Genomic DNA, 144,179 nt, shown 5'->3' on the forward strand with positions numbered 1-144,179 from the left:
TGAAACTCATTATGAAACTATAAAGTTCTAATTCCTCTTTAGTTTCATTTTTAACGTCATTAGGAACACATGCATCTTTCTTAGACTCTTTAACAAAAAACATGTAACAAGAAAGAGAGATTTTCATTACCTTGTCTAAAGTTTGTGTGTTGCTCACACTATTAACATCCAATGAAACGTCCTTGCCTAGATAGGAATAAGGACTTTTCTATCAGGAAAATTTATAGTGGAAGCCATGCAATCAGACTGTGGTGCCCCTAGGATAACATTTTCATGCTTGAGTGGAGAGATAAAGAAATTCTTTTTGTCGATATAAATTTGCACGTGGAGCCTTAAGCTTTCCAATCAACGGAGTGACTGAGACCTCTTGCCCTTTGAAAGCTCCATGTACTTGTACACATCTCCCATCTCAAAGTCGTGAATTCCTAGCTTGGTAGCTAGCTCAACAAAAATAAAATTGTGGATAGAGCCAGGGTCAAACAATATGAAAGCATCATGCTCTCTTACTTTTTACCAAGCATAAGAGAGTTATACTCCTTTGTAATGGTCTTCCTCTTTTAGAGCTTCCACCATAGAGGCTCTAGGAGGGTCATTACGTTCACTTCTCTTGGGACATGCACGGGAAGTATGACCTTGCTCTCCACATTTGAAAGACTTATTATCTTTACAATAACGTTCACCATCTTCAGGAGAAAGTTTATATTTACTTTTGTAGCCCTTTTCTTATGCCTTTCCCTTGTTGTTGTTGTTGTTGTTGTTACCCTTGGGAGAATTTTGTGTTTCATTGTTCTTCCCCTTTGGCTCAATTGATTCATTGGCTTTCGTCGGCTGGAGCCCTTCTTAGTCCCTTGTTGGAAATGAATCCTTGAAGCGACCATAGGACACGGTGTATGACCTCTATAATAGTTTTAGGTCTTTGTGAGTTGACGTACTCACTCATCTCCTCACATAGGCCAACACAGAATTGTTGCTTTTGTTATGCAAAGTCTATCTTTTAGTAGACAATGGATTTGAGATGTAACTCCCAAAACTTATCCACATACTTTTGGATAGACTCATATGGGGCCATCTTCAAGCTTTGCTATTCCGTGAGGAATATGTCTTTGGCATCACTTGGAAGGAATTCCTTTGTAATAGCAATCCTCAAAGCTTTCCAAGTCTTTGGAGCTTCACCTTGGCTATGTAGACTTGCCCACAACTGATGGACTGACTTTTGGAAATGCATAGAAACATTTTTGGAGCTTTGAAGATTTTGAGAAATCTTCATCTCCAAAAGCTGCGTCAACTTGTTGGATAAAGGCCCCAATACTTTGTCGGTTGCTCCAAAAGTTCCATTATAGGTAAGAAAGTTGATGTTCTTTCCTCCTTCTTTGAATTTCTTCAACTTACGTGACCTCTTCCATGCCGCATAGCTCCTTCATTTAACCCTTCTCTTCTCTCTCTTGGATGGCAAGCCACTGTCTTCCGAGTCAGAAGATGGTAATGATGAAGAGGAGGAAGAAGGCAAAGATAGTGACCGCTTCCTTCGCTTCCTCTTGCTTAGATTTATTTCTCCCTTCTTTGAATTAGCATGGGAGGGAGTGCTTGATGAATTCCTCTTGTTTTTGGGAGGAGTAGGTGACTTACGTGCCCGCCATCTTCTCGGGGCAGCATCACTTTCATACCTCTCCCTTGAAAGTACGCTTGAAAGTTCAAGGCGCACTTCTTCTTCTCGAACAATTTGCATTGGAGGTCCTTGCGATATCTCCTCTTCATTACCCAAAGAGATTTCTGTTTGGAGTTCTCACTTGGAGGCCTTGTAGGAATTCTCTCTTCTTGGGCACTTGGGGGAACTTGGGCTTGAAGAGCTTGAATTTGGCTTAGAACCTCCGCTTGCAAAATAGGGTTTTCCATTGCTTTTTGTAACTTGTCAACAAGGTAGTTGACAAGTCGGCAACCATTATCAAAGGTAATATTGTGAGCAAAATCTAAGTTGTCAATAGTAATTACATTCTCTCGATTATATTAGGTCACGGTTAAATTTTCTTTTATGTGATTGCAACTAGTCTTGCTTGGTGGGCCCTTGTCGTACATAATCTGACAGATTTGGAGCGCAGCTGGTTACTTGGTTAGTTGGTCGTGACTGTTGTTGCTTTGGGTTTTATTGTGGTGACACGAGAAAATGAGTAGAACCTATTGATAGGCACCAATAATAGCTCAACTTGGGACTTGATGAGCATTGGGAAGAAGCAAGTTGTGTCCCATCGTGCTCCATATACGACAAAGAGCTACTAAAGAGGGTAATTGAATTGAGCAAAAGGGTTGCAACTTAACCTACCTTGGTAGTTATTTGCAGATTGCACCATTCAACCTAGTAATATCGACCATTTAGTTTCTAAATCATGGAACCATCGTTGAGACACCCATCTTATTCTCAATCAAGCATAGTCAATCAATAGACTATAAAACATGAACTACACTACCGACCTGATAATCGTGTACGAATGTCATCCGATTGTGCAAGCCAGCGAACAATGTTTGAGTCAAGCTACAAAAAAGCAATGTGAATAGTTAAACATATCGTCTTGCAATGAAACATCACAGATTGAAATTGCAAAGTATATAGTGCATGTCATGCAGAGGTGCCATACAAAATTATGGTGGAGAGCTGGCACTGTGGTCTCTCCAAAAATTATAAGAAACGGAAGACGTGCCCTGCCCCATAGAGTTTATGTGTTGCGCCAAGCAAACGCATAGTCATGGGGTGCTGGATACAGATAACGAACCTTGTAGTGTTGTCGAGTTAAAGTCGCGCTTGTGCAATTGAAACGTCCACTGTTGTGAATATATGTCCTCTCTGTCAGACACAAAACACACGTAAAGACAAATAAAAAAGATGCAGGATATAGATTAAACTTAAAGAGAAGCAGAGCTAACTTTATGTTCTACATCATAGATGTATTGGACTCCTACGTAGTGCGAGAAGTGCTCTCGCTTTGCATGCTAAAACCAATGAGCCAGAGCTTCGTGGCCTAGTCCCTTGTTGGGCATATCCCGCAATCAATGCATTTCAAGAGAGTACATTTCAAACATACATGTCAACCAAGGTAGTGCCATATGCCTTCTAGGGGATTTGACATACGGCCAAAGCATTGCGAAGATTAACGAGGCCTTTCCCTTGAGCCCCCAACTAGAAATCTCCTCGTGCTTAATTTTCCATGTATGTGTATTATTGTGGTAGAAGGTGACCTCCTCGTACTATGGGACTAGCAATGTGCTTGGCTGGCTTTTGGCTGGAGAAAAAATACAACCTTCAAGAGAAGGGCAGCGTTTCCTTCAACAGATCTCCTATGGAAAATTCGTAGTGGTGATGGATCAAGGGGACATCATCATGTATGCCTCCACACCGGTTCCTTGTCTTACAAGGTGGTGGGCTTCTCCTCCATAGACGAGAACGACATGACAGTCGCCTTTCCACTTCCCTTCTCGCTGCATGGGCATCACCGTGACATACAACAGTGAAGGGGGAGTTGTGATCTTTCAATAGAAGCACAACAGAAGAACCCCTGAATGCTACAACTCCTTCAACATTTCTGTAGGATCCAACGACAACAACATTGACATTGTATTCAGGCTCAATTAGGATAGGAACTTCTACCGTGTGCATTACCAACAGTCTCATAGCATCAACAAAAAAATGTTGTGAACGGGCTTGCGAAGGCAATGAGTTTTGGTGATTCGACTTCAGATTAGGCCAACTGATCATCGATTTGAATATGATATCTTTTGTTTCAGTAGCACTAGAACATACCTCTGCCATGGGTTGCCCGCACAAAATATCTAATCTTTGAGAGTGCTTATCACGTCGGCAAGAATCCGAAGTACCTTCTAGCTTGATGGTCTGCAAAATATAAGCAGGGTTGGAAATTAGGTCTCTGGTACTCTTTTCTGGTTCTGCCCATCTTGGTGCTGCACGGGCAAATTGCCTGAAAAAGAATCGGTGTGAATCTTGATCAGAGCTAGGCATGGGGACCTACTGCATATCATTTCCAAATATTATAAGAGACAGAAGCCATGCCCTACCCCGTAGCATTTATGTGTTGCACCAAGCAAACACATTGGCATGGGGAATTGGATGCAAATAATGTACCTTGCAATGTTGTCAAGCTAAAGGCGTAAAGCTTGTACAATCGAAACGTCCACTGATGTGAATATATATCCTCTATGTCAGACACAAAACACACGTTGATACAAATATGAATGATATGGGAGCTAGATTAAACTTAAAGAGGCATGGATAACTTTACGTTGTATGCTATAGACGGTCTAGAGTTTACTCTAGATCACAGTAGTGCCGATGAGCATTGTGGCGGTGCCGAGGAGACAATGACCTATATCTCCACAATATATTCTGAGCAATCATTCAATAAGGGCTTTGAGGTCATCCTTTGTATGTTTATTCAGAAGCGCTTTTACCTAAAGTTGCACATGCGTGATTGTCTTGCTACTTTTCTTACTAGAGAAGTATAAAGTTGCTGCAATCGAGCTGCTTCAATAGCTCGATTTATCAAAGTTATTGATGAAGCTTGCTAAGCTCACGTAATTAGAGCTTACTATGTGTAATTAGTATTCTGCTGGTAGATTTTGATGAAGCCGACGATGCTGATCGGTTGCAAGTGAGCCGCTTCATGAGCTGTCCTCGGTAAAGAGAGAGCCTCTCTCACTCTAGGCGCTCATGACGGCATGGTTGACTTATTTCTAATGGGAACTTTTGAGATAATATACAAACATGAGTCTGCAGCTACTACAACATCAAATAAGTAGTGATTCCAGTTCATTTTTGCACGAGAGAGAGAGAGAGAGGAGAGAGAGAGAAGCTCATTTGCACTGGTCAGCAAGCCACATTGCTGCTTCTCTGAGTGTAAAGAGTGTTTACATCCCAGTCGTCGTGATGCAATGAGCTATTGAAAACTTGCCCACAAACCAAACTGTGAGCTTATCTGCACTAGTTAACAAACCACAAAGTTGCTCCTCTAAGTGGAAACACAAAGCCTAGGGCACATATTTAGTCCAGGATCCGAAATCCGCATAACAGGCTCAAAACTTTTTGACACGCACATCCAAGTCTCTGCAGTCCACACCAGTACTGATGCAAATTAGATTATCAGGGACAACATGACAGCACAATTGAACCAAGCTTCGGTCTAGACTGAAGCTTGGATATGGCTCCCATTCAACATAAACATGTCGTTATCAATACACAGTGATGATGTGAAGTTGCTGTGGTTTTGAAACGTTGCCTTGTCACAAGGGAATGTGAGTTGCAAGCCTTCCAGTTGTGCAGGTCCTGTAATCAAATACTTCCAGGTAAGCTTTGATAAAGCGAGTCGTGACAACGAGGTGGTAGATGCCAGATGAGGAATCCACCAGCATTGTCGTCTCTCGCTCATGCCAATAGTCTCTGGAAGCGAGATCGCTGATCGAAGATGGGCAGCAGACATACTTGGTGGCCTTGGTGAGAGGGTGAACACCACAAAAGAGCGTGTGTCTCTAGAGTAGTGGACCATAAGGCCTCTGGTGCTGCCCAAGCATTGCTACCTGCGCTACAGAAGCACCACGAGGAAGGCCGCTCCACTTCCATTGAATACTACTCCTCCTATTGACATTGTTGACCCACCATTTTGGTTCATGGCACAGGAGCATCAGGACCCAGGTCTCATGACTTGCACACGGTATGAAGCGTTAGAACCCTCAGCAGCATGTCCTCCAGCAAGCGCCTCCACTGCACCCGCTGATCGTCCACTGCCAGCTGCTCATCATGATGAGCCCCCCCGCCTCCTGATCTGACTACGACAGAAGGATCATACCTGCTCTCGTCTCCTCGTACGGCATAGATGGAGGAGCCAAAGCCAGACCTTTCGTAGTTCTTGGCTGCTTTTTGTAGGCGATGCGCTGCTGCTTTTCAACATAGCCGATCAAAAACGCTAGCCGCAATCGAGGGTTGAGATTGAGCCAAGTGACTTAACAGCTTGGCTTCCTGTAGGAAAAGCACCTTAGGCTCACCAAGTAAAGAGTAGCTGGTTTAAAAGTGCAAGGTTGGCACCGGTTTCTATCGAGTTTGCTAATAGCTCAATAATGGTTAAGCCGTAGGGAAGTCTAGAAAGACTCAACTATTAGGACCATAGTTCTCGATGATGTCCCCCGTACCCTAGAAACAAGCATACCATCCAAGTTAATAAATTCCAATCCCACTTAACCTATTTCAATGAACAACTCCAACCTTTCTTAGATTACTCAAGGACCTCTCTTCTTAGGCAAGAAAAGAGAAACTTCAGGTTTGATACCAATGCTAGAGAATTTAATACTTACTTTTAGATTCAATGGAAATTTAGTATGAAAAGATAGAGTTTTCCTTTAAGAGAGAGATAGCAAGGATAACATAGGTTGTCTCGGGCTGATTTCTTTACACAGACACATATTTAAAACACTTTAATCATGCACATAATTCAAAGACAATAACTAAGTAAGATTGACAAATCGATGAAGACCTAATTTGCTTGGATCCTTTCCCCCCTCTAAAAGGACTTATATTTTAATCCTCTCAAAAGAGAGCTTTGCTACAATACATGTTTGTGCTCTTTGTGGAGCCTTGCGTGAATCAAGAAGATGGTGTCTTCAAGATTCCATGTTATGACCTTGCTTCGCAAACCCTACACACCCCAACGGGGAGAAAGGAACTACAAAGAAAGATGAAAATGAAGGTAAAAAGAAGTATTTTTCAAGCCAAAGAATGGATTCTTCAAGGTTTGCCAATCTTGGGCATTTGAGAGTGTGTGTGAGAGGAGCAAGAGCCCCAAAAATGCAACAAGCCCCCTCTTATATAGCTTATGCAAGCGTGCACTAGAATTGAACTAGAATGCTAAGTCAGTCTTGACCGATGAGGTGGGAACATCTCCTAGTGCAACTCAAGCATGCCCAACACTTGTCCCCTCTTGCCTTGCATGCTAGAACTCTTGGACTCTTCTTGGCAAGTGCACATACCACACACACTCATGTACACTTGTTAAGTTCACACAAGCAAGTGTGTGCTACTCTAGACACGTGGCCTAGCCAAGCTTAGAAAACAAAGACAAGAGTCAACCTACTAAATGAGGAAGGCCTGATCTAACCTTAGTCTTTAGCTTTTTCCTTTCATTTAATAAAACCGTAAACTTACCTTTTCATTAATTAGCTCATGTGCAAGACTTTTGCACAAACCTTGGAGGCTTATGAAGCTGACCCGGGGCTACAACCTACCTACTAATTTAGAACGTGTTAAATTAGAATAAACTTTGGCAAAAATAAAACTTGCCCTTTGGGCTTTAAAACTCTCACCTCCTGTGCAAAACCTTAGTACAGTGCTTTGGAGGTGCCACCAAGTTGCTCCCAAAACCTGCTAATTTTAGACATTTTGTGGTAAGTTAGAATTTCACCCTAAGGCTTCCCAGACTTCATACTTAGGCTTTTGTTTGGTCTCTAAGCCATTTTATATTCTCTTTGAGCGATGTTGGAACACCATTGAACCTCTCAAAACCTTTTTCTAGTATCTTGTAGATTGATGCCTCTCTTTTGAGTGATTTTTCCTACTTCCTCAATGGTCAATTCACACGTTTTGACTCACCTATGAGACAAACGAGGAAGATAATAGAATAAGTAATTCCTAAAGCCACTTCTAATTGAATGGTACTACTAGATAAGATAGACATATATCTGCTGGTCAAATATCTATCCATATCTAGATAAATGGCTATCATTAAAGGCTCTATACCTCTACTCTTTGATATATTAAACCTAGCGATACATAGCTCACATATGTAGACATCCAATCATGAGTTAGCGATTTATTCTTATTCTCTATTGTCTTTTGTTTATCTATCTTTCCAACTTGGGACAAGTGTCCCCCTTTCCCCTTTGAGAGAGAGGAATTGATAAATGCAAAAATAATTAACTAAATCTAGTCAATTATCATTGGACCCCTTGGGAGGCCAACCAAGAGGCTTTGGACACTCCTTGAGGGTAACCTTGCTAGGGGCTTGACATGTATCCTACTTGCCTCTTGAGCAAGGGGTGCCCTTTAGGAGAGAGAGTGGTCAAGCAACCACCCCCCCTACCTGCATGGCTGGCCCCCTCTTTGTAGAGATATGCATTGACTTTTGTGACACCTCAAGTCCCTCAACCTTGGGCCCAATTCTCACCACAAGTTCGATTCTTAAGGCCCTCAAGCTTGGGATGGTTTCCCACCTCAAGTACAACCCTAGCATGACAAGCACCTCAAGCATCTTAATCATCAAGCATCTCCTTTTAGTCTTGTTTAAGTAAGGTGAGATAAGGTAATAAGCTTGGATAGATTGAACACATAAACGGATAACAATTTATATTCTTTACATACGACCTTAACAACGAGTGGATAAAGTGTTGGATTGCATTTAAAGCAAGTAACATCCTTATGTTAGCTCTACACAAAATGATATGGAATATGACCAAAATACACAATTGCAGTATAGTGACAAGTTTGTGTCCTTGCCGTGAAATAAATAGAGAGAAAAGCTCTACTCGAACACTCCGGGGGCCTCAACTTCTAAACCCTTTCTCTCTCTCTAAACGGAATAATTACTTGGCCTTGAGTTCAAAACTTGTTGGATAGATCATTGATGATGTCTCGTGGAACCCTTCTTAAGAAGTAAAAAATGATCTTTTTCTTCTCTCTTTTTGTCCCTACTCCCAAGTCACTCATTGAGCCTAACGCTACCTCCCTGCTATCGTAGCAAATTGAGGATTCAACTCTTTTTCAAGGACTTCGCCCACGAAAATAGCCCTTGAAAGACCAACTTTGGTGTTTAAGCATTTTGATAAGAACAATCTTAAACGTAGGTTTATCTTCTCTTTATGGCCTATTGTTGACGAATGTTGCCAATGCCAACTCTTCCACCTCGTCCTCTCTCTCTCTCTCTACGTAATAGGAGTCGAAGACTTGTTGGACACATCTATGAGGTCTCTTGCGATTGTTCCTATGCTATTAAAAATTATTTTCTTCTTCTTTCTCTCCCCTTCCCTCTCCCGAGTTTTATGGCCATGGTGTGGCAAGTGGGTAGTTAGGTTGATCTCAAGACTAAGTAACACGGTTTTTGTTTGTTTTAAATTAACACGGGGTTTTGAAATTGAAATTTTTGATCGTGCATTCAAGGCTGATTTTTGGGTTGCCGTCCATCGCCCTCGAGATTCCCCCCTTCAACCCACTCGGTTGTTCCCACTGCTTGGGCCTCTATGCATGACCACAGGTGGAGGAATTAGACCTGTCACCTGTGAACTATCAACGATCCTCCTTAAATAGCACACTATTCAAGGACTGTCATCTCGAAAACATATTTTTGAAACAACGTGGCTTCCATCGCCAGCAGCTCCGGGAAAGGCATTTATTTCTTCATGCCAGTTTTGATAGCCATAGCCCGCGAAGCTGTCGACCTGTGAGCTTGATTCGCCACAGCCTCGGCAAGTAATCGCTCTTTCTATTCTTCTTGTTCCTTTCACTCTTGCGGGTTGTGTTAGAGTTTTAATGGCCTTCAGGTTTAGCACCAAGCTTCCATGGCTACTCCTCCGCAGCCTTTCAAAGCAGAGTATGCGAAGTCCAATCGCTCCACCTGCAAGAGCTGTCAGAGTATCATTGTTAAAGACTCGTTCCGCATTGCCAGAGTAGTGCCTGCCACCCAGTTTGAGGGTTATATGACTGTGAGTCATTTTTTTCCCATGATCACCCATTTTCACTGTATTTTATTGTATGCATGTGATTGCATGCTCACATGCTACATAAAGGTTGTCAGCTTTCCACTAGGCTGTTTATGCTTCCATTATGTATGTGCCCAATGACTCTGGCCTTTTTTTTTTGGATATCCCGTTGTTTGGAGACTACTTATGCAGAATACTTATCTGCGCTGATCAATAGGGTGCATCTATGACCCTATGGGACTCTTTGTGTTGCGCTATTACAGGTTTGGAACCATGCTTCTTGCATATTCAAGAAGAAGGGACAAATAAAGTCGTAAGTATAGCGTCTTACAATGCATCGAGCCTATGAACAACATTTTTCCAATGGTAGTTTTCTTTCTATCTAGGCTGGAAGACATTGAAGGTCTTGATAATCTTCGATGGGACGATCAGCAAAAAATTCGTGCTTATGTTGAAAATTCAGCCCCAAGTGATGGTGGAGATTCTGCAAAGGGAGTTGCAGATGGTGATTATGCTATTGAGGCTGCGAAGAGCTCACGAGCAGCATGCAAGAGTTGCAACGAGAAGATTGAGAAAGGGCAGGTAAAATGGGAGCTGATAAGCATATATGGACCACGACATTAGCTGAATGAATCTTCCATTATTATTTGGGATTTTAATTTACAATGGCTATTGTTGTGTCTTTTTAGCCATGTGGGGAATAGTAAGTAGCTATAATATAAAAAAAGGCATACCATTGTTAGCATTAACTTTTTGTCTAGCCATATTGCATAATCATGCCATTTTCACTTGCAATAAATTTGTCCACTAAATGTATGATGAACTGGTCGGCCTAATCTGTCCTAGATTTTTTTGCCTTCACTCATGTTGTCTCCATCTAGCTGGTCTTGGGAAGATCAAGGCACTTGGAAAAACTTGTTACTTATTTCTTTGTTAGTTCAGTGGCTAGCTGATCTTGTTTATTTGTATGGAATACTATCATGCAAGCAAACCATGCCAGCTTATAAGTTGGTCGAGCTTGCTCAAGAAAATATACTACTTTCAAAGTACTGTATTTTGCACTCCTTTGATGGATTTTTTAAGGTCTAAAAAATCAAATTTGTTTGTGCTGTTTTGACTTTTATTGAGTGCTTATTGGGAACAGGTACGCGTGTCTACTATGGTAACTTCTGAGAGTAGCAAGTTTCGAGGTAAAGTACCTGCATGGCGACATGCAAAATGCTTCTTTGAGCTTAATTGGTGGAAAGAGCCTCTTGAGGAATTCCCTGGATGGGAGGAGCTCAGCATTGAAGATCAAAAAACTGTACAAGAGCTTGTAAATCCAGGTAGGAAAGTTATGCTGGGGTTATGAGGCATTCATATCAGTCTTTGCTCACTTAGGCTGTATGACTCTATAGGTTCTTTGAAGGGGAAGAATGCTGTCAATACGAAGGAAATCCCGAAGCAGAAGGGCACAAAAAGAAAGGGTAAGGAACAAGACGAATCAGCAGCTACCAGTGGGCAGCAGAAGAGAGGCCGAAAAAGTGAGGTGCAGCAGGAGATAGAGAAAGCTAAATCAGCTACAGGTAAACAGAAAGGGATAGAGAGAGCTAAATCGACTACAGATAAACAGAAAGGGACTAACTATGATAAGCAACTTGAGACACAAAGTAAGGCACTTTGGAGTATCAAAGACGAGTTGAAGAAAAATGTTGACACTAATGAGCTGCGCATGATGCTTGAAGAGAATGGGCAAGAGACAAGTGGTTCTGAGTATGATTTGAGGGAGCGTTGGTAGGTGAAAGCTGTAAAGAAGAATAAAAGCTTAAAAAAAATTCCTTCTTCGGTGCTCTCTTTTCTTTATGTTCTCTACTGTGGTCAAAATGTGAGTTAGTCTTTTTGTCATGTTGCCTCAGTTATTTATTCATTGCTGGGTCTTGGCAGTGCGGATGGCATGCTTTTTGGTGCTCTTGGACCATGCCCTACATGTAATGGTCCCATTGAAATCCATGGGGGCCAGTATAGATGTCGGGGGAATCTTTCAGAATGGAGCAAGTGTACCTATACTACAAGGTCTCCCGAGCGGCTACAGGGCAAGTGGAAGATACCTGAAGATTCAGATAATAGTTATTTGAAAAAGGTGATTTATCTCATGAAAATTAGGGCAAACATTCTATAGAAAGGACATCATCAAGGTCTTGGGCATTCTTGGTAGACATTTCTTATTTTTGTCAAGGTATACTGAACGCTTAATTGATGCTCTTCAAGCATTGACAAGAGGCAGGGCAAATGGATGTATAGATTGACCACCTACATTTGTGAAATCTTGATTGCTCCTCTTTCTTTGAACCGAACGTTGTAGCACGTAAATATTCTTTAAGAAAGTAAGGTTCGAATGAATTTAGAGATTGACCTTTTATGTTTGTGACATCCTGATTGCTCCTCTTTCAATAAAGTATACTTAGTCTATGATGGTGAAGGCACTCTACTATTGACTTTTGACTGCAGTGGTTCAAGAGTCAGAAAGCAAAAAAGGAGAAGAGACTCTTTTCCACCAAGCTTCCCAGTGCAGAGAACAGGTCAGAAAATTCAGAAAAGGAGAAACTTGAAGGCAAAGTACAAGGAAGTGCTTTGGAGGGGTTGAAGGTTGCAATTATTGGCAAGGAAATCCAGGTTCGATTTCAGCTTTTAGTCCAACAAGGTTTGATTTCAGTTTTGTTGAACAACTATGTTTCAGGACCGTACATATAATCAACGAGCTTCTTTACACATGTAGGCAAAATGGAAACGGTTGATTCAAGATGTAGGTGGCCAGCTTCTGAAAGAAATGACTCCTGGTAGGGCAGAAGTCATACTTTCATGAAAACAAATGATGGGTGTGATACTTACAATTGGCAAATTTGTGGTCACTGGTGATGTGCAGAAGTTGATTGTGTGGTAACATCTGAGTTGGAACTTGTGCTTGAGGACAACAAAGCTAATTTTCAGAGTGCATTGTGAGTATGCTTTCAACTTGAACGGTGCATGATTTTGCGAGTTTTAAGTGATTATGCGATGCCACCAAGCATAAGTCCTTTCTTAAAAGATTTTGGCAACACGCATATTGCATGTTTGAAAGTACAAGCCTCCAGTGCAAAGACAAAACCTTTTTAAAGAGTTATTTGAGGAGCTAATTTTATCTATATGGGTGCTCCCTATCATGATTGCAGGGGCCTGCGAATACCAATTGTGAAAGAGGACTTTCTGGTAGACTGCTTTGACAGAGGTGGTTTGGTTCCAGTTAACCAGTATGTGCTGGAGACTGTTGGAAAATTCTCATCCACAAAAAAGGTGAAAGTCAAAGGGAGGAGTGCAGTACATGAGGATAGTGAGCTGCAAGATGTTGGTCATATTTTGGAGGATGGCAACACTATTTACAATACGACACTGAGCCTTTCGGATCTCTCTACTGGAGTGAACAGGTTACGTGTAAAAATTTTGGATTATTAGAAAAAATTTGCCTCCACCCTGTAACATTATTTTTATTTTATTTTTCAGCTATTATGTTCTCCAAATTATTGAGCACGACAACAAAGACATCCACCATCTTTTTCGAAGGTGGGGCAGGGTTGGCAATTCCAAGATAGGTGGTTCCAAATGTGACAAAATGTCGAAGTCTGGATCCATTCGAGAGTTCAAGAAACTTTTTCGAGAAAAAACAGGCAATGAATGGGAGGCATGGCAAAGCAAAGTGAATTTCCATAAACAGCCGAACAGGTTCTATCCTATAGAAATTGTAAGGCATCTCTTCTGGCATTTTCCGAAAAATATTAGAAGTTCAACCCATGGCTCAGTTTGTGAATGCAGGCCACATTTAGTACAAATGTTTGTGACAATTCTGGTTCCTTAAATCGTGTACTTTCATAAGCCATTAGATGGACTTCTTGGTGAAGCACTGGTTCAATGCAATCGCACTGCCAGACTCTAGAAATGTGTGTTAGGCGTATAGGCTAGAACTCCGCTTGTACACCATGCTATGTGGGCATGTCTTCAATAGCTATAGGTTAAAGGAAAAGAAATTGGAGATCGGCCATGCCTCGTCCAGGAATTAGTTGAGTTAGACTGCTCCAATGTTCGACTCACAATGCTAGAACACGTGTCTCGTGTCTGGGTATTACAAAGATGTACAATTTGACTCGTCTGCCACACTGTCCTTCAAAGGATAGATAGATTGTCGAGGCTCTGTTAAGGAAGTTGGAGCCACCGTCAAAGCCTTGTGCTAAGAAAGGAATTTGACAAGAGTGCTATCCATCTGCAAGTCTATGTGAGTGCTTGATGAAGGTAGGTGAACCAAGTGTGTAAAGACCGGAATAGGTGCAATAGTAGCCGCCTTGCCGGATTATGAATCTGAATTTGGCTTCTTCGGAAAATTCCTTCGAATATGCCCGTGTTCGCTGCACTTACGGCAGATAATCTCCTCCTTGGTTCTCTCACCAATACAAGAGATATCATCCTTTTGCGCCTTTTGCTTGTGCTTTTTTTACTTGGACAATCGTAGAGCTGGGGCTGCTAAGACCCCTTTAAATCTGTTCATAATCTGTCCTATTGACTCAAAACCCTGGGAAAAAGCCCTTCCATGTTAAATAGTTTGTGTTCCCCGAAGTAATAAAGGCTGAATAGAAAGCATTGTGACGGGTTTTAGGTTAGAGTTTTTGCATTGAGGTCATAGACGCCCTTAATCCATGCGCTCGTGTGGCGAGTCACAGACTCATTTTCCTTAGAAAGGTGGTCTATACAAATCTCTTGGCCAGAGCTAGAATCCTCTGTGCTGTGAACAGTTCTTTGTGTGTGGAAACTACATCTGCGAGTATATGCATGGCACTAGACATTTAAGTGACCCGCGGGTCTTGCTCTAACTTGATTGAATTTTCAGAGGGACCTAAAACCTAGCAGAAGAAGAATGAACAATCAAATACCAGCTTACAAAGTTCTGCCGAGGGGGCCTAAACATAATCATAGTCTCCCCTAGAGATTTTAGAATAAAGCATGGCTTTAAAATTGCTGACATGGCTGTTGTACGAACGCCAGAGAATAGCGTTGGCAGTGACACGTGGCAGCCCTGTACGAATTTTCAGCGTTTTTTGTTGATAGATGCCATGTGGCAGTTGTATGGAATTCCGCGATTTCCGATGTTGATTTAGGCTAGCTTTGGCTCTAGCTTCTAGGGGCAGATGCTTTTGGAACCTGATGCTTTTAGAACTTGTGCTTTTGGGGCTCTGTTTTTAGCAATCCTAATACTCTTTGTAAGTGCCCCATGGGCCAATCTTTGAGGCATTTGGACGCAGAACTTGAAGAGCTGGTGCCACAAAATGATGATGTAGCAGTACAGAAACTCTGATTTTATGTTGTTATGTTCACGTGGCAGAGCAATACGGAAATCCCGCAAATTGCGTTGATATGCTGATGTGGCAACAGTAGGGATTTTTGCATTTTGCGTTGATAGGTGCTGACGTGGAAAGTTGTACGGATTTTCGCTGGTAGCTTTTGAGCCAAAAGCTTTTGAGTTTTAATGTAGCAGATTTGGACACTCCAAGTCGAGAATCTACGGCGACACCACAAATAATCACTTCAGAGCAATTCACCGTTCACAATTGATTCAATAGTGGCCCAACAGAGTTCCGTGCCTAGAGATATTGGCCCCGAAGATTGGCGTCCCTTTCGGTATTTCTTTTTGCTTTATTTTTATGAGGGCTTTTAACTAGAAGCTTTTGGGCTCTGCTTTTGGCATCCCTTGTAAGGTCTATAAATTAGTGGCTCACTAGCTTGGCCACTCACTTCTCAGAGCATCTGGACGCAGAGTCTGAGAGTGAGCGCCTGGTCACTCGCTTGTACTTTGAGCTGCAGATTAATACAAAAAGAAAAACCGAAAGGGGCGCCAGTCTTTGGGATCAATATCTCTAGGCATAGAACTCCGTCAGGCCAGTGTCGAATCAATTGTGAACTGTGAACTGTTTTGAAGTGATTATTTGTGGTGTCGCGGTAGATTCTCGACTTGGAGTGTCCAAGTCTGTTACATTTAAGCTTTTCATGTACTTGCTTTTGAGTTGAAGACCATGGGCCTATAAATATGTACTCAAGGGTACTTTCTCTCTCAAATTTTGCCAGAGAGCACTGAGTAGAGAGTACCCTCGGATCTGTAACTTTGCTCTAATATAAAAATAAATACCGAAAGGAGAGCCAGACTTTGGGGCCAATATCTCTGGGTACGAAACTATGCCAGGTCGTGTCGACTTTGGTTGAACTGTGATAAAGTTTTGTGAAGTGTTTTAAGTGATTCTCTCGAGTGTTGTGCCAAATTTTTGACTTGGGGTGCCCAAGTATGTAAGAGTGGTATCAGAGCTCAACTGATTTTCCTTCCACCAGGAAATTTGATCCTTTTACCGCGACACACATGGATTTAGGCGAAGAATCTCGCAAGAATCAGACGAACCCACTCGACAACTTTGGATCGAGACAAAGTCCGGAAAATTCTAATGGAGGACGATTGGATCTTGACGATTCAGAACAAGAGTACAAGCCACCACGGCCTACGAAGTATGAATGAATGGAAATGCAGCGTTGATGCTTGTTCTAAGTAGATGCTTTAGTATTCGAAGGATCCCCAATATACAATTTTTTTGAATAAGCATCCGATTGATGAAGTGCATACTTGGTGTTGTATAACGATCAACTCACCTTTAAAGTCGGCATTGAAGAAACCACCTGCCCCGCGGATGTACACTGAAGATGAACTTGAATGTTAGTCCCTCGTCGGATCCAGTCCTGCAAACATGACATGGCACAAGCCAAACTCACACCCAGACACACGTAGTGAGCGGACACCAAGCTCACCTCCCAGCCATAGAGCCAATACGCGCTTACCTTCGAGCCTGGGAGCGTGTAGCCAAGCGGCGGTGTCCCATACCATCGAACCCACACCAGTACAGGTGTGCGGGCAGAGCTGCCAAGGGCCAAGAGTCCAAGTGTGGTGATCACACAAGATGTCTCACAAATGAGGCTCAAATCCTATTTATAGGACTTCATAACCAAAGGGCCATGTTCACACTGACCGGACATAACTGAATGTAACAAACTTGGACACTCCAAGTCAAGATTCTACCGTGACATAGCAGAGATTCACTTCAAAACAATTCATAGTTCACAATTGTTCAACACGGCCAGACGGAGTTCCGTGCCTAGAGATGTTGGCCCCAGAGTTTGGCACCCCTTTTGGTATTTCTTTTTTATTAATCTGTGTTCAAAGTACAAGAGAGTGGGAGGGTTCTCACTCTCAGACTTACGTCCAAGATGCTCTGAGTTGTGAGGGCCCTGCCCACTAATTTATAGATTACAAGGGATGCCCAAAAGCGGAGTCCCAAAAGCTGTCAATTGTAAAAGCCTCTTAAAATAAAGCAATGAGTCCAAAGCTGTTCCAAAAACTCAGCCAGCGCAAAAACAGGTTTCCGTACAACTTTGCCACGTCATCAGCTGCGCCAAAAGTTGCTTTTCCGTACGGATGTCATGTCAGCACTTTCTCTGCGTTTTTCGCCAGAAAATCAAAGACTGCCACATCAACATGGTCTCTGCATATCAGTCTGTTGCCAGCCAGTGTGGGAATATCTGTGCATGGCACGTCACCGGTTTGTGACATATCCCCCCCCTTGAAAGCATGGTAATTGCCCTCGATTACGTCTGCAAAACAGACAGAGGTCATAAACTGTCTTAGTAGACATTGACTGTTAGTATCGACGCACTAGGAACAACACATATAGCACATGTACCAATCGACAGTCACATCACAGGACATCACTTGATATCACATGACAAATCACATTCAACAATCATTCCAATCTCAGACCATGATTAATCGGCAACGTATTTCGCAATCGCATCTAGATCTAGTCAGGACCTCTCAGATGTCCGATTAACTAATTTTTATTGTAATCATGTCTATAGAGATTTATTAGACCGAAATGCTGCTGTAACTAAGTCAAACTTTGTAAATAATTAATTTATTTACGAGAAATGAATTATCTAATTAGTTGTGTGCACACCATAATAGACCTAGCAGTTCTAAGGCCTCAAGTGAGCCTAAATGCGGGCTAGAACACCTCAGAGGGACCTTAGCAGAAATTACCTTGAAGCCCTAGTGATTGGGAAATCGGGTCTTCAGAAAGGGATAAGCAGTAGCCTCAGATTTTAGGCTCAGGAAAAATACGCGCGTCAGTACAAGCACATGAATGAGATGGGGTCCTTAGAACAGTGACCCTAAGGCTAATAAAGCTAATAAAGCTTTAGGGTAAGTTTCGTGAAATTAAATTTAATGGTCCGTGCCCGGGCGGGCGGCTGGACAAGTGTGAACAGGTAAAGGCGGTGCAGTGCCCGTGCGGCATTGCGCCGGCAGACCTTTGGTGTTCTCATAAAAGAATCATTAGTAGCAGTTGTTAGTTAGTTGCACATTTTTAATTAATGAGCTAGAAGTTTTTAAAGTCAAAAGTTGAATGGTTTTTAAGTTTTTAAAGTAAGTGTGCCAAGTGGCACACTTATTAATGCAAACTAACTCTCTCTCACTCTCTCACCCTCTCTCTCTTCCTAGCGCCCCCTCTCCCTGATGGCTATTTAGGAGCCCCCTCTCCCCCATTTTCGAGGCTGGCCGTGCACCTACCCCCCCTAATGTGAGCGTGCTCTACACGGTGGAGCCCTCCATTGAAGCTTGAGAGCAGCCCCTTGCGACATATGTGGTAGCCTTGTGCTCCCATTGTCAAGAACAAGGGATCTCACAATCATAGACACCTTCTGATGAAGTTTCATCGCGAGAAGCTGTCGTAGACGCTCTCTTAGCAGAGTGCGGCTGCTGTAATTCTCTGTTTTCAGCCCCTAATCACCTCGATTAGGGCTGTTTTCAGCAGATCAGCCATAGAAATTCTCTTCTCTCTCCTTATCCTAAGTCTACATCAAGTTTGGCGCGATTCCATCGCGAAGAAGACCTCTGTTTCGGCGTAGGGGTGTGCACAGGTAAGAATTTCAGGTTATGTGCAGAAAATTACAGCAAGCATGTGCGTGTGCATTTTGCTTGTTTCTCTTTTGTGTTCGATGCATGAATGAATGAGCATGAAGGCAACACATAACGGAAGATGGACTCTCCTCTGTGAGAGCTTCCGATGAGCTGTTTCGGAAGATAGACTCTCTTTTCGAGAGCTTCCAACCAGTCTCGCAGAAGAGGGGAAATCCCCTAAGCAGTAAGAAAGTGGAAACACTTTCTCAGTCAGTAGTCAGAATAGAACAGAAGAAAGAATAGAGGACGGGCGTATGCCCCGCTCCTGTGCTTGTAAAGATTCTCCCTTAGTAATAAAGATATTCTCTTTATGGGGGGGGACCAGCCCATCTTTTGGTCCCCAATGAAGTGTCAAGTTTTCTTGCTCCCTCTAATTCTCTTGAGTATTTGAAGTGCAATTAAACGTCAGTTTACGCTTCCGTATTTTTGTGACAGCTGCAGTCATTTCGTCTATCAATTCTTGCACTCAAACAAGTCAAGTACAAATCAGTATCATGCTATCAAGAATTCCAAATATTAAAGTCATTACAATAGAATATTGTCAGTCCACAGTATCCCTGAAACCCAATAGGGACATTAGTGACTCTATTATAAAAAATCGGGGCAATCTGTTGACTAAGGAGCGGAGTGACTCCCCTCTTGTGCAAGCCCGTTGCACCAAATTCCGTCCAAGCCGAAGTCGGGGTTCTATCGGAGTAGACTATGCTAAACCGAATGCTTCAAGGTAAAGATTCACAATTTGAGGAGTATTTGCCAGGTACTCCTCCTCTATCCACTTTGCATCCAATGCGGGATAGTTCTTGAATTTAACCAAGAACCACCTTATCGCTTTACCTATGATCTTTCTATCTTTATGTGCCAATATCTGTTCTGGAATGAGTATCTCCTCGTTTTCCTCCACTTCGGGTTGCTCATTTGGCTCCCCATCATTGGAAACATCGCCTTTAAAAGGCTTCAGGAGACTCACATGAAAAGCATCGTGAATCCTCCAAGTATCGGACAGCTTCAATCTAAAGGAGACATCATTTATCTTTTCTTTTATCTGGAAGGGTCCATAGTATCTCATGCTAAGCTTTGGAAAAAGCCGCTTCTTTCCCTTTTCCTTTCTCAGGCGTGCCTTCTCAAAACGTAAGAGCACCCAATCGTTCTCCTTTAATTTCAAATCGCGATGATGTCGATCTGTTGTCTTTTTGTGTCTTTCCTGAGATTTTTGTAAAGCCTCCCGGACCTTGGCAAAAGCTGCGTCCAAGTCCCTCTTGTACTGGTCGGCTTTAAAATCTAATCTTTCGTGCTTAAGAAGGGTGGAATCTTCGGAGCACCTTTAATAATCTTAAATGGTGCCTTCCCCGTCGAAGAGTAAATCGTGTTATTTGTAGGTAAATTCCACCAATGGCAAACACTTTTGCCATTGAGTCTTCTGATCCGAGATGCAAAACTTCAATAAATCCAATACAACTGAATTTGCAATTTCAGATTGCCCATCTCTTTGCAAGTGGAAAGATGACGAGGATTGCAACCGCGTGTCAATGTTCTTCCAAATAGCCTTTCAAAACAAACTCATGGATGGGGAATCTTTGTCAGAGACAATTTTCTCAGGTATGCCATGTAATCTGAATATCTGGGCAATGAACAGTCTCGCTAAGTGACCCGGCTTGACTGTTTTCTTCACTAGAATGAAATGAGCTTGCTTGCTAAATCTGTCAATAACAGTCCAGATACCATCGTGCCCACTCTGAGTCTTCGGGAGAGCAAAAATGAAATCCATTGCAATACTTTCCTAGGGTGGGTAAAGGTTGTAATAATCCCCCGTGGTTTATGCCTGTCAAACTCGACTTTCTGGCATACCAAGCAATTGCGTACAAAATCGTCCACATCCTTCTTGAGTCTTTGCCAAAAGAAGTATTTTTCCACACCTTTCAAGGTGATATCAATGCCGTGGTGGCCCGTAAATGGTGGACAATGGCATTCAGTTAGAACCTTTTCACTCAACGGTTGTGTAACGCACAACATCGTTTTCTTTATCAAGTAGCTATCGCGAATGGAATATCTCGCTACTACCTCCCCATTCTGTATTCGATTAAATTCTGCAAAATCTGTTTCTGTGGCATATTGATCGACCATATCCTCGAAGCTTCTTTATAGTGTATCGCGGAAATAGCCAAAACAAATGCCTTCCGGGACAAAGCATTTGCCACCAAATTCTTCTGTCCCTGTACATGGACAATCTGGAAGTGAAACTGTGACAAGATGTTCGCCTAGCGCATCTGCTTTTCTGATAGCTTTTTTTGTTACAAGAAGTAGCATAAACTCTGGTGATCTGTGAAGATCGTATAATCGGCTCCGAGTAGGTAATGTCGCCACTGAGTAAGAGCATGGATAACCGCCAAAAGCTCTTTCTCATATATTTGTGCTGTCAATTCCGGCCTTGAAAACAATCGACTCTCATAGACAATGACATGGCCTTCTTGCATTAAGACCGCACCCAGACTACGACCACAAGCATCACAATATACCTCAAATGACTTCTGCAAATCCTGCAAAGTCAAAACTGGTCCTGTAGTTAATTTCTCTTTCAATGTTTGAAAGGCAGTCCCCTTTGTGGGTCCCCATGAGAAAGGGACTCCTTTTTGTGTCAAGATATGCAAAGGGGAAGCAACCTCTGCAAACTTTCTAATGAACCGCCGGTAGTAAGAACATAAGCCCAAGAAGCTTCTAATTTCATGGACATCCTTCAAATTGGGCCAAATCACGTATAGTCTCAATCTTGGCCGGGTCCATCTGCACTCGTGCTGCTGCTGAGACGTGTCCCAAAAAGTGTACCTCTGGCAGTCTTTGCATTAATCACCTGTAAGGTGCAGTGGAATGAATGTTGTATTTTCTCAAGATTAGTGATCTTTATTGCTCAAGGTTCCTTTTAGTTCTTAGGGAAAGAGAGAGCTTTCCGTCTTATGGAGAGTGCTGTGATCACGAACAAAGTGAGTGGATATTGTGCGTGCAAGTGAATGAGACTGAGAGAAGTAGAGAAAAGAGATACGACACCCGAGAGGTTGTAAAACCCTCCTCCGAAGGCCCCACTCTCGTCGGCGAGAGTGGTCTAACTTTGATTGCACAAAGGTGTACAATGATGATGCATGGACTGACGCAAATGGGTGCTATGCTGATGACGACTACGGTGGTGACGACGACGACTTGATGGCTGAAATCTGTGGTCTTCTAACTGCTGAATTTCGGGACTGTTTCGGTGGCTGAAAATGACTGTTTTGGCTGCGTTTTTATGGCTGAAAATGGGGGGAACATCTGCAACCAACTTGGGGCTGATCTGCTACTGCGCATAAGGCTGAAAACGCTGTGGTCTGATGCAGATTAGGGCTGAAAACAAAAACGCTGGCTGGATCTGCCTCTTGCCAAAAACGCTAGGCTTGTGGAGCCAAAAACGCTGAAATGGCAGCAAGGGAAAAACGCTAGCAAAGCTGAGATTTCCGGCGATGATGGGGATCTGCAGTTGCTAGGATGCTGAGGGTAATGGTGGCGACTCTGTAATGGAAGGAAATGCCAAGTGCTGGGAGCTGCCCGCGAGGATGGAAGTCCAAAAACGTTGGGGGTGTTGGGGGGTACTGCTGAGAAGTTGCCTGTTGAGCGGGAAGCTCCTGCTGCCTCTTCTGCCAGAAAGTGCTAACTTGGGTTTGCTTATATATTAACTTAGCAAAATTGCCCTACCTACTTTTGTTGGGAAGTCACTTAAAAATAATAAGTGAAAATAACCAAAAACAGGAAAATAGGCTAAATGCATTGGAAAATTCCCCTAACTGATGCTTATGGATTCTGATGGGAATTCTGATGATCATGATGTTTGCAATCGGAGGATATGCATCTATGCTAAGTGACTGGGCATGCACGGTCTACGAATAGACTCACAAAAGTGCCAGATCACTGCTAATCTAAACTGACCGGACTGATTGAACCTTGCTGTGGTGTAGCTTGTCCACGGACACATAGGGTTGGGATGTGTCACGTGACATCACCAACTTGTGATCTCGCAATGCCTGAAAGACCTTTAGCAGATGTACTCTATGTTCTGCCTCATCCTTGGAGAAGACAATATTATCATCAAAGAAAGTGCCCATAAAAGATTTGTATTCTCTTGAAAAATCCTGTCCATCATCTGGTTAAATGTCGTAGGAGCATTGGTGAGGCCAAAAGGCATCACCAAAAACTCAAATAACCCAAAAGTCGTCCGAAAAGCTGTCTTCTAGACATCTCCCGATACGATTTGGATCTGATGATACCCGCTCTTCAAATCGATCTTGCTGAAATATGAGGATCCGTGTAGTCGGTTAAGAGTATCATCGATCCTAGGGATTGAAAATCTGTTCTTGATGGTGATTTTGTTGAGAGCTCTATAGTCAATGCTCATTCTCCAAGATCTGTCTTTCTTTAAAACCAACAACACCGGAGAGCAGTAAGGTGAAGTCTCAACTGGATAAGACCCTTTTCCAAGAGGTCTTTTACTTGGTTCATAATCTCTTCGTTCTGGGCTCGGCTCACACGGTAAGGTGGCCGGTTCGGTGGTGTGCTTCCAGGTATCGGATCAATGGTACGATCCTCAGGACGAGCTGATGGCAACTCGGCTGGTAGGCCCTCAGAAAAGCAATCGGCATGTGGAGAAAATCGGTTCTTTATCAAGTTCAGACATATTTGTCCTGTGTTCATCATTTCAAAAAGATCGAGTAAACAAAGAGATTGGATTTCATTAATTTTGAAACGGTCGAAGCCGATACAATAGGGACAGACTCGCCCTTAAGTTTCACATCAAGTACAATGGTTCGGCCCTTTTCAGTAGCCAATGTCGCTTTCTTTGCCCGATAATCGACCACGGCGTTGTTCTTATGGTACCAAGGGACTCCCAGGAGAACATCACAACCTTCCAAGGGCATTATGTAGAAGTCCTCGTGCCCCAAATACAGCGGACAATGGAACCGAAGTTTGCCAATGACAGGTGTAATGGCCACGTCCCTGTCGGGTGCCGCTAGAATTGCCAATGCTTGTGGTTCCATCCGATCGGGTGTAATCTCGAGCCGCGCCACCAATTCAGGTGAAATGAAGTTGGCCTTGGCTCCTCCATCAAAGAAAATCAGGGCTTCTTGATCTTTCACTTTGTCCCAAGCTCGGTAAAGTTTTGTACTTTCATCAATCGTGCTTCGGTCAATACCCATGCAATCTGGAACCAATCCAGCTTTCATCTTGCATTTTCGTCTACGTTCCTCAGTTGCTTTTGAACTCTCTGGCTTTTCTTGTAACAAATTGCTGATGTGTCAAAGCCTCAAGAATGGAGTCAACTTGTAGATGCTGGCCGAGGGGCCTAAAGCTTAAGAAGAACAAGCAACAGAAGAAGAAGTCCTACCAACATGGGGACCCCGTCCGATGGGGCTCCAAGTGACAAAGGATTAAAAATAAAGCATGACCTGCACGCGCGCGCACACACACACACAAACGGATGATGTGGCAGATTTTTGAAAATTGCGGTGGCATGATGATGGGGCAGGTTGTATGCATTTTCGCGTTTTGCGTTGGCTGATGACGTAACAGGTTGTGCGGATTTTCGTAAATTGCGTTGGCAGTCCTTGGCATTGCTTTTTGGACCAGAAGCTTTTGAGTTTGAAAGCTTTTCATGTAAACTGCTTTTTAGGCCAAGGGCCTTTAAATATGAGGTTAGGGCTCATTCTTTGGCATGCTTCTTGTAGAAGGTGCAGAGTCTGGAGTACTGGCTTGTACTGTGTTGATGCAATATAAAGAAATACCGAAAGGGGTGCCAATGTTTGGGGCCAATACTCTTTGCGGTGGAATTCCGCCACTCCGTGTCGCGTGTCGTCTCTCTTTCAGTTCTGCTGTTATTGAAGTGTTAAAAATCTATTCAATCTGTTCTTTTCTATTGGCACGTGGTGTCCGTCTTCTGACAGTGGTATCAGAGCACCAAGCGTGTGCTTTTCTGAAAGCATACCGATCCCACAAAAGAGCAGACAGAGCAAACCAGAGACTTTATTCGAGGTATTTTTGCCCGCCAACCTGGACTTATTAGCCACTCCCACCCTGACTTCATCGCGCATCGGGCGCGCTCCCCTCTTCACCGCTCATGTCTTATAGGGCATAAGCCATTAATATCACTTGCAAGAGAAGGATCCAAGATTTGTTTCAAGTCACTGTTTTTCTCAAAAGCAGTGCCATGCAGATGTTGATGTCTACAACTACCAAGCAGCCCACTCCAAGGACTTGGCAAGCTTTCAAGAAAATTTTTGTGCGAAGCTATATGGTTTTTGACATCTTCCTTCGGAGTGCAACTTCTGGCATAATGGGGTATCTTGAAATGCTTGCCATGGAAATCCTAGCAAATTATATCTTGAAATTTCTCGACATCTCTCAATAGATGTCTCTTCTTGAATTGATAACCTTGGAAGTTCGGTGCGATTGTTATGTCTTGAGACTACCTTCGCCGCCAGACGAACACTGTCTGTCCAAGAGCTGATGGACCATGCTGTGGCTGTCTACGACCTACGAGATTGCTTTTTAAGTTTGAAATCTGTTTGAGAACTTGTTTGGTGGGCCTGTTTGGAATTTGTTTGAAATGGATGGTATTTGTTTTGAACCTGTTTTAGTGCCGATCTCTGGTTTTAATACTGGTTTCATTGATTGGTGATTTTACTCCCGGGTGGAGAAGTGAGAAATACTGTTTTGGTATTGTTTGAACCTCAGAACGACGCAGGCCGATGCTTGGGAGCGTTCTGTTGTATGCTAGAAAACCTCCGAACGACGTAGGCCGATGCTTGGGGAGCGTTTGGTTGTATGCTTGAACCTCCAAGCGACGCAGACTGCGGTCTGGGGAGCGTTTGGTTGTACAGTCCTTTGAGCTTATGACCCGGACCTTTTTAGGTTATTTGCGGGGGGAGTGATGAGGTAGTCGTTGAGTAGCTTCATATCGTAGACCGTTTGTCTCGGGGGAGTGCTCAATGGCGCTGTTTGTAAGCATTTGTGTTGCATTGTGACGTGTTCATTACTGAATATTCCTAATTGGATGAGATTGCCTGGGCATGTAATTTTTTAGTGCATCAAGACACCCCTGGAAGATCAGTATGGTCTGGGTGTGATGGCTAATTTTACTACGTCGGATTATCAAGAGTTCCGATTTGGACGAAAGGAGAAGCTAACTCCTTGATCAAAAGAGTAGAAAGGAAAAGCTAACTCTTTGATCAAAAGAGCATAAAGGAGAAGCTAACTCCTTAATAAAAAGAGCAAATTGATTGTCGCTCGGAATGTTCCTCGGAAATTTTTGAGCTAACTTGAGTTGTTTTGCAGATATGCTATAATTGGGACGATTGCTCTCTTTCAAGAAGGGGAGATGTAATAAAGTGCTCACGTGTCAAAGCCTTAAGAATGGAGCCAACTTGCAGATGTTGGCCGAGGGGCCTAAACCCTAAGAAGAACAAGCAAATGAAGAAGAAGTCCTACCAACTTATGGGGACCCCGTTCGATGGGGTCCCAAGTGACAAAGGATTAAAAATAAAGCAGGACCTGCACACACACACACACACAAATTGATGACGTGGCAGATTTTTGAAAATTGCGTTGACACGATGACGTGGCAGTCTGTACGGATTTTCACGTTTTGCGTTGGTTGATGATGTGGCAGGTTGTACGGATTTTCGTAAATTGCGTTGGTTGATGATGTGGCAGGTTGTACGGATTTTCATAAATTGCGCTGACAGCTTTTGGCATTGCTTTTTGGACCAGAAGTTTTTGAGTTTGAAAGCTTTTCATGTAAATTGCTTTTTAGGCCAAGGGCCTTTAAATATGAGGTTAGGGCTCATTCTCTTGCATGCTTCTTGGAGAAGGTGCAGAGTCTGGAGTACCGGCTTGTACTGTGTTGATGCAATATAAAGAAATATCGTAAGGGGCGCCAAGGTTTGGGGCCAATACTCTTTGGGGTGGAATTCCGAGAGAGACGACACTCCGTGCCGCGTGTCGTCTCTCTCTTTCGGTTTAGTTGCTATTGAAGTGTTAAAAGTCTGTTCAGTCTGTTCTTTTCTATTGGCACGTGGTGCCCGTCTTGTGACATTTCTTCATCTTGTTCTTTCTGTGCCTTTTTAGGGCTTTTCGCGGAGATGTGCCCATGTTCCCCGCATCCAAAACACTTTCCCTCTTTGATGTAGTTGGCCCTCTTCCGAAAAGTGAGCCGGGGTCGTGCATCCTTATCTTTCTTGTCTAGGGGGCTTTTCTTCTTTCTAATTTCATTATTAGAAGTCTGATCGGTTTTCTGAGTCATTATCTCATCTGTGGGGTAAGTCAGACTGCTTGAATGTATGGCAAAACCCCGTTTCGCATGATCCATCAATTCTTGAATAGAATCTTACTTTTGTTCTAAGCAGTGATCTCGGATCTCCGTAGGAAGTCCGCTAGGAAAACCGCTCAAATCTCTTTTTTAAACGAGATCTTCTTGAATGAAGAAGCGGGTAGAAAAGAGCTCCAAAATTTCTTGCAATATGTGTCCAAAGAATCTCTCTTTGTCATCCGAAGATGTTTCCAAGTAGTTCGTATATCTCGTTCGTACTCTCGAGTCAGCCAAGAAGAAATAAAAAGCCTTTTAAATTTCAGGCATTGAACTGTTGCTTTCTTGTTCAAAAGAAGAGTGGACCACCATGTTCAAGCATTTCCCTTGAAGAAAGAGGTAGCCCTCCGAATCTTGGAGTGCTTTGAGTAATGCCCTCTAGAGAAAGCTATATTAAATTGTTGTATGAAGGCCAAAGTCCTCGAAGCATCTCGGAATCCAGAAAAAGTATCAAACTTAATTGGCTGTCCACCTTCTTTAAATTCTCAAACTTTCTTGCTTTTATCTTCGAGGAAATCATATTGGTTGGGTTTATAGAAATGCTTCTTCTTTGCGTAAAATCTGTGGTCGTCGTAGTCCGAACTATCTGAAGATGAGCCCTTTGTAGAACTGTGAGAAACTAGGCAGAACTTAGGCTTCTTTGCCCCTTTCTTGTCCTTTCTGAAGCTTTGCTTTTTGCTTCGCTTTTTCCCTTTCATGTCTTTTTCGCTCAAGTTAGAAGAGCTAGAAGAACTGTCAGAAGAAGAAGAACTGGATACTCCTTCAAATGGCACATGCTTCTTCTGCTTTCTTGCCGAGGCAAGAGTAGATTGACGACCCAGATAACCCGGGAAATTAATTCCTTTCTTCTGTTTTTTGTCGTGCATTTGGCTTTGTTGTTCACTGAGTAATTTGTGTATCAACCGCCTCTTCCAATTCTTGCTTTGTAAACATCCTCGGAGTAGGAGGTTTCTTGAGTGCGGGTTTGAGAGGTGGCTCTGTGGCTTTTTGCCATTGGTTGTGCACTTCGTCGAAGGATGTTTGAGTCAAAAATTTAACAAATTTCGAATCTTTTGCAAGGTTGATCATCATCTTTGTTGCGTCGTCAACCAATTGTCAACGTTCCATCTCTTCAATCTCCGCGTGAGTAGGTCGAGGCGGGTTGTACTCTTGGTGAGAATCTTCTTCGTGATCTCTTCCCGCATCCCTAGATGCAGTGGAAGTTGACTGTTCGTTGTTGGAATCCATAAATGTTGCGAGAAAAGGATTGGATCTCCCGATAGAAGAGAAATTGGCCGCGCTCTGATACCACTGTAACAAACTTGGACACTCCAAGTCAAGATTCTACCGCGACACAGCAGAGATTCACTTCAAAAGAATTCACAGTTCACAATTGATTCGACACGCCCCGGCGGAGTTCCGTGCCTAGAAATGTTGGCCCCAATTCGTCCAGATGCTTTGAGTTGTGAGGGCCCTATCCACTCACTAATTTACAGATTACTACGAGGGATGCCTAAAAGCAGAGCCCCAAAAGCCGTCAATAAGCCTCTTAAAATAAAGCAATGAGTCCAAAAGCTGTCCCAAAAACTCAGCCAGCGCAAAAACAGGTTTCCCGTACAACTTTGCAACGTCATCAGCTACGCTAGAAGCTGCTTTTTCGTACGGATGCCACGTCAGCACTTTCTCCGCGTTTTCCGTCGGAAAATCCACGTCAAAATGGTCTCCACATTCGAGCCTGCTGCTAGTCCGTGTGGGAATATGTGGGCATGCCACGTCATCGGGGACGTAACACTTCGCCCCTTATTTTTAATTGCTGGCCTTAGCAATATCCTCGGTTATAAAACCAGAGAAGCGATTCCTTAGCGATCTAACTGATTCCCAAGTAGCTTGGGACTCGGGACGATGCTTCCACTTGATGAAATATTCGGGGTACAAAGACCTGTGAGATTTGCAGACCCTTGATCAAGAACCGATTCGGGTTTAAGTGGAATATAACGAGTGGTGTCTTCTAATTCCTTGTGTAGCTTTTTCATTTGGGGTTAGCTTAGGTTTAGCAGGTGCTTTAGCTTTACCCTTAGATTCATTTTGAGAGTTCTTTTCCGAAGGATTAGATGAAGATTGGCTAGAAGAGTTATCGTTCTTACCATTGTTACAGTTCTTACCGTTCCGTGGGTTCTGAGGAGTTTGAGAGGTACTAGGAGAAGACTTGTTCTCCTCAAGGTTTCCTTTGTTGTGCTTCATCTCTTGGGAGAGAGCAATTGCTACCGCCTTGTTGAGATCCTTGGGGTCAAATACTTCTACATCAAACTTGATATACTCGTCCAACTTGAAAAGGAATGCCTCTTTGCGCTCATCATCCGATTTGCGTAATTGGGTGTTGAGCTGCAAAACACTGTTAGAGAAAGACATGATTGGCATGCAATTTTGCTTGAGATTGCGTCAATCTTCTTTCAACCGCACTAAGTATTGAGGTGGTATAAACCGCACATTGAGCTTGTCTTGGAAGTCGATCGAATTGAAGGAAAGGGGCACGCCTTCTTCGGCTTCCTCTAGGTGCGCGGTCAACTGTGCCTCTTGCCATGCGTGATACCAATTAATGGCATCATCGGCAAGATACATGGCTGCCGTCAAAACTTTGCTATTTCTTGTTTTCTTAGTTGTCGCAAAGTAAGCATTAAATTGATGCAATCAAGAATGAATAACATTAGCATCCATCTTACCGTCATACTTACTAAACGCCAACTTCTTCGTGACTGGGTTGTTGGAGTCTGCATCTCAACTTGAGCTACCTGATGAACTGGCCATATCTTTGATCGGCTTGGACTTCGAGGTGAGTATCTGTAGGACCAACTCTTGCATGCATTGCTCTCTCTGTGCCTCACGTTCTAATTCCAAGGCCGCTCTTCTGTCTTCGGTTGCTATGCGTTGGGCTTTGCGTGCTTGCTCACTCTCAAGCTCAGTATCTGCCTTTCTTTCTTTGGTCGCCAAGCGCGCTTGCTCACGCTCACGCTCCAAGGTTGCCGTTCTTTCTTCGGCCGCCAAGCGCGCTTCCTCACGCTCATGCTCCAAGGTTGCCTTTCTTTCTTCGTGCTTGCGATCCAAGGTGGCGGGTTGCGCCTCTTGTTGTAGCATCATGTCCATCATTGACTTGACCAAAGCCTCCATAGGATTTGGTACAACCCGTGGCGTAGATGAGGAAGGGGGAGGGTCGGAAAAAAATCTTCCTAGTGGGGAAAATTCTTCTTCCCCACCTCCATGCTCATCACTGTAACAGGCTTGGACACGCCAAGTCAAGATTCTACCGCGAGACGAAAGGAATTCACTTCAAAACAGTTCACATTCCACAATTGATTCGACATGGCCTGGGGGAGTTCCATGCCTAGAGTTATTGGTCCCAAAGACTGGCGCCCCTTTCGGTATTTCTTTTTGAATTAAACCTGTTGTCAAAGTACAATAGAGTGGTTGGGTCTCACTCTCAGACTCTGCGTCCAAATGCTTAGAGAAGTGGGAGCCCAATTGCACTTATAAAGAGATTACTAGGGATCCCAAAAGCAGAGCCCCAAAAGTTGTCCCAAAAGCTTTTCAAAAATAAAGCAATTTTAATTTCCTCTCGCAAGCTCTCTTGGGGAATTAAAGCAATTCCCAAAAGCTTCAGCATAGAGAGTTTCCAGCCCTGCGTAAAGAAAAGTAGATTTCTGTTCGCTGCCTGCCTCGTCATTAGCCCCGCGATTCGCGTCGCATTTTTTGGGTCAGTCCGTACGTTGCCTGCCACGTCAGTAGTGCAAAATTTTCGTGCTTTCTCGGATGTGTGTGTGTACAGGGCAGCCACGTCTCTGGTTTGTGACATACCTCCCTCTTGAAAGCATTGTAATCGCCCATTACGCCTGCAAAACAGACAGAAGCCATAAACTGTCTTAGCAGACACTGATTGTTAGTACCGACGCACTAGGAACACACATCTAGCACATGTACCAATCGACAGTCATAGCACTCGACATCACTTGACATCATAGGACATCACATGACAAATCACATTCAAAATTCATTTAGGTCTCAGACCATGATTTATCGGCAACGCAATTAGAAATTGCATCTAGATCCACTCAGGACCTCATAGATGCCCGATTGACTAATCCCTATTGCAACCGAGATCATTCAGACCAAAATGCTGCAGTCATTTCGTCTATCAGTTCCTGCACTTAAACAAGTCAAGAACAAATAAGTATCATATTATCGGGGATTCCAATTGATAAAGTCATACAATAGAATACTGTCAGCTCACAGTATCCCTGAAACTCAAAGAGACATCAGTGACTTTAATATCAAAAATCGAGGCAATCTGTTGACAAAAGAGCGGAGCAACTCCTCTCTTGTGCATACTCGCTGCATCAGATTCCGCCGAAGTTGAGTTCGAGGCTCCATCTAGAATAGACTATGCTAATATAAATTCCTGGGGTAAAGATTCACAATCTAAGGAGTATGTGCTAGGTCCTCCTCCTCCGTCCACTTTGAACCAAAGCAGGATAGTTCTTGAATTTAACCAAGAACCGCCTTATCACTTTACCCTTAATCTTTCTATCTTTATGTGCCAATATCTGTTCGGGAACAACGATCTCCTCGTTTTCTTCCACTTCGGGTTGCTCATCAAGCTCCCCATTTTCGGGCACATCACCTTTAAAAGGCTTCAGGAGACTTATATGAAAAGCATTGTGAATCCTCCAAGTGTCGGGCAGCTTCAGTCTAAAGGAGACATCATTTATTCTTTCGGAGATCTAGAAAGGTCCGTAGTATGGCATCCTAAGCTTTGGAAAAAGCCTCTCCTTTCCCTTTTTGGTTCTCAGGCGTGCCTTCTCAAAATGTAAGAGCACCAAATCGTCCTCCTTCAATTTCAAATCGGGACGATGGCGATCTGCTTCCTTTTTTAGTCTTTCTTGAGATTTTTGCAAAGCCTTGCAGACCTTGGCAAAAGCCGTGTCCAAGTCATGCGTGTACTTATCGGCTCCAAAATTCTTATCTTTTGTGCTTAGGAAGGGTGGAACCTTCGTAGCACATTCAATAATCTCAAATGGCTCCTTCCCCATTGAAGAGTGTATCGTGTTATTGTAGGCAAATTTCACCAAAGGTAAATACTTTTTCCATTAAGTCTTCTAATCCGAGATGTAAAACTTCTTAATCTAGTACCAATGAATTAGCAATCTCAGATTGCTCATCAGCCTCCAGGTGGAAAGATGTCGAGAACTGCAACCGCGTGCCAATGTTCTCCCAAATAGCCTGCCAAAACAAACTCGTGAATCTGGGGTCCCTGTCAGAGACAATCGTCTCGGGCATGCCATGCGATCTGAAGATCTGGGCCACAAACAGTCTCGCTAAGTGATCCGGCTTGACTGTTTTCTTCATTGGAATGAAATGAGCTTGCTTGATAAATCTGTCAATAACAGTCCAGATACCATGGTGACCACTCTGTGTTCTCTGTAGATCAAAAATGAAATCCATTGCAATACTTTCCTAAGGGCGGGCATAGTTTTTCCACACGTCAATCATAGTCGGACGCACACGGGTACAGAAGTACGGAATAAGTACGGATCAGACTACCCGAAATTCCACACGTCAGTCTTTCAGATAGCCTACTAAATAGGATGCTTAGTGCTACATACTACACCACCTGGCACTGGGCAATGGGCACCATCTGCCACCATGTTTAAAACTTTATACACAAAGACAAAACCATAGAAACTTAAAACTTTAAAGTTTATACACAAACTTCAAAGACAAAACCAAAACCAAAGAGAATAAAAAGTGGAGAGATGGTGCCTCTTAAGTAGTGAGGATTGGTCACTGTAGATACTAGAAGCACGCCAAAAAACATTCAAGAGTGTAGTCTCTTGAAGGTTGAATCCAAAACATAAGTAGAGAGTCCAGACTCGAGACTATCTGCTAGAATCTAACTCTAGATACTAGAGTCAACAGTGAACACTGAACACCATATGGCATAAGTAAATGTCCAAAACCATGGTCCAAAAGCAGGTTGCCATGCGCAGTGAGCTCTAACTCTCACCATAGCTCGCATCCTCATCGTCATAAGCAGCATCATCCTCGTCCTCATCCTCATCCTCATCCTCATCACCACCAACTGAGCATGATGCTCCAATATGACTGGTACTAGCAATGGGAATAGGCTCTATCGCATTTGTAGTACTCTCTGCAATGGCCTCCTGAATGTCTTGCAAGGCAAGCAAGCGGTCCTCATCTTTTTCCTTATTGAGCATTTCCAATGTGACCTCCATTCTCTCATAGCCGCGCTCTTTGATTTTGGATATGAGCCTCAAGTTCGTGTGTATGTACACAAGCTGCTCTGTATGAGATGGGAGTAACCTATTTCTTCTCTTGGTATGAATGAGAGAGAAGGTGCTCCAATTTCTCTCACACGGAGAGGCACACGTCCCTTGAGAAAGCACCCTCAAAGCAAGAGCTTGCAAAGCGGGTGTGCAAGCCCCAAAAGTTTCCCACCATTTCATCCCCTCTTGAGTCCTATTTGAATCTTTTGCAATTGGATGAGCAAATGACTTGCTTTCAGCTTTATAAATGTCAAACTCATCAATTAGGGTGCCTTGCAAGGTCAAATCACCCTTGGTGTACGTGTCCAAGAATGTCATCCATCCTTCATGCACCTCGCCATCACTGTCTTGCCCTCTGCCTCTCCATATAGGATGCAACATGTATCCAACAGCATGTAATGGTGTGTGCAACATATTCCAACTTTCAATGCATACATCCCTCATCTCTCTCATCCTTGCAGCATCAATGCCTTGCATGTTTTCAATTTGCTCTACCATGCGATCCGTAAGCTCGTACATAAGCCCCATGGTGGCTCCTTCCCTGTCAGCCAAACGGAGAATTTTCAAAATTGGAGCAGTTATTTTCAAAATCAGCCTGGCCTCTTGCCAAAAGGATGCATTAAACACAATGTTAGAGACCTCAGTAGCCTTTTCAGTCTTGGATCTCTTCATCTTCACAAATTTATCATCAATCATAAGCTTGCGCATACCTTGCATGCATCTCTCATCCACAAGATTGGCCAACATAATAAAGTAGTACGCAAATCGAGTGGCCGACGGCTTCACCAAGTCCTTCTTGCTAAGTTGTGGAAACAATGCCAACACAGTAGACTTTCTTGTCACCAATGTGACAATCTTTGTTGCATCCTCAAGTACTATTGAAACCCAACCAATCTGCCTAATGTCCTCAAACAAAAGGTCCAAGCAATGGCAAGCACATCTAGTTAAAAAAATGTGTTTCCACTCCCTTTCAATGATCTCCCCAGCGTTGACACAATTGGTTGCATTGTCCATGCATACTTGCACAACATTTGTTGGGCCAACCTCTCTGATAACCTGTTTGAGATGCTTAGCAATGAATTCCGATGTCTTTGTTTCCCCAGATGTGTCTACAGCTTTCAAAAACACTGACCCACGAATAGAGCATGCAAGAAAGTTAATGATAGGCCTGCGCCTAGTGTCAGACCATCCATCACACACAATAGAGCATCCATATCTTTTCCATTTCTCGCGCACACCCATTATCTCAGTCTTTACGCATTTGACCTCTTCATTCAATTCTGTGGTGCGCAAAGCATGATAAGAAGGGGGAACATACGAAGGACGTGCTTGTCCAATTGCTTTCACCATCTGCAAAAAGTAAGGGCTCCTAACTTTCCATGAAGGAACATCTTCAGCATAGAAAAACTTGCACAAGGCTTTGTCTGCTTGCTTCCGTGTTTGCAAGCGAAATGCACTTGCCAAACCCCCTTGAGCAGCCTTCCTCTTCTTGCTTGAGGACCCCACATTGGACTTGGAAGAGCCACTTACATTAGTCGTTCCCTTAGCATGCGTACTCATTGAAGCACCTCCTTGAGCTTGAGAGGCATCTCCTTCCAAATCATTGACCAATGCATCCACAAACGCAGCTTTGTCTTCTCCCTCTGACCTTGCATCTACATGCAATCTTCTAACAATCTCTACAACATCAACTAGGGCCTCATCACATGGGCCTCCAACACCATGGCCAGCAATGCCTAAAATATGTGCACGGATACGCAAAGGACCACTGTCCCATGAATGCCCACAATAATTACATTTGCAGGTCCATTTTCCTTTTCGGAGGGACTTCACTTGTTGCACATATTGCCACTCGGGACGCTTGGTTCGGCCCATTTGGATTCTGCGATGGATCTTGGCTCTCGCGAGAGAACTTCACGCCACGCGATGGTTTAGGGCCCTTCAGGGTTCGTGGGCGCGGGAGAAGATGAAGGCCCCGGTCACCAAGGTGAGCAAGAGAGCAAGACAGGGCTTCGCGTCAAATCTCACCCACATCAAGTCTCTGCAGACACTGCTTACTTTACAGAGCTCTGCAAACGTAATACAGAGAAGCGAAAACTCTTCGTGCGGCCAAATTAGTGAGTCGGCATTTTTTGGGTCAATTTTTTTCATGTGCTGCCTGGCCGTACGATTCTTCATTCCGTACTTCATCTGTACGCGTACCTGTACGGCAGTACGGCTGCTCATCCGTATGCATCCGAAAAAAACTATGGGGGCGGGTGGGTATGGGCAAAGGCTGTAACAATCCCTGTGCTTTATGCCTGTCAAACTTGACCTTCTGGCATACCAAGCAATTGCGTAGAAAATCGTCCACATCCTTCTTGAGTCTCGGCCAAAAGAACTATCTCTCTACCCCTTTCAAGGTGGTGCGGTGACCCGTAAAGGTGGACAATGGCATTCGGTCATAACCTTTTCCCTCAACGGCTGTGTAACGCGCAACATGGTTTTTCTCATCAAGTAGCCATTTTGAATGGAATACTCGCTACTATCTCCCCGTTCCATATCCGAGTGAAAATATCTGCAAAATCTGTATATGTGGCATACTGATTGACCATATTCTCGAAGCTCTATGATGTATCGCGGAAATAGCCAGAACCAACGGCTTCTTGGACAAAGCATCTGCCACCAAGTTCTGTCCCTGCACATGGACAATCTGAAAGTGAAAGTGTCACAAGACGAGCACCACATGCCAATAGAAAAGAACAGACTGAACAGACTTTTAGCACTTCAATAACAATTGAATTGAAAGAGAGAGACGGCACGCGACACAAAGTGGCGGAATTCCATCCTAGAGAGTATTGGACGCAAAACTTGGCGCCCCTTTCAATATTTCTTTATATTGCATCAACACAGTACAAGTCGGTACTCCAAACTCCGCACCTTCTCCAGGAAGCATGCTAGAGACGGGCACCACGTGCCAATATAAAGAATAGACTGAACAGACTTTTAGCACTTCAATAAATACTGAACTGAAAGAGAGAGACGACACGTGACACGGAGTGGTAGAATTTCACCCCAGAGAGTATTGGCCCCAAACCTTGGCGCCCTTTCGGTATTTCTTTATATTGCATCAACACAATACAAGCCGATACTCCAAACTGTGCACCTTCTCCAGGAAGCATGCTAGAGAATGAGCCCTAGCCTCATATTTAAAGGCCCTAGGTCCCAAAAGCAGTTTTTCACGAAAAGCCTTTTAACTCAAAAGCTCTTGGTGCAAAAGCAATGCCAAAAAGCTGCCAGCATAAATTTACGGAAATCGGTATAGCTTGCCACGTCATCGGCCAGCGCAAAACGCAGAAATCCGTACAGCCTGCCACGTCATCAGCCATCGCAATTTTCGAAAATCTAGCACGTCATCAGCTTTGCGTGTGTGTGTGTGTGAGTCTTGCTTTATTTTAATCCCTTTATGTCACTGGGGCCCCATCGGACAAAGTCCCCATAAGCTGGTAGGACTTCTTCTACTATTACTTGTTCTTCTTAGGGTTTAGGTCCCTTGGCCGGTAGCTCCGTTCTTTAGTGGTTAGACACGTCAGTAGCTTGTTACATTTCCCCTTCTTGAAAGAGAGTGATCGTCCGCGATTACAACATATCTGCAAAACAACTCAAGTTAGCTCAAAAAATTTCCAAGGGTCATTCCGAGGGTGTCACAAACTGGTGACGTGGTTGCTGGCTGCCTTGTACACTCATAAACACACACCTTCCCCGATGGAAAACTCTCGGAAGTGTTGGCAGTGACGTGGCGGGCCTGTACGGACTTGTTCGAAAATTGCAGTGCCATTCATGGAATGCTGACGTGGCAGCAGAATACGGTCAAAAGCACAAAGCATGGGCTGTTTTGGCTACGCAATTGGGTTGCTTTTTTCCTACGCAAATGTTGGCCCAGCTTTTTGGCTAATGTCACAAACTGGTGTCGTGGCTGCCTAGTTGGTGATTGGTGGTGCTCGCTTGAGCCTACTTAGGCAGAGCTCGAAGAGATGGAGCGTCAACGATTCATCGACGAAGAAACAAAGATGATACTCAATTTTGCGAAGGATCGAAAATTTGCAAAATATATGAGTGAGATCTCTTTCGAGGAGGTGCACACGCAGTGACGGCAGACCACAGAACCACCCAAGAAACCTCCTACTCCTAGGATGTACACAGAGCAAGAATTACAAAAGGTGGTTGATGCAAGAATTGCTCTGCTTTTTGACGCGCAACACAAAGCTGAAAAGCACGGCAAAAAGCAAAAGAAAGGCATTGACTTCCTTGGTGATTTGGGTCGTCAGTCTACTTTTGAAAAGGCAAAGAAATATAGCATTGGCCAACTTCGTTTGCAATGACAGAGGTGTTTAGGGCATGCGGAGTTTTACGTAATTGCCTTGGAAGGTTGTGACGTTCTACTCGAAATCCCTTGGTACCACAAGAACAACTCCGTGGTTGACTACCGAGCCGAGAATGCGACAAATGAAGGGCTCAGAGATTATACTTGATGAACTCAGTTTCTTTACTAACTTTTTTTTTTTTGGAGAGAACTGAACGATGGATGAAGGTCGAATATGTTTTGACCTGAACAAAAGAACGCAAAGATTTTCTCCACCCTCATGCTGATTGCTTTTCAAAATGCCTGTCAAGCGAGTTACCACTCGCTCGTCTTGAGGATCATACTATTGATATGATACCAGGAAGCACACCATCGAACCGGCCACCTTATTGTGTGAGCCGAGCCCAGAACGGAGAGATTATGAACGAAGTGAAAGACCTCTTGAAAAAGGGTCTTGTCCAACCTAGTACTTCACCGTATTGCTCTCTAATGTTGTTGGTTTTGAAGAAAGACGGATCTTGGAGAATGTGTATCGATTATAGAGCTCTCAATAAAATCACCATCAAAAACAAATTTCCGATTCCTAGAATCGATGACATACTCGACAGATTACAAGGATCCTTGTGTTTTTAGCAAGATTGATTTGAAGAGTGGATATCATCAGATCCGAATCGCGTCGGAAGACGTCTACAAGACGGCCTTTCGGACAGTTTTTGGGTTATTTGAGTTTTTGGTAATGCCGTTTGGCCTAACCAATGCTCGTGTGACATTTAACCGGATGATGGACAAGATTTTTTGAGAGTATCTACTATTTATTGACACTTTCTTTGACGACATCATTGTTTTCTCCAAGGATGAGGCAGATTGTAGAGTATATCTGCTTTAAGTCTTTCAGGCATTATGAGATCACAAGTTAGTGATTAATGCGAAGAAAAGTGAAATTTGTCCTCTTAGAGATGCACTTTTTGGGACACATTGTGTCAGCAGCAGCAGCAGCAGGAGTACAAATGGATCGAGCCAAGATGGAGACTATCCGTGATTGGCCCTATTTGAAGAATGTCCATGAAGTTACAAGCTTCTTGAGATTGTGTTCGTACTACAGGTGGTTCATTCGAAAGTTTGCAGAGGTTGCTTCTTCTTTGCATATCTTGACATAGAAAGGAGTCCCTTTCTCGTGGGGATCCACCGAGGTGATTGCCTTTTAGACTTTGAAAGAGGAACTGACTACGAGACTAGTTTTGACTTTGCCGGACTTGCAGAAGTGATTTGAAGTATATTGTGATGCTTGTGGTCGTAGTCCGGGAGCGGTCTTAATGCAAGAAGGCCATGTCATTGCTTACGAGAGTCGATTGTTCTCAAGGCCGGAATTGACAGCACAGATTTATGAGAAAGAGCTTTTGGCAGTTATCCATGCTCTTACTCAGTGGCGGCACTACCTATCGGAGCGGATTTTACTGTCTTTACAGACCATCAGAGTTTACGCTACTTCTTGTCACAAAAGTAGCTATCGGAAAAGCAAATACGATGGGCGAACATCTTGTCACAGTTCACTTCCAAATTGTCCATGTTCAGGGACATAAGAATTTGGTGGCAGATCCTTTGTCTAGGAAGCCGTTGGTTCTGGCTATTTCCGCGATACATCATAGGAGCTTCGAGGATATGATCGACCAGTATGCCACAGATCCAAAGTTTGTAGACGTTTTCACATGGATACGGGATGGGGAGACATTAGCGGGATATTCCATTCGGGATGGCTACTTGATGAGGAAAACCATGTTGTGCATTACACGCGTTACACAGCCTTTGAGGGAAAAGGTTATGACCGAATGCCACTGTCCGTCTTTTATGGGTCATCGCGGCATTGCTACCTCCTTGAAAGGGGTAGAGAGATGCTTCTTTTGGTCGAGACTCAAGAAGGATGTGGACGAGTTTGTGCGCAGTTGCTTGGTTTGCCCGAAGGTCAAGTTTGACAAGCATAAAGCACAGGGATTGTTACAGACTTTTACCCATGCCCACCCGCCCTCGGGAAAGTATTGCAATGGATTTCATCTCCCGAGAACACAGCGTGGACTCGATTGTTTATTGCCTAGGTTTGCTGATTACATGGCATGCCTGAGACGATTGTCTCCGACAAGACCCCAGGTTCACGAGTTTGTTTTGAACGGCTATTTTGGGAGAACATAGGCACGCGGTTGCAGTTCTAGTCATTGATCCACCCGTTGACTGACGGGCAATTAGAGATTGCTAATTCAGTGGTACTAGATTTGTTGAAGTCTTCTTTGTTGGATTATAAGACGACTTGGGAAAGGTTTTTACCTTTGGTGGAATATGCCTACAGAAACACGTTTAACTCTTTGATGAGGAAGGTGCCATTTGAGATTCTTGAATTTGCTGCGAAGGTTCCATTCTTAGCGCGAAAGATAAGATTTTTCTTTGAAGCCGACAAGTTCACAAGGGACTTGGTTCGGAAGGCTTTGCAGAAATTTCAGGAAAGATAGAAAAAGGCAGCAGATTGCCATCGTCGTGATTTGAAATTGAAGGAGAATGATTGGGTGCTCTTACATTATCGAAAGGCACGCCTGAGAAAGAAAAAAAAAAGGGAAAGGAGCGGCTTCTTTGAAAGCTTAGCATGAGATAGTGTGGACCTTTCCAGATTTTTCGAAAAGATAAATGATATCTCCTTTGGACTGAAGCTGCCAGACTACTTGGAGGATTCACAATGTTTTTCATGTGAGTCTCTTAAATCCTTTTGAAGGCGATGTGTCTGATGATGGAAAGCCAGAGGTGCAACCCGAATTGGACAAAAACAAGCAGATACTCGTCCCAGGACAGAAATTGGCACAAAAAGATAGAAAGAAGGTAAAGTGAACTGATGGTTCTTGGTTAAATTCAAGACCTACTTCGTAATGGATGCGAAGCGAATGGAGGAGAAAGACGTAGCAGATATTCCTCGGAATGTGAATCTTTATCTTGAAGCTTTTGGTTTAGCATAGTCTATTCCAAATGGAACCCAGAATTCAGCTTGACTGGAGATCTGGTACAATGGATTTGCACAAGATGGGAGTTACTCCGTTCCTTTGTCAACACATGCCTCGATTTTTGAATAACTAGTCACTGATGTCTCTTTGACCTTCAGGGATACTGAGAGTTGATATTATTCTGCTGGATGACTTCATGAAATGGAATTCTAGAATTTGAAACTGATTTTTTCTTGACTTGTTTTCAAATGCAGGAAGTGATAGATGAAATGACTGCAGCATTTTGGTCTAAATGATCTCGGATAGACATGGTTGCAATAGGGGTTAGTCAATCGGGCATCGATGAGGTCCTGAGTGGATCTAGATGCGATTGCTAGCTACATTGCCGATAAATCATGGTCTAAGATCCGATTGAATGATGAATGTGATTTGTCATGTGATGTCCTGCGATGTCCTGTAATGTCGTGTGATGTGACTGTCGATTGGTACATGTGCTAGATGTGTGTTTCTAGTGCGTAAGTACTAACAGTCAGTGTCTGCTAAGGCAGTTTATGGCTTCTACCTGTTTTGCAGGCGTAATCGAGGGCGATTACAATGCTTTCAAGAGGGGGATATGTCACAAACAGGTGACGTGGCTGCTAGCTGCCTGGTACACTCATAAACACACACTCCCCAATGGAAAACTCTTGGAAGTGTTGGCAGTGATGTGGCGGGCTTGTATGAACCTGTCCGGAAATTGCGGCGCCATTCATGGAATGCTGACGTGGAAACAGAGTACAGTAAAAAGTAGAAAGCATGGGCTCTTTTGGCTACGCAATTGGGCTGCTTTTTCCTACGCAAATGCTGGTCCAACTTTTTGGCTAATGTCACAAACTAGTGACGTGGTTGCCCAATTGGTGACTGGTGGCTGCCTGGTACACACACATTCTCTGGCAAATGATGTAGGAATGATGAAGTGGCATAACTCTAATACACACACTCGCATAGACAAGCCGGGGAATGTAGTCTAGCTGAGAGAAGATATCGGAATCTGCGCAGCATGTTGACGTGGCACTGTCGTACGGAATCCCGTGATTTATGACGGACTTTCCGGGTTGGTTGACGTAGCAGATTACGGCAGCTTTTGATCTTGCTTCATGCTATTCGAAGAAAGAGAGAGCTTTTGTTTGCTTTATTTTAGAGAGAGAGAGAGAGAGAGAGAGAGAGAGAGAGAGAGAGAGAGAGAGATGGTGAAAAGCAGAAGGCTTTTGCTTTATTTTAAAAGCTTTTGATTTTCAGCTCTTGGGGCTTTGTTTTTGGCATCCCTTGTACTCTTTACATAAGCAGGCAAGGCCTCATAGCTCAGAGTATCTGGACGCAAAGTCCGAGTGTGAGCGCTTGCCCGCACTCTTGTACTTTGAACACAGATTACTACAAAAAGAAATACCGAAAGGGGCGCCAGTCTCTGGGGCCAATATCTCTAGGCACAAAACTTCGTCGGGCCAATGTCGAATCAATTGTAAACTGTGAACTGTTTTAAGTGGTTATTTGTGCTGTCGCGGTAGATTCTTGACTTGGGAGTATCCAAGTCTGTTACATAGGGACATTCCGAGGGACAATCAGTTTGCTCTTTTTGTTAAGGAGTTAGCTTCTCCTTTTGTCCAGATCGGAACTCTTGATATTCCGACGTAATAAAATTAGCCATCACACCCAAACCATACTGATCTTCCACGGGTGTCTTGATGCACTAAAATTACATACCCAGGCAATCTCATCTAATTAGGAATATTCAATAGTAGACACATCACAATGCAACACAAATGCTTACATATGCATGTTTCAAGACACAACAAACAACGTTATTGAGCACTACCCCGGGACAAACGGTCTGCGGTATGAAGCTACTCAACGACTACCTTGTCACTCCTCCCGTAAATAACCTAAAATGTTCCGGGCCATGAGCTCAGAGGATTGTACAACCAAACGCTCCCCAGACCATAGCCTGCGTCGCTCGGAGGTTCAAGCTTACAACCAAACGCTCCCCAGGCATCGGCCTGCGTCGTTCGGTAGTAGAAGTCCTACCAACTTATGGGGACCCCGTCGGTGGGGCCCGAGTGACATAAAGAGATTAAAATAAAGCAGGATTCACACGCACACTCAAGCAAAGCTGATGACGTGGCAGATTTTAAAAAATTGCAGACGTGGCTGGCTGCACTGATTTTCGTAAATTACGTTGGCAGCTTTTTGGCATTGCTTTTCGACCAGGAGCTTTTGAGTTAAAAGGATTTTCATGAACAACTGCTTTTGGGGCCTAGGTCCTAGGGCCTTTAAATATGAGGCTAGGACTCATTCTCTAGCATGCTTCCTGGAGAAGGTGTAGAGTCTGGAGTACCGGCTTGTACTGTGTTGATGCAATATAAAGAAATACCGAAAGGGTTTGGGACCAATACTCTCTGGGATGGAATTCCGCCACTCCGTGTCGTGTGTCGTCTCTCTCTTTCAGTTTAGTTGTTATTGAAGTGCTAAAAGTCTGTTCAGTCTGTTCTTTTCTATTGGCACGTGGTGCCTGTCTCTCGCATGCTTCGCAAGCTTGTTTGGAGTACCGGCTTGTATTGTGTTGATGCAATATAAAGAAATATCGAAAGGGGCGCCAAGGTTTGGGCTCAATACTCTCTGGGGTGGAATTCCGCCACTCCGTGTCGTGTCGTCTCTCTCTTTCAGTTTAGTTGTTATTGAAGTGCTAAAAGTCTCTTCAGTCTGTTCTATTCCGTTGGTACGTGGTGCTCGTCTTGTGACAGTGGTATCAGAGAATCAGGCGTGTGCGAAAGCATACCGGTCCTACAAAGAGTAGACAACGCAAACCGGTGCTTCCAAAGTCTATTGAAATCTTATTTGAATTATCTTTGGGTCCCGACCTCGGAGTTACTAGCCACTGTCACCCTTACTTCATCGCGCATCGGCCACGCTCTCGTCTTCATCGCTCATGTCTTACAAGGCATAAGCCATTAAGATCACGTGCAATAGAAGGATCAATATTTGTTTCAAGCTGCTGTTTTTCTCAAATGCAATGGTGGATGTCTATAGCTACCAAGCCGCTCAATCCAAGGACCTGGCAAGCTTTCAAAAAAAAAAAAAAAACCAGAAGTTATATGGTTGCTAGCAGAGTGGGGTATCCCGAAATGCTTGCCATGGAAACCCTAGCAGATTATAACTTGAAATTTCTTTACATCTCCAAGCAAGTGCCTCTTGTTGATAGCCTCGGAGGTCCTGTGCGATTGCTACCTTGGGACTACCATCGCCGCCAAAGGAACATTGTTTGTCCAAGAGCTAATGGACGATGCTGTGCTCGGCTCGACCCTATGGAATGAACATAACCCTAAATTTTTTATGCAGGTTTCAGGATGGAAAGTCAGTCGACTTTTTGAGCACGGCTAATGTCAAGATTGCTTTTTAAGTTTGAGTTTTGTTTGAACTTGTTTGATGATCCTGTTTGGAATGTGTTTGAAATGGATGCATCTGTTTTGAACTTGTCTTGGTGCCGATTTGAAATGTTTGACTCTGGTTTTAATACTGGTTTCATTACTATTACTTGTTTTGCTTAGGGTTTAGGCCCCTTGGCCGGTAGCTCCGTTCTTCAGTGGATCGACACGTCAGCAGTTTGTTACAGAAACTGTGACAAGATGTTCGCCCACGGCATCTGCTTTTCCGATAGTTGCTTCTGTGACAAAAAGTAGCGTAAACTCTGATGGTCTGTGAAGACAGTAAAATCCGATCCGAGTAAGTAACGTCTCCACTGAGTCAGAGCCTGGATAACCGCCAAAAGCTCTTTCTCATAAATTTGTGCTGTAAATTCCAGCCTTGAGAACAATCAGCTCTCGTAGGCAATGACATGGCCTTTTTGCATTAAGACCGTACCTTGACTACGGCCACAAGCATCGCAATATGCTGAATGACTTCTGCAAGTTCGTCAAAGTCAAAACTGGTCCTGTAGTCAATTTCTCTTTCAATGTCTGAAGGGAAGTAACCTTTGTGGGTCCCTACGAGAAAGGGACTCCTTTTTGCATCATCATATGCAAAGGAGGAGCAACCTTTGCAAACTTTCTAGTGAACCGCCTTTAGTACTAACACAAGCCCAAGAAGCTTCTAACTTCATGGACATTCTTCAAATTGGGCCAATCACGGATAGTCTCTATCTCGGCCGGGTCCATTTGCACTCCTGTTGCTGAGACAATGTGTCCCAAAAGTGTATCTTGGGTAGGAAAAATTCACTTTTCTTCGCATTAATCACCAACTTGTGATCTCGTAATGCCTGAAAGACCTGTAGTAGATGTTCTGTATGCTCTGCCTCATCCTTGGAGAAAACAATGATGTCGTGAAAGAAAGTGCCAACAAATAGTCTGTACTCTCGAAAAATCGTGTCCATCATCCGATTAAATGTCGCAGGAGCATTGGTTAGGCCAAAAGATTTGTACTCTCTCGAAGAATCTTGTCCATCATCTGGTTAAATGTCGCAGGAGCATTGGTTAGGCCAAAAGGCATCACCAAAAACTCAAATAACCCAAAAGTCGTCCGAAAAGTTGTCTTGTAGACATCTCCCGGCGCGATTCGGATCTGATGATATCCACTCTTCAAATCGATCTTGCTAAAACACGAGGATCCCTGTAGTCGGTCAAGAATATCATCGATCTTGGAAATCGAAAATCTGTTCTTGATGGTGATTTTGTTGAGAGGTCTATAATCGATGCACATTCTCCAAGATCCGTCTTTCTTCAAAACCAACAACACTGGAGAGCACTACGATGAAGTACTAGGTTGGACAAGACCCTTTTCCAAGAGATCTTTCACTTGGTTCATAATTTCTTCGTTCTGGGCTCGGCTCACCTACAAGGTGGCCGGTTCGGTAGTATGCTTCCAGGTATCTGATCAATGGTATGATCTTTAGGACGAGCGGGTGGTAATTCGCTTGGCAGGCCCTCTGAAAAGAAATCGGCATTAGTGTGGAGAAAATCTTGGCGTGCTTTATCAAGTTCAAACATATTTGTCCGATTTGCATAATTCAAATCTCTCAAAAAGATCGAGTAAACAAACAGATTGGATTTCATTAATTTTGAAATGGCCGAAATCGTACAATAGGGACAGACTCGCCCTTAAGTTTTACATCAAGTACAATGGTTCGGCCCTTCTCTTTAGTCAAAGTCGCTTTTCTCTTCTGAGAAGTTTTGATAGCGGACCACGACGTTGTTCTTATGGTACCAAGGCATTCCCAAGAGGACATCACAACCTTCCAAGGGCATTATGTAGAAGTCTTCATGCCTCAAATACCCCTGACAATGCAACCCAAATTTGCCAATGACAGGTGTAATGGTTATGTCCCTGCCGGGTGCCGCTAGAATTGCCTTTGCTAGTGGTCCCATTTGATCGGGTGTGATCTCGAGCCGCGTCGCTAATTCAGGTGAAATGAAGTTGGCCTTGGCTCCTCCATCAAAGAAAATTAGGGCTTCTTGGTCTTTCACTTTGCCCCAAGCTCGATAAAGTTCTGTACGTTAATTAATCGTGCTTGGGTCAGTACCCATGCAATCTGGAACCAGTCTTGCTTTCATCTTGCCTTTTCGTTCACATTCCTCAATTGCTTCCGAACTCTTAGGCTTTTCTTCATCTTTGTCATTCTGTTCTTTCGGTGCCTTTTTAGGGCACTTCGCGGAGATATGCCCAGTTTCCCCGCATCAAAAGAACTTTCCCTCTTTTATGTAGAGAGCTCTCTCTCGAAGAGTGAGCTTCGATTTGACATCCTTTTCTTTCTTTTCTGGGTTGCTCTTCCTCTTTCTAGTTTCATTGTTCAAAGTCTGTTCGGTCCTTTGCGTCATGATTTTATTTGCGGGGTAGGTCAAACTGTCTGAATGAATGGCAAAACGCCGTCTTGCATTACTCATCACTTCCTGAATGGAATCTGACCTTTGCTCTAAGCAGTGATCTTGGATCTCTGTGGGAAGTCCCAAGGTAAACTGCTCAATCTGTTCTTTGAATGAGATCTTCTTAAACGAAGAGGTTGGTAGAAAAGAGCTCCAGAATCTCTATCAATATGCGTCCAATTTACCCTTCTTGGTCATCTGAAGATGGTTCCAAGCAGTTCGCATGTCGCGTTCGTACTCCCGAGTCAACCAAGAAGAAATAAAAAGCCTTTTAAATTTCAGCCATTTAATCGGCGTTGTCTTGCTCAATAGAAGCGTGGACCACCAAGTTCGAGCATTTCCTTTGAAGTAAGAGGTAGCCCTCCAGATCTTGGAGTGCTCTGAATAACGTCCTCTAGAGAAAGCTATGTCAAACTGTTGTATGAAGGCCATAGCCTTCGAAGCATCTCGATATCCAAAAAATGTGTCAAATTTAATTGACTGTCCACCTTCTTTGAACTCATGGACTTTCTTGCGTTTATCCTCCAGAAAGTCATACTGGTTGGCTTTATAAAAATTCTTCTTCTTTGCATAAAAGAAGTTGTCGTCAGAGTCCGAACTACCCCCCCCCCCCCCCCCCCCCCCCCCCCCCGCACACACACACACACACAGACACTTGTCTTTAGCAAGTTTCGCTCGCCATGGATTAGTATTACAAGAATTGTCATTAATTGGGCGAGATTTAGACTTCTTTGCCTTTTTGTTGCCCTTTCCGAAGCTTCTTTTTGTTTCGCTTTCTCCCTTTTCTGTCTTCTTCGCTCGAGTTAAGAGGAGCTAGAAGAACTGTCAGAAGAAGAAGAAAAAGAAGAAGAACCGGGTACGCTTTTAAATCGCACATGCTTCTTCTGCTTTGTTGCTGAGGCAAATGTAGACTGACGAGTCAAATAACCCGGGAAGTCAGTGCCCTTCTTCTGCTTTTTGCCGTGCTTTTGGGCTTTGTTCTACGCGTCAAAAAGCGGAGAAATCCGTGCATCAACCACCTCTTCTGATTCTTGCTCTGTAAACATCCTTGGAGAAGGAGGTTTCTTGAGTGCCGGTTTGAGGGGTGGTTCTGTGGTTTGCCGCCACTGTGAGTGCACCTCGTCGAAGGAGGTCTGGCTCATAGATTTTGCAACTTGGAGGTCCTTCGCAAAATTTAGCATCATCTTTGTTGCATCGTCGATCAATCATCGACGCTCCGACTCTTAAACCTCCGCCTGAGTAGGCCGAGGGGGGCCATACTCCTTGCGTGAATCTTCTTTGTGATCTCTTCCCGCATCTCCGGATGCAGAGGAAGTCGATTGATCTCTGTCTAAATCTATAAGTTCCTCGGTAGGAGAGAAATCACCTGTGCTCTGATACCACTGTAACAAACTTGGACACTCCAAGTCAAGAAGATTCTACGGCGACACGACAAGAATTCACTTCAAAACAGTTCACATTTCACAATTGATTCGGCACGGCCCGGTGGAGTTCCGTGCCTAGAGTTATTGGCCCCAAAGATTGCCGCCCCTTTCGATATTTCTTTTTGAATTAAATGTGTTGCCAAAGTACAATAGAGTGGTTGGGTCTCACTCTCAGACTTTGCGTCCAGATGCTCTGAGAAGTGGGAGCTCAACTGCACTTATAAGGAAATTACAAGGGATGCCAAAGGCAAAGCCCCAAAAGCTGTCTCAAAAGCTTTCCTAAAATAAAGCAATTTCAATTTCCTCTCACAAGCCCTTTTGGGGAATTAAAGCAATTCTCAAAACCTCCAACGTAGAGAGTTTCCATACGCGGTTGTCACGTCATCAGCCCCGCGATTCGCGTCGTATTTTCCGGGCCAATCTGTACATTGCTTGCCACGTCAGTAGTGCATAATTTTCCTGCTTTCCCAAGTGTGTGTGTGTGTGTATAGGGCACCCACGTCATTGGTTTGTGACAATCACCTCTACGCAAGTATCCATTCCGCTTCAGGTGATGACCATACAATGAGATCTTGGGTACTTAATTTCTCGAGTTCTTGGGTTCTTGAGGTTCTTGAGTTCTTTAGCTTGCAATTGGTATTTGAGAAGGCTTTTCTCTTACCCGAGCTTGACTCTTCCGTGCGGGCGCATCCCTTGGTGGCCTTGCGCTCACACCAAAGTTGCCTTTTCTCACCTCACGTCAATTGGCCGGCTGCTAAGTGCACGGTCCGCTCTCAATGAGTGAAAAGAGGAACAAGGGGAGGTTGGACAACCCCTTCTTTCTTGGGTTACTTGTCACTCTTCCAAAACACGATTAGGAATCGACACGCCCAAGTGGAATTGGGTTACGTGCGACTGCAACAAGCCATTTCTTTTTTGTGGTTCTCTCCTTGAGTGATACAGAACACTACCAAAGCTCTGATACCAATGTAAGGTGCAGCGGAAGTGAATGTTGACTTTGCTCAAGATGAGTGCTCCGAACTGTGCTCAAGGGTTTCTTTTACTCACGTGAGGGATAGCCTTCCGTTCCTTTAGTAAGAGAGTGCAATGATCACAAACAAAGTGAAGGCTACTGTGAATGAAGGTGCTCAGAGAGAGAGAGAGAGAGAGAGAGAGAGAGAGAAGAATACGACACTAGACGGTTCTCAAACCCTCCTCTAAGGGCCCCCTTCTCTATGTCGAGAGAGATCTATGCTTTTGATTGCACAAATCTGGTACAATGGTCTAGATGCAATGGACTTGCCGACGATGTCGACGAAAATGATGACGATGACGAGGACGGGCTGAAATTTGAAAACGCTAAGGCTGAACTGTTGAAATCTGCAAACCGTTGACTTCCGGTTGATCTCTGACACTGTGTCAGCGAGGATGGTAATGGTGATGACGCGACGACGATCCTTTAAAACGCAGATGCTGAAATCTCCGGACAGCAGGCTGGATCTGAAAACGTTGGCTGATCTAACGGTACGGCGAGGATCTGTTGCGGGTAGGTGAGATCTGCGAGGCTAAGGGCTGAATCTGCGGTGTCAAATGCTGAAAACTGAAAACGCTGATGTGCTGGGCTGATCCGATGTCAGAATTCGCAAACGTAAGGCTGAATCTGCAAATTGAAAACGCCAGACTGATCCGTAGCAAAAACGCTAGGCATGATCTATAGCAAAATCGCTATCTGCTCCGTTGGCCGGAAACGCTAGGCCTCCTGCCGGTCTTGCTGAGATGGTGCACTGCAAGTTGTCGGAACTTCTTCTGCCAGAAGTGCTAGCGCTAGGTTTCTTTTATAGAGACTTAGCAAATTTGCCTTACTCAGTTTTCCAACAAAAGTCACTTATTAAATAATAAGTGAAAAATGAGTAAATTGGGAAAATGGGTTCTATGCATTGTAAAATGCTCATAATGGGGACTGAACGTCACGCTGATAACCACGCTGTGTGCAACCAGAGGATATGCAACTACTCTTAAGTGTCAGGACATGCACGGCCTGCGCACACGCTCACAAAGGTATCGGAACACTTCCTAAGCTGACTTGAACCCTAGAGGTGAGATAGCTTATCCACATGCACATATGGTTAGATGTGCATGTGACAAGACCATTTTTAAAAGGTGATCGGCCGCCCACTTAATAAGTGGGCAGCCTCCGATAAATAAGGCTGCTTTCTCTCTCCCTCTCTTTCTAGTTGGAGAAAAGGCGATCTCTTCTCTCTATATCTAGCGCCCCTCTCCCTTCCCTATTTTTGTCGACAAAGTGGCTTCTATTCTTGCCGGTTGCCAGGAACTTTAAAAAGCAGAATCTCTCTCTCTCTCTCTCTCTCTCTCTCTCTCTCTCTCTCTCTCTCTCTCTCTCTCTCTCTCTCTCTTAGGGCCCCCCAAAATCGCAGCGTTGGTTGTAAGGGGTGGAGGAAAAAGCGAGCGCTAGCTACAAGGAGATGCTGCTGCAGATTCTCTCTCTCTCTCTCTCTCTCTCTCTCTCTCTCTCTGTGGCCCCCCCAAAATCGCAGCGTTGGTTGTAAGGGGTGGAGGAAAAAGCCAGTGCTAGCTACAAGGAGATGCTGCTGCAGATTCTTAGCCCCAAAGACGATGCCACCGGTGATGCCCATGTCTGCCCCGCGTGTACCAGATGTCGCTAAGACCCAGTGCGCGAGTTTCATCGCGAAGAAGTCTCTACAGAGAGAATTTCCATCGTGACAAGTTGCTATTTTTCTCTGTTTTTGTCATGGATGCTTGAGAGTCGGTCGCTGTCTGCATTATCGTCTACATCATCGCTAGAAGGCTCTAGAAGGATCTAGAAGATTCTAGAAGTTCTAAAAATATAAGGAGATTCTAGAAGTTTCTAGAAGCATGGAGAAGATTCCGGAAGAATCTAGAAGTTTCTGGAAAGCTTTAGAAAGTTGAAGAAGGATCTAGAAGGTTTTAGAAGAACTAGAAGGATCAAGAAGTTTCTAGAAGCTTGGAGAAGATTCCGGAAGAATCTAGAAGTTTCTTGAAAGCTCTAGAAAGTTGAAGAAGGATCCAGAAGGTTCTAGAAGAACTAGAAGGATCAAGAAGGTTCTAGAAGATTCTAACCTCCTCAAGAAGAACCTAGAAAGTCCTAACCTCCTCAAGTAACCTCCTCAAGGACTAGTATAAAAAGGGGTCTTGGACCACAAGCCCCTTAGTCTTGCCAACACCAGTTGTGAGCCTTTTATGAGGAAATCCCTCTTCTAGTTCTTATGTTCAAGTCTTGTCCTTGCAATCAAGCCTTGTCTTGTACTCAAGTCATGTAATCCAAGTCTTGTATCTAGCTGTCTTAATAAAGTATTAAGTCTTATAATCAATATTAAGCTTATCATCAAATCCAAGTTCTTGTACATTGTGAGCGCCTCCTCTTGCTCTCTTCTAGCTCTATACGCGCTCATAACGGTTTTCAACCCATAAATGTCGTAGGTCGGCCTGATTTACGAGAAGGATTGTGTGTGGGATTGGACGAGAGGATCCTCTGTGTAGAGATCTCTTCCGGGAAGATGCTTTTCGAGAACCGAGTTGCGTTTCGAGCCTCGGGTTTTTGAAGGTAACGATTTCCATGTTATGATCTCGGAGTGTTTGTTTGTAGGCGAACTTTCTCTTCATGAGGGAGTAGAAGCAGAGGAAGGCATGAGTCTCTGTAGGAAAAAAGCGCTCTGAGGAATTAGGGCCACATCAGCCCAAGGGTTTCGTACCTGAGTTTGGGAAGTAGATCCATGGAGAGGTAGTCTCTCAAGTTGTAATCCGGAAGTTGAGATTTTGAGAAAGCTGAATTGTTCTACGGGAAGAGGACTTTAGAAACAAAGTCGGAAAAGAGTTGCAGGGATGCCATGCCTCGAGTCTGGAAGGTATCTAGAGGCGAGAATCTTGGTTCTCGAGGATTTAGTATAAGGAACGAAAGTTCGTTGGAATAGGGTTTTGCCCTAGTAATAGGAAGCCGAGGCTTCCAGGAACCATAAAGTCTTATTCTAGATCTAATGTTGTAATACGTTCAGTTCAAGTGCTTGTATAGACTTCTCGTCAGTAATAAAGATACTATTACGGGGGGGGGGGACCAAGCCATCTTCTGTTTCCAAGTACTATGTTGATCTTCTCACTCTCTTTCTCTTTCTATTTCTCTCTAAATCCTCTGGCTTCAGTATTAAGTGATAAATTCTATTTATCTCAGTATATTTAATATTGTTATGCGCTCCCATTTCTGACAGTGGTATGAGAGCATGGTCTCCTCTCTTTCTTTGTAAAGGAGGACGACTATGGGAAGACACGGGAAGACTCCATGTCAAGCCAAGAGAGAAGTAAGCAGGTGGAACCTTAAGCCCTGCAGGTGAAGCTTGCAGAGTTGGGAAAATTTTTATCTCTTCAAGAAGTCGACAAAAGACTTGGGATTCTCTGAGAAGGCGACAAGAGCATGATGCTCAAGAATCTAGAGAGTCCAAGGAGTGGAATGCTCAATTTCCTTTAGAACCCAGAAGATATGTGCGAACATCAAACCAGAATCATTGCCAAGACTCGTCATTTCGGGAAGGATATGAAGAAGGTCTCTAGACCTCATAACACTCAGTCAAGTTTGATAGAAGAAAGATGTCCCGATAGTTTGAAGTTGCCTTTGCAAACGGCAAATTCTCAGAAGCATCGAAGGCGAGGCTTGTGACCAAACACCTCAAGGGGATTGCAAGTACTTGGTGGTTTACCAAAGCTCTACAAGGAACTTACAACAAGACTTGGATTCAATTCAAGGCTGAATTTTCCGACAATTTTTTTTCCTCTACGCTTTGAGGAAAGCATCAAAGAAGATTGGGATCTGTTTGTTCGATATGAGCACGAGCAAGTCACGGATTACGTGAAGAGATTCTCGGATAAGGAAACTTCCGATCTATTGGAAAGACGAGAATGCTGATTTCTTACTCAACTTGTAAATTTGATAATTGGTGAAGGATATCCTCGAGGTACTGGAGGAGGGACTTGAACCGGTAAGGTAAGTATTGAATTATTGAGTTTCTGTTTAATTTAATATTTAAGCTCTCTTTTGAGAGAGGACCAGCTCAACTCGCCGTTGAGCAACATTTAAAATTTTTGCGGTGTCTCCTCGGGCAAGTCAGGTGGACCTCTACAATTTTGGACAACTCTTTATAAGTGAGATGGATGTTGCTAAATTGGCTTTCTCTGACAGAATAATAATTCTAAATGAATTATTGGATTTATAAGTGAGAGGGTTTTCTCGCTTTTGACACCAGGAAAAATAATTCTAAATGAATTATTGGAATTCTAAGTGAGAGGGTTTTTTACACTGGAGACATCCGAGTACAAATATTTCTAGTGCGTCATTCAGAGTAACGACGGGAGCACTGTGAACGAGGATATCTATAAGGCCACCAGGAACGAGTACTTCTAATGCGTCACATCGGATGGGTGACAGGGAGCATCGGGAAGAAGTATTTGACCATCTGGGAACGGACATCTTTGATGCGTCATAGGATGGGTGACATCGAGCATCGCGAAGGAGATTGTACCATAAGTTCGGTAGGAAAGGACTAGGTGATGGGCATTCTTGATGCGTCACAAGGTAGGTGCCGAGTGCATGGGAAAGGGAATATTCATAGTCGAGTGGAAATTTCGAATTGTGTTAGAATTGTGCACAAGGATGAGCAAGCACTTGAATGAAGATGGGTTCAGAGGAAACTTTGAGGAAATACAGTTGCTTTTTGGGAAACCAAATGCTTTTTCGTGCTTTTCCGCGAGGAGGTCTATGTCTGCATTGCATTTGTGCATGTGGTTGCATCTAGGGATCCTTGGGAAGTGTTGTGAAAGCATTGTTTTCAACTTATAAGGTTTTATTAAGTTTTTGGGCAGGTTTATACCATTTTTAAAAGGTGACCGGCCGTCCACTTAATAAGTGGGCAGCCATCGATAAATAAGGCAGCAGATCAGCCAGCGCTCTCTCTCCCTATCTTTCTAGCTGAAGAAAAAGCGATCTCCTCTGTCTCTATCTAGCGCCCCTCTCCCTTCCCTATTTCTGCCAACAAGGTGGCCTCTATTCCTGCCGGCTGCCAGGAACTTTAAAAAGAAGAATTTCTCTCTCTCTCTCTCTCTCTCTCTCTCTCTCTCTCTCTCAGGGCCCCCAGAAATCTCAGCGATGGTAGCAAGGGTTGGAGGAAAAAGCCAGCGCTAGCTACAAGGAGATGCTGCTACAGATTCTCAGCCCCATAGAGGATGCCGCCGGTTATGCCCATGGCTGCCCCGCGTGCACCAGATGTTGCCAAGACCCACTGCGCGAGTTCCATCGTGAAGAAGTGTCTACAGAGAGAATTTCCATTGTGACAAGTTGATGTTTTTCGCTGTTTTCAACCCCCCCGTAATAGTAAATAGGATTACTATCACTTATTACTGAAGCTAGAGGATATAGAGAGAGAGATAGAGAGTGAGAAGATGGACACAGTACTGGGGACCAGAAGATGGGTTGGTCCCCCCCGGTAATAGTATCTTTATTTGGCGAAGGCATCCCAAACCCGAGTTAGTTCTCCCTTCAAGTCAGTTTAAAAGAACTTGGATTCCTAAAGGTTCTTGTTCAGATCCGCCTTCTATTCCTGAAATCAATCTAATTGTCTTGCACAACACTATTTCTAGTAGGGTACAAGGTCTCCCTAGGGCTTCAATCTCTAGAATTGAGAGTGATGACCCTTCTAACCATAGAATTTTTGCTTATAGAGATTTCAAACGGAGATTGATTTACCTATCTAGAGCTATGGAATTGGGTTCTTTTCCTTATAAATTATTTGAAAGGTATAATATAAGGATCCTATTTAAGCTCTTGTATACCCTTGAGAACTACTCTTATGAAGATTTGGAGCTAAGAGAGTCTCATAGTACTCAACTTAGGCAAATTTCTGAAGTCCAAATGTCCTAGTATGAAAAATCCCTTGGTTGGAAAGAAAGATTTGTTGATAACTATCTTTACCTCCCCTGACTTAGATAAGATTGAATTAAGCTCTATTTTGAGATGTCAAGAAGCTTTGGATGCTCTCCCTCCTTGTGTGAGAAAGGCATGGAACCATCCTGTCGTAGCTTTCAAATATGTGAAAACTTTAGGACAAAAATCTTTCAACTATAGTGACATAGGAAGTAATCTTAAAACACAAGAAAGGCTAGCAATCTCAAGTATTGATTGCCCTTGTAGTAAAACTGTCTTTTCTTCTTACGTAAATGGAGCTTTGGGTCATGTAGCTACTGCCGATTGTTCTATCCTTCCTTCGGATTCCTTGAAAGACCTTTTCTCAAGAGGCACTAAATATAGGCTCCCTTCCTTAAACGACTCTTGCCTTCTCAAAGCCATAGAAAAAGGAATTTCTAGTTTTGTAGTAAAGTTTGAGGAGTCTTTAGGAGTTCAAGGTATTTTTATCCATTGGAAGTTTGTAGTCCTCAAGAAAGCGTCTTTGAAATTAGCATCTTGCTCTCGGAACGTTTCTTCAAGAAGGAATAGCTTATCTTCTTCTGATCGTGATGCTCATCGTGATTTTGTAATCTCTTATGTAGATAACTGCTCTAATAACTTTGTTGTTACGTGCAAAAAGTTCTATTTAGAATGCTTGTTAGCTGAAGTAAACTCTTAGACTTACAATGATTGTGATCTTTCGATGCAAGAGGTTATCTTGAGACATCAAGACTTTTGTAATTCTTTTGGTTTCAAGTGCCAGCCTAAATTACCTTTTTTATATACCGTTTGAAAGTTCCACAAGAACCCTATAAAGCTTAGATTTATAGTTGCTTCTTGTAACCTCTTTGACCGAGGTTTCCAAATGGCTTAGTTATTGTTTCACAGCCATTTTATCTAGCGTAAATGAATTGTGGAAAAATATGCTAAAGGAAGCAAACGTACCTACCGATTCAAGATGGATTTTAAATGCTTCAGTAGGTGTGATTCTTGTTTTAAAGTTTGTGAACTCTCCAAGAAGCTTTAAGGAGAAATCTTCTCCATTATGTCTCCAAACTTTTGACTTTACAATTATACACGAAGCTAAATTTGGAGGACCTTAAATTTAGAGTCAAGTCTCTTATTGCAAAAGTTTTTGTGTACAAGCTTGAGAAGGATAGGTACAAGGCATTGCTAGTAGAAAAGTCAGTCTTGAACTTTGACTTCTTATGGCTGAAAAGTAAGAATGTAGATGTAGACAAAGGAAGAAAGAGATTCACCAGGATTTTAGATGACATTCACATCATATCTTGGGTAGATTTTCTTTTGGACAAATTTATATATAGCCATCGACGACTCTCTTTTCAAGCAAACAATTGGTATCCCTATGGGCACCAATTGTGTTGTTTTTCTTGCTAATTTCTATCTTTTACTTATGAGTTTGATTTTATGGAGCGTCTTGTCCTTACTAACAGACGCTTTGTAGATGATCTTTTTGTCCCTGACGTTCCTTCTTTTCAAGATTTTATGTACTTAAATTCGAGTTTTGTAGGCGGAGGAATTTATCCCAAGGAGTTTTGTGAACTTAATTGTACCACAAATAGTGATTGTTATGCCTTTTTAGACCTTAAGATTTTTCAGACTCCCTTGGGATTAGAAGTAGATATCTATGATAAGCGCCTTGAACCAGGATATGCCAATCTAAAAATCATCCGTATGCCTCACGTTTCTTCGAACATTTCTCTTTTAGCTAAGAACGGTGTCATTTGCTCTCAACTATTTAGATTTTCTCATCTTTATTCTAGTAAATCTGCTTTTGTTGTTCAATCTTGCCATCTTATTTCTTTACTAGTTGAAAAAGGATATTCAAAAGAATCATGAAAAACATTGGTTCATTTTTGCATCGTAGTGAGTTTATTTTTAATGTTTCTTCCTTTGGATTGTTCAAGATAATCAGTAGTAAATTCAATAGAAGGGGGAGCTAAAAAGCCCACTTATTGTTTCACTTAATAACACCTTATGTTGTGTTTTGATCTTTAGTGCTTCTAGTATTTCTACTATAGCTTGACAAATGCTAGCCTTTATCATGGCTGAGTATGCCCATCACCTTCGGAGGGTGATAGAAACTCAGCTCGTTGTTTTTGTAGAGTACGTTCAAAGCATGAATGACCTCTATATAAACCTGCACCTACTCTCGGGCACTGCCGACGTGAGTAGGGATGTCATAGCTGTTGTCCAAGCTATGCATGATAAAGGTGATAATCTTATTCGTTCTGTTTGGACAAGCAGCGAAGTTGACTTCACATATTGTCAAGTTTGGGTCTTTGCTCTTCGTAGGTTTGTAGTAGTATTCATTTTTAGATTTCGTATTTAGCTTACTTGAGGACTTAAGAATGTGTTTCGTTAGAAGTTGTTGTGTGATGTTTGATTTCTAGGATTAAGTTTTTAAGATGTCTTATCCTTTTTCGCTTAAAGTTGAGTACTTGTTTTAAGCCAAGTAAGTTGCGTCAACTTATTTTACACATGCCTTTTCTAAAAACATTTATAAGTTAATAATGTTTTGTTTTATTTAGTTTGTTTATTTGTTTGTTTATTTGTTTGTTTTTGTTTTTCTTTTCTTTTCTTGTGTCCCTTGCTTTTATAGTTTTATGAGTGCTTTATTCCCTCTTGTAATTCGTGAGTTCAGACTATTCTGAACTTATGAAGGTATATTATTATTGACGATGTAAGGTGCAGCGGAAGTGAATGTTGAACTTCGCTCAAGATGAGTGCTCCGAACTGTGCTTTTACTTACGGAAGGGATAGCCTTCCATTCCTTTAGTGAGAGAGTGCAATGGACACAAACAAAGTGGTGAACACTGTGAATGAAGGTGCATGAGACTGGGAGATAGAGAGAGAAGAACATGACACTAGAATGTTGTCAAAAACCCTCCTCCGAAGGCCCCACTCTGTATGGCGAGAGTAGCTACTTATGATTGCACAAATCTCTACAATGCTTGGACTTGCCGACGATGTCGACGACGACGAGGACGACGACGAGACGGGCTGAAACTTGAAAACGCTAATGGCTGAAATCTGCAAATCTTCTATCTGCTCAATTTTGACTCTATGTCGATGATGATGTCGATGGCGACGCCGCGACAACGATGAGCTGAAAACGCAGATTTCAGCATCTGCGTTTTCCGGGCTGAATCTGCAAACTGCGTTGGATCCGACCATACGGCGAGGATCTGTTGCGGGAAGGTCAGATCTGCGAGGTTTGGACTTGTTCTGCGGTGTCTAAAGGCTGAAAACTGAAAACGCTGGTCCTAGGGCTGATTCCGTCGTGAAGATCTGCAAAAACGTTGAGGTTGTTCTCCAAACAAAAAACGCTAGGGCTGAATCCTGCTGTCTGGTGAAATTTGCTATGGATCTGCTGATGCAACTGCTAACGCTAGGGGATCTGCTGTCTTGTGGTTGTCGGGGCTGCTCTGCAATGCAAAGGCTGATCTGGAACAGAAAACGCTAGCCTCTGCGTTTGGGCAAAAACGCTACGCTTTTGTGGTGGTCCTGTTGAGAAGTTCCCTGTTGAGCAAGGTGCTCCTGTTGCCGCTTCTGCCAGAAAGTGCTAGCGCTATGTTTCCATATATACAACTTAGCAAATTTGCGCTACCTAGTTTCCAACAAAAGTCACCTAAAAATAGTAAATGAAAAATGTCAAAAATAAGGAAAATAGATCTATGCATTGTAAAAATGCTCCTGATGGGTTCTGACTGAAATCTGATGATTATGCTGCGTGCAACCAGAGGATATGCATCTATTCTAAGTGTCTGAACATGCACGGTCTGCGAACAGACTCACAAAAGTGCCAGATCACTTCCTATTTTAGACTGACTTGACTGAACTGAACCCCGGTCATGCTGTAGCTTGTCCATAGACATATAGGGTTGGATGTGTCACGTGACATCCCCTCCTTTTCAAAGTGAGATACTGGTACCGAATTGTATGGTGCCCAGGGAGATCGTCAACAACATTTGGAATCCTCGAAAGGACTCTTTGCTGGCCCACTTTGATGTCTGGGTCGTGCGATACTTGAACTTCATAAAGCTCTCCAAAGTCTTCTTCTTTGGGCTGCGCCGAAAACGACACAAAGTCATCTTCAATGCTTCCAATTTGTCTATAGTCATGTGTCTATCTTCTTCAAGAATCTCTGTGGCTGAAAATTCTTGAAACCACTCCCAACACAAAAACATGAACATACTCATTCCATGTAAAGTGACTGGAAAAATTCTAGTCTTCCGAAAAAACTATGCATGCAATGTAGATGAACAAAGTGACGGACTGCCAAACCGTCCATCAAACACACGCAAACAATGAGGTTGAAACCTGTCTTTCTGATCTAAATCAATCAATTGTTCCAATTCACAACGGAAATGCCTATGCTTGGTGCTCATACTTTCTTGTCCTCTTTCTACGAATGTGTCAGGCCAAGGAAGAGACATGGAATGTGACTTCCTTGAATGCAAACATTTCAGCTTTCCTTGCACAATCCGCATACATCCGTGCTCATTCATGAGTGAATTGGGATCAACGTACAATATGGCATGCCTATGAAAAGGGATCACATAAAGACGCTGATTGAAATATAGGAAACGATCACGAATGAAACACTCGAACAATGCGTGTTGACTAATCATGCCAACACATAGTACTTCCTGTGAGGGTTCTTTGGACCTAGGCTCGATAGCCAAGATCGGTTCTTCTTGGGAAGAAATATGCGACCATCCGGGAACGGACATCTCTGATGCGTCATAGGATGGGTGACATAGAGCATCGTGAAAAAGATTGTACCGTAAGTTTGGTAGGAAATGACTACGTGATGGGTATTCCTGATGTGTTACAAGGTGGGTGATAGGTGCATCGAAAAGGGGATATCCATAGTCGAGAGGAAATTCCGAACTGTGTTAGAATTGTGCACAAGGAAAAGCAAGCACTTGAATGAAGATGGGTTCAGAGGAAACTTTAAGGAAAAACAGATACCTTCTGAGAAAGCGGGATTGCTTTTCGAGAAAGCGGATGCTTTCGCGCGAGGTCTATGTCCGCATTGCAACTGTGCGTACATGACTTGTCCCTTTTTTTTTTTTGGTTGGGTGATTACAATTTTGATCGCATTTGACCAATTTGATTGCTCAAACAACTATGACCTATATGTGGCGAGGCTCAGGTAGCGGATCTACTATGGCCGCCATCACTTTGGAGATCATGATTCTTCTTTTTTCGGACATTGCCATTTCCAATGTCCATGGACAGGTCTTTCATGTTCTAACTTGTAAGACTTAAGTTGCAAGTACTTAATACTGAGTATTAAGGTCTATGTCATGACTCATATGATCTATCATGTTCTAACTTTTGAGTTTGAAAACTTCTTGGTTTAGTCTCTCTTGTAGTGTGTAAGACGTATAATTTTTTTTTGCATCGTACGTTACGTCAACGTACGAGTTCGATTAGTACCGCACGTCTTCGTACGTGTACGTACGTGTCAACCCTATGTGCATGTGAATGCATCCAGGGACGCCTAGGAAGTCCTGTGAAAGCATTGTTTTTAACATATAAGGTTTTACTAAGTTTTTGGGCAGATTCAGACCATTTTTAAAGGTGACCGGCGGCTCACTTAATAAATGGGCAACCTATGATTAAATAAAGCAGCAGAAACCAGCCAACGATTTCTCTCTCTTTTTCAAACAGAACAACGCCAAAAAAAAAAAAAAAAAAAAAAACGAAAAACGATCGCGATCTCTACTCGAGCAGTCAATGCTCTGTTATCTTTGCCGTGGCCAAGGAGCTATAAAAGCATCACACGCCCTCTCCCAGAGGGAGGATCAGTTTTCACAAGGAGGAGATGTTGCTGCAGATTTCAGTCGCAAAGAAGTCGTCGCCGGTGATGTCCATGGCTGCCCCAAGTGTACCGGATGTCGCCAGGACCTAGTGTGCGAGTTCCCCCGCGAAGAAGTGCCTATGGAGCGTGTTTCTATCGCGACAAGATACTGTTTTCTTCTGTTTTCAGCCCATAAAGGTCGTAGACGGGGCTGATTTAAGAGAAGGAACCCGAGAACACATCTTTTTTGTGTGTAAGATTGGAAGAGAGGATTTTCTCTGTAGAGATCTCTTCTAGGGAATTGCTTTTTCAAGAACCGAGATGCGTTTTAAGCGTCGAGACTTTGAAGGTAACGATTTTCATGTTATGATCTCTTAAGTATTTGCTTGCAGGTGTACTTCCTCTTAGTGAGGGAGTAGGAGCAGAGGAAGACATGAGGCTCTGTAGGAGAAAGCGCTCTGAGGGACTAGAGTCAGATCAGCCTAAGGGTTTTGTACCCAAGTTTGGGAAGTAGATCCACGGATTGGAGAGAGAGGTAGTCTCTTGAGTTGTGATCCGGAAGTTGGGATTCCCAAGTAAGGACTTCGTGTTTCGGAAAGCAGAGTTGTTTTGCGGGAAGAGGACTTCTGAAACAGAGTGGAAAAGAGAGTTACAGGGAGAGGCGAGAACCTTAGTTCTCGAGGATTTGGAATAAGGAACGGAAGTTCCTTGGAATAGGGTTTTGCCCTAGGAATCGGAAGCTGAGGCTTTCAAGAACCATCGAGTCTTATTCTAGAACGAACGTGGTAATACTGTGACGAGGGGGGGGGGGGGGGGCAACCCATCTTCTGGTCCCTAGTATTGTGTCGATCTTCTCACTCTCTATCTCTCTCTCTATCTGTTTCTCTCTATACACTCTGGCTTCAGTAATAAGTGATAAATCCTCTCTCTCTCTCTCTCTCTCTCTCTCTCTCTCTCTCTCTCTCTATCTCTCGATCTTCTCACTCTCTATCTCTCTCTCTCTCTCTATCTATTTCTCTCTATACCCTCTGGCTTCAGTAATAAGTGATAAATCCTATTTATCCGAATATATTTTATATTGCTATGCGCTCCCGTTTGTGACAGTGGTATCAGAGCATGGTCTCCTCTCTTTCTCTGTAAAGGAGGACGACTCTGGGAAGATATGGGAAGAAGCTATTACAAGCCAAGAGAGAATTAAGCAAGCGGAACCCTAAGCCTTGCAGAAAAAGCTCGCAGAGTTTGGGATTTTTTTTTTTCTCTCTGTAAGAAGTCGACACACGACTTGGGATTCTCTGAGGAAGGTGACAAGAGCATGATGCTCAAGAACCTATAGAATCCAAGGAGCGGAATGCTCAAGATCCTTTAGAATCCAAAAAATATCCAAGAATATCAATCCAACCCATAGCCAAGAAATCCCGTCATTCCGGGAAGGATATGAAGGTCTCTAGACCTAGGAATACTCTAGTCAAGTTTGATACTTTTGACGAAGAAAGATGTCCCGAAAGCTACCGCTTTCATTCGACAATTTGAAGTTGCCTTTACAAATGGCAATTTCTAAAAAGCCTCCAAGGTGAGGCATGTGACCAAACACCTCAAGGGGATTGCAACTACTTGGGTGGTATACCAAAGCTCTGCAAGGAACTTACAACAAGACCTGGATTCAATTCAAGGCTGAATTTCTCGACAAATTTTTTTCATCCACGCTTTGAGGAAGGCACCAAAGAAGATTGGGATCGGTTTGCCCGATAGGAGCATGAGTGAGTCATGGATTATGTGAATAGGTATTGGTTCACTCTTTCCAAGGTGGCTCCATTCTTGAACCTCTCTGAGGAAGAAACCATAAAGAAGAAATTCAACGAAGGACTTTTGTCCGAATTCTGTAGACGCATCCATAAGATACTTTGCAGCGGATGGTAGAGTCAGCAATACAAGCTGAAAGTGTACGTCTCAGTGTACATAGAATCTAATCCCGGTAGTGGGAAGGGAACCGTTGAACACAAAAACAATGAATTTTTTGTTACCTTTCCTCGAAGGATACGTTGCTATCGGGAGAAAGTTTGGAGTAAGGGAATTCAATGTAACTCTTGAGTTTTTGAATAGAAGACCCTCAAGCTTCAAGTGAGAGGACAGGTATGATCAAAGTTACATTTTTGAAGAAGTTACAAAGTGCGTTTTCTTTTTCGCACGAGGAATGCATATGTCTAACCAAGACTGATCACTCTTGAGTGTTTATGAGAGTAGGGTTGAGTCAGAACATTGTTTTCTACGATGAACTGCTTTGCTTAACCATCCGGAAGGTCCATGATTGATCTTGTATCCGGTAATCCTCGAACACATTACCTGCTATTGTGGGTAGGACATTATGAAGGAACTATTCCGACTTTTCAAGAAAAGAACAGCTTTTATCAAGCCGGAGTATCCAATGAGCCTACACCTTTTACGTGGTAAGAGAAGATATGGTAGTGCTTTTTGCACAAGTGAATGAACACTCTCTTTACGAGGCAAGGAACAAGCGACGGTTACGGCCTGTGCTCAAGGAATCCAAGGATTGAAATCCTAGTTTATTTGATGAGGGGGGTTTGCTCTAAGATAGAGCCAAGGGATTGTCAGGTTGAGCGTCTTCGCTCTGAGGATCTTACGAAGGGAAGTTAATTTCCCAGGTTCACCGAAACTCTAACACAGCTTAAGAATTATGTACACCTTTGAGTACATGGATAACACACGAAGACACAGACCTATGCTAAGGTGGGTCATCTACCGGTCGAATTTTTTTTCTGCTGAACAGAATCAAATGAACCAACTTACTTTTCAAGAACTGGACGAGAGTTTGTTATACTCTCTTGAGCGTCTTTTTGCAGGCAAGGATATAATCTTTATTTTGAGATGTGTTCGGTAGAAGGAATTTGAGTCTCTCTATGGAGAAGAGGTTTTCTGATGGTCGTTGATCATTGGGTACGCTCTGTGCTTTTACCATTACAATTGCAACTTTTGGTTGTAGTATATGTTTCTCCATGAGCAGGTCAAGTAGCATTTACACGTTGCTAAAATAAATTCGAACTATTATGTTCGTAAGAGTATAACTCGCCAACCGCTTTAAAATGGTAAGAATTACCTTAACCATATATGGGAGAACATCCATGAGACCAAAGTAAGTTGGCTCTATTGAGAACCGGGTTTGAACGTACGTTCAAAAAATGCTATGGCTAGAATCCTATCAACCTGAGACTTTGCAAGTCGTCATTGGTGGTTGCAAGGTGAATCTTTTTTTTATGATTTTGCAAGAAAGAGACGCTAATGCGCGTCGGGAAAACATTGTTGCTGGTAATAACTCGCACGAGGAAAAGATTGGAAAGAAGTGCCGTCGTACACAAGGAATCTTCGGATTGGAACCATCTGGCTACGTTAAGCGATGACCCGGAAAAAGAACCTTCTTTAATGTAATTGCAAACTCTGTTTGTGAAAGAAAGACATCAAGCTTAATGCTCTATGACTTGGGCATTCCCTATGTGGGAGGACATAAGAGGTTTAGTACCCTCTGGACTAACAACGCAGGATTATGCGCAAGGACAAATACGTAGATTGATTTCTACAAAGATTATTCTTCTCGAATTTGAGAAGACAGCATCCAGTTAACAGAGTCTCGAATAAGGAAACTTTGGATCAAGAGGGAAAAAAAAGGCGGAAAGACATGTGGCAATGCACAAGGGATCTTCCGATCAGAACAATTGGCCTACCCAAAGCAAAGGCTCGGAATAAGAACTTACTGTGGTAAGATGGCACACTTTGTCTGCCACAGGAAGATTCACATGGGCTTAATGCTCTCGACATACCCTATGCGGGAGGACACAAGAGGTTTAATATCCTCAGGACTAATAGGGCAAGGTTATACGCAAGGACAGAGACCTAGATTGATTTCTAGGAGGATTATTCTTCTCCAGGTTGAGAAGGTGAAAGTGAGTTAACAGATTCTCGGATGAGGAAACTTCCAATCTGTTAGAAAAACGCGAATGACGAGCTCTTACATGGCTCGTAAGTTTTGTAATTGGTGAAGGATATCCTCGAGGTACTAGAGGAAGGACATGAACCGGTAAGGTAAGTATTGAATTATTGAATTTTTGTTTAATTTAATTTTTAAGTTCTCTTTTGAGAAAGGACTAGCTCAACTCACCATTGAGCAAGATTTGGAATCTTTCCGGTTTCTCCCCGGCAGTTCAGTTGTATCTCTACAGTTGAGGACTGTTTATAAGTGAGAGGGATATTGCTAAATTGGCTTTATCTTACAGAAAATAATTCTAAATGAATTATTGGATTTATAAGTGAGAGGGTTTTCTCACTTGGAACACCAAGAAAAATAATTCTAAATGAATTATTGGAATTTTAAGTCAGAGTGCTTTTCTCATTTGAGACATCCGAGTACAAAGTATTCCTAGTGCGTCATTCAAAGTAATGACGGGAGCACTGAGAACGGGAATAGCTGTAAGGACACGAGGAACGGGTACTTTTGATACGTCACATCATATGGGGTGACAGGGGGCATCGTGAAGAAATATCCGACCATCCGGGAACGGACATCTGTGATACGTCATAGGATGGGTGACATTGAGCATCGCGAAAGAGATTGTACCGTAAGTTCAGTAGGAAGTGACTAGGTGATGGGTATTCTTGATGCGTCACAAGGTGGGTGACGGGTGCATCGAAAAGAAGATATCCATAGTCGAGAAGAAATTCCGAATTCTGTTAGAATTGTGCACAAGGAAAAGCAAGCACTTGAATTAAAAACATATGCTTTTTGAGAAAGCGGGATTGCTTTTCGGGAAAGCAAATGCTTTCGCGCGAGGAAGTGCGTGTGTGATTGCATCCAGGGACGCCTGGGAAGTGCTGTGAAAGCATTATTTTTAACTTATAAGGTTTTATTGAGTTTTGGGTAGATTCAGACCATTTTTAAAGGTGACCGGCCGCTCACTTAATAAGTGGGCAGCCTATGATTAAATAAAGTAGCAAAAACCAGCCAGCGATTTCTCTCTCTTTTTTTGGCAGAATAGTGTCCCAAAAAAAAAAAAAAAAACTGGCCGCGATATGTACGCGAGCAGCCCATGTTCTGCTATCTTTGACGTGGCCAGGGAGCTATAAAAGCATCACACGCCCTCTCCCACAAGGAAGACCAATTTTCGCAAGGAGGAGATGCTGCTGCAGATTTCAGCCCGCAAAGAAGACGTTGCCGGTGATGCCCATGGCTGCCCCAAGTGTACCCGATGTCGCCAGGACCTAGTGCGTGAGTTCGCCCGCGAAGACGTGCCTACGTAGCGTGTTTCCATTGAGACAAGCTGCTGTTTTTCTCTGTTTTCAGCCCATAAACATCGTAGACGGGGCTAATTTACGAGAAGGAACCCAATAACACACTTCTTTTGTGTGTAAAATTGGAAGAGAGGATTTTCTCAGTAGAGATCTCTTGTGGAGAATTGCTTTTTCGAGAACCGAGTTGTGTTTCGAGTGTCGAGACTTCGAAGGTAACAATCCTATGATCTCTTAAGTATTTGTTTGCAGTTGTACTTCCTCTTAGTGAGGGAGAAGGAGCAGAGGAAGGCATGAGCCTCTGCAAGAGAGAGCGCTCTGAGGAACTAGAGCCAGATCAGCTCAATGGTTTCATACCCAAGTTTGAGAAGTAGATCCATGGATCGGAGAGAGGTAGTCTCTCAAGTTGTGATCCGGACGTTGGGATTCCCAAGTAAGGACTTCGTGTTCGGGAAAGCAGAGTTGTTCTGCGGGAAGAGGACTTTGAAAACAGAGTGGGAAAAGAGAGTTGCAAGGATGCCATGCCCTGAGTCTGGAAGGTGAGATCCAGAGGTGAGAACCTTAGTTCTCGAGGATTTGGAATATAGACTTCTCCTCTGACACGTGACACATCCAACCCTATGTGTCCGTGGACAAGCTACAACATGACCAGGGTTCAGTTCAGTCAAGTCAGTCTAGAATAAGAAGTGATCTGGCACTTTTGTGAGTCTGTTCGCAGACCGTGCATGTTCAGACACTTAGAATAGATGCATAGCCGTTGGTTGCACACAACATGATCATCAGATTTCAGTCAGAACCCATCAGGAGCATTTTTACAGTGCATAGACCTATTTTCCCTATTTTTGACATTTTTCACTTATTATTTTGAAGCGACTTTTGTTGGAAACTAGGTAGGGCATTTTTGCTAAGTTTGTATATATAGAAACCTAGCGCTAGCACTTTCTGGCAGAAGAGGCAGCAAGAGCACCTTGCTCAACAGGCAACTTCTCAACAGGACCACCATAGAAGCCTAGCGTTTTTGCCCAGTAGCAGAGGCTAGCGTTTTCAGTTCCAAATCAGCCTTGGCCTTTTTGCATTGCAGAGCAAACCCGGCGACCAGAAGACAGCAGATCCCCTAGCGTTAGCAGTTGCATCAGTAGATCCATAGCAGATTTCACTAGACAGCAGAATTCAGCCCTAGCGTTTTTGGTTTGCGGAACAACCTCAGCATTTTTGCAGATCTTCGCGACGGAATCAGCCCTAGGACCAGCGTTTTCAGTTTTCAGCCTTTAGACACCGCATAACAAGTCCCACACCTCGCAGATCTCACCTTTCTGCATCAGATCCTCGCCGCACGGTCAGATCCAACGCAGTTTGCAGATTCAGCCCGGAAAATGCAGATTTCAGCATCTGCGTTTTCAGCGCGTGGTCGTCGCATCGTCGCCATCGACTTAGAGTCAAAATTCAGCAGATGGAAGATTTGCAGATTTCAGCCATTAGCGTTTTCAAATTTCAGCTTGTCTCATCGTCGTCGACATCGTCCGCAAGTCCAAGCATTGTAGAGATTTGTGCAATCATAAGTAGACGGCTCTCGCCATAGAGAGTGGGGCCTTTGGAGGAGGGTTTTTGTCAACTTTCTGGTGTCGTATTCTTCTCTCTGTATGTCTCAGTCTCATGCACCTTCATTCACAATGTTCACCACTTTGTTTGTGTCCATTGCACTCTCTCACTAAAGGAAAGGAAGGCTCTCCCTTTCGTAAGTAAAAGGAACCCTTGAGCACAATTCGGAGCACTCATCTTGAGTAAAGTTCAACATTTACTTCCGTTGCACCTAACATTGGTATCAGAGCTTTGACAGTGTTTGGTATCACTCAAGGAAAGGACCACAAGAACCACAATTTTATTTATTTTTGCTTGTTGCGGTCGCACGTAACCCAAGATTTCTTAGGTGTGTCGATTCCTAATCGTGTTTTTGAAGAGTGATCGGAAACCCAAGAAAGAAGGGCTTGTCCAACCTCCCCTTGTGCCTCTTTTCACTCATTTGTAGCGGACCGTGCACTTAGCGGTCGGCCAATCGACGTGAGGTGGGAAAAGAAACCTTGGTGTGAGCGCAAGGCCGCCAAGGGGTGTGCCCGCAGAACTCGGGTGAAGAGAAGATCCTTCTGTAACACAGATTGCAAGCGAAAGAAGAACCTCAAGACCCTCAAGAACCCAAGACCCACAAGAACCCAAGTTCCTCGTGAACTTAAGAACCCAAGACTTCAGTGGATGGTCATCACTCGAAGCGGAATGGATACTTCGCTTGGAGGTGGTGAGCATGAGGGTGGCAAAGAAGAATTTTCCCCACGAGGAGGTTTTTCCGACCCTTCCCCTTCCCCATCTACGCAAAGGATTGCACTAACCACTATGGAGGCTTTTGACAAGATGATGATGGAGAGGAAGTTAGAACTCGAAGCAAGAAGATCAGAAAGAATGGCATAAATTGATCGTAAGTACCAAGACAGAATGTCAGCCATAGTGCGTGAGCGCGACGAAAGAGAAGCAAAATTTGATCGCGAGAACAAAGGCGACTCTTTTCTCAAGTACATACAAGAGATACAGGAGAAGGAGACTTTCTCAGCCTCGTCTTATCCAAAGCAAGACACACAGGATTTGCATGATGATAAGCATGTTGAATTGAATGATAATGATACGCATGATGATTTGAATGACAATGACACGCATGATGATTTGCATGCTGATGATGATGTGATTTCTCATAAGCATGATGATTTGCATCATGAAGGTGTGATTGTTCACAAGGATGATGTGTTAGTTGATACTTTCTCTAGTGAAGCTAACCTCATTGCAGATTGATCAATCACGAAGAACCGGTCTTCGCTCTCGAGTCGAGATCCATAGAAGCCCCACAGGAAGATTCGATCCCTCGGGAAGAACCGATCTTGGCTCTCGAGCCTAGATCCAAAGAACCTCCTCGATGCTCCCTGTCACCCACCCGATGTGACGCATCAGAAGTTACTTTGAATGACGCACTAGGAATACTCTGTTCTTGGATGTCTACAGTGAGAAAAACCCTCTAAAATTCCAATAATTCATTTAAAATTAGTTTTCTTGGTGTTCCAAGCGAGAAAACCCTCACTTATAAATCCAATAATTCATTTAGAATTATTTTCCTGTCAGATAAAGCCAATTTAGCAACAGAGGGTCCACAAATCCGAACTCCATAAAGCTTAGTTGGAGCCACTAGAGTGTCAAAAAGCCACAGCTTTGGTCAAGGTTCCTGAAACTGAACCTACGAATACATCTTCTCCAATCCTCCCTAGGCTGCATAAGCTCTCATCAATTTAGTCTCTGTTGCTCTCCTCAATGTATACACCGGACCACTGAAGACTATCCCAAGATAGGTGTATGCATCTGTGTACTCCACCATGACCGTAAGAGAGAGAGAGAGAGAGAGAGAGAGAGAGAGAGAGAGAGAGAGAGAGAGAGAGAGAGAGAGAGAGAGAGAGAGATGAGATGAGATGAGATGAGATGAAATGATATATTAACGTCTTTAAAAGGCCGAAATGACCTATGAGACCAATCCGTTACAAACTGTGAATCTGGTACCATGTCTGCGTACAAAAAAAGAAATACTAAAATAAATCTAGAAGTGCTACTAGCTTTAACTGTGTGGTATATGTGATCACTGGCACAATCGGTGCCAAATACAAGAGAGAGGTACAATGGGTAATGGATCCATCCTCATCTGTACTGTGGATCTCGAGATAGTGTGGTATATGTGATCACTGATACAATGGGTGCCAAATACAAGAGAGAGGTACAATTGGTAATGGATCCATCCTCATCTGTACTCGAGATAGTATGGCTCGAATCCTCTAATGTAGTCTTTGTCGATGCTGTCAAGCTCCTCTTTTTAGTCGTGGGCATCTTGATCTCCCTAGTTCTAATGCTCGGTCAATGAGAGTACCGCGGGTGTGAGTATGAGCTGAGCTTTGCAGTGGTGGTTGCTCCTCTATTTGTCCAATGTTTGGTGTGAAGAAATCAGTAATTTATCTTGGGGATTGTCTCTCTCCAGATCTCTTCAGTAAACTATCTCTGTGTCTACGTAACTCAAGTAGATATAGGCCAACACATCTCTGGTCTTGATAGCTCATGATTCTCGAGAAGGGTCCGAAGCCTTCTCCGAATAGACAATGGAAGCGGCCCCATATCTCGTAATACACTGTGCGCTGACATATATAATGTGTCTCCGTCTTTGGCTCCGTATGGCATAGAGTCTAGACGGCATATCCTGCTAGCTGTTGGTATCCCTTTGAATCTACCAGTCTCAATCTCAAGCTCAATCTGGTGTGAATATGTCCGTATCCGACCAATGGCACACGTAAAATCAATGAGATAGATGTGTATCCATATAGTTGGGACGAATCACAAACCCATCCCGTGTGAGTTGAAGAAGATGCTCTCTATAGAAAGCCATCTTCGTGCCCAACTCCTGTGTCGCCTCTATCCATGTCCTCCTCGTGTTCAACTCGGTCAGGTCTTGGCGAATGAGTCTAGTAATCTCCACCCGTGTAAGAGACAACGATGGTGCATCAAGGGAGTATTGGAAGGGAGGTAAGCTGTCCATTCTGAAGCCATGTATGTGGAACCATGATGACATCTGTGCATACCAGTATGATGTGTCCCCCTATAAAGCTAATTGTCTGGAGGACTCAAGGGCCAATCTGGCATATCTGTCTGGGGTAGTATCCCATAAGCTGTGCATAAAGGATAATAATCTGCTAAGCGCCTCTATCTCCATAGATTGGGCTGCTAACTCCGCTTGATGATTTCGTGTGGCATGGAGGCCTTGGCTCTAATCAGTCGAAAGATCATAGATACCAAGGGCCTCTCCATACGCTCCACCCATCATAGATACCTAAACCCCATAGAGCATAGCTAAAGCTACTAAGGTATCAAAGAGCCAGAGCTTTGTTCGGGGTTCTTGGAATTGAACCTACAAACACATCCTCTCCAATCCTCCCAAGGCCGCATACGCTCTGGTTTGTCTAGTCTTTGTTGCTCTCTTCAAAAAAAACTTTGGCCGAGTGGGAGATTGTCAAGTATGGAGCCTGATTTATCCCTTGTAATTTTTTGTATTAAAAACACACATTTGTAAGGGCCATGTTATGAGGAGAAGCCATTGTGCGTGTAGAAAAATCACTCACCGGAAACCAAAATTTTCAAGACGTCGGAATATTATGGCCAGACGACGGCTGGAAAGTGGTCAGAAAACGGCTGATCGGTTGGCCGGTGGTCGGAAGTCAATAGTCGGTGGCCGATTTTAATGGGGGACTTGTCTTCTGAAGGGCGGCCACATATGGACGGATTGGAGAGTCCAATTTGGACTTGTCTACACAAGGGCGGCTATGAACGGGTGCCTCTCATGAGAGAGGGCAACCCTTTTGGCCTATAGAAGGAGACCATTTCTACACACATTTTTGGAGTGTGAAGTTGATGCAACCAAGTGGGTGGAGGTGGTGAGAGTGAAGCAAGGCAGGAGCTCTATTAAGGGTATCATCCTATAAGAGACTTAGACACTCCAAGTCGAGAATCTACAGCGACACCACAAATAATCACTTCAAGACAGTTCACAATTCACAATTGATTCGACATTGGCCCAAGGAGTTCCGTGCCTACAGATATTGGCCCCATAGATTGGTGCCCCTTTCGGTATTTCTTTTTGTATTAATCTGTGTTCAAAGTACAAGAGAGTAGGCAGGCGCTCACTCGCAGACTCTATGTCCAGATGCTTTGAGTTGTGAGGCCCTGCCTACCTATTTAAATGTTTACAAGAGATTGCGAAAAGCAGAGCCCCAAAAGCATTCAAAGTTAAAAGCTCTTAAAAAAAAAAAAAGCAAGGCTCTCTCACTCTCTCTTGGGTAATTTAAATCAACTCCCTGAAAGCTGCGAGCGTAAGTTTTCAGCCAATATTGCATAGCCAAAAGCAGCCCTCAGCTTTCCGTAAAACACGGAGGTCCGTATATGTTGCCACACGTCAGCTTTTTCGCAATTGGCGTTGTAATTTCCGGGGCTCCCGTACAGCCAACCACGCCAGCATTTCTGGCCTATCCATTGTGTGTATCGGGCAGCCACGTCACCAGTTTGTGACATCCCCCCCTCTTGAAAGCATTGTAATCGCCCTTGATTACGCAAAATAGACAAGAGCCATAAATTGTCTTAACAAACACTAGGAACACACATCTAGCACATGTACCAAGCGACAACTACATTACTTGACATCATAGGACATCACATGACAAATCACATTCAACATTCATTGGGATCCCAGAACATTATTTATCGGCAATGCAATTAGCAATTGCATCCAGATCCACTCAAGACCTCAAGATGCTCAATTGACTAATCCCTATTGCAACCATGTCTATCGAGATCATTCAAACGAAAATGTTGAAGCCATTTCGTCCATCAATTCCTGCACTTAAACAAGTCAAGAACAAATCAGTTTCATACAATCCGGAATTCCATTTCATAAAGTCATACAGCAGAGTATTGTCAGCTCTCAATATCCCTGAAGCTCAAAGATACATCAGTGGCTCTAGTATTCCAAAATCGAGGCATCTGTTGACAAAGGAGCGGAGTAACTCCCCTCTTGTGCAGACCCACTGCACCAGATCTCCGGCCAAGCTGAATTAGGTGTTCCATTTGGAATAGACTATGCTAAACCAAAAGCTTCAAGGTAAAGTTTCACAATCTGAGGAGCATCTGCTAGGTCCTCCTCCTTCATCCACTTCGCATCCAATGCAGGATAGTTCTTGAATGTAACCAAGAACTGCCTTCTTACTTCACCCTTATTCTTTCTGTCCTTATGTGCCAAAATCTGTTCAGGAACAAAGATCTCCTCGTTGTCTTCCACTTCGGGTTGCTCATCAGGCTTCCCATCTTTGGGCACATCACCTTTATAAATTTTCAAGAAACTCACATGAAACGCATTGTGAATTCTCCAAGTGTCAGGCAGTTTCAGTCGGAAGGAGACATTATTTATCTTTTTGGAGATCTGGAAAGGTCCGTAGTATCTCATACTAAGCTTTCGAAAAAGCCTCTCCTTTCCCTTCTTTCTCAGGCGTGCGGGTGGTAACTCGCCTGGGAGGCCTTCTTAGAAGCAATCGGCATGAGAGTGGAGAAAATCTTGGCGTTCTTTATCAAGTTCAGACATATTTGTCCTATCCTCATCACTCAACTCTTTCAAAAAGATCGAGTAAACAAACAAACTGGATTTCATTAATTTAGAAATGGTCGAAGCCGATACAATAGGGACAGACTCGCCCTTAAGTTTTACATCGAGTACAATAGGTCTGTCCTTTTTTGTGGTCAGTCGCTTTCCTCGCCCAATAGTCGACCACGGCGTTGTTCTTGTGGTACCAGGGACTTCCCAAGAGGACATCACAACCTTCCAAAGGCTGTTTGCAGAGGTTGCTTCCCCTTTGCATATCTTGACACAAAAAGGAGTCCCTTTCTCGTGGGTACCCACAAAGGTGACTGCCTTTCAGACTTTCAAAGAGAAATTGACTACATAACCAGTTTTGACTTTTCCGGATTTGCAAAAGTCATTTGAAGTATATTGTGATGCTTGTGGTCGTAGTCTGGGTGCTGTCTTAATGCAAGAAGGCCATGTCATTGCCTATGAGAGCCGATTGTTTTCAAGGCCGGAATTGACAGCACAGATATATGAGAAAGAGCTTTTGGTGGTTATCCATGCTCTTACTCAGTGGCGACATTACCTATTGGGAGCCGATTTTACGGTCTGCATTGATCATCAGAGTTTACGCTACTTCTTGTCACAAAAGCAGCTTTTTCGGAAAAGCATATGCGGTGGGCTAACATCTTGTCACAGTTCACTTCCAGATTGTCCATGTGGAGGGACAAAAGAACTTGCTAAGAACTTGGTGGCAGATGCTTTGTCCCGGAAGCCGTTAGTCTTGGCTATTTCCGCGATTCATCATAGAAGCTTCGAGGACATGGTCGATCAGTACGCCACAGATCCAGATTTTTCAGATGTATTTGGTCGAATACAGAATGGGGAGGTAGTAGCGGGATATTCCATTCGGGATGGCTACTCGATGAAGAAAACGATGTTGTGGGTTACACATCCGTTGACGGAAAAGATTCTAACCGAATGCCATTGTCCATCATTTACGGGTCACCGCGGCATTGATACCACCTTAAAAGGTGTTGAGCAATACTTCTATTGGCCGAGACTCAAGAAGAACGTGGACGATTTTGTACGCAATTGCTTGGTATGCTAGAAGGTCAATGCTTGCCATGGAAACCCTAGCAGATTATAACTTGAAGTTTCTCGACATCTCCGAGTAGATGTCTTTTCACGAGCAGATGACCTTGGAGGTTTAGTGTGATTGCTATCTCTTGGGACTACCATCGTCGCCAAAGAAACATTGTCTGTCCAAGAGCTGATGGACCATGCGGTGCTCGGGTATGACCTCATGGAAGGAACCTAACCCTAATTTCTGGTGTAGGTTTCAAGATGGAAAGTCAGTCGACTTTTCGAGCTCGACTAATGTCGAGATTGCTTTGTAAGTTTGAGTTTTGTTTGATCTTGTTTGGTGATCCCGTTTCGAATTTGTTTGAAATGGATGGTATCTGTTTTGAACCTGTTTTGGTGCCGATTTGAATTGTTTGACTCTGGTTTGATACTGGTTTCAATGATTGGTGATTTTACTCCCGGGTGGAGAAGTGAGAAATACTGTTTTGGTACTGTTTGAACCTCGGAACGACGTAGGCTGATGCCTGGGGAGCGTTTCGTTGTATGTTTGAAAACCTCCGAACGACGCAGGCCGATGCCTGGGGAGCGTTTGGTTGTGTGCTTGTAAAATAATTGTTGTGACTCCCGGCCCGGACCTAGATGGTTATGCGGGAGGAGTATTAAGAAGTCTGAGCAGCGGTTACTCTCAGCACCTCCAAACGACGTAGGCTGCGGTCTGGGGGGCGTCTGGTTGTAAAAGGCCTCCATATCTCCCTGCCCGGACCTTTTTAGGTTATGCGGGAGGAGTGATGACGGAGTCGTCTAATATCTCCCGGCCCGGACCTTGTTAGGTTATGCGGGAGGAGTGTTCATCGGCGGCTTTATGTTTCTATGTCTTGTAACATGCATATGTGAGCATTTGTGTTGCATAGTGATGTGCCAACCACTGAATATTCCTAATTGGATGAGATTGCCTGGGTATGTAATTTTAGTGCATCAAGACACCCGTGAAAGATCAGTACGGTTTGGGTGTGATGGCTAATTTTACTACGTTGGAATATCAAGAGTTCCGATCTGGACGAAAGGAGAAGCTAACTCCTTGATCAAAACGCCGATAGGAGCAGCTAACTCCTCGATCAAAAGAGCAGAAAGGAGAAGCTAACTCTTTAATAAAAAGAGCAAATTGATTGTCCCTAAGAATGTCTGTCGGAATGAACCTTGAAAATTTTTGAGCTAACTTGAGTTGTTTTGTAGATATGCTGTAATCGCGGCCAATTACTCTCTTTCAAGAAGGACAGATGTAACAAACTGTTGACGTGTCAAAGCCTAAAGAATGGAGCCAACTTACAGATGATATGGTTGCGCGAGAGCAGCAACCCTAACCCTAATTTCTGCCAGAAACCCTAGTTGCTGAAACCTTAATTCTGGAAACCCTAACCCTAAAACTTGCAAACCCTAATTTTGGAAACCCTAACCCTAAAACCTGCAAACCCTAATTCTAGAAACCCTAAGAAGTACAAGCAACAAAAGAAGAAGTCCTACCAACTTATGGGGACCCCGTCTGATGGGGCCCCAAGTGACATAAAGGCATTAAAAATAAAGCAGAACACACTCTTAAAGATTTTGCACATCAAAATATGATGATGTGGCACCTGTACGGACGTCCCAAAATTCGCGACGGATTTCTAGGGAAATCTTGAAACTTTAGGAAAGTGATAGCTTTTCATATTTGATGCTTTTAGGCTTTGGGCCTTTAAATATGAGCCTTGGGGGCCCTCTCTGGCACTTTTTAGCGCACAGATTGCAGAGCAGGTGCTCCTCGGCTGTTGTACTTTGCGAATCGACAGTAATATAAAGAAATACCGAAAGGGGCGCCAAGGTTTGGGGCCAATACTCTCTGGGGTGGAATTCCGCCACTCGGTGTTGCGTGTCGTCTCTCTCTCTCTCTCTCTCTCTCTCTTTCAGTTCAATTATTATTGAAGTGCTAAAAGTGTGTTCAGTCTGTTCTTTTCTATTGGCACGTGGTACTCGCCTTGTGACAGGCAGGGCCTCACTTCTCAGAGCATCTGGACGCAAAGTCTGAGAGTGAGTGCCTACCCACTCTCTTGTACTTTGAACACAGATTAATACAAAAAGAAATACCGAAAGGGTCGTCAGTCTCTGGGCCAATATCTCTAGGCACGGAACTACGTTTGGCCGTGTCGACTCAAGTGTGAATTGTGAACTGTCTTTGAAGTGAATCTCTGCTGTGTCGCGGTAGAATCTTGACTTGAGGTGTCCAAGTTTGTTACAGGAAACCCCAAAAAACAGGAAAAAACATATGACAAAACCCTAAAAAACAGTTTCAAAAGCCTTAAACAGCAAAAAACAGTGACGAAACCCTCAAAAGAGCCGAAAAGCAATTTGGAAACCCTAAAAACAGCGAAGAAGAAGTGACGTAACAACACCCTGAAAACAATGAGAGGGATCTACTGCATGTGCACCCTTCTTTGAATGTTTGAAGGCTAGTCGACTATGGGGAAGGTGGAGAGAGAGAGAGAGAGAGAGAGAGAGAGAGAGAGAGAGAGAGAGAGAGAGAGAGAGGCCCTAGAGGTTTTTTGCATTGCCAATGGTGCTCGCATTAACTGGCATATATCCTATGGGTTACTGGTTAGCAGTGATGACATACCTACTTGGGGGGTAGCTGATGGTTTCACATGGCTGCAACCGGGTCAGACATGCAGATATCTGGGCTTTCAGATTGGATTTGACGTTTCCTCTCAGCAGCAGTTTGCACCCATACTACAGTCTATTCGCAGGAAGCTATGTCATTGGTCTTCACGTCATCTGTCGTTGGTTGGCCGTGCATTGGTCGCCAACCAGGTCATTTTGGCCTCAGTATGGTATACGGCCTCTTGTAGGATGATTCATTATGGTGTGATACCTCAGCTCCGGCGACTAGTGCGGAACTTTTTATGGAGTGGCACAGATGGGACTACTGATACTCGTGCTCGAGTTCGCTGGTCCACGATTATTCGTCCTAGGTCAGAGGGAGGCCTTGGCATTATTGATCCAAAATTACAGAGCCGTGCCCTTCTTACCAAGCTTATTGTTCGGGGTCTTTTTCCCGGCCAAGAACCTTGGAAGATACTTCTTGAGGCCGCTCTTTGCACCGTGACTCCACGCCTCGACACTAGAGATGGTCATACTTGGCATAGAGGGTATCGTTTTCTCTTTACAGATGTCCCCTTGTTCACCAGCACTCTCTCACCCTTCATCCGATTGCTCCTTCAGATTTGGGTTTCCATGCGACGGGCTATCATATGCTCACCTCCCTCATGTTGTGAGGAGATTGGGCGCCAGCCTCTCATTTGGAATGATGCAGTTCTTGATTCTTCGGTTACTCCACCTCGTCAGCTTGGACGGAGGACTCACATTGATTGGGCTGCTTGGGACTCTGGTCCTGCTGCCTCTATGCGGTTGTTTCATGAGACACGTATGGTGGATGCAGATTTTGTGGCAGAACATTATGACATTGGTCGCGGAGTGACAGACAGACTGCTTGAGATTGACTTCGCCGCTCCTTCACAGTGGGATGCAGTCATGCGAGGCACGGTTCAGATGCCTCCACATTGTGGCTGGGAAGGCCTCTTTGCTCAGAGCACTCTCTTATTAGTTCGTTTAGACACCATGCTGTTCATAGTTGATACTGATTACTCTCAGGGGATTCATGCTAGATTGACATATGATACCACCTCTTTGCACCTTGTCTACCCCGGCGCTCGATGGAAGGCCATACGAGTTGTTGGCTCCCGCGGGAAGCGTCGTTGTGTTGACCCCCGTTTCGCTTCCGTTGATGCCACACTTTGGAGGCTTTGGGTGTGGGAGGGTCGTGCCCTATCTCAGCTTTATTGGGACCCAGGAGAGTGGCATTGGCCTCGCTCTAACCCCACCGGTGCACCTGTATCATTCTTTGAGTACACTGTCAGAATTGGAAGATTAGCATTGATGAGACAGCACCCAGGTTAGCCCACTCGTATGCGTTTCTGGTTACATTCAGGTCTCTCCCATGCCTATCTACAACAGTTTTGGTCAGCCATCTGGGATTTACATGCGGCTCGTCGTATTTCTTTTTTCATGTGGATGATTGCACATGCAAGACTTCCAGTTGGGACTTGGCTAGCTACTATGGGTCATGATCCATTATGTACTTGCTGTCCTTTGCGACTACTTGAGTCACTTGCACACTGTCTTTGGTCATGCTCAACTTCTCATGTAGTGTGGCTACCAATTTGCTTTTTACTTAGCGGAGCGGGTGTTCAGCATGGATTTCTCACTTGGGGCTCTGTCTCATGGTTGATGCCGATGCCCGGACCGCATCTTTTCTACGAGGGCTCAGACACAGATCCAACTCTTATGCTTACCTCGACTGGTTATCGGCGAGGGACTTTGGCTATGTTACCACAGATTGCTTGGCAGGGGATCCTCAGACACGTGATGAAGTTTTCTCAGTAATCACTAGCATTACACTATGGAATGTTTGGAGAGCTCGTTGTCTTCACATTCTCAGTGCAGCTCCACAACTCCTTCAGGATACCCTCACTGCCATTTGGTTGGACATCATTCACACCTTGATTTGGCAGTGGGATTCTTCCTCAGGTACATCTCGAGCAGCCGAGGCTCGTCGCTTTGCCTTCCTTCGGCGTTGGGCCCGATCCCCACTCTTCTTCACACTTACAGGTGGCCAGATTACATGGCATTATGCCCCCCCTCGGTGGTTTCTCCTCCACTCATCACACAGACCACCATGAGATTGTTCTAGTCGAGTTGTCACTATAGTGGCTCTCACCCTTACATTCAGCTTGTACACCCCACGTGATAGGTTATTTTGGCATCCGTTGGGGATTATATTGTGCTCAGTAATATACAGCCCTGACTTTTCCAAAAAGAGAGAGAGAGAGAGAGAGAGAGAGAGAGAGAGAGAGAGAGAGAGAGAGAGAGAGAGAGAGAGAGAGATATTTTTTCTGAATAGGATTATGGAACTGCGGAGTCCTCAAACATTGGAAGGCCTTTGGGTACCAAGAGCAAGTTGCATCCAAGGGTGGTTAGCTTAATGAAAATGTTGTTTGATATCGAGACCTACAAGTAAGACTTCTTGTGACCCATTGTGCATTGGATGTCAGGCATATGCTGCTTTGTATCAAAGCTTAAAACCAATGGTATTCTTCCTTGCAGGGCTGCCATGATGGAGTTCGAGATTAACATGTCTGAAATGCCTCTTGGAAAATTAAGCAAAAGAAACATTGAACAAGGTCTTTATTTCAACCTTTTACTTCAAAACTTGACTCATGCAGTGCATGCAAATAACTATAACTTCCACACTGCTGAACTTGTTTACTAGGGTTTTTGCACACTAAGGATTGTAGTTCCTAAGTGTCCTAGGGAGGGCTGCTAATCTGCTGTTTTGTAGCAATGTAAATGGAAGCAGGTTAATATATCACTGGAGTTATGATTTGGAAGGGGAAACAGTGTGCTGATAGTGGTTTTAACAAGACAGTGTACTTGTGCTGCATGTGGGACTTAAAGGATAAAGTATATTACACTACACTAAGGGAATTCATTTGTGCAAAGGGCATTGTGTTAATGCTCGTTTTGTACAGTGACTGGCAAGCACACATAATTGCTGCATGACGATAATTCTGCTATTGTCTTGCATGATATTGCATTATCAAGCAAGATGGAATGTAACATGTTCCCTGCAGGAATTGAAATTTTCTTCCATGATCATAAGTGGGAGGTAGAATTTGTGCTGATAGATCAGTGTGCTGGCACATTCTTATCTTAGTTTGCATGTAAATCACTGGAAGGAGTGTCGTTTCTGAACTAAGATAGCATTGTCAGCCCTTTGAGCAGGGCCAATTTTTAGTTGGGAGGCTTGCAGTCACACGGTGAGGAAGATTTTAGATGGAAATGTGTGAGAGAAATTTGGTTTTTTAATCTTTCACAAGGGCGGTCACGTAATGTATGCTATCAAATTCAGACCTTATCAAGGACTCTAACATAAGATGTAGGGGCTTAAGTCAAGATACAGCAATCTAGCTCTATCGAGGCTAGCTGCAAGGGTGTTTGCATTTTTACCCTTGAAGAATTAAGGTCATCATCTTTGATAAAAATAGGAACTGAGAATGCTTTTTGGATGTCTGCAATTGCTTTACATTCGACTCTCTTTCATTCATTGCAAGTTGCTTCTATCGGAAAGGAAAAATACAAAAACTGCGAAGCTCTGAGAAACTTGATAGGGAAGTTGAAGGATCTTGAATTTTGAAATGCTACATTGGAGGTGGTTGGGGGTTGTGGGGGAAATTCTTGATATGCACCCTGGTCTGCATGATCATTAAAGGGCAAGATGATTGAACGCAGGATTTAAGCCATATTTCAAGTTCACCCTGGCCTGCATTATCAATAAATGGCAAGGTTGAATGCAGGATTTAAGTCAAGTTTCAAGTTCATTTCTGAGCAACAACAGATTTTACTTTATTTAGTTTCGTATTTTACAGGAATGTACTCGGAGATGCATGTTTCAAGTTCATTTCTGAGCAACAACAGATTTTACTTTATTTAGGTTTGTATTTTACAGCCTTCCAGGTGTTGACTGAGGTTCAGAATGTTCTTGGAAATGATGATCTCGACAAAAGAGACAGGCTTCTCATAGATGCTAGTAATAGATTTTTCACTTTAGTACCTCATGTTCATCCCCGCATTATATCGGATGAGGACTGCCTCAAGTCAAAGGTGCCCTTGATCTTATATCCCAACTTGGGCTCTCATGCCTACAAGGCTGGCTCTGACTAATAAGTTGTATCTCCAGATTGATATGTTGGAAGCTTTGAGAGACATCGAAGTGGCTGCAAAGCTCATCGGATCTACAGGGGGCGATGATGACGAGGACCCTCTGGACATAAACTATCGGAAGCTGTGCTGTGGTATTGTGCCTGTGCCACATGACAGTGATGACTTTGGTCTTGTTAAAAAGTATTTGGAAAATACTCATGCTCCAACACACAAGGTGGGTGGCGGTGTTGTGTGAGAAGTATGATGGAAACATTTTGGATCGTTGACACACTTGTTCCAACACAGGAATGGAGCTTAGAACTGGAGGATGTGTTTACTGTTTTGAGAGAAGGAGAGGAGGATGCTTTTGTATCGAAGAAGCCTCTTGGAAACCGCATGTTGTTATGGCATGGTATGATCTTTCACTTGTAGAAAAGCTCACGTGCTCGACTTTCTAGAGATGCTAATGCATTGTTTGCTTGGCAGGGTCAAGAACAACAAATTATGTCGGTATTCTTAGTCAAGGATTGCGGATTGCTCCTCCTGAGGCACCAGTAACAGGATACATGGTAGACATTTTTTACTACTTTGGGTTACTAAGTTCCTGAAATTTGAGATTCGGTGCCTTTACAACGTTTCAGTTTTAACTTTCGACCATGTCTGCTTTGGATTAGTTTGGGAAAGGCGTGTACTTTGCCGATTTGGTCAGCAAAAGTGCGCAGTATTGCTACACTTCAAAGAACAGTCCAATTGGGTTGATGCTACTCTCTGAAGTAGCTTTAGGAGAAATGCACGAATTGAAGGCCGCTCAGGTTATTGTCAATCTAGTAGTGTTAAGGTGAACTAGTTTATTATTTTCCGGTTTTAGTCATAACGTTATTGGTGCAAAACTGTAGTATATGGAGAAGCCCCCACCTGGTAAACACTCAACAAAAGGTCTTGGACGAAATATACCGATGGAGGACGAGTATCAAACGTGGGGAGATGAAGTAACTGTACCTTGTGGGCGCCCGGTTGCATCGGGGGTTTCTAACACAAATTTATTGTACAATGAATACATAGTTTACGACACAGCACAGGTATGCTAGTCCTCTATATTATTTTTCTTTGTTCAAGCACTTGGCATAAAACTTATTGTCTGTCAAATGTGCAGATCAACCTCCGTTTTTTGCTCAAAGTAAGATTCCAGCATAAAGGTCGGTACTAAGCTACAGCATGTCCTCCTAATGTATATAAAATGCGTGAAGGTTTGGCTCTCCTGTGAAAGCCTTGCTCTTGGGATAGGTTTATGTGAATATAATGACCTTAGGATTTATTCATGCGCTCATTACAGAAAGTGCTTTTCCACATGGTACATGGATGGCCTCACATTTTGCTTTTTGTTTTGACCATGTCAAAAAACATTGGTTGGAACAGTTTTGATCGGCAGAATGCCAAATCAAGCAGCAATACAGCCTTATCATCTCTCTCTCTCTCTCTCTCTCTCTCTCTCACACACACACACACACACACACACACACACACACACACACACACACACACGCACGCACGCACGCACGCACGCACGCACGCACGCACGCACACACACACACACACACATACACACACACACACACACACACACACACACACACACACATACACACACACACACACACACACACACACACACACACACATTGATGCGCTTTGCCCATATTAAAATTTCCCATATTGCCCATATTAAAATTGGTTTACACACTTTTGTGACCTGCCTTGGTTTACACACTTTTGTGACCGGCAGGGTTACAAAATGCTTGTTGGGGCGTGTTTTGTTCAATTCTTCAAAGTGAACAATTGCTAGCATGATGGTATATGATGGATGTGGTCCATCTTCTTCAAACAACAAAATACACTTTTGTGACCGGCAGGGTTACAAAATGCTTGTTGGGGCTGATACTCGTGTTTTGTTCAATTCTTCAAAGTGAACAATTGCTAGCATGATGGTATATGATGGATGTGGTCCATCTTCTTCAAACAACAAAATACTATGTTGTAACCTTACGGAGAATCAAATCAGCTCAACCAATGTCCTTGGCTCTAACTTGGGTTTCACATGTTGAGGGCTGCATGTTGTTGATTATCTTTCGTAAACTTGACTCAAGCCTAAGCCTAGATCTATTAGAGGAGTGTCTTTTCTACTAGCTAGCTAGTCTTTGTGATACTTGCCCGACCTAAGTTCTCGTTGGACTAACCTTATGAGGTGCACTATGCTATAGGAGCGTTAGATCCTTTGCTTATTGTGTAGATTCCTTAGGCTTTTTGGATTCTAGGATGCTTACTGACTGTGTTTTTTTTCTTTGTTATCTACTTGGTGACAATATATTTTTTTTTGCAAGAAAGAAGCCAGCTCAAAGTGTAGTGCTGGGCCTGTGAGAGTGGACCAAGCTGCAACACCGAGCTGCAACACCGCAGGTGTACTGTCGGGCTGTAGAGAGGGCTGGCATCAGCCAGAGAACCCGAAACCAAACCTGTTGGACCATGGGGCAATCCCACAAACAGTGTTGTTGACTCTCCATAGGATGGCCACAAGCCGCACATGCTGTCGAAAAGCCAGTGTACGAACCACCTCCCAACTGTTGTAGCTCTGTGTGCTACCAGCCATTGAAAAATAGTAGCTCCTCGGTTGCTTGCTGTCCCACAACCGCTTCCAAAAGCTGACAAGAACTTAGTCGTGAGACCCTCCTCCTGTTAGTGAAGTGTAGCAACTGGGCGAGCCTCTCTTTGCGCTATCAGTATGTGTCGCCCCAAACGAGCTGTGTACTGGAAAAAGGGAGTGGTTGGTTGACGAGAAAGGATTCTGCCAGAACCACTCTCTTGGATCTCACTGCACTCGTGCCAGAGGGTGGCTCTCCCACGCCCAAAGCCGACAGTGTAGTGCTTGAAGATTTGCTGGGTCAAGATCTATGACACAAGTCCTCCCACAGATGCCCACAACTCTAATCCTCTGAAAGCAGCACTCAGCAACCTGTGGCGCCTCAACTGAGACTCTATGAAGCTGGCCCTCCCCTTGAATCTCGAAAAACATGGGGGGTACTGTCTCCGAGCAAGCCCTAATTGCAATGAGGACCTCCAAATGCGTGAAGGCCCCTATCCACCTGGGAGCCGTGTTCTCTAGAGGGGTGTGCCATTCAGCTGGAATGGCCTCTGTGATATCCTGACACATGCTCTGCACTCCCCTCATGCCGTGTAACTGGGTCTTTTGGACCTCCTCAAGAAGGTCTAGAAACTGAAGCTAGTCACCGAAGTGACCGAACGTGCAATAGGAACCTCTACCGTTGGACCCCAAGAAACATGAGGCCTGTTGCCCACCAAGTGGCCTCTCTGTGTGCTAACCATGTGATTTCAAACAAGTGGCTGTCTCAAGCGCTCCTCCATGCAAGTGGGCTGGTGCTGCTCTAGGCCACTCCTCAGGTGCTCCCAGGCCCTAAGCAGACTTGTGGAAAAACAGTCCTCCCAACTCTTGCTCAGGCTGACCCGGTGCATCTTTGCAAAAATCCACTTGATGGACGGGCTCCAAGGGCTGCCCGTATGAGGAACTCCAGCATGAATCAACAATTCCTTCCAGGGCTCCTCGTGGACGAAGTCCTTTGACCATTGGCTTCCCAAGGCGTGCTCTGCTCTATTGCGTGGGTCGATGAGCCTTGACCCTTTTTGAGAACATGGTAAGGTATTGACCCACCAGGACATTTTGGCCCTGGCTAACCGAGTCTCGTGCCCTGACCACAAAAAAATCCCAATCAGCCTCTCCAGTTGGTTGGAACAGGAACTCAAGAAGATTCAGCAGGTGATGTATCACATAGTAGCCAACCCTCGTCTATAAACGTCACGGGAGAAACTCCAAGGGATCTACGGTGGATGTTCAATCCACCGTTGATCCCATCTTTGGGTATAAAAAAAAAAGCGTCCCCCACTTGCCCGCATCGCGACTCGACCACGCCACCTCACTCCACAGGCGCACTACCTATCCAACCCAGCTGACGCGATTGCTTGAAAGCTATGCAACCCCAATACTATATAAGTCTGCCCCCCCCCTGTTGCGTCGATCCAACGGCCCAAAGCCCTCCCCGCCCCGCCGATCACGCGCCAGCCGTAGATCCCTTGAACCCGACCCCGTGTCATTTATAGACGAGGGTAGCCAACAACACGTGGTTGACCACTACCACTCTACCAGCCAAAGAGAGCCGTGCAAAACTCCAATGTAGCAACCTCCTTTTGATGGAAAGGAGGGGAGCAGTTTGTTGTTTTGGCGAAAAATCCATTCCAACCTAACAACCCAAATAATGTACAACAGTCCCTAGGGTATCCACTTGAGTCTTGAAGCCCTCACTTGGTGACCAGTCAAGTGCGGGAGCACTGCCAACCCAGAAAGCCACAATCTTTCTCCAATTGATCAATGCCCTTGATGCACAACAAAACACCTCAAGAGCGTGCTCACACCTGTGCAAATTGGCCTCGTGGCCTTCCAAGTATAAGCCTGAGTTAGCAAACTGCCAAGCAACTCGTCTCCCCTAATATGGAGCTCTAGAGCACGTAAAACTCAGAGTCAAACAACTCGTCTCCCCTAATAGGGAGCTCTAGAGCACGCAAACCAACCTCTTGTGAAGTCAAAAATCTACTTATCGCCTCAACATAGAAGAGAAAAGAGGAAGGGGGCAAGAAGGCAATCGTGTCTAACCGAACGCGTGAGCATGAAGCGTTACCCTCTTCCCTTTGCCAAAAGCACCCGATTGTGCGCACATCTGTTCAGAACTGACGCCCCTTTGATCCAAGTATCTAAGAAGCCCATCTTGCGAAGAGTGCCCTCCAAGTAAACCCAGTCAACTCTAGCATAGGCTTTCTCAAAGTTGAGGAGTATCACAAGATCCTCTCCTCGGAGGCGTGCGAGGGCCAATGCCTTCCAAAAGGTAAAGATGTTGTCAAGGATGCTACGCTCCTTGACAAAACTTGTCTGAGTCTCATGCATGATGCTTTCAAGGAGTGACTGAATTCTCAAAGTCAGAGCGTTCGCTAGGCTGAGTTGAGAATAGTGATGGGTTGTCACTGTCGAATCTTATCCAAGGAGCCCCCCTCCTTGTGAATAAGGTAAATCAGCCCCTCGCTCAAGTTGTTAAACATCTCTCCATTGTGCAAGATATGTTAATAGGCGCTGCGTAGATCCGAACCGAGCAACTCCCAGTACTCCAAGAAGAAATTGGGTGTCAAACCATCCTCCCCAGGGTAGCTCCCTCGGGGAACATCTGTGCCGAAACTTGCTCTCTACATGCACTTTGCCGCTTTGATCGAGGCTCAGCTGAAAGCAACTCGCGGTCACAAACTGTTGACGTGTCAAACCCTTGAAGAATGGAGCCAACTTGTAGATCTCGGCCGAGGGGCCTAAATCCTAAGAAGAACAAAATTGATGACTATACTATGGGGGGTAGGTGTACTTATATACTCACCTGAGGAGATTGCCCTACCTAGAGTTTAACAAATAAGTAAAATAAATACCTAAACCCAATATAAATATTGGGAATAGATTAGGTAGTTTACTTGAGATGCCATAACTTTAACAAGAGTTGTGATATATACGTCAAGGGGAAAATGAGGGTGTTTGGCGGTAGTGGAAAAGATTTGATAACATACATATAGAGATACAAATTGGGGCTTTTAATATAGTAAACAAGCAACTATTGTTTGTGGATTACATGTGGCTACCCTTTTATATGTCTTTATAAAGAGAATACAAGCCAATATGATTAATAAATTTACTTTAAAAATGCAACTTGTATGAAGTAAAGTTAGGTTTTTTAAACTTGAAGGCAAGAAAGTATACCAAACCTTATATATAGGTTAGGGGCATAATAATTTTGGTAACTTCCTGTGGTACAATGTGAGAAGTGGGGTCGTTCTCTTCACATGAGTCATGAATGAGTGGTTTTCTAAGACTATCTGCTTGTGGCATGCATGTCCTTTTCTATAGAGAATAAATCGCCTGGAATAACAACATGCCCCGAGAGGATAACCTGTAAATTCTATCTATGTGATCCATCCATAGGTGGCTTACAATTTCTAGCCACCTTCGGTTGTACTTTTGTATAATCCCCGTTGCAAAATTCTTTCCAGCACTTGGACAAACACTTTCAAAACAATGTCTAAGCTAGCTAGCACTCAGGGATGTTTCAAGCACTATCCAACACTTTTAGTATACTTGTTGAGTAGTTTCTAGCATTTTCAAAGCAGTAACTAAGCAGTGACCAGCACCTTCATAACACTTGGGACGTCAATAGCCAAGACTGTTTAAGATCTATACTTTAAAAGAAGTGTAAACATTCTCGAAGCACTTTCTAGCACTTGAAGCTCGCTTGAATAGCCCTTTCCAAGCAATGTCAAACACTAATTAGGAGTTTTAGCTCACGTAGATAGGACTTTTAAAGCAGTTTGAAGCTTTTTTTTTTTGCACTTGGAAAGATCTTTCAAAGTAGTGTCGAAGTACTTTTTGGCACTTGCAATGCACTTGGACAACACTTTCTAAGCATTGACTAGCACTTGCAAAGCACTCTCAAGGCAGTGTCAAGTCACATCCTAGCACTTTTTCAATAGTTCCTAGCATGGCCGTACACTACACAAGCTATTCTAAAGGAATGCTATGGACAATAACAATATGCACAAATTCAAGAAGATACCAAGATCAAAATCGATACATTCTAGCAGTCACCAAACCAGTTGTGCATACTAGTAGTTTCCAACACTTTCAATACATTTGTTTGGGTAGTTTTAAACACTTTTTCGACGCTTTCAAAGCAACAACTAAATAGTGACCAACACCTTCATAGCACGTGGATATCAATAGCCATCAATGTTAGTGCACTGCTTAGCACTTTAATAGTAGTGTCAAGAAATGATTAGGAGTTTCAGCCCACTTGGATAGCATTTTCAAAGCAGTTGGAAGCACACTCTACCACTTTAAGTCCACTTGGATAACCCTTTCAAAGCAGTGTCAAGCAATGACCACGATTTTCAACCAGCTTAGATAGCACTTTCAAACTAGTTTGAAGCACTATTTGGATTTTAAGATCCACTTGGACAACACTTTCAAAGTTGTGTCAAAGCACTTTCTGGCACTTGTAGTCCACTTGAATAGCACTTTCTAAGTATTGATCAAGGTAGTCTCAAATCACATCCTTCAGTAGTTCCCAGCATATCCTTATACTGCACATGAAATTCTAAAGGAATTCCATGGACATAATATACACAAATTCAAGGAGATACCAAAATCAAAATTGATACATTGTAGTAGTTACCAACTAGTTTTGTATACAAGGGAGTTGAGGGAGTCAAGAATAGTGAGCGGCTTCTATGTAAATGTGGAGTCAAGGGAGTCACCTAAGTTTTTGTTTCACATACCTATAGATTGTTTGTAAAGGGAGTCAATCAAGGCCAGCATTGCTATTTCTAACTTTGCCATCTCCTCACACTTGGTCACTTGTTAATGAGGATGCTCAGGGTGCACCTTTAAAAGGTAGAGAGTTTTCCTTTGCTTCACGCTATTATCCATAGGAGATTCGACCTTATTCCTCTGCTTTGCGCTATTATATGCTATATCTCAGTTCCATTTTGCAAGAAAGTCTTGTCTAGCATCAAATGGGCAGTCTTCTACAATTTTGGCTTCGTTAGTAGACTCCATCTGTTGTCACACAAACCCTGCTTCAGAAAGTTCTCCCACTGCCTCTTGGTTCTCCAAATTAGGCAATATCATGTAGCATGTGCAATCATTATACTAGGAATCATTCAACATCAATGTGTTAAGACTTATTGAACTTGAAGAAAAGATACATGAATTAGGGGGTTGGTCAAAATGCAAGCTATTGATGTAGCATGCCCTCTATGAAAGCCAGCCACTCGAGCACCTCTTTGCTTGAGTTAGGCACTTGCCAATGAGCTTCTCCAAATGATAGACACTATGTGAGGTCCACAAGTACACATTGACAGCTTGACTCAATGAAAACAAGAACAACTCAGCGTCTTGTTGCATGTAGTAGGTGGTGTTTAGAGGTATTATTTAAGACTAGAGCATGGACATATCTAGGGGAAACCTTGTCTTGTGCTAATCATGCACGTAAGCAAGAACATTATTGAAGTCAACAGCGACTACCAAAGCATGAGGGATCGTGAAGCATCCATATTGTTGCGGTTTATCCTTGTGCTCAATGGGCTCTACACCATCAGTGGTGGTGGGAGTTTTGAGCAAACCACTTCAATTCTAACTACACAACACATAAGATGGTCAAACAACAAAAATTAAGACACTGCATAGAAACTGAAACAAAAAACTTATATATTATAGTTGCAACAAAATTATGACAACATGACAACGAAATACAAATATGCAAGAAGCTAAAGCTTCTTGCATGCTTGGGTTTGAGGGGGATGTGTGTTAGTAACTTTTTTGGGGTCCTAGGGCAAGCCATCCTCCTCTTGACTTTTCCTCTTCTCTTGCATATCTACAGCAACAAGCTCTAGGTTGTTTCCATGTTAGGGTCCCACTTTATCTCTTTAGATTGGAGACCCTTATTAGCATGAGTTGCCTTTGTAGTTGGAGCACTAACAATATTCTCATTAGTTTTGGTGGGACTGAGCACAAAAGCAAAATCCTCAATGATAGGCTTACCCTTTTCAACATCAATACTTGGGTTGGACATAGGAGAGCAAGTAGTTAACGATGATCAATTGACCACACTGACCATGTGTAATCATATGTATGAGGTGACCACATAGGTAGAAACCAATATTACCTTCACGCTTACAGAACCAGTGTTTCCTTGTTGACGTCTCCATAGCCAAGGTCATCAATTTTTCCAGCATCCTCAAACCAATTATAGCCTTCAAAGTTTTTGTATTCCCTCATCAGGGCATCCATTTCAAAATTCTCATTCAAAACATGTGTGAACGACGTGAAAGCTCTTGTGTTACCCACCACCTTAGACACTGGCTCACCTAACACGACATATAGTTAGGATATATCTCAAAAATTAGCAAGAACCCTATTCTATGAAATGCATTCTGAAGTGCCTAACACCTTGCAACAAGATGTATCTCCCACTAATAGTCTCAGACAACGCATTTGGCTCAATGATGTAGACAATCAAAAAGAAGAAAGGGTGGCACTCGTGTGCACATGGCCAGGGTAATAAACTCTTGCTACATGTTTTCTTGACAATAGCTGGCCACAAGCTAGATCCATCAACTACAACTATTTTAGTCCTTAATTCATACACGAATTGAAGGTTAGGCACTAGAAAGCCCCTGCCCCTGCCATTGCCACTGCCCTACCCTCTCTTTTCAAGAAAGTGCATGCCTCCTTCATGAGGGAGTCATGTCTCCTTAGCTCACAAATTACCCTATCCATCTCCTCAAACGAGGCCCACAATGCAAAACAAAAGAGGATTATGGATGACACAACCAACTATGAGTACTTGAAAGCACATTTTTGGCCTTAACAGCACTTGTTAGCACCCATGAGGGCACTTTGAAGCACTCTCAAGTGCACTTTTCAAGCATAGTTTCCAGCAATTTCAAGTGTACTATTCAAACAACTCAAGCACTTTGAAGTGAAATTTTTATGCACTTTCAAGAACCTTGAAGTACACTTTTAAGAACTTTGAGGTGGTCCGGAGCAATTCCTTGCACTTTAAAGCATTCTCAAGTTTTTCAAGCGTTTTCAAGTGCCTTGAAGTACAAAGCAATAAGAAGTTCTAACAATATTTTGGGCACTTTCAAACATATTCTAAGAGCTTCCAAGCTTTTAAGGCACTCTCTAATCACTTCAAAACATTCCAAGCATTTTTTGTGCTCATTATAGCTTATAACTAGTTCTAAGTACTTTGGACATGCTTAGAAGTGCTTTGAAATACCTGTAGTTTTGATAGTCTTAGAAGTATTTATCAGTGTGTCATAAAGTTGTTAAGAGTGCTCAGAAGTGCCCTGAAGTCTGAATTTTGTATGCACATTTGAGCATTACTAAGAAATTTTAAGTACTTGATAGCACTTAAATATGTGCTCTACATTGCTCACAATTGCATTCTCTAGTGCACCAACCACATTGCAATTTTAAACACCAAGCTCAATTGGTTAGTATCTACATAATGGATACTTCCGTATTCAAATTAGCAGCATCAATTAGGACACCAACCATTGACAACATCCTTTTTTAGCACTCTAATATAAGCTTCTTTCTTCACTACACGACCTTCATTTTCTACAATGAGATGTTGTCAATTTTTGTAGGTCTACTCTGAGGCTATCCATGTCCCAGTAATAGTAGGAGCATAGGTTGAGTAGCTCCTTTCATTGCATAGCCATAAATCACGCTTCTCTACTAATGCCAATTTAGCAAAAGAAATCTCGTTTTCACAACTATGGACATGGCCATCAAGATATCTTATGAAATTTTATCCACCCGATTTGTGTACAGGGGGTAGTAATTAGACATAGGTGGACCGTATGAATCAACGATGTAGTCCCTTTGTTTGTCTAAGACTCACAGGCATGAACTTGTTCAATTTTTGCTACAAAACTCTCTTTCTGAGCGGCCTTGATGTTATCTAGGACTATCCGACCGACCATGACCCATGCAATCTTGCAGCTTTCAGGGTGCACGATGGCATATGTACAATTTTCAAACTCAAAAACCCTAGAATTTTTTTTCATCAATCACTATTGGAGGATGCATCTTTGTACACATTCTAGTACAAAAGGTGGAAACTATTGTAAAGGCATTCCCACACTGTATGGAGGAAGAGCTTGGAATTCATCTTTTTGGAAACCTTGAAGATAGTAAGCCATTGATCATGTGGCAAGTCCTCCTTAGTGAGTTGCTTGGGTAGCTTTCCCTCCAGGCTCAACCCATACTCATCATGCAATTCAACAGTTGAGTAGCAAAATGGAAAGATTTTCGGGTACTTTGAAGACATTGCACATTGCAAATAAGAAAAAAAGAATATGTTACTTCTCAAGGTAGCATCTACACGCATAGACACAACCCTCCAATGCATACATGCATGTAAGACATGGTAGGTGAGCAAAGCACCTCTTTGATTGGGAAGCTTCACCATGCACAAATTTTGGTGTAGATGCAGGGGCTTGTTCAATAAATAGAATCCTCGAACAGTCTCTTGCAATTCCTAGAGAGGGTGGCGTTCTTAGGTGTTGGAGTCTCATCTCTGCAAGGTTGTAAAATCGTGGCGAGTGATGGACAATGAGGTTGTGATAGAGGAGTGATGGGAAGAAGTAGAGAGTAGCAAACAATGGCAATATGTTTAGAGGAAGGGAGAGGAAGCACATGAGTAGTCAAGATAGTTTTAGCCGTGGCGGAGAGGTATGAAGGGGTAGGGGGAGTAGCATGTCAACTCTCATCGTGACAGGCACGCACTCATGGTAACTCAGGCCCACTTCAAAGCTTAATGCCAAGTTTGAAAGTGAGGACCCCACTTAGCACCATAATTTATTCCCTCCTCCTAGGGGCTATTGGTGGTAACTTCAAAAAGTGCAAAAGGTGTTACCACCTATATATGCTTTCACCCACACAAAAAGGCCAAGTTCCACTCTAAAAAGCATTGGCCCCTCAAACTAGGCAAATTTGGTGGTATTTTGGTATTTTTTTAATTTTATTGTTTAAGTGCCAAAGTTACAATGGCTAGAGTACACTCACTCCTCCCTCTGATTCATTCATAGAGTCACAAATGTGAATACTACTGGAACCTGAACTCTCTGTTACAAGAACTTGTCCCCAACATCCCAAAAGCAACATGAGATTCACAATTATTTTCACAAGCATCACAAGTGCGAAAAAATTATTGAACAACTTTAATTGCCACAAAAAAGAAATTTAAAGTCATTTGCTTTCATAACTGATGCTTACAGAGCACTCCCAAAGTGAAAGTGTCATGGGAGCCTATTTGTAATATGTCATTAATCAGTAGTCCATACAATGCCATATACCTATCATAAAATTTTACAATCTACGTTGCGAATGATGCCATTCTTTATGGGTAGCTCTGTTGTGACTTGAATTTCTAGTTTGATCTTGATTGATCTTTTTTCTTTCTCTCACAAACTAACACATGATTTTAGAGCGTGTCAAGACACTCATGGTGTTTGCCCTTGGTGGTCAAGAGTGTATATCTTGGTGCCGTGCAAGATTTATTGAGAGGTGGTGCACTTGATGTTGTGGTGGACTAGACTTGCTAAATTTGTGTTCACTCTTTACTACCCCTACATCCCTAGAATTGTTGTGCACCAATGAACTAAGAAGGAATCTTAGAGTTTTGGTGGTCATCCTTTTGGGTTTCTTGTCCAAATCTTGTGAGACAGGGCATGTTTGTGGCTATGTTTAGCCTCGTGAGCCTTCTCTACGTTTTAGGTGTCTTTGGGGATCACCAGACGTTGTTTTTGGTGATTACTAGACGTTGTTTGGGTCGACCACCACTAGGCCCTTTATAGAGGGTGCACTTATGAATTAAACGATATTTAGAGAATGTTAAGCATTTGATCTGTATCCCTGTATAGGGAGGAGGGAAACCCCAGATTAGGAAGAGATTGTGTAGTGTCGTGTATCCACTCTCTTATTTTTCATAGTTGCTTGCAGGGATTTTCACTTTTTTCCTCTCTCTCTCTCTCTCTCTCTCTCTCTCTCTCTCTCTCTCTCTCTCTCTCTCTCTCTCTCCCCCCTTCCTTGCACTCCCGTACATTGACACAAAGTAACTTCTCCCTTGGGTGTAGGAACTTTCTCACCAACCAATTAGGTTGATGATTGTAGATTTCTTTCAATGAGTAGAAATAGGCAAATATATTATGTAGGGTCAAACCATCACAAAAAGTCGACATATAAGATTGCTTTCTCCCTTGTCCTACCATGTTTCCTTTTATGTAAGTTCCACTTTACTCATGTTGGAGCTACGAAGAGAAAACTCATATGCTCAAAGGCTGATGTAGTACCTCTTCAGTAAGCCCTTGATTTAATGATCCATATGCTCCTTATGGATCTTCTTGGTTGATGGTTCTAATTCTTCAATAAAGATCCTTTCTCTGTCATGGTTTTGGATCGGCATTCATTCCTCTGTCTCTAGGTCTTTTTAGTTCCTTTACTTCAATTTCCATTATCTCAATCCTACCATAGAGGCTTCAGAGGGCCACAAAAGGGTATACTATAAAGGATTGCCAAACTGCTGTACATAATTTACAAAGGGGATGTTTCTATGTCCTTCTGGCTCACCCTCCTACACCCCGTTGAGGCATATAAGGCATGAAAAATGTTCCAATATGAAATTTTTATTGCTTGTACCTCAATATATCAAATTCTACAAAGAGCACATGAGAAAAAATGAGGTTTTTGGGCTTTTTGCACAAAGACCTCATCTTATAGTTAAAATATCATGGACACAATCTTAAATTTTAAATGCACAAACATGTCAAACATAAACACACAAAAGTTATTCCACTAATGACTCTAATTGGACATTCACTTTAAAAATTCATTCACATAATATTGATTAAATATCAAACTTGGCAAAAATTACTTTCTTGATTATATGTTTGTTTGAAAAAAGGTAAGCCACCTAGAGGTCTCGTCTCTCTCATGACATAGCCTTCTTGCAAGCTGCATACCCTCCATTATAGTGATCTCCGCTGTGCATGAATAGCACTAAGATTTGTGTCTTCAAAAAGATGTATTAAGCATGCCTCTATAGCTTATAAAATGGCCTCAATAGCCATGGCTTGCATTGTAAAGTCAAATTGATAGCTATTGAGAATCTCGTTGATTGTATGCGCAAACAAAGCTTTGCAAATCAACAACTTTGTCCTCTTTTGATATTGCCTTCTCTTTGTAAATGCTTGGCTAAAGCGACATACGCCTAGGAGGGACTACGGCACTTTGTGCCTTCTTTGGCCCTTCCTTCTTTCATTTTTGGTAGATTCCACTCTTGCTCTTTTTGCTGGCTTTTGTTGCCACTTACTCTTCTTGATGTACTGCATGTTCATCATCTTTCGTGCCTTCATCATCATCATCATTTCCTTGTTTCCCTTGAGGTGGGTTTGGAGGTTCAAGGAGTTTTTTGCCTCCTGTATTTTGGCACATGCGAGGGATTTGATCATGCTCCCAAGGAGCTCTGTCATCCCTTATCTCTATGGATGTAGGGAGTGGGTCACTTTCTGTGGTGGAAGTGTTTTGGTGTGGTTATTCGGTCCTTGGATCCCTTGGTGGAAAAGTTCGCATGGGGGTTCTTGTCATAAACCCTTTGCTAAATGCCAAGGTATATTTACTTTGCTCTATTTTTGTATGCATGCTTTGGGTTGTTAGTGGAAACTTGTTTTTTAGCACTTCTTGTTGCCCTTGTGGCATGGAGCTTGACACAAGTCCAGGTTGTAATTTAAAATTTCCTCTATTTGGATACTTGATCTGGGTAGTTTGCTTGGTCCAAGCCATGGAGAACTCTCTATTCTTATGAAAAAAATATTTATAAGATATATTTTAAAATAGTCCTTAAAGGGGCTCACACATAAGACCCCTTAATGTCCCTTAATAAGGGGCTCTTCATACATTAAGCACCCAGATTCTAATGACCTTGTCTGCACTATGGTTCTAAAATTTGGCCCAAGCTCTTCCTGCACCTACATCCTAATCACCTTGTCTGCACTATAGTTCTAAAATTTGATCCAACCTCTTCCTGCAAGATCCGAGTGCTTTGCCATTAAGCATGATGCATGGGCCCTTGAGATGCCGCATTATCCTAGAACGTGCATCATGAGTAACACTGCAAATTTGTTTTGCTAAGGTTGAGTTTTGAGGAGCACATTCATACGAGCGAGCTCCTCCAAATGTGTACCTAAAGAACCAATTAAACATCTTGCAAAGATAATTAGAGTGATGCCACCACCTTATGGGGTGTTCTTAACTTATACACCCCTTGCTCGATAGTGGGACTTCTCTATCCCTTGAGTATTGCATATGTCAAGAGAACCATATTCATGCATGCAATATGCACCATGGGAAAATATTAATATGTATTGCACGCATTAGAAATTTTATTTCATTTGAAGAACAAACAAGTACAAAATCAAGAGTGCAATAAACCCTATAGTGGATAATGTTGCTTTTGCCCCCCGTAGTCGATAATGTTGCTTTTTGCCCCATGCACAAGCGACGACATGTCGTGAGTTCACAGAGAAGTCCTTGAAATTATTTTCATTCATCCGGTGTAATGCATGTCAAAGACATGACTTGCATGAGTCTCTCAAAGGAGACTCAAACAAGCGTACGTTGTTTTGCCACTTCTATATTGCTATCAAGGTCCATAGTACATTTGCACAACTCCTTCCATAGCTCCCATTGTTTCTCTTCCCCATGTTAAATGCCATTCAAGTTCGTGTTGTTGCAATGGTTATTATTGGGCCTTTTGAGGAAGCATTAGTCTTTGCTCCACTCATCATGATTTTTGCTAATGTTTTTGTTGGCCTCTATTGAGATATTTCCTTCATGGAATCCGATAGAGTTTAGAAAATCTTCTACTCCTTGCAAGGCCTTCATTCACCTCAAGTTTATTGGCTTCATAGAAAAATTATATTTAATGTGGAGCTTGAGCAAACAATTAAAAACATGCATAAATGCATGCAACATATAGAAATGAACATTGAAAATTAGGAAAACAATGATCAGTTTTCACAAAAATTCTAGGGGCCCAATTGAGCTCAGGACAAGAGAGTACCAATATTTGAGATCCTCTTTCCATCTTCATCAATTCATCATCTTCCTCTTGGTCCATCCATGCTCATCATTTATGTGTTAAGTCTTTTTGGTGGAATTTCACTCCTTTTGGCCATGCTTGCTAAGATTGTACCCCTTTGCACGTAGATCACATGGCAATAATGAAAAAACACCTTGTGTGCATCGTAGCATACCCTTTATGGTCTTCAAGTACCCTCCCAAATCCCACTGAATATCAAATGTTCCAGATGGATTAATTTTGATAGACATTCTTTTTTTTTATTCCTTGATATATCACTTGCTATGTCTTTGCAATACATGCCTAATAGAATCTACTATTGGAAAGGAGAAACGTGCAATGTGATGCATTACCCAAACTATGATGAGAAATTGGGTCAAACTAAGTACCAACATATTAAGCATTTTTTGCATGTAAGAGATACTCTAAAAGGTCACTTGTAAGAGGGACTAGAGAGTATCAGCTATGGAAAATATTTCCATTAGAGGAAAGGCTAAATGCCACTTTGCAGTTGCATTACAATGTTGGACAAAATGCTATAGTTGATTAGAGAATGAGCTATGGCAAATATTTCCATTAGAGGAAAGGCTAAATGCCACTTTCTAACTGCATTACAATTGTGGACAAAATGTTACAGTCGATGAGAAAATCATTACTTCAAAGTGAAAATTGAACCCATGTTGGGTATATAATCCAAAAGAGGCACATAAATTTGGTATTCAATTATGTAACTTGTGTGACTCAAAGACGGAATACAATTACTTGTTTTGTCTTTATGAAAAACTACCATGCATAGAATTGTGTTAGCATGTTGTCTCTATGCTTGTAAGTGACATGAAGCAGAGGGTTCATCATGTATTCTTTGATAGGCAGTTTACGTCAACTAAGCTCTTGATGCATTTGACTAAGGAAGGACATGAAGCAACTTACACTTATAGGAAAAATGTTTTGGATTTTCAAATGCTGCATCTTGATCAGGTTGATTGTGATTCATCATGGTTTGCATATGATGCAAAGAACAGCCTTTTGACTTGTAGTTGGATGGATACAAAACTGACATACTTTGCTTGCATTGTGTATGGTATGTGCCAAGGTGATTTCGTAAGACAAATTGGGAGTGGTCATAAAGTTGCATTGGCATGTCCTAAGATAGCGATGATGTATGATAAGTGCAAAGTGGATGTGATGTTTTTTATTTTTTATTTAAAAAAGCATACATTTTATGTAAGTGTTTGCATTGCAAAAAGCATACAAGCCGTTTTTAGTTCATGTTGAGGTTGCAAGTAGCAGTTGATTGTTGATAACCATTTTTCTAAGCATGTTGGAACTAGAAACACTATGTACATAGGTGGTCCAATGGGCGGACTTACCTTGGTGAAGACAAGCTCAAAAGCAAGCAAGTATTGCTTTGTTTGTGCAACACAAGGAAAGAAGTGTATGCATGAAAGGCATGAGGTTATGGGATCTAAGCCATCAAAAACAGTTTATGGCTTCCCTAAATGTAAAAAGTTCTTATGTTTGGATCATTCTTCTCCAAATACCATGCAATGTTAGGATACGATCCCATGGCTGTGAGCGCAAAGCAAGTCGTGTGGTCATATGCATGTTTGAGGTCCACTAATGCATATTGAGTATCAATTTGTCCTTGTATGCATTTATTTTTAATGGCATACACATTGACTTGGCCTCTCGGATTATTGTCCTTGGTTGTAATCATTTTTCTTGTACTTCTAGTCCATATTCATGCGCATTGCATGTATCAGTTTGAACATGCTCACATGTGTGCAGTTTTCAATTGCTATTTTACTAATCCTAGGCAGAGGAAAGAATTTTTTTTCATCATGAAGATGATTTTTCTTGTAAAAAAGCTTGGTCATGGCAAATGCGCTTACTCATGTAGAGGAATTGTGAATTTTTTGTTTATACAATTGATTTTTTTCTAAGAAGAAAACCATCCTTCAGTAAAAACCTTCTTGTCGTTCTTCACCATGTCATGTTTTGGAGCCGTTATTCAAAGGGTGTTTTTTTTTTGTTTTGTGTCTCTTATACTTTTTTGCAGTCCTCATCTTCTATATAGCATGGTTGGCCATGGAAGATGGATGTGCAATAAGAGAGAGAGAGAGAGAGAGAGAGAGAGAGAGAGAGAGAGAGAGAGAGAGAGAGAGAAAGAGAGAGAGAGAGAGAGAGAGAGGAATAAAAAAGAAATTCTATTTTTGATTTTTGACATCTCTTATATATAAATAGAAAATTTGGACTAGTATAAGCCACACCTTTTACCATGCATGTATGAGACACAAAATAGTGGTGTGTGTTAGTGGTTCGATAGGGTACCTTCCCATGGGTCATACCAAACAGGGCATGAACCCAACAATCACCCGTCAAGCCCAAACCAGTGGGCTTGAAAATAAACATATGGAAGAGTTCACCACCTGTGAAAACAATAATTAGAAGCCCCCCTTGACACAAACATAGGGGTGTGTGTACTTCCGACGGACAAACAATGAGAGTAGGGACAATAAGAACTCAACCAACATATGTAGGGAGGTCTTACCATCTTTTGTGTGGTAGTTTCTATAGCTGTATAGTTTTGACTCGACAATAACTGACAATTGACAAAACCAAACAAATCCATTACATAAAATAGAAAAACAATTTTTAAACTTTGCATAGTTATTTTAGTAATTTTTGTAATTTCTATAATACTTAAATTTTTTGTCATAAAATCTAATATCTAACCAACCCAAATGATTTTCTCATATTAAACTGATTATGTAATGTGGGACAATAAAAGGGAACAAGGGTTAGAATATAGATATGTGCTTATGGATTTGTCTCAACATGGGGTAAAGGTTAAAAGGGGTCCAAATGAGAGATGGTATGTTAAAAAGAAATGCTATCTAATGGAGTTTAAAGAACGTAGGGTCAGCTTTATTAAAGACCTCCAAAAGTTAGTGTTCAAAAGTCATTTGACATTAGGCAAGCTAGGATTGACTTTGAGGTGGGAATCCTACCCAAGCATGAGGTGATTGTTGGCTTGCTAAGTGTTAGTGGGAACCTTACCCAAAAGCTTGAGGTGCTTTTCACATGCTTAAATGACTAAAGTTCTTGAAGTATTCAATTCAAAGATAACTCTCAAGAGGCATCAATATTTTCATGCTTGATTGACTAAGTCCTTGAAGTATTCAATTCAACCAAATGGCTTAATAAGCATAAAAGACACATGTTCAAATGATCCTCCACATGTGGCCCTCATGATGTGTTTGAATCCTATTGGATAGGTTTTAAAAGGGTCCAATAAGAATTTAGATACATAAAAATAAAAAATTAAGTTCTTTCTCTCAAAGAGGAAAAAGAAGTCACATGTCCAAATGAAATAATAAAATAATACGCGAGAGAGAGAGAGAGAGAGAGAGAGAGAGAGAGAGAGAGAGAGAGAGAGAGGTGTGGACCAAGCGTGAGAGGGGGGGTATACTCTTCCACACACACACACACACACACACACACACACACACACACACACACACACACAAATTCTCTCATTGTGTGGAGTGCAAAATGCAAGAGCTCCATCTCTTTCTCCAAGCTTGTTGAGAAGTGGAGAGCCTACACCAACACTCTTGGCTATGGAATGCAAATCCAACCAAGAGCCATGCTTCAATGCTTAAGCTTGCCATCTTCTTCGACTTCATTACTATCCTATTATGCTATGCTAAGCAAGAAGAGTGATAATAAGTGAGGAACTATTTCTTTCTCATATGAATGATTCTTCTTTCTCTTCCCTATCCTCATTCCCCACTAGCTCTCTCCACCTTTGAAGGTGTTTGAGGCCTTGGGACTGAGGCTTGGGATATTTAATGCTTTTTGCAAAGTTTATGTTCAGCTCGTGATGCATAAAGCTTTCCATCTTCATAGCATCACTAAGGTCATAAGGAACACAAAGATTGTATTGTAACAATTCTCTCTTGATGGGAGAATCTATAATACAAAAGCCTTTTGGAGGGGGGACCGGCTCCAAGTAAATCTGGTCCTCAATTGTTGTCACGTTCTCTAATAATCTCTCTCTTGCAAAAGTATTGTTCATGCCAAGTTAATTAAGTATTATGTTTATGTTGCTACCATCAATTAAGTTTAATCTCCATGTTCTCAAAGTAACTTCACAAAAATGCTCACTCTAATTCTCTCGATTCCGCTATTCTCAAAGTTCATAGGTCATTTCCATTACAGTTTTTGTATCCAAAAAATGAAAAAATATGAAAAACAAATTAATAGAAAAAACTGAAAAGAAAATACATCCTCATGAAAGTTGAGTATGCAAAAGGCAGGGATGAAAAATTAAGTGTGCAAAAGGGTAGGATTGGACCCCGCCCCGGTCTCGGTCTTTATTTATATAATAAGAAGTAGAATTCTCCATAGCTTCCTGTCAAGTAAAGGACTTATAGTGTGTCTCATCTTATATATATCTCACTTCTCAAGGGCAAGGAAGCATTCGGTCCCTCCACAAGACTCCTTTAGAATTTTCTCTTTTGCCCATACGTCCAAGTAGAAAACAACTATTTTTGGGGATTACGAGGGCTTCGGGTAGCCAATTGTGTTTTGTAAATCACACCACCTTCCTTTAAACGATACACTCATTTCGAGCTATCACATGACCGATTCCACATTACGCACCTCAAAAAATTTAGGAAAATAGAATAAAAATCAAGTGAAAATGACAAAAACAACTAGTGTGGCGAGGCCTCTTAGGGTACTTGTCAACGCTTTTAGGGTATGTGCATAACATGTATCTATGCTCGGGTTGATTCCTAGAGTTTGAAAGACTTGAGAGTGCTTCAAATTACGCAAGCACTTGATATCCATCTACGTTAGGTTCCGAACATTTGACCGGGACCCAAGCTAGTGCGACCCAAGATCGTCATATTGCGTCTACTGACTCTTCCTTTGAGTACAACATCATGGAGGGGTATCCTACACAAAACCTTGAGAATTAGAGTCAAGAAATGCACTTGGGCCACAATCCAGGACGAGCGTATTTAGCCGCTTAAAAGAGACCTTTAGTAAAGCCACTCGCTCCAAACATCGGCTAGCGAAGTAAATGAAGGGGGTGGGAAAGTAAATTCACCTTATATGTCTAATGTAAACCCCATGCTCCTTGAGAGTGCCCATGTGAATATTCCATCCACTACACTCCTTGGTCCTTTAGAGCTTTTTCCCTTGGAAGTTATACTACCTGATGTAGGAGTCTTGCCGAAGTGTAAGAGGTTGCGTGCTATATCCTTGTAGTTAGGGAAAATAAAATTGAAAGGTTACGCAAGGCACAACAATGTAGAGAACTAAAAGGCAAAGACCCCTATGACAACAATCATGTCAGTCGAGAAATCGAGTACTCCCGAATTAGTAGCCAGTGAGGGTTAGACCCTAGGGAACCATATTGCATCTACTTAGAAGGACATGCCTAGCACCTCAATCCTAGATGGGGCATTTCTAAATGGGAGTATGAACTATAAATGGAGTTTTTAATTGACTTATACATGAGTCACACCTACCACATGGGTTGATTAGATGTCCTACAATCCACATTGGGTGCTACCAGCGTAGGAGCAACAAAAAAGAGTTTGTGATGTCATTCATAGGGTTATCGAGTTGGAGAGGCAGAACAAAGGGATTAACATACCTTCAATGGGTCTCATGAGATTCTTGGACATGGGAAAGGCCAAACAACCAACCTTATCACAAATGGAGACTTCCTTAGTGAGTCTGGTGTATCCATCATATGTTGTTTCATCGGGAGTCTCAATACAGTCTAAGCCCATAAGCAATAGTTCTACCGTTCCAAATTTAGCTCATCTTTATCTCGGCACTATGGCTACCATGCCTACCCAGGGATGAGCATTTCCAAAAATACACCCTGGACCTCATTCGTTAGTAAAGCACCGCCACCTAGTAGCACAGTGCCTACAACATTACCTACAAATGTGTATCAATCATATGCACATGTTGCCTCTCATGCTCATGTAGCTCTTACACCTTCGATTGTTTTGACAACTGAAGCTTAACAACCACCCTATCCAAGACCTTATTCCAGTGGGGCCATACTAGCTAGAATTAACATGTCACATCCTGCATCTGTTATGCCTAGGGCCACATATATGAACCTCACACCACATCAAAGCACAACGTTGTACTAAGCTTGAGACACAAGGACCGCCCGTATGCCAAACCCAATGCCAACCCTTAATCCACATGTAGTTCCAGGAGTGTCTCTACCCACAATACTTGCTCACTTCGGTGACTTGGAAATATTTTATGAAGCTATTGGTCGATCTATTGTTGAAAATATGTGTAGCACACTTGATAGAGAGCCTAGAAGCAAAGCAATACAAGTAGCTAATCTAACACAAAGATTCACTGCAGACGAAGATGTTAGAAAGTATATCGAGGTATTTGAACATGTATGTGATTTTCTGGAAGAGCATATTGAACTACATAAGTGCAAGTCTTTAAGCTTGACTCTAAGTGGGAAGGCAAGGGATTGGTATAGAACCCTAAGAAATGAAGAGCACACACACTATCCCACTCTTAGAAGATTGTTCTTGAAAGAGTACATACAAGAGGGAGTGCTTTGGGGTGTAGCCTCTCAACTCTCCAAAAAGCCCAACGAGAGAAAGGTGACTTGGTGAGAGACTTTATTAGTTGCTTAAAGCATTTGAATTATTGTTGTTATCCAAATGAGCGTTTCAACAATAATCAATTGCTTGATAGATTCATTAGGGGACTTCAACATGAGGATATCTATGATGGCCTAGTCATTAGAGGTATCACTACTTGGGAAGCAGTCACCACCAATTCAATCCAATTGGAAGACAATTTAATAAATGCAAGAGAAAGAGTGTCTATTGAGCCAAAATCTACTAGCTCGCAAGCAATTGGGCATGAGCCGATGACCATAAAATCCATTGTCAAAGAGAAAAAGATATATGAGATGAATTTGGCTGACCTCACCAAGGCTATTCAAGAAACTCTTAAGGATAATTGTGCTCTGCAAAACAATCATATATATGCGAGAAGGGAGCAACAATGGTGCTCAATTTGCTGTGGTCCACATAGTACCAGTGAATGCCCTACGTTTGGAGTAAAATTTAATGGGAATTGCAATGCATCTAGGAGGTATGGTCATCAAGCCAAGGATTGCATAGTGTTTGAATGTGCGATGGCAGATAGACCAACTTTGGCATGGACAGACACACGTCGAGTGCCTGCATTGATGCATGTTCCAACTCTTGAATAACCATCATAGCACATGGTGCCTAGGACCCAAAATGTTGTTCAAACGAACCATTACCACCTCCAGTGTTAGGATTGCAACCCTTGCACCCGAGAGTCACTCCTATGAACCAAGTGAGTTGCGCAAGTCATCTAGTGCTTGTGTGGACTACAAGAATGATATAGACCCTAATATTGCCTATGGAATCGATGCACTTGAAGAGTGTCCACAATACTACATGGGAGACTAATAGGGACAAGTCAAGCATGTTTATCAAGTAGCTGCTCTTGCTGCAAGAGGCCAAAATATCAATCTCACTGCCAAGAGAGACCGCCTCTTCAATGCTAGGAGTGTGAGGGTCCACATTGTCTAGCTGAGTGTCCTATTAGACTACAAAAGAATGCCACATTAGTGCAAACCAATCAAGGAAGCACATCTATGATGCCGATACTCATGTGTTATCGATGTGGCATATATCATTTGATTGCCCAATGTCATAATAATCCAAATTCACTAAAGATCATGCCATTGAAATTAATTGAGACTAGTGAGGCGTCATCACAAAGTACACGTGTGGTACCAGTAAATGTACTCACATGATCGATCCTCCAAAACCAAAATTATATTCTTGAAGAAAAAGACGTAGCATCAATGGCCCAATCTAAGAAGAAGAAGAAAACACAAAGAAAGAGATTGCAAAAAGCAACGAAGTCGAATCATAGTTCAAAGACCAACATAGGGATTGGTGACAACCCCGTGTATATGAACGATGTTGAAGATGATTCTGATTCAAATGAGACCATGGAGACTAACCCGGCCACTAGGAAAGAAAAAAACAAGGAGGATTATCACACGAGCCACAATGTCCAAAACCCAAAGAACCCAGGAAGAAGATCGAAACTTACCCAAACCCTATAGAGGAGATTGAGCGAGTCAAGAAATTAAGGAGTTTGGTAGAAGAGACCCAAAGGGAGCTAGAGCCAACACCTAGGCACATCTAGATTATAGACATGTATAGTGTTTCCTACACAAAATCAGCCTCACAAGGACCATAGACCACTAGCCATACCTAGTGTCATCCAGGATCTCTCTCTCTCTCTCTCTCTCTCTCTCTCTCTCTCTCTCTCTCTCTCTCTCTCTCTTTCTCCTCTCCCCTTTTCATGCAATCATAGATATTACTGTTGGCATTTTTACGAAGCGAGCCGCATATATTGAACACGTGTTACAAGGACATGCATTTAATGGGTGGTATGACCAAATAAGTGACTTTTAACAACCCAAAAATGCGTGTACATTTATAGTAACAAATGCACCCTTGAATTCATGATAAGAGAGAGAGAGAGAGAGAGAGAGAGAGAGAGAGAGAGAGAGAGAGAGAGAGAGAGAGAGAGAGAGAGAGAGAGAGAGAGAGAGAGAGAGAGAGAATATGATCATGATAGCTTAGTCGTTGAGCATTTCATACATGCCAAAGATCTACTGGCAGATCTTCTAGCAATTATGTTTAACCGTGCCATGTGTGAGGGCCTACCGGACACTTGGAGCCTACCTACGATAGTACCTATCTTCAAGTCAGGAGACCCCATGGAGCCTGGGAATTATCACACTATTATGATTGGGCACACACTGGCACGATTGTATGCATCCATTCTTGAGCAACAACTGAGTAGATGGGCAGAGAGGGAAGGAATGCGTGCAACTAGGCAGGCAGGGTTCAGGAGAGGCTTCTCTACTCTTGACCACATCTTGACACTCAGGGCCATCATCGAGGAAGGCAGATCTCATGGGAGACGGATCTATTGTAGCTTTGTGGACTTCTGCAAAGCTTTTGACATAGTACCCAGAGCTAGATTGATGCACAGATTACAGGAAATGGGAGTACCCACAAAGCTCATTTGGGGGATCATGGCATTATAAAGATCAGTAGTAGGGCATGTACGCACCCCGGAGGGACTCTCAATACCAGTTCACTCCACTATTGGGGTGAAACAGGGCTGCTTGCTCTCTCCTACTCTTTTCGGTATGTATGTGGATGAGGTCTCTGACTACATTGACAGGGATGGGGATAAAGGTGCACAGTTGGTAGGGACATGGATTCCACTTTTGTTATATGCGGACGATATTGTGTTGATCCCCGAATCCCCAGAGGGAATGCAACGCCAATTGGATGCTTTGCATACGTTTGCCCACGAAAGTGGTTTGTCTGTCAACCTTGGTAAAACCAAGGTTATGGTGTTTAATACCACCCCACAGTGGATCAGGAGATCAGCACCTACATTCTCATATGGCTAGGAGACTGTGGAGTACACAGACGCTTACACTTACCTTGGAGTGGTTTTTACTGGACCCACATTCTCACTCAGAAGAGCAGCAGAGATCAGAATGACTAGAGCCCACGCAACATTGGGTAGATTGGAGAGGATGTGCTCGCAGGTTCAGTTTCAGGAACCCCGGACGAAGCTCTGGCTCTTTGACACCTTGGTGGCCTCAGCATTGCTCTATGGGTCTGAGATATGGGGACCTTCATTGGATCACCACGGGAGGCCGGGTCGCACAGACGGATGGGGGAACATGGAGAAACCTCTCGTCTCTATGATCTCGCGGCTCATTAGAGCCAAGGCATCAGTACCACGGGCCATTATCCGAGCAGAGCTAGCGCCCCCCCCACTAGTGGTAGAGGCGCTCACCAAATCAGTCTCCTTCATAAACCGCACATGGGAACTTCCCAGAGACAGATATGCTCGCATAGCACTTGAGTCCTCTCGATAGTTAGCCATACAAGGAGATACACCATGCTGGTATGGGGAGACGACATCATGGTTTCAGGCGCATGGGTTCAGCATAGACAGGCTACCACCATTCTAGTACTAATTGGATGCACCATCTCTCATTCTTACACAGTCGCTATTCACCAAGCTCATCCGCCAAGACCTGACCTAGCTAGACACCAGGAGGACATGGATACAACCAGCACAAGAATTGGGCACGAAGATGGCTTTCTACAGAGACCACCTTCTCCAGCTTACGGAAGATGATTTTGTGACGAGACCCAGATACATGGATACCCACTTGTCTCATGGGATACGATGTGCTATTGGCCAGATATGCACATCGTCTCACCAGCTGCAGATTGAAACTGGGAGATACAACGGAGTACCAGCACAGGCCAGGACATGCCCCTTGTGTGACATGGAACCTGAGACAGAGCTGCATTATACATGCTGCTGCCCCATCTACTACGAGATACGAGGCCGCTTCCATTGCTTGTTCAGAGAGGGTTTTGGACCACTCTCAAGAGTAATGGGATACGAAGATCAAAGATGCCTGGGTTTGTTCTTGCTCGAGCTGTGTAGAAACAGAGAGAGCCTGATGAATGGCAAGGCTAACCAGTCTCAAAGACGGATTACAGACTTCTTCAGAGCAGACACGGGACAGCCGCAAGAGCCACTCCCACAGCAGAGCTCCCCCTCGTCTCATGCAAGAGGCACACTGATCGACCGAGCGATTGAACTGGGGAAATCCAGGCGCCCACAACTGCGAAGGACTACACAACATCGATGGAGGCTACGTCAAAAGATTCAGAGCACACTGGCCAGGCATGCACGACGCCCGCTCAGACTACTAACCATGGAGGAAATTGATGAGATTCACCAATGAGCGATGCTAGATCTTTTGTGATTCAGCTATCCCAACTAGCCGCCCATTTTTGCTTAGTTTTCCGCTTAGCTCACATCAACCAATCTAGATTTCCATAATATATATCTTTGTTTTGTAATGTTGTTAGGTTATTTTGTTACTCTGACTTTGTATCAGATCCACCACCTTGTAACTTTCTGGTCTCATAGGTCACTATGGCCTTTTGAAGACGTTAATATAACATTTCATTTCATCTCTCTCTCTCTCTCTCTCTCTCTCTCTCTCTCTCTCTCTCTCTCTCTCTCTCTCTCGATCTCAATGCCTTTCCCTATACTAGATGATGATATATGGGAGTTCTCTAGGGATGGTGATATCATCCTCCTAGGGGACTTCAATGCCTGAACGGGTAACTCTCAGACAGTCTTCTACAACAGTTCAGATGAGATGCTTAGAGAGCCGGATGTGGGTGACTTGGGGCTTGACAAATGCTCACACGACAGAGAACAGATTGAAGAAATGGAGTTTTCATCTTTCCCACGTCAATAAATTGAAGACCAAAAGGTGCCATTAAATTATTCCAAATTGATGGATTTCATGGCTTCAAAAGTTAGAACCACCATCATGTTTGAGCTATTCCTAGCTCTTCAATCTTTCCTCAATGGAGAACTGAAAGTTGGGTTACCACAATTTGCACAGATGCATAGGGCTAACAAAGTGCCAATAGAGGAGGAGCACTTAGATCCGCAACCCAACCCAGATGAGAACTCTGTTGTTGAAATACCTATTAACAAGTTGTGGAAATACTGTGAAGGCAATGAATCCAATGCGACCCTACCAATCATTACCAAAGGATTAACGGAGGGAATGCTTGATGGTGACACTATGGTCAGCATTGTAAATAAAAATTGTAGAAAATCTATGGAGAGACCTCACCTTGGGACTACAAACATAGTGGTAAAGATGGCCAATGGGATCATCATTAAACCTATTGGGATGCTAGAAGACCTCAAGATCAAGGTCCTTCAACACAAGGTAAGGTATAGCTTCATTTGTTATGGAATTTCCAAGCATGCTATGTCATTTGAGATGATCTTAGGACATCCTTTCACGAGGGAAGTAAAAATGGTGCATGACTGGTCTAAAAACCATGTCTACTTATAGTTCCAAGAATTTGTCATTTGAGTTGATCTTGTAATTGATCAAGCACATCCTCTAGGAAATAGATTTATAATTTCCCATCAATCTGACACCGCAATTCACTTAGTCCCATTGCAGTATTTTTTGCACATGTAAAAATGACACTCATGTTGAGGAATATTCCCCTTATATGGATGTTTTACCTGGAATGGCTCAATCTGACAATGTGGACTTGGTCCACCTAGCGGCAACCATAGACACTTGGGAAGATAGATGGATGACTTGGGTAGCACCTGAGAGGAACAAAGTGCCACAAATTGTACCTTTAAATTTGATAGGAGCAATGCTTATAGCTTTAGATGATATACAAGATGAAGGCTTGTTGACTGACACTGAAACCAATAGCGTCTCGGAAGACTATAGCCCACACGATTCGGAGTCTAAATCATCATTTGAAATTGACTCCGAAGACAAAGAAGAATTAGTTGAAATTTAATTCAAGGATGAAGAATCAAAATTGAATATGAGTGCAAATATGGAGGCAACCCATTCAAACCCCAATAGTACCTAGCATTCAGAGAGAAGAAGACACGAGTAGCGATTCATCTGGTGACTTTGCACTAGAGACAGATCATAATAAAAAATTAGACAAGAGGAATCGAAGATTTAAGAGGTGAGAATATCGAGAAAATTTGCATGCTCGAATCAATGAAAAGAAATCCACTGCTATGTGGGGGCATGTGATGTTCATTGAAATTTGGTAGACAATTGGAGAAAATACCCTCAAAGTGTCATGTGGTGTACTCCACAACCCCTAGACATTTCACAATTAGAGATTGCAAAGAAGCCAAAGTTAAGCCATATTGTAAGGAGACGCCAAAATCGAGAGTGGACTGAACAACAAAGGGAAGCAGAAGTGAAATCTTCTTCCACAACACAACAAGATCTCACAGACTTACACCTTGCACCTGAGCATTTCAAATCCTACACCATGGATGAGCGTAAGGTTGTGTATACAAAGACACAAAGAACACCTTCTGATGGAAGTAATGGAGTCAATGACGGTCCAACGATAGTTAAGAAAATAGAGTTATCAAAACCAGGTGAGGAGTTCAAACATGTTTTCATTGCCCAAGATTTAACAAAGACCAAGGAATCTGTACTTAAGAAGCTTCTCAAGGAATTCAAGGGCATATTTTCTTGGACATATCATGACATGAAGGGCGTTCCACCTTTTGTAGTGCAACATACAATTCCAATGATTAGCATTGCTAAACTAGTCCAACAAAGATCCTACCCAATGAATCCTAAGTATGTGAAGATTGTTCAAGATATTATTAAATGTGGATTCATATACCCTATTGAGCACTCAGAATGGGTGTCTCCAATAGTTATTGTGCCAAAAAAGGTTGGGAAACTCAGAGTGTGCGTGGATCTCAAGAAGGTTAATGCAGCCACTAGGAGAGACCATTATCCCTTGCCATATTTGGAATATGTGCTTGAAAGAGTTGCATGCAAGGAAGCTTATAGATTTTTAGGTGGGTACTCTGGTTACAATCAAATCATGATTGCACTAGAGGACCAAGCTAAAACTCCTTTTATAACAAAATTCAGAGTGTTTGTATTTTGTGTTATGGCTTTTGGCTTAACCAATGTCCCTCCTGCATTCCAAAGATCAATAAACACTTCTTTTAGAGAATATTTAAGAGAGTTTTGTGAAGCTTTTTTAGATAACCTTTGTGTTTCATCTATCATGTTTACGAAAAGTGTTTGAAAAGTACATATTGTATCGCATCTCATTAAACCCTTTCAAATGTCAATATTGGGTTAACCATGGAGTCATTTTAGGGCATACAGTGTCCAAGAATGGGATTTCCACACATAAGAGCAAAATTAAAGTCATTTTCAATTTTGCCACCACCTACAAACTAGTTCAAAGGTTCATGGGCCATGTTGGTTATTATGATTTATTTCAAACTTTGCCGAGATAGCTCGCCCATTGCACAAGCTTCTTATTGCGTTTCACTGGACTGCGGAGTGTGACCATGCTTATGAGTTATTAAAAAGGGCACTGACAAGTTCTCCAATCCTACGAGTCCCCAATTGGAATGTAATTTTCCATGTGCATATTGATGCATCAAACTTTGTTATTGGGTGTGTTCTAGCTCAACCAGGAAACATAAATTGGACTACCCCATTAGCTTTGAAGTCGCCAATTGAATGATGTTGACAGTAATTACACCACTATAGAGCAAGAAGGTTCAACTATGACATATGCAATATTTTTTTTTGCTATTATCTTCTTGCTAACAAGTTTGTTTTTTATGTGGATCATCAAGCATTGTTGTATTTGGTAAATAAACCCCGTTCCACAGTGGTACAACCATAGTTGGGTGATGCTAGAAGGTTTACTATGATGTGCTAGAGATGTTGGTAGGAGTGGGATAAAGAGCTAAGGCCTAGGCAGGCAAGGTGCAACTTAAATGCATGTATAAGATGTTTTCTTAGGCCAAAAGATCTCTAAAAAGGGCCAATTGGGACGATAGGTCTAAGTGTCCAAAGAGCCAAGATGGTGTCTTGGAATGTAGTATTCAAGATGCTCTAGAAGCCAGTCTATATGGATCCTCAAATAGAGCCACAATGTTAAAGATATTGAAGTTCAAAGCTAGAAGGCATTCTCGACGGACAGGGCAGACAAGGACAAATGTCTAGAGCTTGCTACAGGGCAGTGCCAGATGGATTTTCCATTTTTTGTCCGTATCGGTTGGAGGACCAAACCAGATTCAAAACCGGTGAGGTCTACACGGATCAAAGTTCGGTGTTGGAATCTATTGTGGTCGAAAGAAGCACAAGAAAAGTTAGCTTGAAAGGAGAATTTTGTGGGTCTCCAGGGGGCCTTGGAGACCTAGTCATGGGGGAGTCACCACATGTCATGTGGTAAAACCCACATGCGATTGCCCGGCCAAACACAACACGGTATAAGTATAGCATGAAAAACAAGGACATAAGAATCTCAAGATATGGGGCTCCTTAAAGCTTGTCTATGGCGACCTCGATGGGCGACGCTCCTTGTGTTGCTAAGGTGTCTGTGCATGGCGTTCGTTGCTCGAGCTGATGGCATGCAGTGGCCGCCGACTATCCATGGCACTTTGATGCAGGTGATGACATGGCACTATTTGTGGTGGAGTTCCCATGGAGCCCACAAATGGGTCAAATGTTTTATTGAAGGGAAAGTGTGCCTAGGGGGTTGTCACAGCGTTGTGACACCCCCCAAGGGCTCGAGGAGAGTGATTCTCATGTGATGAATTGAGAGAGGGGTGTTGAGCTATTGGCACCCTATCAAATGTACTAAAATCGGTGAAAATATGTGAAATGGGGTCCCAATTCAAAAAAGAGGCTCGCTTGAGCTACACGAGAAAAAAAGACTCCACCTTTTTTGTATTTTTTTGAAAGTAGAACTCCCTATAAGAGGGATTTTTTAAGAGTTGTAAAGGGATTTTGGGCCAAGAGGAGTTTTGTGAGCAGGTGAAGAAGAGGATTTCTCAATGTAAGCCATGGTGTCTCTGTAAGCTTCTGCAAGGAGAAGCTCCCCATCCCCCCCCTTCTTGGTGTCGATTCCCCGCTCCCCTTTCTCTTCTGCTCGTGTGCTTTTCTTGGTGTTGTTGGTGTTGGTGTGGTTGGGTGCAACCCTAAATCGAGGTCCATGTATGCAAAGTGTGGAGAGAGAGAGAGAGAGAGAGAGAGAGAGAGAGATTGTGTGTGTTTGTGGTGTGAAATAAAGGTTTTCGGTGTGGTGTGTGCTAGAGCTTTTTGAGGATTGTGCATGTTTGTGATGTGAAGAAAAGGTTTTGGGTGTGTGATATGTGCTGGAGCTTTTTGAGAAGCATGTGTTTACATCGATGTATTGAAGCGGGTGTGTGTAAGAATTTTTATGCTGATTTCAAAGGTGAAAACTAGTGGTTAAGGTTGCTGTTTTTGCCCTAGGTTGTAAGGAGTCGCACATTGTGTGTTTTGGGTGTGTATCTTCCTTCCCCCTTTCCATCTTCTGGTGCCCCCATTGAGGAGCACACTGAATGCTCCTGATTTGGTGAAGAAGATTAGGTTTTTGCATTGATGGAGATGGTGCCTCGGAGTAATGGTCCGATTTTCAAGGTGAAGAGCGTCCATACGAGCAGATTGCATATTTTAAACTGTATATGCTAACATTGCGTATGTTGAATGAGGACAACAAGATGCAGAAATTTCCATTGGTGATGCGCACTAAAGCGAAAGTATGGTACGCAGCATAGGAAGGTGATCCGAGGCATGCTTGGCCAGCTCAACGGGCAATTTTCTTACATGATTTCTGTAAAGAGGCATCCCCAATTGAGATGGATGCCGAATTGAAGGCGCTCAAACAAGATGTAAGTGAAGAGTTCAATTTTTTTTGGATCATTTTAAAGCTTGTTGGGTAGAGTTAACGATAGCCATGCAGTTGGCTAATGGTGACTACTTCAAACTGGACAAATTTATGGTGTGCCTACATCCTAAAGTGAGGGAAAAGGTGGACTTTGAAAGCCCAGAGAATTTTAATGGTGGAGTGGTGATTGCCAAGGTGAAGAGCAAGAAAATAAAAAAGAAGATTGAGCATGCCATTTTGTGCTACAAAGTAGTGGTTCCTACACAACCACAGGGTCAAGGATGTTGTTCATGAGGAGAACCATGGGAACCAACGTAAAGGAGTTGTGTCGTAGAATTGGGTGCAAAACGTCTAAGATTTTTCCAAGAAAATGCAGGAGTTGTGGTTGAGTGTGATGGATAGAGGACAACCAAGAGGAGCAAAGGGCAAGGCAAGGTCGTTGCCTAGCAGATTCTACAATTATGGAGAAGAAGGACAGTATGCGTCAAATTTCCCTCATCACACACACACACACACACACACACACACACACACACACACACACACACACACACACACACACACACACACACACACACACACACACACACACACACACACACACACACACACACACACACACACACACACACACACACAGAGAGAGAGAGAGAGAGAGAGAGAGAGAGAGAGAGAGAGAGAGAGAGAGAGAGAGAGAGAGAGAGAGAGAGAGAGAGAGAGAGAGAGAGAGAGAGAGAGAGAGAGAGAGAGAGAAAGAGAGAGGCCCGAGAGAGTAGGTGGTCGAGAATCCAGTGCAGCCAGCTCCTCCAGATGGCAGTGAAGTCCCTAGGGTGAACATCATTGGAGTGGATAAGCATGATGTCAAATTTTTGTCCAACAAAATGGCAAGAGCTAAAAGGGACACAAAGACTGATTGAGAGACTAGAGCTTATAAAGGCAAAGAGAAAGTGTACAAGGGGAGAGAGCAATCAAAAACTAATAAGAAGAGAAGGCATCGCAAGATCAAGCAAGCAGACTTTTAGCTACGATGCAGCTACCCCGAGTATGACATGGTAAGTGATGTGCAGAGCCAACAAGCTAATATAACTTTTGGTTAGTTGTTGGCTTGAATCCTAAACTAAGGAGACAATGGTCTACAAGTATGAGCACGAGGATACCAAAAGCTAAAGGCAATGTACATGCAGTGTGGAACATGGCATTAAGGGTGGCTCTTCTGATGTTCTTCCTCTGATGGATTCTATCATCGAAAAGAGGATGGAGGTGCAGGCCTCAGTATAGATGGTGAAGCATAGATCTGCATCATGACAGAGGCTGCAATGAGGGAAACAGGTATTAAAGAAGTAGCCAAATCAAATGTGCGCATAAGGATGGATAACCATGCTAAAGCTAGGTGTTTGGGTGTAGCTCAGGATATAAGAGTAAAGGTGATGGACATTGAGTGCCTAATAGATTTTTTTGTGATGAAAGCAGGTGATAATCAGGGTGATAATGCATACCCTATCATCTTGGGTAAGCCGTGGCTATTTGCAATAGGTGCTGCAAGATTGGGAAATCAGGGTTCACCTTGCCTGATAAGGAGAGAGGAAGACAATGGTGGTAGACCTGAAGAACAAAGAGACGTCTCCATCCTATGGTGGCAAGAAACAAAGATGACACGACAAGCTACAAGTATGAGACCAAGACGGCCTATGATGATGGATATACAGATATCAAGGAAGAGGAGACCAAGGATGATATGCTGAAGATAGATGTCGATTTGTTTAGTGTCACCATGATAGAGGGCTCTCATGCAAAAGAGGAGATTCATGTCATATGTGAAGAGGATATAGGCAATATGTTGACTGAAGATTTGACCAAGTCAGAGAAAGAAGGCTATGTCCAATTGTGCACCTCCTTTTCAAATCTCTTTACGATGGAGTACAAGGATCTACGAGGAGCAAAGGGTGTTGAGCACAAGATAGCCCTCAAGGAGGGGTACAAGCCAAAAGAGAAAAAGCTAAGAAGATTGGGGGAAATTCAAAAGGAAGCTCTTTGGCAGGAGATCCATCAATGGTTAGATGCAGGTATTATATACCCTGTGAAGGAGTCAGAGTGGGTTTCCCCATTGGTTATCACTCCTAAGAAGAATGGGAAATGGCGGGTGTGCATCTACTACAAGCCATTGAATGCGTCAACCAAGAGAAATCACTATCTGTTGCCGTTTCAAGATGAAATCTTAATTCAAGTGGCCAGCCATGAGAGGTATTCCATCATGGATGGGTTTTCAGGGTACTTTCAGATAAGGATTGCATTTGAAGGCTAGCTAAAGACAACATTTATCTCTCCATGGGGATGCTTCGCCTACCGTAGGATGCCATTTGGATTGGTAAATGCTTATGCTACTTTTCAAGATTGGATAAACAGGGCATTTTGTCCCTACTTGAGTAGGATCATCAAGGTGGTTATGGACGATACAGGATGTTATAGCTCAAGGGAAAATCACATGTCAAAGCTGTGGCTATGTTTTCAGAGGCTTGATGAAGAAGGAGGTCAATTGAATCCCAAGAAATGCAAGCTAGCACAATCTTGGGCGTCATTATTAGGCCATGTGGTGTCACATAATGGAATTGAGGTGAATCCAGAGAAGGTCAAGGCTCTAGTTCTGATGGAGGCTCCCTCTAGTGCTCAAGATTTGGCTTTGTTTGTGCATAAATTAAAGTATGTGTCAAGGTTTTTTTGGATGTTTTCCCGGTACGTGTATCCTCTTCAAAAGAGGGCACAACAGGTGCATGGCTTTGGAAGCTCAAGAAGCCTTTAATAAAGTAAAATAATTTTTGTGTCCGTTACCTACGATGTGTCCTCCCATTTGAAAGGACACTTTTTATGTTGCCATGTTGGTAGGTACCATGGCTATTGGAGCGGTGTTGCTGCAAAAGGTAGGAAGGAGCTACAAACCTATCTACTTTGGAAGGAGGGTGATAAGTCCTAGGGAGGCGACCTACACTGAAGCGGAGGAGTCGGTCATGGCTTTGGTATTTGCTTGCGAGAAGTTAAAAGTGCACCTCATTGTACAAAAAATTGATGTGTTGACGGCTGACAATATATTGCCTGAAGTGGTGTTGCACTTAAAGCCAGGGAAGCAGATCATGAAGTGGGTGATAGAGTTATAGGAGTTTGAGATCGACCATACTAGACTATCTCACCACTTAGCCAATATTTTGTTCAATAAGGTTGTTGTTTTACCGATGGATAAAGGGTGGTACGAGATGAGGCCAAAGAGGAGCCTGACTTAGTGGGATCTTTTACCATGTGGTTTGATGGTGCGTATAGAAGGGTGATGTAGACAGTATGGTGATTGGAGATCCACACTGCAAAGTGATTTTTCCAAAGGCTTACGACTTAGAGGACGTTCATACCAACAATTAGGCGCAATATCTTACTTTGCATTTGGGTTTGAAGCAGTGTGTGGAGTTTGGCAATTCCAGGTTGGTGATGAAAGGGGATGCTTTGTTGGTCGTCAAGTAGCTCCTAAGCCAATGGCAGGTAAAACGGGATTCTGTGAAGCATTGGTTTTATGCCATTAAAAAATTATTGAAGTTTTTTGAAGAGGTTCAATCAGGAATGTTAAAAGGGAGCAAAACCAAGAGGTAGATTAGCTTGCAAGCAGAAAAGTGCAAGTACAGGTTACAGATTTATATGTGGCCCTGGCCACCTATGTAGGTTGTGAAACTTTGAAGGAAATGGAAGACTGTTTGGGCTCAAGCCAGTGTCCAGAAAGGTTGTCTGTCATAAAATCTAATACTGAAATGATTTTCTCAAATTGAACTATCATTTAATGTGGGAGAATAAAGGGGAATAAGCGTTAGAATATGGACATGTGCTCATAGATCTATCTCAACATGGGACCAAAGTCAATGGGTCCAAATGGGTGATGGTATGTCAAAGAGAAATGCTAGCTAATGGAGCTTGAAAGACCTTAGGGTTAGCTTCATTAAAGACCTCCAAAGGTTGTTGTAAAACTCCTTAGACCTCAGGTTGAGCTAGGCCTATGCTTGAGGTGCTTGATGATTAAAGTGCATGGGATGCTTGATAACTAAGGTGCATGCTTAAAGCTAGGCTTATGCTTGAAGGTCAACCCAAATCCCTACAAGGAGGGGGCCAAGCCCTTGAAACTACGGGGATGAGAGAGAGAGAACCCATGGTCATATGTACCTGCTGACTAAGGTGCTTGAGAAGCTTCCCATGCTTGGAGGGTAAGGTTCTTGAGGGGCTCGAGTCAAATAGGTACCCTACAAAGGAGTGGGTGAGTCCCAAAGCTAGGGGAATGTTTGAGTTACCCACTCACTCACCCAAAGGGCACCGCTTCCTCAAGGGGCACATTGACACATGTCGGGTTCTCCCTCTGCTTAGCCACATGGGGTGCTTGAATCCTATTGGCTAGGCTAAAGAGGGGTCCAATGAGAATTTAGTTTAATTAAATTAATTGTGTGTGCATTATTCAAGCCCTCTCTCTCAAAGGGGAAAGGAGGACACTTTTCCAAAGGCTATCTCTATTGCTATTTGTGACCATGGCTTGTGACTCGCTAGGCTTGAGAGAGCCAATGAGCCACAAGCATGAGCTAGAAGAGGGGGTCTACCATGCAATTAGAGGGCTTGCTTGAGGGGTATACTCTCTCCCACACACTCACACACACTCTCATTGTGTGAAGTGCCAAGTGCAAGAACTTCATCTCCTTCTCCAAGGTAGTTGAGAAGTGGAGAGCCTACACTGTTGTGCGCATGCGTGCGTGTACGGAGTGTGTGCAAGAGAGGGGGAAGAAGAGAAAATGGGGAAGGGGGAGATAAAGCACAGTACACAGCAGGTTTGGGGTTAGTGGAGAGGAAAGTGAGAGAGTTATCAACTCTCTCCCTTTCTCTCCCTATATTCATTTAGGTGAAAGTGTAAATAGGGGCGGTTTCCCACGGCCACCTGGCCTACACCCCAACAATCTCCCACTTGAAGGTCATGGTGGCCAATAGTGGCATTAGTATAGTTAGTCTATATAAAATTGATGAAGCATTGCCGAGGCTTCATCTTACATCCATAAGTTCTATACAATGTGTAAATCGCTCCGAGGCTAGGCTCTTTGTGAGAGCATCTGCGGGGTTGTCGTCAGTGTGAACCTTGACAAGCTTGATACGCTTGCCAGCCAATGCATCTCGTATGACATGGTATCTAACCTCTATGTGTTTCAACTTTGAGTGAAACAATGGATTCTTTGCCAAAGCAATGGCACTCTGACTATCACAATGTAGTACTGGAACCTCGTGAATGCCCAAATCTCCCACTAGACGATCCAACCATATGGCTTCCTTGCTGGCGTCAGACGCAGCAACATATTCTGCCTCAATGGTAGATGAAGACGTGCAATCTTGGAGACATGATCTCCAAGAGATAGCTACTCCAGCAAACATGAACACATAGCCAGATGTGGATCTTCTACGATCCACGCAACCCGCATAATCCGCATCCGTGTAACCTACAATAGATGCATCACTGTTTCCGAAGCGTAAACACTTGCTAGCTGTACCTTTCAAATATGTGAGGATTTTCTTCACTGCTTCCCAATGCTTCTTTCCAGGGTTTGCCATGTACCTACTAACCACTCCCACTACATGTGCAATGTCTGGTCTTGTGGTTACCATAGCGTACATCAAACTGCCAACTACTGAAGAATATGGTACTTTCACCATTTCCTCTTTCTCAGCCACTGTCTTGGGAGAGTCTTCCTTGCTAAGTTTGGAGTATGCTTGCATTGGGGTACTCAATGACTTCCCCCCCTGCATACTAAAACGTTGCAAGACTTTGTGAATGTACTTTTCTTGAGATAATTCAAGAATTCCACGTTGCCTGTCTCTCTTGATGTGCATACCAAGAAAGTGATTGGCATCTCCCAAATCTTTCATGGAAAACTGAGTGCTTAGCATCTTTTTCAACTGATTGATTTCATCAATTGATTTGCCTGCGATAAGCATATCATCTACATACAAGATCAAGATGATTAAAGAACCATCGTTCAATATTTTTGTGTATAAGCAGTGATCCTCTTGACTTCTTATGTAACCCTGAGACTGCATGAATTTGTCAAATTTTTGATACCATTGCCTTGAACCTTGCTTGAGGCCATAGAGTGCCTTTTAAAGTCTACAAACCAATTCTATCCTCGTTGGTTTTTGGGTTTCACATACGAATCCCTTTGGTTGTAATTTATATGATATATATATATATATATACAAAATTTACTATTATATAGTATATAATAAATAATATATTTACTATGTACTACATAATATATAGTACATACTATATATAAGATATATTTATATAACTACTTTGTATCATATATATGCATAGTACTATATAGTATAATGTTATAGTACATAGTATATGATATTACATATATATCATAAATTATAATATATATATATATATATATATATATATATAATATAATATAGTATATATACTATTTAATTTAATAAATACATATATAATAAAGATACTATAATATATACTATTTAATTTAATAAACACATAATACTATATACTACATTATATATATTATACTATATAATATATAGTGTCGTATATATATATTACTTGAATTTTGATTATTTGTATGTTTTGATTCTAGCAAGTCGGACAAGTTTTTTTAGCATTTGTAATGTGAATGCAAATTGTTGAGATTTATACATTATAACAAGAGAGAATGAAGACATGTCACTTTTTTGGGAGCAAGAAGTGAGCAATTGCACAGGTATGTTAGTCTTGCCATCTCTCAGTCTTTCAATCTCTCTTGCTTTGCTCACATTGCCGTTAACGGCTTTGCTTACGGTGCTTACCTTGCCGCTAATGGCGCTTCCAAGAATGGAATACAAAGAGGGAGACAAAGCAGTGTAAGAAAAAAATCGAGGTCCAGTGTATTTTAACTGATTGAAATTCTAAAATCCCCGTTAGATTTTAAGCTTGCCTTGAAGAAAATGGGAAATTTTCACAATTTTTAGTGTAATTATTGACAAAATCTTCAAATTTTGACCTAAAAAACACAAGAAATTCAAGTTTGTCCTTATTTTATTTGGTTAGGAAAAATGTATTTTTGTAGCCCTGGGACAGAGCTTCCGAATGAAGCATGAATTTTCAACATTTCTTTTAAAAACAGTAAAAAAAGGGGAGGGTAAAGCTCCCCCATCATCCGCGCGCGCTGTCAAGAAGTCGACGGTCTTGCCAGGAAGGCACCGGGCCTTTTGCTGTGAGAGTTTGTGAGGAAGCTCAAGGGTTATGAGAAGGAGCTAAGATGTAGATAACATAGCTTCAAGAGCTAAAGAAGAAATGTAGCCAAAGAAACCGCTCACTTTCCCTTACAAACACACACGTGATGGAGAGAACTCATGAAAGATAGTCAAAACAAAAAAAAAAAGAAAACATCGAGATTACGATCATATCGTATCATGGGTAGGATAAAAGGGTTAATGGATGACTTAATAATATTTAATCTTTGTTGTCCAAATAAGCTACGGATTGCTCTTTGGAACTGTAGCTTTGTGCTTACTATAATGTATATGTTTTGTCTAGAGATTGGGATTAGTTGTGAGTACAAATCCTCTTGATTCATAATAAAATAACCACATTCAACATCAAAAGAGAAGTCATAGTCAATAATAGGTAGTATGATGGGATCTGGTGAGAGAAGTATTTCAGTGAGCCTTTCAGGACCAAATAGAAACACTATACGTTGCTGAAAGTGAATCTTTCGACTAATCCAAATGTTGACCCTAATAAATTGCACAAAATGGAAATGAAAGAAATTGCCTCCATGTGGATTATGGTTATTCATCAATGATATACTTAGTATGTTCAAAGATAAAGGTGTGAAAGAAGTGAAAGGAGAAGAAGAAGAGAGTTTCTCTCCCAAGCCCTATTGTTTCCTTTAGGCAATAAGGATACTGCGGGGAGAGAAGTATCTGTAGCAAGGAGATTCTAGAGTTTGTGGAAGAGAATGAGAACCTTAAGAGAGAGAGATGCTTGTGAAAGATGAAGATATGGTTACTAACCTTGTGCACATAATTGTTTCCGGCAAGAAGGTTGTGCCCGTTACATTGACAAGATTGTTGCTTGAATACCTTTCAATGAAGCAATTATGACACAACAAGAGAGATGAAAGGAGGAGTAAAGATAGAATTAGAGATAGATCTAAGTGTGGTGGTGGTATTAAAGATAGATAATGAGAGATAGAGATAGAGTTAGAGACAAGTATTGGACTAGATATGCAAATGAAAGAAAAACTAGCAACATATATTTTACATGAGAGCAATCGCCACCACCCTAATGGAGAGAGAAGATGAGATAAGACTTCAACATTTCTTCACGAGAAAGTGTGGCACTAAGATGAGTGTGTCACTATGGAATTGAGCTATTCTCACTCACTCATAACTTGTCCCCAATGAAGAGAAGGTTGCCCTTTTTATAGGTGAGGGAGCCATATTTTACATAATCACTTGATTAGGCTAAAGAATTAGCCCAAATCAAATCTTCTTTGGATATTTATTAAAATGGGAAATATTAGAACTCAAAATATCATGAAATTCAGCATTTTTGGTTGTTGAGGCTCCATGTGGGTGCATGATGTATGTGGGCCCACCTAGGCATCTTCTGTGTGGCTCCAGCAGGGGGTCCCAACTTGTGTGTCTTATCCTTCAAGGCATCTTTGAGGTGTCACATTCACATGCTTGTGTCTTTTATCCTCCAAATATCTTATTTTATGGAAAAAGATCAAGTTTACCTCTTTTCACTTGATTCACCTGTTTACCATCTCTTCTTGCAGTGTAGTTGTGAGAGGATTTTTTACTGTTTTCCCTGTAACGTTTGACATGTAACTCGAATTGACATGCTTCAAAAAGAAAAATTGGCCTACTGAAAGAGCTTGACTTGGTTTTGGACTTTTCTCCACGCCCTTAGGTCGGGATTTTCAAATTGGGAAGGTCCAAGAAGCTTTGGATCTTCCTTTTCATAAAGTCTTCTAGTAGGCCCTTCCCTCTTGTATGTATCCAAGAAGGTATGCATTATTGAAGGGTTATATTATTAAATAAATGTGAAAAGAAGTAAATAATTTATATATGGTAGGGTATAGATGAGATATTAGAAGAAATATACAAATGCTTTATCCCCAGACAAAAAGAGGCACAATCATTGATACTTCTCTTGTAGTACTTTCTAATAGTAATGTACATTTATAGTACTTCAAAGGTAAATACTAAGATATGGTAGAAAGCTTTTATTTATGCATATGAGTATTATATGAAGTATACTTATGCTTCAAAAAGTTACAAGATAAATTGTTTAATGCCCGTTCCCACTATATACGTGCCACAGCACAACATCCACCCCCTCTAAACCTGCACATCCTCCGGTATGTGCCACATTGTCTCTTTATAAGATCAGCCCTCTTATACATCTTCCTTGCTTTCTTCTTCACTGGATGATTCCAGAGCTTCATGTTCACTTTGATCTTCACCTGTGTTTTGCTCTTCTTTCTCATCAACATCTTCTAGATCATTGTCTCCTCTTGTCTTAAACATTTTTATCCTTTTTCTCGCAATGGGAATCTTTACTTTTGTACCATCTAGTTCAGACAAGCTGTAAGTAGCATTTTCATGCACATGCTTTACAACATACGGTCCAAACCATCTTTTTGAGAACTTACGCATGACTGTATGCTGGTTATCAAGGCTACTATCATACACTAAAACCTAGTCACCTTTGTCAATTGCTTTGCTCTTGAGTCAATGTCGCTTATCAAAGTAGTCCTTGTTTTTCAACCTTGCATTTTTGAGTCGTTATTTTGCAACTTTAATGTCTCCAGGTCTTCTCTCTAGTTGTCTTATACGCAGTGCAAGGAGATCTTCCCTGCTAAGCCCCTCTTTCCAAGGTAGTACATTCCATGTGGGAATTGTATCTTCAATCGGCATCACTTGCTTTTGGCCATACATTAGCTCTGCAGGCATGTAGCCAATTACTGAGCTATGTGTTGTACGATCAGACCATAAAGCATATGGTAACAGTTTTTGCCACTCACCAACTCTTCCTTCTCAAGCCTTGGCCAAAGCTTTGATGATAGGAGGATGACCTCTTTCACTCTTTCCATTGCCTTCAGGGTTGTAAGCTGTAGTAAGAGAAAGCTTGATTCCTAATCTAGAAAAGAACTCCCTTGCTTCTTCGGCATCCAGTTTACCTCTATCTGCAGTGATTTTTCTCACACAACCATAACGGCAAATCACCTCATCAAGAAGGAATTTGCACACAGCTTCTGTGGTTTTAGCTCTTCATGCTCTTCCTTCAACCTAGTTAGTTAGGTCCTCTCGTGCAAGAACCAAGTATCTCATCTTCCAGAATCCTAAAGGCATTGTGACTAGATCCACAACCCATTTATAGTGCATGGCTAGTGGATATGTAGGGTGCAATCCATCACGATGTCGGACATTTGAATACATTTGACAAGTTACACACGACTCTACAAACTGAGATACATCTTTATACATACCCTTCCACCAGTATTTTTCTTTCAACTTGGAGAAGGTTGCCTACACACCTGTGTGTCCAGCCCATAGACTCTCATGAAACTCTTGCATGAGCTTTACTTGAGTCTCTTTTTTACATATAACCCGTTGTGGTGTAGCACCCTTTTGTTTAGGATGCTTCCACAAGTAACCATCCCTCAAAAAGTACCCATATGCTTTCCTGCGTATCCTCTTGAATTCTTGTTCAGACCAATCATCCTGTTTTGTTAGAGTACTCAAGTAGCTTCCAATAAGAAGCCAATCACCTTCATAAAGATATTTCAAGAACAATTCAAGTAAATTAGTCATGCAGACATTGTTACCTTTGACATGAGAGATAAAATAGAACTTTGTGCCTACATCATCTCCCTCATCAATCATTTGTGACTCATCTTCATACCTTGCCCTTGATAGCATATCTGCCACTGTATTGTCTTTACCTGCAATGTGCTTAAACTCGGGATTTAAGGACTTAATGTAGGCAATCCACCGCAACATAACAATGTTTGGTGTTGGAGCAGCTTGTAATCATCCCAAGAAGTGGTAGACAATCTGTTTCTACAACCACACATGCACCAATTTGGCACTCTTTCCCATTTTTCAAGGCTGTAACCGTACCCCATAGCTCTCTCTTTATTTGTGGATAGTTTCTTTGGCAAGCACTTAGTACCTTTGCTCCAAATCTTACCACATACCTGCGTCCTTCTTCGTCATCTTGCCCTATTGCCCATCCAATCCCTGTAGGACTGGTGTCTACTGTCACAATTACTGGCCTTTGACACTCATAGTCTACCTTTCTCAAAGTTGGTGTTGACTGGAGCAACTCCTTTAGCTTTTTCATGGATTTTACATGTGCTTCTGTCCATTTAAACTTTTGATTCTTTCTATGCAGCTGATAAAGAGGATCATTTACATGTGCATAATGTGGAATCCAAATAACATACATCTACCTTTGATAGACAAGGTTTCCTACCATATGGCCCGCACATGTGCCCCACAATGAGCACTTCATTAACACCAAACATAGACTTTTTCCCTGACAATGTAAGATTCACTTCTTCCAACCTAGATAAAATTTTATCACAATCATTTATGTGATTTACCACAAACCTGCGACATCCCTTGAGATCCAAAGCTTCATCTTTGTCACTTTCTTTACATCCTTTGATAGGCAAATCATCAATGAAAGGCATTGTGATTTAAGGAATAAAGTCACGTAAGACCTTATTCATCCCATTCATCATATGTGCAACCAAGTTGGTTGCTCCCTGTGGCAAGGTACACATCCTTACCAAACCCAAAGGTGTCCTCATGGTTGTCAAGTCTCTGCTTTCGATTGCAAGCTGAAATTGATCATACCCTGAGTAGGGATCCCCCATTGAGTAGATTGCCCTCCATGAAAACGCCTTTGCAAACTCATCCACAATTGGACCTGTACCTACATTTCTAATTGTCACCTTGTTCACTAGTTGCATATCTTGGATGAAGCGTAGAGAACCATTCTTCTTTGGAACTGTGAACCACCTGTTTGAGTATGGAGCACAAAAAGGCTCCAAGATTCCCATTTTGATTTTCTCATTCAATAGCTCTACTAACTTTGGCAAATGAGCCTTTGGAACCGGAATGGGCCGCAGATTCCAAGGCGCATGAGGTATTGTGAAAATTACCATAGGAGCTACAATAGAAGGATCAACACATCCTATCTCATGTGGCTCAAATGCAAAAGCCTTACCATGTTTTGAAAGCATTTCTTTGAAGCACTTTGTCTCCTCCTGTGTTAGAAACTCCTCACGACCAATCTGCAACTCTTGGAAAGACTCCTTTGTGAAGGTATGCCCAATCTTTTTAGGATTCCTCAAACTTGGTTGTAAAGAAGCCTGCTCAATCTTTTCCCTATTGTTGGGTGGTAAGGGTGAAGCTACTGGTTTCACCTTCTTTGCTACACTCTTGTATTTAGTTTCAACATGGACTTCTGGGCCAACTATTTGGTTTTCTTTAAAGGTTTCTATTACTTGATACATTTCCATAGAGCAAACGTCCACAACTTCATTTTCAAGATGCAAACTAGACCCCATTATAGCATCAAGATCACCCATAGTATCTACAAAACAAACTTGCTCACACAAACCCAAAACATTTGCAGTAGGCTCTAGCAACCCACTCTTTTTCATGCCTATTTGTACATTATGCACATATTGCTTCTCACATCTCTTCAAATCTTCAAGTTTTGTAAAACATACTGATCCATTCCTTGTTACCAAGGAGCTCGTTGAAAAAGTTTCACCTATTTTTGGATCAGGCAAGACCCTTTTTCTTTCTGTACCACTGCAATCCCGCTTTACAATGGTACTTGGCCAAAACCCATCATTTCTCTATGATCATGAAACTCTTTGCTCACCTTTGGTAGAGGATGTTCTCTGAGGTTGTCAAGATTTCTTTCATGGTTTACACAAACTATGATAAATTGGACAGCTCGTTTACCATCTTTGCTACGTATCTTAGCATATGCTGAACCATCATCCATTACCTTTGTTTCCATTCGAACTCCCACAATGTAGGGTTGTCCAAGGATGAGATGATATGAAGATGTATCGTGTACAAAGAAGTTTTAGTCAATCTTTACATCACCTATTGTCACCTTCACACCTGGACATGCTGCATACAATTCGCCGGATGAATTGTTTGCCACTTTCACCATCCAACCATGATCTGTGTCCATCTGCCATTTGCACTTGTTGTAGAGACTCTTTGACATCATGTTTGTTTCTGAACCATGGTCAATCAAGGCAACAAATTGCTCTTCAAGATCACCTACCTTGACCAAAGTTTCTGTAGTAGCCCTTGCGCAGTGACTTCGTGAATAGTAACTCCTAGGAATAGCTTCAACTTCTTCATCATCATTTGAGAAATGCACTTGCTTAACTCTCCCACTATATTGGTAGCATCCTACCACAGCTCCATCATCCTCCTTATTTTGAAACTGCATCCCTTGTGTCTTCAAGGTTTCTCCATCAACTTGTGGACGAGCAACCTCAGCAAGAGTTTGCCTCTTTCTCTTGATGATGCCAATGATCTCCTCCTGGAATTCACGCTTTGCAATGCCAAGGACTTCTCCCAGAGTGAACTCAATCTTGCTATTCAAAATCCTTTTCTCCAAGACTTTCTTTAAATTTGTAGCAACCTCAATATCAGATTGTAGTTTATAAGTTGGGCCTTTTGTCTTACCTTTTGTTGGCTCTTTCTTCTTTCCTGTTGTAGACTCCTCCATGAGTACTTCAGGTGGAGACACTCTTGTGTTGGGGTTGTTTGGGAAGGCATTGAATCAATTCTTCCCCCACTTCTAGAAGCTCTTTTTGATGGTCCTTCATCATTATTCTCACGCCTGCGCTTTTCTTCTACAATAGCCTCATTTTGTTGGCATTTTGTAATGTAGGCATGCACTGACAATGAGTCCACTGGATCATTCCATCCTGTTTCTAGATGTATGCAATTACCTGCTTCATGTAGAATCTCTTTTGTAAGATTTCCCTTTTTAGCTAATTTCATGAAATTTGGCCAAATTTGACCATGATGGTCATTCACCTCTTCATCACTAAGATCCTCAATTTTTACTCCATAAGTAGCTGCCTCAACTGAAGAGCTAGCATGGTTAGTTGCCATATCTTCAACTAAGGTTTGCATTCCCCCCTTCCCAAAGTTAGTTCTCAAGGGTAGACCTGTCTCTCTTAAGTGGATTTTACCATCCTTAAAAAAGACAACATCTTTTGATAAAACATCACTAAAATCATCACAATCCCTTCTTACATGGTCTGTACTATCACACCAAATACATCTATTAACAAACCCTTCTTTGGGTTGTTGTCTTTGCCTAATAAGTGGCCCTGATGGTGTGCCTTTTTCTTCAAGCTTTGCAAGCTTCACCTTTAAGTCACGCATTCCCTTCACAAGTTCATCTAGCATAGACTCATCAAACTTAGGAGCTATATAAGTAGGCTTTACCATTTTTTCAGAAGCTGAGGTTGAAGAACTTGTAGTGTTTACTACCATCTTGTCCCTTCTTCTTTGTCCTTTGGCAAGCAACGAGACAACACCTTCAACTTCATTCCAGTCGGTCTTTAGTCCTTGCTCAACATCTTTATCTTCAAGAAGATTCTCCAAATTTTCTTGAAACTCTTTACTTGCGGATTGTAAGAAAAGATCTATCTTCTCTGCATCTAGTGTGGCCCTTTCTGTCCTAGTGAGTTGTGCATAGCGCCGCTCAAATTCCCTAAGTAGCTCTATTATTGATAGTCCTTGCTTTGGCTTGACTACCCATTCTAAGAATGTCCTTTTGGTCACTCTCTCCGAGTCCTCCATGAAATATTTCTCCTTTAAAGCTACTTTCAGTTTTTCCCACTTTCTCCCATGCCCATCTTTAATTGCCCTAACATGCTTCCTAATTTCTGGAGCAACAACTAGCTCAAAGCTTTGAATCATCGCACCTTCTGACACGCGATGCAGCTCCATCTCCTTCACATACTCGCGTAAGTACTTGGTTACATCTTTGCCATTGAACTGATCCATTCTGTTGACGACTGCTTGTATGGCCTTTGTTGCTGAAATCTCCCTTCTTTCAGTAGCATGTTGTTGTTGCATGAACATTGCAAATGCTTGAAACATTTGCATTGTTGCTGGGTGAAAATGCATACCCTGTTGCTCAACATGATCACCCATGGTTACCCACAAACTCTCACCCTGGCAGATTCGTGTCGGGTTCACCAAAAATATGTCAAGAAGTCGGCGGTCTTGCCAGGAAGGCACCAGGCCTCTTGATGTGAGAGTTTGTGAGGAAGCTCAAGGGTTATGAGAAGGAGCTAAGATGTAGATAACATAGCTTCAAGAGCTAAAGAAGAAATGTAGCCAAAGAAGCCGCTCACTTTCCCTTACAAACACACACGTGATGGAGAGAACTCATGAAAAGATAGTCAAAACAAAACAAAAATGAAAACATCGAGATTGCGATCATATCGTATCATGGGTAGGATAAAAGGGTTAATGGATGAGTTAATGATATTTAATATTTGTTGTCCAAATAAGCAATGGATTGCTCTTTGGAACTGTAGCTTTGTGCTTACTATAATGTATATGTTTTGTCTAGCGATTGGGATTAGTTGTGAGTACAAATCCTCTTGATTCATAATAAAATAACCACATTCACATCAAAAAGAGAAGTCATAGTCAATAATAGGTAGTATGATGGGATCTGGTGAGACAAGTATTTCACTGATCCTTTCAGGACCAAACAGAAACACTATGCTTGCTGAAAGTGAATCTTTCGACTAATCCAAATGTTGACCCTAATAAATTGCACAGAATGGAAATGAAAGAAATTGACTCCATGTGGATTATGGTTATTCATCAATGATATACTTAGTATGTTCAAAGATAAAGGTGTGAAAGAAGTGAAAGGAGGAGAAGAAGAGAGTTTCTCTCCCAAGCCCTATTGTTGCCCTTAGGCAATAAGGATACTGCGGGAAGAGAAGTACCTCTTGCAAGGAGATTCTAGAGTTTGTGGAAGAGAATGAGAACCTTAAGAGAGAGAGAGATAATTGTGAAAGATGAAGATATGGTTACTAACCTTGTGCACATGATTGTTTCCCGCAAGAAGGTTGTGCCCGTTACATTGACAAGATTGCTGCTTAAATACCTTCCAATGAAACAATTAGGACACAACAAGAGAGATGAAAGGAGGAGTAAAGATAGAATTAGAGATAGATCTAAGTGTGGTGGTGGTATTAAAGATAGATAATGAGAGATAGAGATAGAGTTAGAGACAAGTATTGGACTAGATATGCAAATGAAAGAAAAACTAGCAACATATATCTTACATGAGAGCAATCGCCACCACCTTAATGGAGAGAGAAGATGAGGCAAGACTTCAACATTTCTTCACAAGAAAGTGTGACACTAAGATGAGTGTGTCACTATGGAATTGAGCTACTCTCACTCACTCATAACTTGCCCCCAATGAAGAGAAGGTTGCCCTTTTTATAGGTGAGGGAGCCATATTTTACATAATCACTTGATTAGGCTAAAGAATTAGCCCAAATCAAATCTTCTTTGGATATTTCTTAAAATGGGCAATATTAGAACTCAAAATATCATGAAATTCAGCATTTTTGGTTGTTGAGGCTCCATGTGGGTGCATGATGTATGTGGGCCCAACCTAGGCATCTTCTGTGTGGCTCCAGCAGGGGGTCCCAACTTGTGTGTCTTGTCCTTCAAGGCATCTTTGAGGTGTCACATTCACATGCTTGTGTCTTTTATCCTCCAAATATCTTATTTTATGGAAAAAGATCAAGTTTACCTCTTTTCACTTGATTCACCTGTTTACCATCTCTTCTTGTAGTGTAGTTGTGAGAGGAGTTTTTACTGTTTTCCCTGTAACGTTTGACATGTAACTGGGATTGACATGCTTCAAAAAGCAAAATTGGCCTACTGAAAGAGCTTGACTTGGTTTTGGCCTTTTCTCCACGCCCTTAGGTCGGGATTTTCAAATTGGGAAGGTCCAAGAAGCTTTGGATCTTCCTTTTCATAAAGTCTTCTAGTAGGCCCTTCCCTGTTGTATGTATCCAAGAAGGTATGCATTATTGAAGGGTTATATTATTAAATAAATATGAAAAGAAGTAAATAATTTACATATGGTAGGGTATAGATGAGATATTAGAAGAAATATACAAATGCTTTTCCCCCCGACAAAAAGAGGCACAATCATTGATACTTCTCTTGGAGTACTTTCTAATAGTAATGTACATTTATATTACTTCAAAGGTAAATACTAAGATATGGTAGAAAGGTTTTATTTATGCATATGAGTATTATATGAAGTATACTTATGCGTCAAAAAGTCAGAAGATAAATCGTTTAATGCCCGTTCCCACTATATACGTGCCACAACACGACAGCGTGCGGATGATGGGGCAGCTCTACCCCCCCCTTTTTTTATTGTTTTTTAGAGAAATGCCAGAAATTCATCAAATTTGTGCTTTGGAATTTTGATAAATCTTTGCAAAAATTGAATAAAAAATGGGGAGGCAAGGCTCCCCCATCATCCGCGCCGGCGGATGATGGGGGATCTCTGCCTCCCCGTTTTTTATACAATTTTTGTAAGAAATTTCCGTGTTGGAGCTTCATGTTTTGGTTTATCTGCTCCATAAGTTCCAAAATATGAATATATACTATATAGTATATATAATATATAGTATAAGTGTATGTAATATATTTATAATATATAGTTGAAGTAAAAAGTATATATATTTGTAACTATAGTAATCAATATAGCTTTATTCATAGCATGCTGGACGTCTCTACAAACAAGCAAAGGGAAATTTCATGAAAGGTCCACCCTCCAACACATCACATTTGGCATACATGTCGACCAAGGCAGTGAACACGGGGAGTTGCTTATCCCTTTCAAATATTAGCAATGAAACATGGTCGGACAAGGGCTGCATAGCATGGGGCAACGTCCATGCGTAGCATCACCAATATGGCCACCTAATCAATGCACGAGCGCGACGAATAGCCAAACAGAAAAGTTTAAAAAAAAGGGGAGGGGCAGGAGCCCTCCATCATCCACGCGCACGGATGATAGGGGGGCTCCTGCCCCTCCCCTTTTTTTTCGCTTTGTATGATTTGAGTGTGTTGACACTGCAGTTGCCTGCATGGATAATCTTTGAGCTATCTCGCACGCTCTCTCTCTCTCTCTCTCTCTCTCTCTCACACACACACACACACACACACACACACACACACACACACACACACACACACACACACACACACACACACACACAGCCATAGTGGATCACCACGAAAGATCTCATAGCAAAGATGTAAGGAGATGTTGGGAGAGGACTCTAGTATGTATATTCATATATCGGGTGATTTGGGATGAGGCCTCCGTGCCTAATGAGATTCTTCTTGTGCGCACTAGGTACGTCCCCTCTCTTGGTGGGCCGTCAGCAGCATGCAGAGGAGCACATGGAGGGAGGAGTTGTGGGCCACCAACAAGATGCAGAGGAGCGCATGGAGGGTGGAGTGATTAGTCATAAGCAAGCACTTTCTTTCACGGGAGATCTGGGCCGCGAGTAGAAATGAGGAGATAGCAGCCTGCAACTGTATTGTATAAGGGAGGAGAGGTGGTAGAGCATGAAAGGGGGGAACCGAGTAGGACCTAGCAAAAATATCGTAGAGAAGGGGCCAATAGTTGCAGATAGAAAGGTTTGAGAGAGGACTCTCCAATTGTCGAGGCCGCCGCTGCTTAAGGCTCTCGTTGACAAGTCTTGAGTCACCCCGACCGCAAGCGCTACAGAGAGACACAACATGCTAATATGGGCTTGAAATCATGGTTTCAATCACATGGCTTCAACATGGATAGACTATCTCCATTTCAGTATTGCTTGCATGCACCCTCCCTATCTCTCTCACGATCGCTAGACTTGTATGTCGAGGTTTGATTCAACTAGATACTATAAACATATGGATACAACCAATTCAAGAGATGGAAACGATAATGGATTTCTATAGAGAGAATCTTCTCCAACTAATAGAGGATGGATATGTGATCAGACCAGTCTATATGGACACTCAATTATCCTATGGGATATGATATGCTATTGGTCAAATGCACACATCATTGCATCGGTTAGAGATTGGTAGATTTAGTAGAGTACCAATAGAGACCCATATATACTAGTTGTGTCATATAATGCCAGAGACAACGTCATGAGATATCAAGATCATAGATGCCTCAAGTTGATTTTGCTAGAGCTATGCAAACACATGGAGAGTCTCTTGAGGAGATCATGTAGTTGGAGACATTCACAAAAGGAGATCACTGACTTCTTTACAGTAGGGACTTAGCAGCCAAATGAGCATGCTTCATAACAGACTTCAGAGCCCACTTATACCATGAGATATCAAGATCATAGATGCCTCAAGTTGATTTTGCTAGAGCTATGCAAACACATGGAGAGTCTCTTGAGGAGATCATGTAGTTGGAGACATTCACAGAAGGAGATCACTGACTTCTTTACAGCAGGGACTTAGTAGCCAAATGAGCATGCTTCATAACAGACTTCAGAGCCCACTTATACCAGAGGTATACTAGCTGATAGAGCCATTGAGCCTATGAGAGCTAGACGCCCAAGGTCTACGAGGGCGACCACAATATTGATGGAGGCTCCATCATAGGACTAGGAATATTCTAGAACGACATGGGAGAGGGCGCCCAATATGACTATTTACAGAGGCATACATTGACAAAGCTCTTCAACGACCAAAGCAATATTTTTTTGGACAAGGCCCGATGCTAGGCATTTTCCAGCATTGATGGTGACGATGATAATTTTAGTCTTTCACTTCATTTTTATTTTTGTACCTAGACATTGGATTAGATCCACTAAGATTGTATCAGTTTGTTCTCATATGTCATTTTGGCCTTTTGAAGACGTTTAATATAACATTTCATTTCTCTCTCTCTCTCTCTCTCTCTCTCTCTCTTATGCAGATCATCATCAAGCACTTGTGTTGTCTTTACTAGACCACCACATTTGGCATAGATATCCACTAAAGCATTGTCAAATAGAGTTCCCTTCCCCTATAGATCCTGTTTCATGATATCATCATATATTTTCTCTCTTTTTTCAAGTGGTTGAATGCTAGAACAAGCTTTTAGAAGCAAAACATAGGTGACCACATCAAGCTGCTTTGAATTTCAATGCATCCACTCATAGCAATTCAAAGCATCTTGATCTTTGCCATGTTGGGCATACCCCCCAATCAGTACAGACCAAGGGACCACATCACAATTGGGTAGCGCCTCAAACAATTGTTGAACTTTTATTAGAGCAGCACATCTCGTACACATATAATGTCCAAGCGTAGTAATTTTTTCCTAGGAATACTTGTCTGGAAATCTATCCACGAACTTGTCTCTCTGGAAATCTATTTATGAACTTGTTTCCCCAAGTCAATATCTTCTACATTGCCACATGTTTTTATGTAGCTGGAAAAAGTCACCCTATTCAAGGAGAAGCCCTATCGGTGCATTCATTCTAAACACATTAAAGCAATGATCCTGGCCGATTTGGGCACATCCTGGTAGAACTGCATTCCAAAAGATTACATTTTGTCACAAAAATATGTAGGTGTTTTGCCAAGAGCATGGCAATTGGCATGCATATAAACTCACAAAAATGTCCAACACTACATCACTTCCAAGTACCTCTTATGTGTAGCTACCTATGCCTCTGAGACACCTCATCATGATTTCTATAAAATGTTTTTATGGTAGACAACACATAATAGTATAAAATTAAAACCTTACATCACACGGCCTCCTCCCTAATTTGTACACCAACTATTGACATGCTGCTTCTAGAGACTATAGTTGCCTATGCCTCTAAGATACCTCATCATGATTGGTGTAAGAAACTTTTCAGGCAGACAACATATAATAGTATAAATTCAAACCTTACATCACATTGCTTTCTTCCTAATTTGTACACCAAATATGGGCATGCTGCTTCTAAATATCTGAATAATGTTTTTGCTTTTGCTCTCCTTTGATTGCTAGAGCATATAAGACTAGGAGCCTTTGGAGGCAACAACCCCTTGTCCCTCCATTTGTAACAGCCCCTTGCCATACCATATGACCATTCTTTAAACAAGTTGCTCATGAAATTTATCTTTCAAAAAAGTACAACAAGAGCAATGCTTCATGTCAAACTCCCAAATGCCATACGTAGTAGCTTCTGATTGACACATTTTCGTGCATTCATACTATCCCTTTTGAACATCTGATGCGCATTTTACACCTTGTAGTTCACAAAAACATTCATTATTGATCTTTAACCATACACAAAAGAATAAGGCTAAGTCAAGGCTTTATTTGCACAGTGCACACTGGCCTCTTGGCCCTCATACCTCCATTCTGTGCCAAGTTTCTCCTCTCTCTTCATTCCTGACCTCCCTTCCCCTATGACTTCAAACTCTCAATTGACTATTATCCCCTTTTTTTGAAAAAAATAATAAGCATGATATTCACTCGAAATACACACAAGCCTATCAAAATGATCTCTAAAGTATGTTGTTTTCTATTCTTTAGAATATAAAGCTCAATCAAAATTTATTAGAAATAGTTCTTTTTTTAAAGTTACATTTCAGGCAAATAAGAGATGTGCCACAAGGAAGTCCATGCATGCATGTTACATTTGATTGTTTGGTGATTGAAGAATTTTACAATCTGTTGAAGACTTTTCTCATGCCACACTAATATTTAAACATATCATTAGTATAATATGAGCATGAAAAAGCTCGAAAAAAATGTTTCAATTCCAAAAGCTCGAAAATGAAAGTTCGCAAATATAAAATCCCCCCCAAAATGTTGTTTAAACAACACCCTTACCACCTCCAGTGCTAGGACCGCAACCACCACATCCGAGAATTACTTTTGTGAATCAAGTGGGTTGTGAGTCATCTATTGCTTTTTTGCAGCGCTGTGAGGAAGATATAGATCCTAATATTGCCTATGGGATGGATGTGCTTGAAGAAAGTCCACAATACTACATGGAGGACTATTGGGGACAAGTCAAACCTGTCTATCAAGTAGCTGCTCTTGCGGCAAGAGGTCAAAATATCAATTAGACTGCTAAGAGACCACCTCTTCAATGCTATGAGTGTGGAGGTCCACATCATGTAGCTGAGTGTCCTATTAGGCTACAAAAGAACGCCACACTAATGCAAACCAATCAAGCGAGCACGTCTACAATACCGATACTCATGTGTAATCAATGTGGCATAGATCATTTGATTGTCCAATGTCCAAATAATCCAAATGCACCAAAGATCATACCATTGAATTTGATTGAGGTTACCGAGGAGCCATCACAAAGTACTCCTATGGTACCAGTAAACGTACTCACACAATCGATGCTCCAAAATCAAAATTATATTCTTGAGGAAAGAGACATGGCAAAGGGAATCCTTGATGGTGGCCCTGGGTTTAGCATTGTGATTAAAAATTGCTGGGAAACTATGGGAAGACCTCACCTTGTGACCACAACCATAGTAGTGAAGATGGCCAATGGGTCTATTGTTAAACCTATTGGGATGCTAGAAGATCTCAAGATCAAGGTCTTTGGAGATAAAAATAAGAGTTACCTTCATTGTTATGGATTTCTCCAAGCACACTATGGCATCTGAGATGATCTTAGGACGTCCTTTCATGAGGGAAGCAAAAATGGTGCATGAATGGTCTAAAAACCATGTTTACCTGTAGTTCCAAGATTCTGTCATTCGAGTGGATCTTGTGAGACTGGTCGAGCACATCCCCTAGGAAACATATTTATAATTGATCATAGATCTGACACCACAGTGCACTCGGCCCCATTGCAGTATTGTTACATGTGTAAAGCCGACACTGATGTTGGGGAAGATTCTCCTTATATGGATGTACTACCTGGGATGACTGAGTTAGACAATGTGGATTGGGTCCACCTAGCAGCAACCATAGACACTTGGGGAAACAGGGGGACGACCTGGGTAACACCTGAGGGGGATGAAATACCCGTACCCTTAAATATGCTACAAGCAATGCATATAGCTTCTGACAAGACTCATCCTAATATAACAGAGAAAGCATACAAGTGGGTCCCTAAAGCTTCTTTAGCGACCATAGCTAGTGCTAAAAAACAGAAGCCTTGTAAGAAACTTCTCACTCGCCCCAAGAAATGTAAAGATATGTTGTGTGGGATCCCTAAAAAGCTATTGGAAGCCCAAGGCTACTATCAAGGAAATGATCAAATCTGGGTGCCAAAATGTAGATTCTGCTCTTACCTGTCACCTGACCCATGTGCACCCAATCCTGTAGCTCCAAAACAAATTGACGATCGTGGAAAGAAAAAAATCACAAAATGCTACACACCCGCTCCAGAGTTAGTTTGGGTACCGAAGAAAGAAAAATTTGTTCCACCTAGATTAGGAAGGGGGGAGTCCCATGAAGCTTCTAGCTCGTCATGTAATGGATCCATAGAGGTAAAAGCTTCTCCACATCCTCCACCTACAATAGTGGACCTCCATAAAGCTACAAAGGAATCCACACCTCCTAGTGTTCAAAAATCACCTGATGAACCACTTCAAGTTCGATCCTGGGAGAGTACCTTACCACCCTTGCAACTCGATGAGGCACCCAAGGTAATAGAAAACTAATGGCAAAAATCCTCACCTATTACTAATTGGAAAAATTGGTTTCAAAGGGTGACGAGCACATTTCAAACGGTATGATCTACCCAAGGAAGGGGGGAGTGTTTGTTGACAGTCATCATTCACTCATTCCCCTCTCAACCTTCCTCCCTGCCCTCTCAATCTCCCAACCTTAGGGAATGTATATATAAAGCCTTATGCTCACAAAAAACAAAAAATATAAAGAGCAAGAGCAATTAGCAAATGAGTATGCACAATAAAAATCAAAGCATTGATCAAGCCTACACATTCACATCCGGTACACTGAAACAGAAACCTATGTTATAAAACACCTTTGATCCTCATCACTCGAGTGATGGAGGGTAGGTAGGATTAGTACAATAGGAGTGTTTCTATTTTAGAGTTTAGTGATTAGAAAAGTTCTTTCTTCCCAGTGACGTGCCTCCTAGAGGTATTCTTTGTGTTTCCTCGTGTGTACAAGAACGTGTTGCTGTGGTTAGGATTTGGACCTTCATGGAATCTTTCTCTCATCCACTTTTCAAATCAAGCGCGATCATCAACACAAATAGGTGTTTCTTGTCCATTAGTATGGCCCCTTATCTTTTTTGCATCTATGTTTGTCTGCTTTAATTGTGATTGGTAGCATAATATTCAACGCATTTGCTTAGTATCAAACATTAAATTCAATGTAATTTTTTGTCATAATCACTTGTCTAGGTTTTAAAATCAAGCAGTCCGACTAAGCTAGGCGTTAGTGATCTTCTCTTAATACCATGGGGAATGCCTTCCTAATAATCAATGGTTACTTAAGTTTTTAATCCGATTTAGGCAGCATTGTGTGAAATGTACTAAGGCTTTCTAGTGGGCTTAGTCTCTATTGACCTTTAGCTTAAGTATTATAAAGGGAGTTTACTACTGTGATGAGCGTGGGGAGGGTAACAGTGTTAACCCCCAAAAGTTACAAAATTTAAACGCTAAAAACAAACAAACAAAAAATCAAAGTGCCACAATGTAAAATCTTAAGCTGGAAGAGAAACCTCAGCTTGATTTGGTACTCCACTCACATGTATCGCCTGTGGTACTAGAGCCCTAGAGGTTCCCAGTGTGGGTGCTTTTCCTTGAAAAGCAAAAAACCCAAGGCAAAATAAGCACACACATCAAAATTGAAACAATGTGAAAAAAATTTTGGGGGGTCAAAGAAAAGGAAATAAGTCAGGCGATGATTTCATGAGCAATTCTTTTTATCGTAGCTTAACTACAACGTCTTCTAGGTATAGCCTCTAGTCAGCCCTCGGACATGAAATACTTGGCTCTCGCGATTAAACAGCAAGCGTAGAGCGGTGAGTGACACACCATCGCCATCTTTGAGCTTACTAGTTTAGGCTTGTTGTGTGCTTGGAGCCATTTGTGGCTTGCACACGTGTATCGGCAAGTTCCTTGCGTTGACACGTGCAACATACGCGCACAACCACTGATGATGCCAAGTCACATTAAAGAATGATGCCCATTTCCAAAAGTGGAAGAACCATGGCCACTTAGACATGGTATTAGATTCACCATTTTGTTGTAGATTGGTCTTATAGGTCTTTTGGCCTTTTGAAGACGTTAATATAACATTTCATTTCATGTCTCTATGTGTGTGTGTGTGTGTGTGTGTGTGTGATAGACATGGCAACTACACATGGACTGGCCATCCTAAATGGCATATAGATCTTTTTGAGCAGAGTTCACTTGTTTTTCTCATAGACATGGGGCTTGCACACTGGACTATGCTATGGCTCAACCCAATTTTATAGCATCTACTCAGGATTGTATAGGGAACCCCAGGCTTGTTGGGGCAGCAGTAGATCATGCCCTCCTCACATTTACAATTTCATTCCAATTTTGTACAGCTCTATTGGCCCAGACACCTACGCATACTCGATACACTTTTACATTGTAGATTGACTCTATCTACATGGATAGCATTTAAAGACACTTGGCCACAAAGGAGCCGGGACGCCCATTACATAGCTTTCCTAGATATTGACAGAGACATTACATGATCTATATGTTTTTAGTTTCTTTGGGTGTCTTGTGTGTTTTTTCTACTCTTGATCATATATTGACACATAGATCCTATTGCAAAGCATTTGATACGGTTCCTAGAGCTCGACTGATGCAAAGACTACAGGAGATGGGAGTACCAACATAGGTGATCTGAGGAGTCATGGCTTTATACACAACAATTAGGAGTCATGGCTTTATACAAGACAATTGTGACGCAGGTTCGTACCCCTGAAGGGTTATGTGAGCATATTCACGCCAGCGTTTAAGAGAAACAGGGATGCCCAGTCTCCCCTACATTGTTTGGTTTGCATGTAGGTGAGGTTTGAGGTTACATTGAGAGGGGAGGCAATAGAGAAGCACAGCTAGCAGGGACATCTTCATTACTACTGTATGCAGATTATATTGTATTAATCTCAAATTTGCCCAAGGAGGCAACGACACTTGGATGCAATTGCACACGTTTGCTACTAGTAATAGCGGCTTGTCAATGAACCATGGAAGAGAGGATGGATATATGATCAGAATTGCCTATATGGACACTCATTTATTCCATGAGATGCAATGTGTTATTGGTCAGATGCGCACATCATCGCACAAGCTACAGATTGAGATTGAGACTAGAAAATTTAGGAGAGTACCAACAGAGACCAAGATTTTCAGTTGTGTCATATAGAGCCAGAGATAGAGTTACATCACATATGCCATTGTCCAATGTACTTTGAGATATGAGGCCGCTTTCACTCTCTATTCACAGAGGGATTTGGACCACTGGCTAGGGTCATGAGATATCACAATCAAAGCTGCCTTGGGTTGTTTAAGCTAGAGTTACACAAACATATGTAAAGTCTCTTGAGGAGATTAGACAGTGGAAGACATTCATAGAGGGAATGGGTGACTTATTTAAAGTAGAGAATCAAAAATCAATCAAATGAATAGACCTCAAAGTCTACCTATACCAGAGGTATATTGACTAATAGAGCCATTGACCTTGGGAGAGCTAGATGCCCATGTCTACAAGGGTCACCGCAACATTGATGGAGGCTTCATCAGAGGATCACGACTATTCTAGCACGGCAGGGGAGATGTCCAATATGACTGCTTACTAGCACGGACATTGGCGATACTCTTTAGCAGACCGATGCATTACATCCTCGAACAGTGCTCGGTGCTGGACATCCTTGAGCACTGATGTTCATTTTAGCTTTTATTTTACTTCATTTTATTTTGTACCCAGACATTGTATTAGATCCACCAGGATTGTATCAATTTGGTCTCATAGATCATTTTGGCCTTCTGGAGACGTTTAATATACGTTTCATTTCATCTGTGTGTGTCTGTGTGTGTGTGCGTGCGTACACAAAAAAGTGAGGCTTGGCCCTTTGCATTACATATAATTGACCATTGGTCCATATACAAGAAATATGGGAAAAACCCTAAGAGATGAACAATGAGATCATGGGGGAAAATCCCATAACAAACCACATGAAACATCTAGAGATCAAGATACTTTAACCATGTAGTGGTGTAGCTATCTAGATAGTGATCAAGTCTGCACAGATCTATCCAAAGCTCTGTCCATTTCTTGAGCAATGTAGCAAAAATCACCATGTCCAATGATGTTTATCTGACTGATATAAAGCATGCAAAGTAAGAACCTCCTATAGAGCCGCTCACAAAATCCAAGGCACAATGAAACCCCTAGGCCGTGCCTCCACCCATCGACATCCATTCTAACATTTCTTGATGATTATCTCCAAAAAAGGAAGCGGATCTACGACACAACCAAACTGTAAGAGAGGCAGGGGGACCCACTCAGTGTCCACCTCAAAAGCGAGGGGAAGGTACCAACTCTCTGACCAAACCAACTTCCCTAAGGCTTCTCCAAACTGACTCTCAAACAAATCTACAAACTGCTTGATATCCATAAAGTAATTGGATTCAACCGTTGTCTGCTCCTGTAAGATATCATCGACTGCCTCCCTCATCCAATAAGAGTTCCCTGGCAAAACCTATACTCTAAATCTGAGCATGGGGGCTCGCTCTGGCCGAGGAAAAAATGACGAGTTCGTGATAATTGCAGGAAGTGAATGTCGACACATAGTGGCCCACTCATCAAAGAAACATCTGAGGATCTCCATGGAGCAACCACAAAAAATTGAGGTGGTGGAATCTCAGAGAGCGAGACATCTACGGGAGATAGAAAGCCTCCTGAATAGTCAAAATCCTCGACAAACTGCGAGGACTCACTCTCCTGTTCCCCCTAAACAAAACCTCCTGTGAGAGATACCTATGACTACATCTCCAAGAAATCCAAATCCTGTAGAGCTGGTATATCGTGGGGAAACTCAGGTTGCTCTTGAACTACCACATTGATTGCTAATCTTGTTCTATCCTTTTGTCCTCTTGCTCCGGAATCTCCTCTTGATTCTGGTCCGACGAAGGTTTGTCTGTGGGTTGCTCTGCCCATTTCAACCTCTGTCTCACTACCCTTCTGTAAACAAGGATAGGCTGTGCTTGTCCCTACCTACCTACCTACCTACCTACATGTCTCTGTCTCTATGTATCCTCTACATTGTGTTGTTGCTTGACACTCTACAGCTGCTGTACAGAACTTCGTTGTGGCTGTGAGGGTTGTCTCTTTCTCTGACCAATCTATCTTTGTTGTTTCCCTCTAGGACAATCCCTTACCAAGTGCCCCATTTCATGACATCTAAGGCACTGGTTCCATCGACTCGTAACCACAATCCTCTATGAGTGCAACGCCCCTTTCCATTCAAAAGTGATGGTATTTGGAAAAGCTGTGGAGGGGATAGTAGCCTCCTTTATAGACGTGGGGTAGGAGGGCAGGGGTCTTCAGGTAGGCCTCTGGTGGATGGGTGCAACAAGGGAAGACGTGGGTGGACAGGGTAGAGGCGGTGAAGCGGGCAAGCACACGCTTGTAGAGCAAAGCAAGATTTGGATCTAGAGGCCCATTTCATTTGGATCCGTTGACGGGGGGGGGGGTCAACATTCACATGCTTGATGGAAGGGGATTACAGAGTATTATACACACCGGGAAGTTCTCCTCATGGGAGACTTTAGCGCTCGGAGGACATGCATCGAACAGTGTGAGGCTTATGCTTTTGAGGACCAAGAAAATACTATACGTTAATGGCACCCGTAGTTGGTGTGATGACACCTAAAGCTGACCAATCACCACTCCTGAGCTATGCGGCATGTATATGTCCATGTAGCATGGTCTCTAGATAAACTCCTTGTCTAGCATGGTCAAGTTGTGCTCACTATAATGCAACATCTTCAAGGGACAAGATTGTCTGGTGTGATCTACGTCTCACATCTAGAGATGCCATAGATCTTGTCTCAGCACTAAGTTCCTCTCATTGTGTGAGAGCTAAAAGAAGGGAAAGTCCTAGTCATATTGGAAGGGTGGTAATCTATCCATGTCTAGTCCATTTTCTTCGAACCACTCTCTCACCTATCAATAATACTAAGACTTGTGATTGCTTGACTCTGAAATCTGTCTGGAGGCCTTGAAGACTGTGCATGTGATCTATCTAATGTCATCTCTCTCATCCTCCGAAGGAGGAAAATGGTATGGAAAATAGCCTTTTCTAGCATGGGTGAAGTCGCTGATTTTGCTCTATGTCATGTGGTATTGAGGGCTTGCTACGGAACAAGAGTGATATCATACATATCTGTGGTCTCTCAATGTGTGTCCATTAAGTGGCTAATAGTCTAAGGGCCCATACTGCTGTAGCATACATCAAAGCTGGGGTGACCAAAGTGTTGAAGAGTCGCTCATTGGTGCGGGGCTCGTGAAAGTGTACCTGATGACATCTCCTCTCTAGCATGGCTTACGGCGCACTTCCTCTAGCGAGTGTCCATAGCCACCTTTGCCATGGTTAAGCGCCCGAGTGAGCCGGCAAAGGTGACTCCCAAGTATACATAAGACTCCACCATTTATATGTGTACACCTGTAAGGTATGAAAGATCATACCTTTGTTTTTCTAAAGTTCACTATGAGCCCTCTCTATGTACAAAAGTTGTCAAGAGCCTTGAGTTGTCGCTGTAAGCGTTCCTATGATTTAGAGATCAAAACTATGTCATTAGCATGAACCATTATATGTACTAGCATAAAGCATGATATGTAATGGCGTACCTCCAAGGTCTGCAACCTCCCAGACCAATGGTGCTAGTAATAGGGTTCAATAAGCCTTCTGGCATCCTACTCTCCCCATTACTTGCTCATATAAAGAATACATAGCCCATGTCATTTGTGAAGGTACACCCAAGCTCTAGAGGCGCTGAAGAGCCTCACGCAAAACTGTATCACATGCTTTGCGGAAGCCCACAAAGTAGCAATGCAGTCTCTTCTTCTGTGCTTTTCCCCCATCAAATGAGGCAACACAAAATGAAGATGTGATCTATAATAGAGAAGGCTCGTCTAAAACCTTCTTGGCCGAGGGTTTTGAGTCTCTCCATCTCCGCACATGAGTTGAGCTCTAGCCTCTACCTCAAGTACTGCTTAGTAGAGTTTAGCCATGGTGTAACCTATCATGATGGTCCTATAATTCCTTGGGTCCAACATGTCACCAAACTTGTGGATAGGCACAATAGTATGTTTAGCTCACTCCTCTAGGAAGCCCTCCGCCATAGCCTTGTTGAAGATGGGTGCAATCAACGAGGCTATGGTGTCAACTGTGTAAATTAGGTGCTCCCTCTATAGCCACGTGTGTTTAGTAGATATGTGGTGCTGTAGTCGGCGTATGTGGTGTTGTATTTGGCGTATGGCTTTGTGTTACCATATTTGTGGTGAAGAAAGAGGT

At 42.6% G+C, this 144,179-nt stretch overlaps 2 protein-coding genes across 3 annotated transcripts; one reads left to right on the forward strand and one right to left on the reverse strand.

The window, feature by feature from the left end:
• The first annotated feature begins 9,298 nt into the window (after window positions 1-9,298).
• PARP1 (poly(ADP-ribose) polymerase 2) lies at window positions 9,299-83,295 on the forward strand. Of its 2 annotated transcripts, XM_086487310.1 has the most exons (22): window positions 9,299-9,511; window positions 9,583-9,744; window positions 10,005-10,054; window positions 10,128-10,323; window positions 10,886-11,066; window positions 11,139-11,514; window positions 11,665-11,860; window positions 12,229-12,393; window positions 12,497-12,557; window positions 12,644-12,716; window positions 12,930-13,181; window positions 13,258-13,495; window positions 79,459-79,571; window positions 79,662-79,738; window positions 81,064-81,218; window positions 81,295-81,492; window positions 81,564-81,669; window positions 81,744-81,826; window positions 81,932-82,069; window positions 82,154-82,336; window positions 82,411-82,453; window positions 83,041-83,295. In XM_086487310.1, the coding sequence occupies exons 2-22, from the start codon at window positions 9,601-9,603 to the stop codon at window positions 83,103-83,105; spliced, it is 3,093 nt and encodes a 1,030-aa protein (XP_086343436.1). In that variant the 5' UTR covers window positions 9,299-9,511; window positions 9,583-9,600; the 3' UTR covers window positions 83,106-83,295. The 2 variants fall into 2 exon arrangements, with proteins under 2 accessions (XP_086343436.1, XP_086343435.1); XM_086487309.1 differs by lacking the exon at window positions 83,041-83,295 and having other exon boundaries at window positions 9,303-9,507; window positions 82,411-82,721.
• On the reverse strand, window positions 33,194-35,359 carry LOC147437882 (uncharacterized). The gene is made up of 2 exons (XM_086485930.1): window positions 34,337-35,359; window positions 33,194-34,276 (listed from the first exon to the last, which is right to left on the reverse strand). The coding sequence occupies exons 1-2, from the start codon at window positions 35,357-35,359 to the stop codon at window positions 33,194-33,196; spliced, it is 2,106 nt and encodes a 701-aa protein (XP_086342056.1).
• Window positions 83,296-144,179: the final 60,884 nt, after the last annotated feature.

This window comes from Adiantum capillus-veneris, chromosome 17 (assembly GCF_014529385.1).
Source record: "Adiantum capillus-veneris isolate H3 chromosome 17, ASM1452938v2, whole genome shotgun sequence".
NCBI classification, from domain to species: domain Eukaryota; kingdom Viridiplantae; phylum Streptophyta; class Polypodiopsida; order Polypodiales; family Pteridaceae; genus Adiantum; species Adiantum capillus-veneris.

Coding starts and splice junctions, on each gene's coding strand:
- PARP1 (XM_086487310.1), top strand. CDS start 9,601: ATGGCTACTCCTCCGCAGCCTTTCAAAGCAGAGTATGCGAAGTCCAAT. Junction 10,055..10,127: donor AAGAAGGGACAAATAAAGTC/GTAAGTATAGCG, acceptor CTTTCTATCTAG/GCTGGAAGACATTGAAGGTC. Junction 12,394..12,496: donor TTATTGGCAAGGAAATCCAG/GTTCGATTTCAG, acceptor TTACACATGTAG/GCAAAATGGAAACGGTTGAT.
- LOC147437882 (XM_086485930.1), bottom strand. CDS start 35,359: ATGGGCCGAACCAAGCGTCCCGAGTGGCAATATGTGCAACAAGTGAAG. Junction 34,277..34,336: donor TTGAGGATGCAACAAAGATT/GTCACATTGGTG, acceptor CTTAGCAAGAAG/GACTTGGTGAAGCCGTCGGC.